Raw genomic sequence first — 144,179 nt, 5'->3', positions numbered from 1 at the left:
ACCAGTTCATCTGTAGCATTTTTCTAGGTTCCATATATAGGCATTAATATACAATATGTTTTTCTCTTTCTGTCTGACTTCACTCTGTATGACAGTCTCTAGATCCATCAACTTCTCTACAAATGACCCAGTTTCATTCCTTTTTATGGCTGAGTAATATTCCATTTTATATATGTACCACATCTTTATCCATTCGTCTGTCTGTGGGCATTTAGGTTGCTTCCATTACCTGGCTATTGTAAATAGTGCTGCAATGAACATTGTGGTGAATGTGTCTTTGTGATTTATGGTTTTCTCTGGGTATATGCCCAGAAGTGGGATTGCTGGATCTTATTGTAATTCTGTTTTTAGTTTTTTAAAGGAACCCCCATACTGTTCTCCATAGTGACTGTATCAATTTACATTCCCACCAATAGCGGAAGAGGGTTCCTTTTGTCCACACCCTCCCCAGAATTTGTTGTTTGTAGATTATCTGATGATGCCGATTCTAACAGGTGTGAGGTCTTACCTCATTGTAGTTTTGATTTGCATTTCTCTAATAATTAGTGATGTTGAGCAGCTTTTCATGTGCGTCTTGGCCATCTCTGTGTCTTCTTTGAAGAAACGTCTATTTAGATCTTCTGCCCATTTTTGTATTGGGTTGTTTGTTTTATTAATATTAAGCTGCATGAGCTGTTTATATATATTGGAGATTAAACCTTTGTCCATTGATTCGTTTGTGAAAATTTTCGCCCATTCTGAGGGTTGCCTTTTTCCATTCCCGTTTTTTTAACAAAGAAAGAAAGAAATCAAAAGAAGCAGAACACTAATGTGCGTGAAATATGCCTCTTGAAACTGTCGTTTTGAAATATGGACGTCTTTTGAATTTTTTGGTCGATATATGACCCCAGGATTTGTTTTCAGGGCAGGTGTCATTTACAGGCCTGTAATGATTTGGAATATCCACTGACCATTAGCGCTGGGATTAAAGCTGCTGTTGTGTGAAACGGCCACAAGGTGGCAGCAGTTCTCCCTTACCAAATCTGGTTACTAGGGCAGCAGAGCCTCAATGGAAGTCGCGTTCTAGATTGGAATGTAGAACGGAATGTACCAGGAGAAAGCCCCTCAAGTTTGTCTCACTAATTCTTGTTCGTGTTTTTAATTTAATTTTTTATTTTTTATTACAGCAAGTTTGAGTACAACGTTTAGCTTGTTGTAGGTGTGCAAGAGGTGGTTCTTTTACACATATACATATGTCTGTTCTTCCTGGGATCCTTTTCCCATGTTCGTTATGACAGAATGTTGAGTAGTCTTCTCTTGGTACTCCGGAGGTCTTTGGTGATTATATACGTCTACTGTGTTTGTATATGTCTGTTAACCCCAAAATCATAATGAATTCAATCCTCACACCTTTCCTTTGGTGAACCATAAGTTTGTTTAATGAATCTGTGATTGCCCTTCTCCGTGGAAATATCTGCCCTGGTATCAATTTATAGGTAACACCTATAAGTGATATGATATGATATGTGTCTTTCACTTTCTGACTTACTCCAAGTCACGTGATTACCTCTAGACTCATCTACGGTGCTGCAAATGGCATTGTGTGCTTTTTTTCCTTGGCGAATATTCTGTCTTAGCGAGGTCCATTTTCTGCAATGTGATTCCCTGAGGGCTGAGGATTAGCTGACCTGGGCAGCCTGACCCTGCCGGCAAGCCCTCCCCAGGTGTGCCTGGGTTGAGGTCAATATAAACAGCACTCCAGGCAGCAATAGCCCCTGCAACTGTGCCTGAATCCATATTCTCTGCCCCGTCAGCAGTCTCGGGGCTGTGCTGGTGGGAGGGTGTGAGGGTCCACGGCTTTGTGGGTGGCCCGGTGTGAGTGGGGCTCTGCTGGACTTTCTGCAGGAGTTGCCAGGCTGCCACCTGTAAAGAAGAGGATGTGTCACCCATAACTTCCACTGGAATATCTCTCCGGGCTGAGGTTAGGAAGGAAAAAAAGGAGTGGGGGCCGGGACAGGAGGGGTATCTCAGGCAGGGCAATGGAAAGCTTCCAGAAGAGTGCCCATCGCCAGGACCATCCTGGCTGACCTGCAGGCACCAAAGTGGCCTGCGTGCTGTCGCTGGTGTGGCTCCACGGCCCTTCCTCTAGGCTTTCAAGCCCTTGTACATATTCAGGTGTTTCACCTGCGAAGGGTGGGAACAGTTCAGCAGCAGCTGGCCTGGGGCTCAGCTCACGTTTACTCACAGAGGCCTCGGCACGGTCCCCCAGCTTTGCAATAAGGACGCTCCTTGTGTGGCCGGGCGGGGCTGCTGGCTCTATGGGAGATGATTCCCCACCTCTGACCAATTTCAGAATTGTTTACCACTGAAGCAAGTGCCTTGGTAGTGTTTTCCTCTGTATAACTGTTAGGTTCAGTTTTTTTTTCTTTTTTGGTTCAAGTTAGATTTTATTCCTCTTTTATGTATTTATGGATATAAGCATGGAAATAATTCATTCTTATAAATACATCAGTGTGAATGGAAGAACTTTTTTTCTGTTTTATTTTTACATTTTATTTATAAAATTTTTGAAATTTAATTTTATTTATTTTTTTATACAGTAGGTTATTATTAGTTATCTATTTTATGCATAGACATGTATGCAGGTCAATACCAATCTCCCAACTCATCCCACAACCACCACCCCATGGCTTCCCCCACTTTGTGTCCATACGTTTGTTCTCTACCTCTGTGTCTCTATTTCTGCCCTGCAAACCAGTTCATCTGTAGCATTTTTCTAGGTTCCATATATAGGCATTAATATACAATATGTTTTTCTCTTTCTGTCTGACTTCACTCTGTATGACAGTCTCTAGATCCATCAACTTCTCTACAAATGACCCAGTTTCATTCCTTTTTATGGCTGAGTAATATTCCATTTTATATATGTACCACATCTTTATCCATTCGTCTGTCTGTGGGCATTTAGGTTGCTTCCATTACCTGGCTATTGTAAATAGTGCTGCAATGAACATTGTGGTGAATGTGTCTTTGTGATTTATGGTTTTCTCTGGGTATATGCCCAGAAGTGGGATTGCTGGATCTTATTGTAATTCTGTTTTTAGTTTTTTAAAGGAACCTCCATACTGTTCTCCATAGTGACTGTATCAATTTACATTCCCACCAATAGCGGAAGAGGGTTCCTTTTGTCCACACCCTCCCCAGAATTTGTTGTTTGTAGATTATCTGATGATGCCGATTCTAACAGGTGTGAGGTCTTACCTCATTGTAGTTTTGATTTGCATTTCTCTAATAATTAGTGATGTTGAGCAGCTTTTCATGTGCGTCTTGGCCATCTCTGTGTCTTCTTTGAAGAAACGTCTATTTAGATCTTCTGCCCATTTTTGTATTGGGTTGTTTGTTTTATTAATATTAAGCTGCATGAGCTGTTTATATATATTGGAGATTAAACCTTTGTCCATTGATTCGTTTGTGAAAATTTTCGCCCATTCTGAGGGTTGCCTTTTTCCATTCCCGTTTTTTTAACAAAGAAAGAAAGAAATCAAAAGAAGCAGAACACTAATGTGCGTGAAATATGCCTCTTGAAACTGTCGTTTTGAAATATGGACGTCTTTTGAATTTTTTGGTCGATATATGACCCCAGGATTTGTTTTCAGGGCAGGTGTCATTTACAGGCCTGTAATGATTTGGAATATCCACTGACCATTAGCGCTGGGATTAAAGCTGCTGTTGTGTGAAACGGCCACAAGGTGGCAGCAGTTCTCCCTTACCAAATCTGGTTACTAGGGCAGCAGAGCCTCAATGGAAGTCGCGTTCTAGATTGGAATGTAGAACGGAATGTACCAGGAGAAAGCCCCTCAAGTTTGTCTCACTAATTCTTGTTCGTGTTTTTAATTTAATTTTTTATTTTTTATTACAGCAAGTTTGAGTACAACGTTTAGCTTGTTGTAGGTGTGCAAGAGGTGGTTCTTTTACACATATACATATGTCTGTTCTTCCTGGGATCCTTTTCCCATGTTCGTTATGACAGAATGTTGAGTAGTCTTCTCTTGGTACTCCGGAGGTCTTTGGTGATTATATACGTCTACTGTGTTTGTATATGTCTGTTAACCCCAAAATCATAATGAATTCAATCCTCACACCTTTCCTTTGGTGAACCATAAGTTTGTTTAATGAGTCTGTGATTGCCCTTCTCCGTGGAAATATCTGCCCTGGTATCAATTTATAGGTAACACCTATAAGTGATATGATATGATATGTGTCTTTCACTTTCTGACTTACTCCAAGTCACGTGATTACCTCTAGACTCATCTACGGTGCTGCAAATGGCATTGTGTGCTTTTTTTCCTTGGCGAATATTCTGTCTTAGCGAGGTCCATTTTCTGCAATGTGATTCCCTGAGGGCTGAGGATTAGCTGACCTGGGCAGCCTGACCCTGCCGGCAAGCCCTCCCCAGGTGTGCCTGGGTTGAGGTCAATATAAACAGCACTCCAGGCAGCAATAGCCCCTGCAGCTGTGCCTGAATCCATATTCTCTGCCCCGTCAGCAGTCTCGGGGCTGTGCTGGTGGGAGGGTGTGAGGGTCCTCGGCTTTGTGGGTGGCCTGGTGTGAGTGGGGCTCTGCTGGACTTTCTGCAGGAGTTGCCAGCCTGCCACCTGTAAAGAAGAGGATGTGTCACCCATAACTTCCACTGGAATATCTCTCCGGGCTGTGGTGAGGAAGGAAAAAAAGGAGTGGTGGCCGGGACAGGAGGGGTATCTCAGGCAGGGCAATGGAAATCTTCCAGAAGAGTGCCCGTGGCCAGGACCATCCTGGGTGACCTGCAGGCACCAAGGTGGCCTGCGTGCTGTCGCTGGTGTGGCTCCACGGCCCTTCCTCTAGGCTTTCAAGCCCTTGTACATATTCAGGTGTTACACCTGCGAAGGGTGGGAACAGTTCAGCAGCAGCTGGCCTGGGGCTCAGCTCACGTTTACTCACAGAGGCCTCGGCACGGTCCCCCAGCTTTGCAATAAGGATGCTCCTTGCGTGGGCGGGCGGGGCTGCTGGCTCTATGGGAGATGATTCCCCACCTCTGACCAATTTCAGAATTGTTTACCACTGGAGCAAGTGCCTTGGTAGTGTTTTCCTCTGTATAACTGTTAGGTTCAGTTTTTTTTTTTCTTTTTTGGTTCAAGTTAGATTTTATTCCTCTTTTATGTATTTATAGATATAAGCATGGAAATAATTCATTCTTATAAATACATCAGTGTGAATGGAAGAACTTTTTTCTGTTTTATTTTTACATTTTATTTTTAAAAATTTTGAAATTTAATTTTATTTATTTTTTTATACACTAGGTTATTATTAGTTATCTATTTTATGCATAGACATGTATACAGGTCAATCCCAATCTCCCAACTCATCCCACCACCACCACCCCATGGCTTCCCCCACTTTGTGTCGATACGTTTGTTCTCTACCTCTGTGTCTCTATTTCTGCCCTGCAAACCAGTTCATCTGTAGCATTTTTCTAGGTTCCACATATAGGCATTAATATACAATATTTGTTTTTCTCTTTCTGACTGACTTCACTCTGTATGACAGTCTCTAGATCCATCAACTTCTCTACAAATGACTCAGTTTCATTCCTTTTTATGGCTGAGTAATATTCCATTTTATATATGTACCACATCTTTATCCATTCGTCTGTCTGTGTGCCTTTAGGTTGCTTCCATTACCTGGCTATTGTAAATAGTGCTGCAATGAACATTGTGGTGAAAGTGTCTTTGTGATTTATGGTTTTCTCTGGGTATATGCCCAGAAGTGGGATTGCTGGATCCTATGGTAATTCTCTTTTTAGTTTTTTAAAGGAACCCCCATACTGTTGTCCATAGTGACTGTATCAATTTACATTCCCACCAATAGCGGAAGAGGGTTCCTTTTGTCCACACCCTCCCCAGAATTTGTTGTTTGTAGATTATCTGATGATGCCGATTCTAACAGGTGTGAGGTCTTACCTCATTGTAGTTTTGATTTGCATTTCTCTAATAATTAGTGATGTTGAGCAGCTTTTCATGTGCGTCTTGGCCATCTCTGTGTCTTCTTTGAAGAAACGTCTATTTGGATCTTCTGCCCATTTTTGTATTGGGTTGTTTGTTGTATTACTATTAAGCTGCATGAGCTGTATATATATATTGGAGATTAAACCTTGGTCCATTGATTCGTTTGTGAACGTTTTCACCCCTTCTGAGGGTTACCTTTTTCCATTCCCGTTTTTTTAACAAAGAAAGAAAGATAGCAAAAGAATCAGAACACTAATGTGCGTGAAATATGCCTCTTGAAACTGTCGTTTTGAAATATGGACGTCTTTTGAATTTTTTGGTCGATATATGACCCCAGGATTTGTTTTCAGGGCAGGTGTCATTTACAGGCCTGTAATGATTTGGAATATCCATTGACCATTAGCGCTGGGATTAAAGCTGCTGTTGTGTGAAACGGCCACAAGGTGGCAGCAGTTCTCCCTTACCAAATCTGGTTACTAGGGCAGCAGAGCCTCAATGGAAGTCGCGTTCTAGATTGGAATGTAGAACGGAATGTGCCAGGAGAAAGCCCCTCATGTTTGTCTCACTACTTCTTGTTCGTGTTTTTAATTTAATTTTTTATTTTTTATTACAGCAAGTTTGAGTACAACATTTAGCTTGTTGTAGGTGTGCAAGTGGTGGTTCTTTTACACATATACATATGTCTGTTCTTCCTGGGATCCTTTTCCCATGTACGTTATGACAGAATGTTGAGTAGTCTTCTCATGGTACTCCGGAGGTCTTTGGTGATTATATACGTCTACTGTGTTTGTATATGTCTGTTAACCCCAATATCGTAATGAATTCAATCCTCACACCTTTCCTTTGGTGAACCATAAGTTTGTTTAATGAATCTGTGATTGCCCTTCTCCGTGGAAATATCTGCCCTGGTATCAATTTATAGGTAACACCTATAAGTGATATGATATGATATGTGTCTTTCACTTTCTGACTTACTCCAAGTCACGTGATTATCTCTAGACTCATCTACGGTGCAGCAAATGGCATTGTGTGCTTCTTTTCCTTGGCGAATATTCTGTCTTAGCCAGGTCCATTTTCTGCAATGTGATTCCCTGAGGGCTGAGGGTTAGCTGACCTGGGCAGCCTGACCCTGCCGGCAAGCCCTCCCCAGGTGTGCCTGGGTTGAGGTCAATATAAACAGCACTCCAGGCAGCAATAGCCCCTGCAGCTGTGCCTGACTCCATATTCTCTGCCCCGTCAGCAGTCTCGGGGCTGTGCTGGTGGGAGGGTGTGAGGGTCCACGGCTTTGTGGGTGGCCTGGTGTGAGTGGGGCTCTGCTGGACTTTCTGCAGTAGTTGCCAGCCTGCCACCTGTAAAGAAGAGGATGTGTCACACATAACTTCCACTGGAATATCTCTCCGGGCTGTGGTGAGGAAGGAAAAAAAGGAGTGGTGGCCGGGACAGGAGGGGTATCTCAGGCAGGGCAATGGAAAGCTTCCAGAAGAGTGCCCGTGGCCAGGACCATCCTGGGTGACCTGCAGGCACCAAGGTGGCCTGCGTGCTGTCGCTGGTGTGGCTCCACGGCCCTTCCTCTAGGCTTTCAAGCCCTTGTACATATTCAGGTGTTACACCTGCGAAGGGTGGGAACAGTTCAGCAGCAGCTGGCCTGGGGCTCAGCTCACGTTTACTCACAGAGGCCTCGGCACGGTCCCCCAGCTTTGCAATAAGGATGCTCCTTGCGTGGGCGGGCGGGGCTGCTGGCTCTATGGGAGATGATTCCCCACCTCTGACCAATTTCAGAATTGTTTACCACTGGAGCAAGTGCCTTGGTAGTGTTTTCCTCTGTATAACTGTTAGGTTCAGTTTTTTTTTTCTTTTTTCGTTCAAGTTAGATTTTATTCCTCTTTTATGTATTTATAGATATAAGCATGGAAATAATTCATTCTTATAAATACATCAGTGTGAATGGAAGAACTTTTTTCTGTTTTATTTTTACATTTTATTTTTAAAAATTTTGAAATTTAATTTTATTTATTTTTTTATACACTAGGTTATTATTAGTTATCTATTTTATGCATAGACATGTATACAGGTCAATCCCAATCTCCCAACTCATCCCACCACCACCACCCCATGGCTTCCCCCACTTTGTGTCCATACGTTTGTTCTCTACCTCTGTGTCTCTATTTCTGCCCTGCAAACCAGTTCATCTGTAGCATTTTTCTAGGTTCCACATATAGGCATTAATATACAATATTTGTTTTTCTCTTTCTGACTGACTTCACTCTGTATGACAGTCTCTAGATACATCAACTTCTCTACAAATAACTCAGTTTCATTCCTTTTTATGGCTGAGTAATATTCCATTTTATATATGTACCACATCTTTATCCATTCGTCTGTCTGTGGGCATTTAAGTTGCTTCCATTACCTGGCTATTGTAAATAGTGCTGCAATGAACATTGTGGTGAATGTGTCTTTGTGATTTATGGTTTTCTCTGGGTATATGCCCAGAAGTGGGATTGCTGGATCCTATTGTAATTCTGTTTTTAGTTTTTTAAAGGAACCTCCATACTGTTCTCCATAGTGACTGTATCAATTTACATTCCCACCAATAGCGGAAGAGGGTTCCTTTTGTCCACACCCTCCTCAGAATTTGTTGTTTGTTGATTATCTGATGATGCCGATCTAACAGGTGTGAGGTCTTACCTCATTGTAGTTTTGATTTGCATTTCTCTAATAATTAGTGATGTTGAGCAGCTTTTCATGTGCGTCTTGGCCATCTCTGTGTCTTCTTTGAAGAAACGTCTATTTAGATCTTCTGCCCATTTTTGTATTGGGTTGTTTGTTTTATTAATATTAAGCTGCATGAGCTGTTTATATATATTGGAGATTAAACCTTTGTCCATTGATTCGTTTGTGAACGTTTTCGCCCATTCTGAGGGTTGCCTTTTTCCATTCCCGTTTTTTTAACAAAGAAAGAAAGAAATCAAAAGAAGCAGAACACTAATGTGCGTGAAATATGCCTCTTGAAACTGTCGTTTTGAAATATGGACGTCTTTTGAATTTTTTGGTCGGTATATGACCCCAGGATTTGTTTTCAGGGCAGGTGTCATTTACAGGCCTGTAATGATTTGGAATATCCACTGACCATTAGCGCTGGGATTAAAGCTGCTGTTGTGTGAAACGGCCACAAGGTGGCAGCAGTTCTCCCTTACCAAATCTGGTTACTAGGGCAGCAGAGCCTCAATGGAAGTCTCGTTCTAGATTGGAATGTAGAACGGAATGTACCAGGAGAAAGCCCCTCAAGTTTTTCTCACTAATTCTTGTTTGTGTTTTTAATTTAATTTTTTATTTTTTATTACAGCAAGTTTGAGTACAACGTTTAGCTTGTTGTAGGTGTGCAAGAGGTGGTTCTTTTACACATATACATATGTCTGTTCTTCCTGGGATCCTTTTCCCATGTTCGTTATGACAGAATGTTGAGTAGTCTTCTCTTGGTACTCCGTAGGTCTTTGGTGATTATATACGTCTACTGTGTTTGTATATGTCTGTTAACCCCAATATCGTAATGAATTCAATCCTCACACCTTTCCTTTGGTGAACCATAAGTTTGTTTAATGAATCTGTGATTGCCCTTCTCCGTGGAAATATCTGCCCTGGTATCAATTTATAGGTAACACCTATAAGTGATATGATATGATATGTGTCTTTCACTTTCTGATTTACTCCAAGTCACGTGATTACCTCTAGACTCATCTACGGTGCTGCAAATGGCATTGTGTGCTTTTTTTCCTTGGCGAATATTCTGTCTTAGCGAGGTCCATTTTCTGCAATGTGATTCCCTGAGGGCTGAGGATTAGCTGACCTGGGCAGCCTGACCCTGCCGGCAAGCCCTCCCCAGGTTTGCCTGGGTTGAGGTCAATATAAACAGCACTCCAGGCAGCAATAGCCCCTGCAGCTGTGCCTGACTCCATATTCTCTGCCCCGTCAGCAGTCTCGGGGCTGTGCTGGTGGGAGGGTGTGAGGGTCCACGGCTTTGTGGGTGGCCCGGTGTGAGTGGGGCTCTGCTGGACTTTCTGCAGGAGTTGCCAGGCTGCCACCTGTAAAGAAGAGGTTGTGTCACCCGTAACTTCCACTGGAGTATCTCTCCGGGCTGAGGTGAGGAAGGAAAAAAAGGAGTGGGGGCCGGGACAGGAGGGGTATCTCAGGCAGGGCAATGGAAAGCTTCCAGAAGAGCACCCGTGGCCAGGACCATCCTGGCTGACCTGCAGGCACCAAGTTGGCCTGCGTGCTTTCGCGGGTGTGGCTCCACGGCCCTTCCTCTACGCTTTCAAGCCCTTGTACATATTCAGGTGTTTCACCTGGGAAGGGTGGGAACAGTTCAGCAGCAGCTGGCCTGGGGCTCAGCTCACGTTTACTCACAGAGGCCTCGGCACGGTCCCCCGGCTTTGCAATAAGGACGCTCCTTGTGTGGGCGGGTGGGGCTGCTGGCTGTATGGGAGATGATTCCCCACCTCTGACCAATTTCAGAATTGTTTACCACTGGAGCAAGTGCCTTGGTAGTGTTTTCCTCTGTATAACTGTTAGGTTCAGTTTTTTTTTTCTTTTTTCGTTCAAGTTAGATTTTATTCCTCTTTTATGTATTTATAGATATAAGCATGGAAATAATTCATTCTTATAAATACATCAGTGTGAATGGAAGAACTTTTTTCTGTTTTATTTTTACATTTTATTTTTAAAAATTTTGAAATTTAATTTTATTTATTTTTTTATACACTAGATTATTATTAGTTATCTATTTTATGCATAGACATGTATACAGGTCAATCCCAATCTCCCAACTCATCCCGCCACCACCACCCCATGGCTTCCCCCACTTTGTGTCCATACGTTTGTTCTCTACCTCTGTGTCTCTATTTCTGCCCTGCAAACCAGTTCATCTGTAGCATTTTTCTAGGTTCCACATATAGGCATTAATATACAATATTTGTTTTTCTCTTTCTGACTGACTTCACTCTGTATGACAGTCTCTAGATACATCAACTTCTCTACAAATAACTCAGTTTCATTCCTTTTTATGGCTGAGTAATATTCCATTTTATATATGTACCACATCTTTATCCATTCGTCTGTCTGTGGGCATTTAGGTTGCTTCCATTACCTGGCTATTGTAAATAGTGCTGCAATGAACATTGTGGTGAATGTGTCTTTGTGATTTATGGTTTTCTCTGGGTATATGCCCAGAAGTGGGATTGCTGGATCCTATTGTAATTCTGTTTTTAGTTTTTTAAAGGAACCTCCATACTGTTCTCCATAGTGACTGTATCAATTTACATTCCCACCAATAGCGGAAGAGGGTTCCTTTTGTCCACACCCTCCTCAGAATTTGTTGTTTGTAGATTATCTGATGATGCCGATCTAACAGGTGTGAGGTCTTACCTCATTGTAGTTTTGATTTGCATTTCTCTAATAATTAGTGATGTTGAGCAGCTTTTCATGTGCGTCTTGGCCATCTCTGTGTCTTCTTTGAAGAAACGTCTATTTAGATCTTCTGCCCATTTTTGTATTGGGTTGTTTGTTTTATTAATATTAAGCTGCATGAGCTGTTTATATATATTGGAGATTAAACCTTTGTCCATTGATTCGTTTGTGAACGTTTTCGCCCATTCTGAGGGTTGCCTTTTTCCATTCCCGTTTTTTTAACAAAGAAAGAAAGAAATCAAAAGAAGCAGAACACTAATGTGCGTGAAATATGCCTCTTGAAACTGTCGTTTTGAAATATGGACGTCTTTTGAATTTTTTGGTCGGTATATGACCCCAGGATTTGTTTTCAGGGCAGGTGTCATTTACAGGCCTGTAATGATTTGGAATATCCACTGACCATTAGCGCTGGGATTAAAGCTGCTGTTGTGTGAAACGGCCACAAGGTGGCAGCAGTTCTCCCTTACCAAATCTGGTTACTAGGGCAGCAGAGCCTCAATGGAAGTCTCGTTCTAGATTGGAATGTAGAACGGAATGTACCAGGAGAAAGCCCCTCAAGTTTTTCTCACTAATTCTTGTTTGTGTTTTTAATTTAATTTTTTATTTTTTATTACAGCAAGTTTGAGTACAACGTTTAGCTTGTTGTAGGTGTGCAAGAGGTGGTTCTTTTACACATATACATATGTCTGTTCTTCCTGGGATCCTTTTCCCATGTTCGTTATGACAGAATGTTGAGTAGTCTTCTCTTGGTACTCCGTAGGTCTTTGGTGATTATATACGTCTACTGTGTTTGTATATGTCTGTTAACCCCAATATCATAATGAATTCAATCCTCACACCTTTCCTTTGGTGAACCATAAGTTTGTTTAATGAATCTGTGATTGCCCTTCTCCGTGGAAATATCTGCCCTGGTATCAATTTATAGGTAACACCTATAAGTGATATGATATGATATGTGTCTTTCACTTTCTGATTTACTCCAAGTCACGTGATTACCTCTAGACTCATCTACGGTGCTGCAAATGGCATTGTGTGCTTTTTTTCCTTGGCGAATATTCTGTCTTAGCGAGGTCCATTTTCTGCAATGTGATTCCCTGAGGGCTGAGGATTAGCTGACCTGGGCAGCCTGACCCTGCCGGCAAGCCCTCCCCAGGTGTGCCTGGGTTGAGGTCAATATAAACAGCACTCCAGGCAGCAATAGCCCCTGCAGCTGTGCCTGACTCCATATTCTCTGCCCCGTCAGCAGTCTCGGGGCTGTGCTGGTGGGAGGGTGTGAGGGTCCACGGCTTTGTGGGTGGCCCGGTGTGAGTGGGGCTCTGCTGGACTTTCTGCAGGAGTTGCCAGGCTGCCACCTGTAAAGAAGAGGTTGTGTCACCCGTAACTTCCACTGGAGTATCTCTCCGGGCTGAGGTGAGGAAGGAAAAAAAGGAGTGGGGGCCGGGACAGGAGGGGTATCTCAGGCAGGGCAATGGAAAGCTTCCAGAAGAGCACCCGTGGCCAGGACCATCCTGGCTGACCTGCAGGCACCAAGTTGGCCTGCGTGCTTTCGCGGGTGTGGCTCCACGGCCCTTCCTCTACGCTTTCAAGCCCTTGTACATATTCAGGTGTTTCACCTGGGAAGGGTGGGAACAGTTCAGCAGCAGCTGGCCTGGGGCTCAGCTCACGTTTACTCACAGAGGCCTCGGCACGGTCCCCCGGCTTTGCAATAAGGACGCTCCTTGTGTGGGCGGGTGGGGCTGCTGGCTGTATGGGAGATGATTCCCCACCTCTGACCAATTTCAGAATTGTTTACCACTGGAGCAAGTGCCTTGGTAGTGTTTTCCTCTGTATAACTGTTAGGTTCAGTTTTTTTTTTTCTTTTTTCGTTCAAGTTAGATTTTATTCCTCTTTTATGTATTTATAGATATAAGCATGGAAATAATTCATTCTTATAAATACATCAGTGTGAAAGGAAGAACTTTTTTCTGTTTTATTTTTACATTTTATTTTTAAAAATTTTGAAATTTAATTTTATTTATTTTTTTATACACTAGGTTATTATTAGTTATCTATTTTATGCATAGACATGTATACAGGTCAATCCCAATCTCCCAACTCATCCCACCACCACCACCCCATGGCTTCCCCCACTTTGTGTCCATACGTTTGTTCTCTACCTCTGTGTCTCTATTTCTGCCCTGCAAACCAGTTCATCTGTAGCATTTTTCTAGGTTCCACATATAGGCATTAATATACAATATTTGTTTTTCTCTTTCTGACTGACTTCACTCTGTATGACAGTCTCTAGATACATCAACTTCTCTACAAATAACTCAGTTTCATTCCTTTTTATGGCTGAGTAATATTCCATTTTATATATGTACCACATCTTTATCCATTCGTCTGTCTGTGGGCATTTAGGTTGCTTCCATTACCTGGCTATTGTAAATAGTGCTGCAATGAACATTGTGGTGAATGTGTCTTTGTGATTTATGGTTTTCTCTGGGTATATGCCCAGAAGTGGGATTGCTGGATCCTATTGTAATTCTGTTTTTAGTTTTTTAAAGGAACCTCCATACTGTTCTCCATAGTGACTGTATCAATTTACATTCCCACCAATAGCGGAAGAGGGTTCCTTTTGTCCACACCCTCCTCAGAATTTGTTGTTTGTAGATTATCTGATGATGCCGATCTAACAGGTGTGAGGTCTTACCTCATTGTAGTTTTGATTTGCATTTCTCTAATAATTAGTGATGTTGAGCAGCTTTTCATGTGCGTCTTGGCCATCTCTGTGTCTTCTTTGAAGAAACGTCTATTTAGATCTTCTGCCCATTTTTGTATTGGGTTGTTTGTTTTATTAATATTAAGCTGCATGAGCTGTTTATATATATTGGAGATTAAACCTTTGTCCATTGATTCGTTTGTGAACGTTTTCGCCCATTCTGAGGGTTGCCTTTTTCCATTCCCGTTTTTTTAACAAAGAAAGAAAGAAATCAAAAGAAGCAGAACACTAATGTGCGTGAAATATGCCTCTTGAAACTGTCGTTTTGAAATATGGACGTCTTTTGAATTTTTTGGTCGGTATATGACCCCAGGATTTGTTTTCAGGGCAGGTGTCATTTACAGGCCTGTAATGATTTGGAATATCCACTGACCATTAGCGCTGGGATTAAAGCTGCTGTTGTGTGAAACGGCCACAAGTTGGCAGCAGTTCTCCCTTACCAAATCTGGTTACTAGGGCAGCAGAGCCTCAATGGAAGTCTCGTTCTAGATTGGAATGTAGAACGGAATGTACCAGGAGAAAGCCCCTCAAGTTTTTCTCACTAATTCTTGTTTGTGTTTTTAATTTAATTTTTTATTTTTTATTACAGCAAGTTTGAGTACAACGTTTAGCTTGTTGTAGGTGTGCAAGAGGTGGTTCTTTTACACATATACATATGTCTGTTCTTCCTGGGATCCTTTTCCCATGTTCGTTATGACAGAATGTTGAGTAGTCTTCTCTTGGTACTCCGTAGGTCTTTGGTGATTATATACGTCTACTGTGTTTGTATATGTCTGTTAACCCCAATATCATAATGAATTCAATCCTCACACCTTTCCTTTGGTGAACCATAAGTTTGTTTAATGAATCTGTGATTGCCCTTCTCCGTGGAAATATCTGCCCTGGTATCAATTTATAGGTAACACCTATAATTGATATGATATGATATGTGTCTTTCACTTTCTGATTTACTCCAAGTCACGTGATTACCTCTAGACTCATCTACGGTGCTGCAAATGGCATTGTGTGCTTTTTTTCCTTGGCGAATATTCTGTCTTAGCGAGGTCCATTTTCTGCAATGTGATTCCCTGAGGGCTAAGGATTAGCTGACCTGGGCAGCCTGACCCTGCCGGCAAGCCCTCCCCAGGTGTGCCTGGGTTGAGGTCAATATAAACAGCACTCCAGGCAGCAATAGCCCCTGCAGCTGTGCCTGACTCCATATTCTCTGCCCCGTCAGCAGTCTCGGGGCTGTGCTGGTGGGAGGGTGTGAGGGTCCACGGCTTTGTGGGTGGCCCGGTGTGTGTGTGGCTCTGCTGGACTTTCTGCAGGAGTTGCCAGGCTGCCACCTGTAAAGAAGAGGTTGTGTCACCCGTAACTTCCACTGGAGTATCTCTCCGGGCTGAGGTGAGGAAGGAAAAAAAGGAGTGGGGGCCGGGACAGGAGGGGTATCTCAGGCAGGGCAATGGAAAGCTTCCAGAAGAGCACCCGTGGCCAGGACCATCCTGGCTGACCTGCAGGCAACAAGTTGGCCTGCGTGCTTTCGCGGGTGTGGCTCCACGGCCCTTCCTCTACGCTTTCAAGCCCTTGTACATATTCAGGTGTTTCACCTGGGAAGGGTGGGAACAGTTCAGCAGCAGCTGGCCTGGGGCTCAGCTCACGTTTACTCACAGAGGCCTCGGCACGGTCCCCCGGCTTTGAAATAAGGACGCTCCTTGTGTGGTCGGGTGGGGCTGCTGGCTGTATGGGAGATGATTCCCCACCTCTGACCATTTTCAGAATTGTTTACCACTGGAGCAAGTGCCTTGGTAGTGTTTTCCTCTGTATAACTGTTAGGTTCAGTTTTTTTTTTTTCTTTTTTCGTTCAAGTTAGATTTTATTCCTCTTTTATGTATTTATAGATATAAGCATGGAAATAATTCATTCTTATAAATACATCAGTGTGAATGGAAGAACTTTTTTCTGTTTTATTTTTACATTTTATTTTTAAAAATTTTGAAATTTAATTTTATTTATTTTTTTATACACTAGGTTATTATTAGTTATCTATTTTATGCATAGACATGTATACAGGTCAATCCCAATCTCCCAACTCATCCCACCACCACCACCCCATGGCTTCCCCCACTTTGTGTCCATACGTTTGTTCTCTACCTCTGTGTCTCTATTTCTGCCCTGCAAACCAGTTCATCTGTAGCATTTTTCTAGGTTCCACATATAGGCATTAATATACAATATTTGTTTTTCTCTTTCTGACTGACTTCACTCTGTATGACAGTCTCTAGATACATCAACTTCTCTACAAATAACTCAGTTTCATTCCTTTTTATGGCTGAGTAATATTCCATTTTATATATGTACCACATCTTTATCCATTCGTCTGTCTGTGGGCATTTAGGTTGCTTCCATTACCTGGCTATTGTAAATAGTGCTGCAATGAACATTGTGGTGAATGTGTCTTTGTGATTTATGGTTTTCTCTGGGTATATGCCCAGAAGTGGGATTGCTGGATCCTATTGTAATTCTGTTTTTAGTTTTTTAAAGGAACCTCCATACTGTTCTCCATAGTGACTGTATCAATTTACATTCCCACCAATAGCGGAAGAGGGTTCCTTTTGTCCACACCCTCCTCAGAATTTGTTGTTTGTAGATTATCTGATGATGCCGATCTAACAGGTGTGAGGTCTTACCTCATTGTAGTTTTGATTTGCATTTCTCTAATAATTAGTGATGTTGAGCAGCTTTTCATGTGCGTCTTGGCCATCTCTGTGTCTTCTTTGAAGAAACGTCTATTTAGATCTTCTGCCCATTTTTGTATTGGGTTGTTTGTTTTATTAATATTAAGCTGCATGAGCTGTTTATATATATTGGAGATTAAACCTTTGTCCATTGATTCGTTTGTGAACGTTTTCGCCCATTCTGAGGGTTGCCTTTTTCCATTCCCGTTTTTTTAACAAAGAAAGAAAGAAATCAAAAGAAGCAGAACACTAATGTGCGTGAAATATGCCTCTTGAAACTGTCGTTTTGAAATATGGACGTCTTTTGAATTTTTTGGTCGGTATATGACCCCAGGATTTGTTTTCAGGGCAGGTGTCATTTACAGGCCTGTAATGATTTGGAATATCCACTGACCATTAGCGCTGGGATTAAAGCTGCTGTTGTGTGAAACGGCCACAAGGTGGCAGCAGTTCTCCCTTACCAAATCTGGTTACTAGGGCAGCAGAGCCTCAATGGAAGTCTCATTCTAGATTGGAATGTAGAACGGAATGTACCAGGAGAAAGCCCCTCAAGTTTTTCTCACTAATTCTTGTTTGTGTTTTTAATTTAATTTTTTATTTTTTATTACAGCAAGTTTGAGTACAACGTTTAGCTTGTTGTAGGTGTGCAAGAGGTGGTTCTTTTACACATATACATATGTCTGTTCTTCCTGGGATCCTTTTCCCATGTTCGTTATGACAGAATGTTGAGTAGTCTTCTCTTGGTACTCCGTAGGTCTTTGGTGATTATATACGTCTACTGTGTTTGTATATGTCTGTTAACCCCAATATCATAATGAATTCAATCCTCACACCTTTCCTTTGGTGAACCATAAGTTTGTTTAATGAATCTGTGATTGCCCTTCTCCGTGGAAATATCTGCCCTGGTATCAATTTATAGGTAACACCTATAAGTGATATGATATGATATGTGTCTTTCACTTTCTGACTTACTCCAAGTCACGTGATTACCTCTAGACTCATCTACGGTGCTGCAAATGGCATTGTGTGCTTTTTTTCCTTGGCGAATATTCTGTCTTAGCGAGGTCCATTTTCTGCAATGTGATTCCCTGAGGGCTGAGGATTAGCTGACCTGGGCAGCCTGACCCTGCCGGCAAGCCCTCCCCAGGTGTGCCTGGGTTGAGGTCAATATAAACAGCACTCCAGGCAGCAATAGCCCCTGCAGCTGTGCCTGACTCCATATTCTCTGCCCCGTCAGCAGTCTCGGGGCTGTGCTGGTGGGAGGGTGTGAGGGTCCACGGCTTTGTGGGTGGCCCGGTGTGAGTGGGGCTCTGCTGGACTTTCTGCAGGAGTTGCCAGGCTGCCACCTGTAAAGAAGAGGTTGTGTCACCCGTAACTTCCACTGGAGTATCTCTCCGGGCTGAGGTGAGGAAGGAAAAAAAGGAGTGGGGGCCGGGACAGGAGGGGTATCTCAGGCAGGGCAATGGAAAGCTTCCAGAAGAGCACCCGTGGCCAGGACCATCCTGGCTGACCTGCAGGCAACAAGTTGGCCTGCGTGCTTTCGCGGGTGTGGCTCCACGGCCCTTCCTCTACGCTTTCAAGCCCTTGTACATATTCAGGTGTTTCACCTGGGAAGGGTGGGAAGAGTTCAGCAGCAGCTGGCCTGGGGCTCAGCTCACGTTTACTCACAGAGGCCTCGGCACGGTCCCCCGGCTTTGCAATAAGGACGCTCCTTGTGTGGGCGGGTGGGGCTGCTGGCTGTATGGGAGATGATTCCCCACCTCTGACCAATTTCAGAATTGTTTACCACTGGAGCAAGTGCCTTGGTAGTGTTTTCCTCTGTATAACTGTTAGGTTCAGTTTTTTTTTTTCTTTTTTCGTTCAAGTTAGATTTTATTCCTCTTTTATGTATTTATAGATATAAGCATGGAAATAATTCATTCTTATAAATACATCAGTGTGAATGGAAGAACTTTTTTCTGTTTTATTTTTACATTTTATTTTTAAAAATTTTGAAATTTAATTTTATTTATTTTTTATACACTAGGTTATTATTAGTTATCTATTTTATGCATAGACATGTATACAGGTCAATCCCAATCTCCCAACTCATCCCACCACCACCACCCCATGGCTTCCCCCACTTTGTGTCCATACGTTTGTTCTCTACCTCTGTGTCTCTATTTCTGCCCTGCAAACCAGTTCATCTGTAGCATTTTTCTAGGTTCCACATATAGGCATTAATATACAATATTTGTTTTTCTCTTTCTGACTGACTTCACTCTGTATGACAGTCTCTAGACACATCAACTTCTCTACAAATAACTCAGTTTCATTCCTTTTTATGGCTGAGTAATATTCCATTTTATATATGTACCACATCTTTATCCATTCGTCTGTCTGTGGGCATTTAGGTTGCTTCCATTACCTGGCTATTGTAAATAGTGCTGCAATGAACATTGTGGTGAATGTGTCTTTGTGATTTATGGTTTTCTCTGGGTATATGCCCAGAAGTGGGATTGCTGGATCCTATTGTAATTCTGTTTTTAGTTTTTTAAAGGAACCTCCATACTGTTCTCCATAGTGACTGTATCAATTTACATTCCCACCAATAGCGGAAGAGGGTTCCTTTTGTCCACACCCTCCTCAGAATTTGTTGTTTGTAGATTATCTGATGATGCCGATCTAACAGGTGTGAGGTCTTACCTCATTGTAGTTTTGATTTGCATTTCTCTAATAATTAGTGATGTTGAGCAGCTTTTCATGTGCGTCTTGGCCATCTCTGTGTCTTCTTTGAAGAAACGTCTATTTAGATCTTCTGCCCATTTTTGTATTGGGTTGTTTGTTTTATTAATATTAAGCTGCATGAGCTGTTTATATATATTGGAGATTAAACCTTTGTCCATTGATTCGTTTGTGAACGTTTTCGCCCATTCTGAGGGTTGCCTTTTTCCATTCCCGTTTTTTTAACAAAGAAAGAAAGAAATCAAAAGAAGCAGAACACTAATGTGCGTGAAATATGCCTCTTGAAACTGTCGTTTTGAAATATGGACGTCTTTTGAATTTTTTGGTCTGTATATGACCCCAGGATTTGTTTTCAGGGCAGGTGTCATTTACAGGCCTGTAATGATTTGGAATATCCACTGACCATTAGCGCTGGGATTAAAGCTGCTGTTGTGTGAAACGGCCACAAGGTGGCAGCAGTTCTCCCTTACCAAATCTGGTTACTAGGGCAGCAGAGCCTCAATGGAAGTCTCGTTCTAGATTGGAATGTAGAACGGAATGTACCAGGAGAAAGCCCCTCAAGTTTTTCTCACTAATTCTTGTTTGTGTTTATAATTTAATTTTTTATTTTTTATTACAGCAAGTTTGAGTACAACGTTTAGCTTGTTGTAGGTGTGCAAGAGGTGGTTCTTTTACACATGTACATATGTCTGTTCTTCCTGGGATCCTTTTCCCATGTTCGTTATGACAGAATGTTGAGTAGTCTTCTCTTGGTACTCCGTAGGTCTTTGGTGATTATATACGTCTACTGTGTTTGTATATGTCTGTTAACCCCAATATCATAATGAATTCAATCCTCACACCTTTCCTTTGGTGAACCATAAGTTTGTTTAATGAATCTGTGATTGCCCTTCTCCGTGGAAATATCTGCCCTGGTATCAATTTATAGGTAACACCTATAAGTGATATGATATGATATGTGTCTTTCACTTTCTGATTTACTCCAAGTCACGTGATTACCTCTAGACTCATCTACGGTGCTGCAAATGGCATTGTGTGCTTTTTTTCCTTGGCGAATATTCTGTCTTAGCGAGGTCCATTTTCTGCAATGTGATTCCCTGAGGGCTGAGGATTAGCTGACCTGGGCAGCCTGACCCTGCCGGCAAGCCCTCCCCAGGTGTGCCTGGGTTGAGGTCAATATAAACAGCACTCCAGGGAGCAATAGCCCCTGCAGCTGTGCCTGACTCCATATTCTCTGCCCCATCAGCAGTCTCGGGGCTGTGCTGGTGGGAGGGTGTGAGGGTCCACCGTTTTGTGGGTGGCCCGGTGTGAGTGGGGCTCTGCTGGACTTTCTGCAGGAGTTGCCAGGCTGCCACCTGTAAAGAAGAGGATGTGTCACCCATAACTTCCACTGGAGTATCTCTCCGGGCTGAGGTGAGTAAGGAAAAAAAGGAGTGGGTGCCGGGATAGGAGGGGTATCTCAGGCAGGGCAATGGAAAGCTTCCAGAAGAGCGCCCGTGGCCAGGACCATCCTGGCTGACCTGCAGGCACCAAGTTGGCCTGCGTGCTGTCGCTGGTGTGGCTCCACGGCCCTTCCTCTAGGCTTTCAAGCCCTTGTACATATTCAGGTGTTTCACCTGGGAAGGGTGGGAACAGTTCAGCAGCAGCTGGCCTGGGGCTCAGCTCACGTTTACTCACAGAGGCCTCGGCACGGTCCCCCAGCTTTGCAATAAAGATGCTCCTTGCATGGGCGGGTGGGGCTGCTGGCTGTATGGGAGATGATTCCCCACCTCTGACCAATTTCAGAATTGTTTACCACTGGAGCAAGTGCCTTGGTAGTGTTTTCCTCTGTATAACTGTTAGGTTCAGTTTTTTTTTTTCTTTTTTGGTTCAAGTTAGATTTTATTCCTCTTTTATGTATTTATAGATATAAGCATGGAAATAATTCATTCTTATAAATACATCAGTGTGAATGGAAGAACTTTTTTTCTGTTTTATTTTTACATTTTATTTTTAAAAATTTTGAAATTTAATTTTATTTATTTTTTTATACACTAGGTTATTATTAGTTATCTATTTTATGCATAGACATGTATACAGGTCAATCCAAATCTCCCAACTCATCCCACCACCACCACCCCATGGCTTCCCCCACTTTGTGTCCATACGTTTGTTCTCTACCTCTGTGTCTCTATTTCTGCCCTGCAAACCAGTTCATCTGTAGCATTTTTCTAGGTTCCACGTATAGGCATTAATATACAATATTTGTTTTTCTCTTTCTGACTGACTTCACTCTGTATGACAGTCTCTAGATCCATCAACTTCTCTACAAATGACCCAGTTTCATTCCTTTTTATGGCTGAGTAATATTCCATTTTATATATGTACCACATCTTTATCCATTCGTCTGTCTGTGGGCATTTAGGTTGCTTCCATTACCTGGCTATTGTAAATAGTGCTGCAATGAACATTGTGGTGAATGTGTCTCTGTGATTTATGGTTTTCTCTGGGTATATGCCCAGAAGTGGGATTGCTGGATCCTATTGTAATTCTGTTTTTAGTTTTTTAAAGGAACCTCCATACTGTTCTCCATAGTGACTGTATCAATTTACATTCCCACCAATAGCGGAAGAGGGTTCCTTTTGTCCACACCCTCCCCAGAATTTGTTGTTGGTAGATTATCTGATGATGCCGATTCTAACAGGTGTGAGGTCTTACCTCATTGTAGTTTTGATTTGCATTTCTCTAATAATTAGTGATGTTGAGCAGCTTTTCATGTGCGTCTTGGCCATCACTGTGTCTTCTTTGAAGAAACGTCTATATAGATCTTCTGCCCATTTTTGTATTGGGTTGTTTGTTGTATTACTATTAAGCTGCATGAGCTGTTTATATATATTGGAGATTAAACCTTTGTCCATTGATTCGTTTGTGAACGTTTTCGCCCCTTCTGAGGGTTACCTTTTTCCATTCCCGTTTTTTTAACAAAGAAAGAAAGAAAGCAAAAGAATCAGAACACTAATGTGCGTGAAATATGCCTCTTGAAACTGTCGTTTTGAAATATGGACGTCTTTTGAATTTTTTGGTCGATATATGACCCAGGATTTGTTTTCAGGGCAGGTGTCATTTACAGGCCTGTAATGATTTGGAATATCCACTGACCATTAGCGCTGGGATTAAAGCTGCTGTTGTGTGAAACGGCCACAAGGTGGCAGCAGTTCTCCCTTACCAAATCTGGTTACTAGGGCAGCAGAGCCTCAATGGAAGTCGCGTTCTAGATTGGAATGTAGAACGGAATGTGCCAGGAGAAAGCCCCTCAAGTTTGTCTCACTACTTCTTGTTCGTGTTTTTAATTTAATTTTTTATTTTTTATTACAGCAAGTTTGAGTACAACGTTTAGCTTGTTGTAGGTGTGCAAGAGGTGGTTCTTTTACACATATACATATGTCTGTTCTTCCTGGGATCCTTTTCCCATGTACGTTATGACAGAATGTTGAATAGTCTTCTCTTGGTACTCCGGAGGTCTTTGGTGATTATATACGTCTACTGTGTTTGTATATGTCTGTTAACCCCAATATCGTAATGAATTCAATCCTCACACCTTTCCTTTGGTGAACCATAAGTTTGTTTAATGAATCTGTGATTGCCCTTCTCCGTGGAAATATCTGCCCTGGTATCAATTTATAGGTAACACCTATAAGTGATATGATATGATATGTGTCTTTCACTTTCTGACTTACTCCAAGTCACGTGATTACCTCTAGACTCATCTACGGTGCTGCAAATGGCATTGTGTGCTTCTTTTCCTTGGCGAATATTCTGTCTTAGCCAGGTCCATTTTCTGCAATGTGATTCCCTGAGGGCTGAGGATTAGCTGACCTGGGCAGCCTGACCCTGCCGGCAAGCCCTCCCCTGGTGTGCCTGGGTTGAGGTCAATATAAACAGCACTCCAGGCAGCAATAGCCCCTGCAGCTGTGCCTGACTCCATATTCTCTGCCCCGTCAGCAGTCTCGGGGCTGTGCTGGTGGGAGTGTGTGAGGGTCCACGGCTTTGTGGGCGGCCCGGTGTGAGTGGGGCTCTGCTGGACTTTCTGCAGGAGTTGCCAAGCTGCCACCTGTAAAGAAGAGGATGTGTCACCCATAACTTCCACTGGAATATCTCTCCGGGCTGAGGTGAGGAAGGAAAAAAAAGGAGTGGGGGCCGGGACAGGAGGGGTATCTCAGGCAGGGCAATGGAAAGCTTCCAGACGAGCGCCCGTGGCCAGGACCATCCTGGCTGACCTGCAGGCACCAAGTTGGCCTGCGTGCTGTCGCTGGTGTGGCTCCACGGCCCTTCCTCTAGGCTTTCAAGCCCTTGTACATATTCAGGTGTTTCACCTGGGAAGGGTGGGAACAGTTCAGCAGCAGCTGGCCTGGGGCTCAGCTCACGTTTACTCACAGAGGCCTCGGCACGGTCCCACAGCTTTGCAATAAGGACGCTCCTTGCGTGGGCGGGTGGGACTGCTGGCTGTATGGGAGATGATTCCCCACCTCTGACCAATTTCAGAATTGTTTACCACTGGAGCAAGTGCCTTGGTAGTGTTTTCCTCTGTATAACTGTTAGGTTCAGTTTTATTTTTTCTTTTTTGGTTGAAGTTAGATTTTATTCCTCTTTTATGTATTTATAGATATAAGCATGGAAATAATTCATTCTTATAAATACATCAGTGTGAATGGAAGAATTTCTTTTCTGTTTTATTTTTACATTTTATTTTTAAAAATTTTGAAATTTAATTTTATTTATTTTTTTATACACTAGGTTATTATTAGTTATCTATTTTATGCATAGACATGTATACAGGTCAATCCCAATCTCCCAACTCATCCCACCACCACCACCCCATGGCTTCCCCCACTTTGTGTCCATACGTTTGTTCTCTACCTCTGTGTCTCTATTTCTGCCCTGCAAACCAGTTCATCTGTACCATTTTTCTAGGTTCCACATATAGGCATTAATATACAATATTTGTTTTCCTCTTTCTGACTTACTTCACTCTGTATGACAGTCTCTAGATCCATCAACTTCTCTACAAATGACTCAATTTCATTCCTTTTTATGGCTGAGTAATATTCCATTTTATATATGTACCACATCTTTATCCATTCGTCTGTCTGTGGGCATTTAGGTTGCTTCCATTACCTGGCTATTGTAAATAGTGCTGCAATGAACATTGTGGTGAATGTGTCTCTGTGATTTATGGTTTTCTCTGGGTATATGCCCAGAAGTGGGATTGCTGGATCCTATGGTAATTCTCTTTTTAGTTTTTTAAAGGAACCTCCATACTGTTCTCCATAGTGACTGTATCAATTTACATTCCCACCAATAGCGGAAGAGGGTTCCTTTTCTCCACACCCTCCCCAGAATTTGTTGTTTGTAGATTATCTGATGATGCCGATTCTAACAGGTGTGAGGTCTTACCTCATTGTAGTTTTGATTTGCATTTCTCTAATAATTAGTGATGTTGAGCAGCTTTTCATGTGCGTCTTGGCCATCTCTGTGTCTTCTTTGAAGAAACGTCTATTTAGATCTTCTGCCCATTTTTGTATTGGGTTGTTTGTTTTATTAATATTAAGCTGCATGAGCTGTTTATATATATTGGAGATTAAACCTTTGTCCATTGATTCGTTTGTGAACGTTTTCGCCCATTCTGAGGGTTGCCTTTTTCCATTCCCGTTTTTTTAACAAAGAAAGAAAGAAAGCAAAAGAAGCAGAGCACTAATGTGCGTGAAATATGCCTCTTGAAACTGTCGTTTTGAAATATGGACGTCTTTTGAATTTTTTGGTCGATATATGACCCCAGGATTTGTTTTCAGGGCAGGTGTCATTTACAGGCCTGTAATGATTTGGAATATCCACTGACCATTAGCGCTGGGATTAAAGCTGCTGTTGTGTGAAACGGCCACAAGGTGGCAGCAGTTCTCCCTTACCAAATCTGGTTACTAGGGCAGCAGAGCCTCAATGGAAGTCGCGTTCTAGATTGGAATGTAGAACGGAATGTACCAGGAGAAAGCCCCTCAAGTTTTTCTCACTACTTCTTGTTCGTGTTTTTAATTTCATTTTTTATTTTTTATTACAGCAAGTTTTAGTACAACGTTTAGCTTGTTGTAGGTGTGCAAGAGGTGGTTCTTTTACACATATACATATGTCTGTTCTTCCTGGGATCCTTTTCCCATGTTCGTTATGACAGAATGTTGAGTAGTCTTCTCTTGGTACTCCGTAGGTCTTTGGTGATTATATACGTCTACTGTGTTTGTATATGTCTGTTAACCCCAATATCATAATGAATTCAATCCTCACACATTTCCTTTGGTGAACCATAAGTTTGTTTAATGAATCTGTGATTGCCCTTCTCCGTGGAAATATCTGCCCTGGTATCAATTTATAGGTAACACCTATAAGTGATATGATATGTTATGTGTCTTTCACTTTCTGACTTACTCCAAGTCACGTGATTACCTCTATACTCATCTACGGTGCTGCAAATGGCATTGTGTGCTTTTTTTCCTTGGCTAATATTCTGTCTTAGCGAGGTCCATTTTCTGCAATGTGATTCCCTGAGGGCTGAGGATTAGCTGACCTGGGCAGCCTGACCCTGCCGGCAAGCCCTCCCCAGGTGTGCCTGGGTTGAGGTCAATATAAACAGCACTCCAGGCAGCAATAGCCCCTGCAGCTGTGCCTGACTCCATATTCTCTGCCCCGTCAGCAGTCTCGGGGCTGTGCTGGTGGGAGGGTGTGAGGGTCCACCGTTTTGTGGGTGGCCCGGTGTGAGTGGGGCTCTGCTGGACTTTCTGCAGGAGTTGCCAGGCTGCCACCTGTAAAGAAGAGGATGTGTCACCCATAACTTCCACTGGAGTATCTCTCCGGGCTGAGGTGAGTAAGGAAAAAAAGGAGTGGGTGCCGGGATAGGAGGGGTATCTCAGGCAGGGCAATGGAAAGCTTCCAGAAGAGCGCCCGTGGCCAGGACCATCCTGGCTGACCTGCAGGCACCAAGTTGGCCTGCGTGCTGTCGCTGGTGTGGCTCCACGGCCCTTCCTCTAGGCTTTCAAGCCCTTGTACATATTCAGGTGTTTCACCTGGGAAGGGTGGGAACAGTTCAGCAGCAGCTGGCCTGGGGCTCAGCTCACGTTTACTCACAGAGGCCTCGGCATGGTCCCCCAGCTTTGCAATAAAGATGCTCCTTGCATGGGCGGGTGGGGCTGCTGGCTGTATGGGATATGATTCCCCTCCTCTGACCAATTTCAGAATTGTTTACCACTGGAGCAAGTGCCTTGGTAGTGTTTTCCTCTGTATAACTGTTAGGTTCAGTTTTTTTTTTTTCTTTTTTGGTTCAAGTTAGATTTTATTCCTCTTTTATGTATTTATAGATATAAGCATGGAAATAATTCTTTCTTATAAATACATCAGTGTGAATGGAAGAACTTTTTTTCTGTTTTATTTTTACATTTTATTTTTAAAAATTTTGAAATTTAATTTTATTTATTTTTTTATACACTAGGTTATTATTAGTTATCTATTTTATGCATAGACATGTATACAGGTCAATCCCAATCTCCCAACTCATCCCACAACCACCACCCCATTGCTTCCCCCACTTTGTGTCCATACGTTTGTTCTCTACCTCTGTGTCTCTATTTCTGCCCTGCAAACCAGTTCATCTGTAGCATTTTTCTAGGTTCCACGTATAGGCATTAATATACAATATTTGTTTTTCTCTTTCTGACTGACTTCACTCTGTATGACAGTCTCTAGATCCATCAACTTCTCTACAAATGACCCAGTTTCATTCCTTTTTATGGCTGAGTAATATTCCATTTTATATATGTACCACATCTTTATCCATTCGTCTGTCTGTGGGCATTTAGGTTGCTTCCATTACCTGGCTATTGCAAATAGTGCTGCAATGAACATTGTGGTGAATGTGTCTTTGTGATTTATGGTTTTCTCTGGGTATATGCCCAGAAGTGGGATTGCTGGATCCTATTGTAATTCTGTTTTTAGTTTTTTAAAGGAACCTCCATACTGTTCTCCATAGTGACTGTATCAATTTACATTCCCACAAATAGCGGAAGAGGGTTCCTTTTGTCCACACCCTCCCCAGAATTTGTTGTTGGTAGATTATCTGATGATGCCGATTCTAACAGGTGTGAGGTCTTACCTCATTGTGGTTTTGATTTGCATTTCTCTAATAATTAGTGATGTTGAGCAGCTTTTCATGTGCGTCTTGGCCATCTCTGTGTCTTCTTTGAAGAAACGTCTATTTAGATCTTCTGCCCATTTTTGTATTGGGTTGTTTGTTTTATTAATATTAAGCTGCATGAGCTGTTTATATATATTGGAGATTAAACCTTTGTCCATTGATTCGTTTGTGAACGTTTTCGCCCATTCTGAGGGTTGCCTTTTTCCATTCCCGTTTTTTTAACAAAGAAAGAAAGAAATCAAAAGAAGCAGAACACAAATGTGCGTGAAATATGCCTCTTGAAACTGTCGTTTTGAAATATGGACGTCTTTTGAATTTTTTGGTCGATATATGACCCCAGGATTTGTTTTCAGGGCAGGTGTCATTTACAGGCCTGTAATGATTTGGAATATCCACTGACCATTAGCGCTGGGATTAAAGCTGCTGTTGTGTGAAACGGCCACAAGGTGGCAGCAGTTCTCCCTTACCAAATCTGGTTACTAGGGCAGCAGAGCCTCAATGGAAGTCGCGTTCTAGATTGGAATGTAGAACGGAATGTGCCAGGAGAAAGCCCCTCAAGTTTTTCTCACTACTTCTTGTTCGTGTTTTTAATTTCATTTTTTATTTTTTATTACAGCAAGTTTGAGTACAACGTTTAGCTTGTTGTAGGTGTGCAAGAAGTGGTTCTTTTACACATATACATATGTCTGTTCTTCCTGGGATCCTTTTCCCATGTTCGTTATGACAGAATGTTGAGTAGTCTTCTCTTGGTACTCCGTAGGTCTTTGGTGATTATATACGTCTACTGTGTTTGTATATGTCTGTTAACCCCAATATCATAATGAATTCAATCCTCACACCTTTCCTTTGGTGAACCATAAGTTTGTTTAATGAATCTGTGATTGCCCTTCTCCGTGGAAATATCTGCCCTGGTATCAATTTATAGGTAACACCTATAAGTGATATGATATGATATGTGTCTTTCACTTTCTGACTTACTCCAAGTCACCTGATTACCTCTAGACTCATCTACGGTGCTGCAAATGGCATTGTGTGCTTTTTTTCCTTGGCTAATATTCTGTCTTAGCGAGGTCCATTTTCTGCAATGTGATTCCCTGAGGGCTGAGGATTAGCTGACCTGGGCAGCCTGACCCTGCCGGCAAGCCCTCCCCAGGTGTGCCTGGGTTGAGGTCAATATAAACAGCACTCCAGGCAGCAATAGCCCCTGCAGCTGTGCCTGACTCCATATTCTCTGCCCCGTCAGCAGTCTCGGGGCTGTGCTGGTGGGAGGGTGTGAGGGTCCACCGTTTTGTGGGTGGCCCGGTGTGAGTGGGGCTCTGCTGGACTTTCTGCAGGAGTTGCCAGGCTGCCACCTGTAAAGAAGAGGATGTGTCACCCATAACTTCCACTGGAGTATCTCTCCGGGCTGAGGTGAGTAAGGAAAAAAAGGAGTGGGTGCCGGGATAGGAGGGGTATCTCAGGCAGGGCAATGGAAAGCTTCCAGAAGAGCGCCCGTGGCCACGACCATCCTGGCTGACCTGCAGGCACCAAGTTGGCCTGCGTGCTGTCGCTGGTGTGGCTCCACGGCCCTTCCTCTAGGCTTTCAATCCCTTGTACATATTCAGGTGTTTCACCTGGGAAGGGTGGGAACAGTTCAGCAGCAGCTGGCCTGGGGCTCAGCTCACGTTTACTCACAGAGGCCTCGGCACGGTCCCCCGGCTTTGCAATAAAGATGCTCCTTGCATGGGCGGGTGGGGCTGCTGGCTGTATGGGAGATGATTCCCCACCTCTGACCAATTTCAGAATTGTTTACCACTGGAGCAAGTGCCTTGGTAGTGTTTTCCTCTGTATAACTGTTAGGTTCAGTTTTTTTTTTCTTTTTTGGTTCAAGTTAGATTTTATTCCTCTTTTATGTATTTATAGATATAAGCATGGAAATAATTCATTCTTATAAATACATCAGTGTGAATGGAAGAACTTTTTTTCTGTTTTATTTTTACATTTTATTTTTAAAAATTTTGAAATTTAATTTTATTTATTTTTTTATACACTAGGTTATTATTAGTTATCTATTTTATGCATAGACATGTATACAGGTCAATCCCAATCTCCCAACTCATCCCACAACCACCACCCCATGGCTTCCCCCACTTTGTGTCCATACGTTTGTTCTCTACCTCTGTGTCTCTATTTCTGCCCTGCAAACCAGTTCATCTGTAGCATTTTTCTAGGTTCCACGTATAGGCATTAATATACAATATTTGTTTTTCTCTTTCTGACTGACTTCACTCTGTATGACAGTCTCTAGATCCATCAACTTCTCTACAAATGACCCAGTTTCATTCCTTTTTATGGCTGAGTAATATTCCATTTTATATATGTACCACATCTTTATCCATTCGTCTGTCTGTGGGCATTTAGGTTGCTTCCATTACCTGGCTATTGCAAATAGTGCTGCAATGAACATTGTGGTGAATGTGTCTTTGTGATTTATGGTTTTCTCTGGGTATATGCCCAGAAGTGGGATTGCTGGATCCTATTGTAATTCTGTTTTTAGTTTTTTAAAGGAACCTCCATACTGTTCTCCATAGTGACTGTATCAATTTACATTCCCACCAATAGCGGAAGAGGGTTCCTTTTGTCCACACCCTCCCCAGAATTTGTTGTTGGTAGATTATCTGATGATGCCGATTCTAACAGGTGTGAGGTCTTACCTCATTGTAGTTTTGATTTGCATTTCTCTAATAATTAGTGATGTTGAGCAGCTTTTCATGTGCGTCTTGGCCATCACTGTGTCTTCTTTGAAGAAACGTCTATTTAGATCTTCTGCCCATTTTTGTATTGGGTTGTTTGTTGTATTACTATTAAGCTGCATGAGCTGTTTATATATATTGGAGATTAAACCTTTGTCCATTGATTCGTTTGTGAACGTTTTCGCCCCTTCTGAGGGTTACCTTTTTCCATTCCCGTTTTTTTAACAAAGAAAGAAAGAAAGCAAAAGAATCAGAACACTAATGTGCGTGAAATATGCCTCTTGAAACTGTCGTTTTGAAATATGGACGTCTTTTGAATTTTTTGGTCGATATATGACCCCAGGATTTGTTTTCAGGGCAGGTGTCATTTACAGGCCTGTAATGATTTGGAATATCCACTGACCATTAGCGCTGGGATTAAAGCTGCTGTTGTGTGAAACGGCCACAAGGTGGCAGCAGTTCTCCCTTACCAAATCTGGTTACTAGGGCAGCAGAGCCTCAATGGAAGTCGCGTTCTAGATTGGAATGTAGAACGGAATGTGCCAGGAGAAAGCCCCTCAAGTTTGTCTCACTACTTCTTGTTCGTGTTTTTAATTTAATTTTTTATTTTTTATTTCAGCAAGTTTGAGTACAACGTTTAGCTTGTTGTAGGTGTGCAAGAGGTGGTTCTTTTACACATATACATATGTCTGTTCTTCCTGGGATCCTTTTCCCATGTACGTTATGACAGAATGTTGAGTAGTCTTCTCTTGGTACTCCGGAGGTCTTTGGTGATTATATACGTCTACTGTGTTTGTATATGTCTGTTAACCCCAATATCGTAATGAATTCAATCCTCACACCTTTCCTTTGGTGAACCATAAGTTTGTTTAATGAATCTGTGATTGCCGTTCTCCGTGGAAATATCTGCCCTGGTATCAATTTATAGGTAACACCTATAAGTGATATGATATGATATGTGTCTTTCACTTTCTGACTTACTCCAAGTCACGTGATTACCTCTAGACTCATCTACGGTGCTGCAAATGGCATTGTGTGCTTCTTTTCCTTGGCGAATATTCTGTCTTAGCCAGGTCCATTTTCTGCAATGTGATTCCCTGAGGGCTGAGGATTAGCTGACCTGGGCAGCCTGACCCTGCCGGCAAGCCCTCCCCTGGTGTGCCTGGGTTGAGGTCAATATAAACAGCACTCCAGGCAGCAATAGCCCCTGCAGCTGTGCCTGACTCCATATTCTCTGCCCCGTCAGCAGTCTCGGGGCTGTGCTGGTGGGAGGGTGTGAGGGTCCACGGCTTTGTGGGCGGCCCGGTGTGAGTGGGGCTCTGCTGGACTTTCTGCAGGAGTTGCCAAGCTGCCACCTGTAAAGAAGAGGATGTGTCACCCATAACTTCCACTGGAATATCTCTCCGGGCTGAGGTGAGGAAGGAAAAAAAAGGAGTGGGGGCCGGGACAGGAGGGGTATCTCAGGCAGGGCAATGGAAAGCTTCCAGACGAGCGCCCGTGGCCAGGACCATCCTGGCTGACCTGCAGGCACCAAGTTGGCCTGCGTGCTGTCGCTGGTGTGGCTCCACGGCCCTTCCTCTAGGCTTTCAAGCCCTTGTACATATTCAGGTGTTTCACCTGGGAAGGGTGGGAACAGTTCAGCAGCAGCTGGCCTGGGGCTCAGCTCACGTTTACTCACAGAGGCCTCGGCACGGTCCCACAGCTTTACAATAAGGACGCTCCTTGCGTGGGCGGGTGGGACTGCTGGCTGTATGGGAGATGATTCCCCACCTCTGACCAATTTCAGAATTGTTTACCACTGGAGCAAGTGCCTTGGTAGTGTTTTCCTCTGTATAACTGTTAGGTTCAGTTTTTTTTTTTCTTTTTTGGTTGAAGTTAGATTTTATTCCTCTTTTATGTATTTATAGATATAAGCATGGAAATAATTCATTCTTATAAATACATCAGTGTGAATGGAAGAATTTCTTTTCTGTTTTATTTTTACATTTTATTTTTAAAAATTTTGAAATTTAATTTTATTTATTTTTTTATACACTAGGTTATTATTAGTTATCTATTTTATGCATAGACATGTATACAGGTCAATCCCAATCTCCCAACTCATCCCACCACCACCACCCCATGGCTTCCCCCACTTTGTGTCCATACGTTTGTTCTCTACCTCTGTGTCTCTATTTCTGCCCTGCAAACCAGTTCATCTGTACCATTTTTCTAGGTTCCACATATAGGCATTAATATACAATATTTGTTTTCCTCTTTCTGACTTACTTCACTCTGTATGACAGTCTCTAGATCCATCAACTTCTCTACAAATGACTCAATTTCATTCCTTTTTATGGCTGAGTAATATTCCATTTTATATATGTACCACATCTTTATCCATTCGTCTGTCTGTGGGCATTTAGGTTGCTTCCATTACCTGGCTATTGTAAATAGTGCTGCAATGAACATTGTGGTGAATGTGTCTCTGTGATTTATGGTTTTCTCTGGGTATATGCCCAGAAGTGGGATTGCTGGATCCTATGGTAATTCTCTTTTTAGTTTTTTAAAGGAACCTCCATACTGTTCTCCATAGTGACTGTATCAATTTACATTCCCACCAATAGCGGAAGAGGGTTCCTTTTCTCCACACCCTCCCCAGAATTTGTTGTTTGTAGATTATCTGATGATGCCGATTCTAACAGGTGTGAGGCCTTACCTCATTGTAGTTTTGATTTGCATTTCTCTAATAATTAGTGATGTTGAGCAGCTTTTCATGTGCGTCTTGGCCATCTCTGTGTCTTCTTTGAAGAAACGTCTATTTAGATCTTCTGCCCATTTTTGTATTGGGTTGTTTGTTTTATTAATATTAAGCTGCATGAGCTGTTTATATATATTGGAGATTAAACCTTTGTCCATTGATTCGTTTGTGAACGTTTTCGCCCATTCTGAGGGTTGCCTTTTTCCATTCCCGTTTTTTTAACAAAGAAAGAAAGAAAGCAAAAGAAGCAGAGCACTAATGTGCGTGAAATATGCCTCTTGAAACTGTCGTTTTGAAATATGGACGTCTTTTGAATTTTTTGGTCGATATATGACCCCAGGATTTGTTTTCAGGGCAGGTGTCATTTACAGGCCTGTAATGATTTGGAATATCCACTGACCATTAGCGCTGGGATTAAAGCTGCTGTTGTGTGAAACGGCCACAAGGTGGCAGCAGTTCTCCCTTACCAAATCTGGTTACTAGGGCAGCAGAGCCTCAATGGAAGTCGCGTTCTAGATTGGAATGTAGAACGGAATGTACCAGGAGAAAGCCCCTCAAGTTTTTCTCACTACTTCTTGTTCGTGTTTTTAATTTCATTTTTTATTTTTTATTACAGCAAGTTTTAGTACAACGTTTAGCTTGTTGTAGGTGTGCAAGAGGTGGTTCTTTTACACATATACATATGTCTGTTCTTCCTGGGATCCTTTTCCCATGTTCGTTATGACAGAATGTTGAGTAGTCTTCTCTTGGTACTCCGTAGGTCTTTGGTGATTATATACGTCTACTGTGTTTGTATATGTCTGTTAACCCCAATATCATAATGAATTCAATCCTCACACCTTTCCTTTGGTGAACCATAAGTTTGTTTAATGAATCTGTGATTGCCCTTCTCCGTGGAAATATCTGCCCTGGTATCAATTTATAGGTAACACCTATAAGTGATATGATATGATATGTGTCTTTCACTTTCTGACTTACTCCAAGTCACGTGATTACCTCTATACTCATCTACGGTGCTGCAAATGGCATTGTGTGCTTTTTTTCCTTGGCTAATATTCTGTCTTAGCGAGGTCCATTTTCTGCAATGTGATTCCCTGAGGGCTGAGGATTAGCTGACCTGGGCAGCCTGACCCTGCCGGCAAGCCCTCCCCAGGTGTGCCTGGGTTGAGGTCAATATAAACAGCACTCCAGGCAGCAATAGCCCCTGCAGCTGTTCCTGACTCCATATTCTCTGCCCCGTCAGCAGTCTCGGGGCTGTGCTGGTGGGAGGGTGTGAGGGTCCACCGTTTTGTGGGTGGCCCGGTGTGAGTGGGGCTCTGCTGGACTTTCTGCAGGAGTTGCCAGGCTGCCACCTGTAAAGAAGAGGATGTGTCACCCATAACTTCCACTGGAGTATCTCTCCGGGCTGAGGTGAGTAAGGAAAAAAAGGAGTGGGTGCCGGGATAGGAGGGGTATCTCAGGCAGGGCAATGGAAAGCTTCCAGAAGAGCGCCCGTGGCCAGGACCATCCTGGCTGACCTGCAGGCACCAAGTTGGCCTGCGTGCTGTCGCTGGTGTGGCTCCACGGCCCTTCCTCTAGGCTTTCAAGCCCTTGTACATATTCAGGTGTTTCACCTGGGAAGGGTGGGAACAGTTCAGCAGCAGCTGGCCTGGGGCTCAGCTCACGTTTACTCACAGAGGCCTCGGCACGGTCCCCCAGCTTTGCAATAAAGATGCTCCTTGCATGGGCGGGTGGGGCTGCTGGCGGTATGGGATATGATTCCCCTCCTCTGACCAATTTCAGAATTGTTTACCACTGGAGCAAGTGCCTTGGTAGTGTTTTCCTCTGTATAACTGTTAGGTTCAGTTTTTTTTTTCTTTTTTGGTTCAAGTTAGATTTTATTCCTCTTTTATGTATTTATAGATATAAGCATGGAAATAATTCTTTCTTATAAATACATCAGTGTGAATGGAAGAACTTTTTTTCTGTTTTATTTTTACATTTTATTTTTAAAAATTTTGAAATTTAATTTTATTTATTTTTTTATACACTAGGTTATTATTAGTTATCTATTTTATGCATAGACATGTATACAGGTCAATCCCAATCTCCCAACTCATCCCACAACCACCACCCCATGGCTTCCCCCACTTTGTGTCCATACGTTTGTTCTCTACCTCTGTGTCTCTATTTCTGCCCTGCAAACCAGTTCATCTGTAGCATTTTTCTAGGTTCCACGTATAGGCATTAATATACAATATTTGTTTTTCTCTTTCTGACTGACTTCACTCTGTATGACAGTCTCTAGATCCATCAACTTCTCTACAAATGACCCAGTTTCATTCCTTTTTATGGCTGAGTAATATTCCATTTTATATATGTACCACATCTTTATCCATTCGTCTGTCTGTGGGCATTTAGGTTGCTTCCATTACCTGGCTATTGCAAATAGTGCTGCAATGAACATTGTGGTGAATGTGTCTTTGTGATTTATGGTTTTCTCTGGGTATATGCCCAGAAGTGGGATTGCTGGATCCTATTGTAATTCTGTTTTTAGTTTTTTAAAGGAACCTCCATACTGTTCTCCATAGTGACTGTATCAATTTACATTCCCACCAATAGCGGAAGAGGGTTCCTTTTGTCCACACCCTCCCCAGAATTTGTTGTTGGTAGATTATCTGATGATGCCGATTCTAACAGGTGTGAGGTCTTACCTCATTGTGGTTTTGATTTGCATTTCTCTAATAATTAGTGATGTTGAGCAGCTTTTCATGTGCGTCTTGGCCATCTCTGTGTCTTCTTTGAAGAAACGTCTATTTAGATCTTCTGCCCATTTTTGTATTGGGTTGTTTGTTTTATTAATATTAAGCTGCATGAGCTGTTTATATATATTGGAGATTAAACCTTTGTCCATTGATTCGTTTGTGAACGTTTTCGCCCATTCTGAGGGTTGCCTTTTTCCATTCCCGTTTTTTTAACAAAGAAAGAAAGAAATCAAAAGAAGCAGAACACTAATGTGCGTGAAATATGCCTCTTGAAACTGTCGTTTTGAAATATGGACGTCTTTTGAATTTTTTGGTCGATATATGACCCCAGGATTTGTTTTCAGGGCAGGTGTCATTTACAGGCCTGTAATGATTTGGAATATCCACTGACCATTAGCGCTGGGATTAAAGCTGCTGTTGTGTGAAACGGCCACAAGGTGGCAGCAGTTCTCCCTTACCAAATCTGGTTACTAGGGCAGCAGAGCCTCAATGGAAGTCACGTTCTAGATTGGAATGTAGAACGGAATGTACCAGGAGAAAGCCCCTCAAGTTTTTCTAATTCTTGTTCGTGTTTTTAATTTCATTATTTATTTTTTATTACAGCAAGTTTGAGTACAACGTTTAGCTTGTTGTAGGTGTGCAAGAGGTGGTTCTTTTACACATATACATATGTCTGTTCTTCCTGGGATCCTTTTCCCATGTTCGTTATGACAGAATGTTGAGTAGTCTTCTCTTGGTACTCCGTAGGTCTTTGGTGATTATATACGTCTACTGTGTTTGTATATGTCTGTTAACCCCAATATCATAATGAATTCAATCCTCACACCTTTCCTTTGGTGAACCATAAGTTTGTTTAATGAATCTGTGATTGCCCTTCTCCGTGGAAATATCTGCCCTGGTATCAATTTATAGGTAACACCTATAAGTGATATGATATGATATGTGTCTTTCACTTTCTGACTTACTCCAAGTCACGTGATTACCTCTAGACTCATCTACGGTGCTGCAAATGGCATTGTGTGCTTTCTTTCCTTGGCGAATATTCTGTCTTAGCGAGGTCCATTTTCTGCAATGTGATTCCCTGAGGCCTGAGGATTAGCTGACCTGGGCAGCCTGACCCTGCCGGCAAGCCCTCCCCAGGTGTGCCTGGGTTGAGGTCAATATAAACAGCACTCCAGGCAGCAATAGCCCCTGCAGCTGTGCCTGACTCCATATTCTCTGCCCCGTCAGCAGTCTCGGGGCTGTGCTGGTGGGAGGGTGTGAGGGTCCACGGCTTTGTGGGTGGCCCGGTGTGAGTGGGGCTCTGCTGGACTTTCGGCAGGAGTTGCCAGGCTGCCACCTGTAAAGAAGAGGATGTGTCACCCGTAACTTCCACTGGAGTATCTCTCCGGGCTGAGGTGAGTAAGGAAAAAAAAGAGTGGGTGCCGGGACAGGAGGGGTATCTCAGGCAGGGCAATGGAAAGCTTCCAGAAGAGCGCCCGTGGCCAGGACCATCCTGGCTGACCTGCAGGCACCAAGGTGGCCTGCGTGCTGTCGCTGGTGTGGCTCCACGGCCCTTCCTCTAGGCTTTCAAGCCCTTGTACATATTCAGGTGTTTCACCTGGGAAGGGTGGGAACAGTTCAGCAGCAGCTGGCCTGGGGCTCAGCTCACGTTTACTCACAGAGGCCTCGGCACGGTCCCCCAGCTTTGCAATAAGGACGCTCCTTGCGTGGGCGGGTGGGGCTGCTGGCTGTATGGGAGATGATTCCCCACCTCTGACCAATTTCAGAATTGTTTACCACTGGAGCAAGTGCCTTGGTAGTGTTTTCCTCTGTATAACTGTTAGGTTCAGTTTTTTTTTTCTTTTTTGGTTCAAGTTAGATTTTATTCCTCTTTTATGTATTTATAGATATAAGCATGGAAATAATTCATTCTTATAAATACATCAGTGTGAATGGAAGAACTGTTTTTCTGTTTTATTTTTATATTTTATTTTTAAAAATTTTGAAATTTAATTTTATTTATTTTTTTATACAGTAGGTTATTATTAGTTATCTATTTTATGCATAGACATGTATACAGGTCAATCCCAATCTCCCAACTCATCCCACCACCACCACCCCATGGCTTCCCCCACTTTGTGTCCATACGTTTGTTCTCTACCTCTGTGTCTCTATTTCTGCCCTGCAAACCAGTTCATCTGTAGCATTTTTCTAGGTTCCACATATAGGCATTAATATACAATATTTGTTTTTCTCTTTCTGACTTACTTCACTCTGTATGACAGTCTCTAGATCCATCAACTTCTCTACAAATGACTCAGTTTCATTCCTTTTTATGACTGAGTAATACTCCATTTTATATATGTACCACATCTTTATCCATTCGTCTGTCTGTGGGCATTTAGGTTGCTTCCATTACCTGGCTATTGTAAATAGTGCTGCAATGAACATTTTGGTGAATGTGTCTCTGTGATTTATGGTTTTCTCTGGGTATATGCCCAGAAGTGGGATTGCTGGATCCTATGGTAATTCTCTTTTTAGTTTTTTAAAGGAACCTCCATACTGTTCTCCATAGTGACTGTATCAATTTACATTCCCACCAATAGCGGAAGAGGGTTCCTTTTGTCCACACCCTCCCCAGAATTTGTTGTTTGTAGATTATCTGATGATGCCGATTCTAACAGGTGTGAGGTCTTACCTCATTGTTGTTTTGATTTGCATTTCTCTAATAATTAGTGATGTTGAGCAGCTTTTCATGTGCGTCTTGGCCATCTCTGTGTCTTCTTTGAAGAAACGTCTATTTAGATCTTCTGCCCATTTTTGTATTGGGTTGTTTGTTGTATTACTATTAAGCTGCATGAGCTGTTTATATATATTGGAGATTAAACCTTTGTCCATTGATTCGTTTGTGAACGTTTTCGCCCATTCTGAGGGTTGCCTTTTTCCATTCCCGTTTTTTTAACAAAGAAAGAAAGAAATCAAAAGAAGCAGAACACTAATGTGCGTGAAATATGCCTCTTGAAACTGTCGTTTTGAAATATGGACGTCTTTTGAATTTTTTGGTCGATATATGACCCCAGGATTTGTTTTCAGGGCAGGTGTCATTTACAGGCCTGTAATGATTTGGAATATCCACTGACCATTAGCGCTGGGATTAAAGCTGCTGTTGTGTGAAACGGCCACAAGGTGGCAGCAGTTCTCCCTTACCAAATCTGGTTACTAGGGCAGCAGAGCCTCAATGGAAGTCGCGTTCTAGATTGGAATGTAGAACGGAATGTACCAGGAGAAAGCCCCTCAAGTTTTTCTCACTACTTCTTGTTCGTGTTTTTAATTTCATTTTTTTATTTTTTATTAAAGCAAGTTTGAGTACAACGTTTAGCTTGTTGTAGGTGTGCAAGAGGTGGTTCTTTTACACATATACATATGTCTGTTCTTCCTGGGATCCTTTTCCCATGTTCGTTATGACAGAATGTTGAGTAGTCTTCTCTTGGTACTCCGTAGGTCTTTGGTGATTATATACGTCTACTGTGTTTGTATATGTCTGTTAACCCCAATATCATAATGAATTCAATCCTCACACCTTTCCTTTGGTGAACCATAAGTTTGTTTAATGAATCTGTGATTGCCCTTCTCCGTGGAAATATCTGCCCTGGTATCAATTTATAGGTAACACCTATAAGTGATATGATATGATATGTGTCTTTCACTTTCTGACTTACTCCAAGTCACGTGATTACCTCTAGACTCATCTACGGTGCTGCAAATGGCATTGTGTGCTTTTTTTCCTTGGCTAATATTCTGTCTTAGCGAGGTCCATTTTCTGCAATGTGATTCCCTGAGGGCTGAGGATTAGCTGACCTGGGCAGCCTGACCCTGCCGGCAAGCCCTCCCCAGGTGTGCCTGGGTTGAGGTCAATATAAACAGCACTCCAGGCAGCAATAGCCCCTGCAGCTGTGCCTGACTCCATATTCTCTGCCCCGTCAGCAGTCTCGGGGCTGTGCTGGTGGGAGGGTGTGAGGGTCCACCGTTTTGTGGGTGGCCCGGTGTGAGTGGGGCTCTGCTGGACTTTCTGCAGGAGTTGCCAGGCTGCCACCTGTAAAGAAGAGGATGTGTCACCCATAACTTCCACTGGAGTATCTCTCCGGGCTGAGGTGAGTAAGGAAAAAAAGGAGTGGGTGCCGGGATAGGAGGGGTATCTCAGGCAGGGCAATGGAAAGCTTCCAGAAGAGCGCCCGTGGCCAGGACCATCCTGGCTGACCTGCAGGCACCAAGTTGGCCTGCGTGCTGTCGCTGGTGTGGCTCCACGGCCCTTCCTCTAGGCTTTCAAGCCCTTGTACATATTCAGGTGTTTCACCTGGGAAGGGTGGGAACAGTTCAGCAGCAGCTGGCCTGGGGCTCAGCTCACGTTTACTCACAGAGGCCTCGGCACGGTCCCCCAGCTTTGCAATAAAGATGCTCCTTGCATGGGCGGGTGGTGCTGCTGGCTGTATGGGATATGATTCCCCTCCTCTGACCAATTTCAGAATTGTTTACCACTGGAGCAAGTGCCTTGGTAGTGTTTTCCTCTGTATAACTGTTAGGTTCAGTTTTTTTTTTTCTTTTTTGGTTCAAGTTAGATTTTATTCCTCTTTTATGTATTTATAGATATAAGCATGGAAATAATTCTTTCTTATAAATACATCAGTGTGAATGGAAGAACTTTTTTTCTGTTTTATTTTTACATTTTATTTTTAAAAATTTTGAAATTTAATTTTATTTATTTTTTTATACACTAGGTTATTATTAGTTATCTATTTTATGCATAGACATGTATACAGGTCAATCCCAATCTCCCAACTCATCCCACAACCACCACCCCATTGCTTCCCCCACTTTGTGTCCATACGTTTGTTCTCTACCTCTGTGGCTCTATTTCTGCCCTGCAAACCAGTTCATCTGTAGCATTTTTCTAGGTTCCACGTATAGGCATTAATATACAATATTTGTTTTTCTCTTTCTGACTGACTTCACTCTGTATGACAGTCTCTAGATCCATCAACTTCTCTACAAATGACCCAGTTTCATTCCTTTTTATGGCTGAGTAATATTCCATTTTATATATGTACCACATCTTTATCCATTCGTCTGTCTGTGGGCATTTAGGTTGCTTCCATTACCTGGCTATTGCAAATAGTGCTGCAATGAACATTGTGGTGAATGTGTCTTTGTGATTTATGGTTTTCTCTGGGTATATGCCCAGAAGTGGGATTGCTGGATCCTATTGTAATTCTGTTTTTAGTTTTTTAAAGGAACCTCCATACTGTTCTCCATAGTGACTGTATCAATTTACATTCCCACCAATAGCGGAAGAGGGTTCCTTTTGTCCACACCCTCCCCAGAATTTGTTGTTGGTAGATTATCTGATGATGCCGATTCTAACAGGTGTGAGGTCTTACCTCATTGTAGTTTTGATTTGCATTTCTCTAATAATTAGTGATGTTGAGCAGCTTTTCATGTGCGTCTTGGCCATCTCTGTGTCTTCTTTGAAGAAACGTCTATTTAGATCTTCTGCCCATTTTTGTATTGGGTTGTTTGTTTTATTAATATTAAGCTGCATGAGCTGTTTATATATATTGGAGATTAAACCTTTGTCCATTGATTCGTTTGTGAAAGTTTTCGCCCATTCTGAGGGTTGCCTTTTTCCATTCCCGTTTTTTTAACAAAGAAAGAAAGAAATCAAAAGAAGCAGAACACTAATGTGCGTGAAATATGCCTCTTGAAACTGTCGTTTTGAAATATGGACGTCTTTTGAATTTTTTGGTCGATATATGACCCCAGGATTTGTTTTCAGGGCAGGTGTCATTTACAGGCCTGTAATGATTTGGAATATCCACTGACCATTAGCGCTGGGATTAAAGCTGCTGTTGTGTGAAACGGCCACAAGGTGGCAGCAGTTCTCCCTTACCAAATCTGGTTACTAGGGCAGCAGAGCCTCAATGGAAGTCGCGTTCTAGATTGGAATGTAGAACGGAATGTACCAGGAGAAAGCCCCTCATGTTTGTCTCACTACTTCTTGTTCGTGTTTTTAATTAAATTTTTTATTTTTTATTACAGCAAGTTTGAGTACAACGTTTAGCTTGTTGTAGGTGTGCAAGAGGTGGTTCTTTTACACATATACATATGTCTGTTCTTCCTGGGATCCTTTTCCCATGTTCTTTATGACAGAATGTTGAGTAGTCTTCTCTTGGTACTCCGTAGGTCTTTGGTGATTATATACGTCTACTGTGTTTGTATATGTCTGTTAACCCCAATATCATAATGAATTCAATCCTCACACATTTCCTTTGGTGAACCATAAGTTTGTTTAATGAATCTGTGATTGCCCTTCTCCGTGGAAATATCTGCCCTGGTATCAATTTATAGGTAACACCTATAAGTGATATGATATGATATGTGTCTTTTACTTTCTGACTTACTCCAAGTCACGTGATTACCTCTAGACTCATCTACGGTGCTGCAAATGGCATTGTGTGCTTTCTTTCCTTGGCGAATATTCTGTCTTAGCGAGGTCCATTTTCTGCAATGTGATTCCCTGAGGCCTGAGGATTAGCTGACCTGGGCAGCCTGACCCTGCCGGCAAGCCCTCCCCAGGTGTGCCTGGGTTGAGGTCAATATAAACAGCACTCCAGGCAGCAATAGCCCCTGCAGCTGTGCCTGACTCCATATTCTCTGCCCCGTCAGCAGTCTCGGGGCTGTGCTGGTGGGAGGGTGTGAGGGTCCACGGCTTTGTGGGTGGCCCGGTGTGAGTGGGGCTCTGCTGGACTTTCGGCAGGAGTTGCCAGGCTGCCACCTGTAAAGAAGAGGATGTGTCACCCGTAACTTCCACTGGAGTATCTCTCCGGGCTGAGGTGAGTAAGGAAAAAAAAGAGTGGGTGCCGGGACAGGAGGGGTATCTCAGGCAGGGCAATGGAAAGCTTCCAGAAGAGCGCCCGTGGCCAGGACCATCCTGGCTGACCTGCAGGCACCAAGGTGGCCTGCGTGCTGTCGCTGGTGTGGCTCCACGGCCCTTCCTCTAGGCTTTCAAGCCCTTGTACATATTCAGGTGTTTCACCTGGGAAGGGTGGGAACAGTTCAGCAGCAGCTGGCCTGGGGCTCAGCTCACGTTTACTCACAGAGGCCTCGGCACGGTCCCCCAGCTTTGCAATAAGGACGCTCCTTGCGTGGGCGGGTGGGGCTGCTGGCTCTATGGGAGATGATTCCCCACCTCTGACCAATTTCAGAATTGTTTACCACTGGAGCAAGTGCCTTGGTAGTGTTTTCCTCTGTATAACTGTTAGGTTCAGTTTTTTTTTTCTTTTTTGGTTCAAGTTAGATTTTATTCCTCTTTTATGTATTTATAGATATAAGCATGGAAATAATTCATTCTTATAAATACATCAGTGTGAATGGAAGAACTGTTTTTCTGTTTTATTTTTATATTTTATTTTTAAAAATTTTGAAATTTAATTTTATTTATTTTTTTATACAGTAGGTTATTATTAGTTATCTATTTTATGCATAGACATGTATACAGGTCAATCCCAATCTCCCAACTCATCCCACCACCACCACCCCATGGCTTCCCCCACTTTGTGTCCATACGTTTGTTCTCTACCTCTGTGTCTCTATTTCTGCCCTGCAAACCAGTTCATCTGTAGCATTTTTCTAGGTTCCACATATAGGCATTAATATACAATATTTGTTTTTCTCTTTCTGACTTACTTCACTCTGTATGACAGTCTCTAGATCCATCAACTTCTCTACAAATGACTCAGTTTCATTCCTTTTTATGACTGAGTAATACTCCATTTTATATATGTACCACATCTTTATCCATTCGTCTGTCTGTGGGCATTTAGGTTGCTTCCATTACCTGGCTATTGTAAATAGTGCTGCAATGAACATTTTGGTGAATGTGTCTCTGTGATTTATGGTTTTCTCTGGGTATATGCCCAGAAGTGGGATTGCTGGATCCTATGGTAATTCTCTTTTTATTTTTTTAAAGGAACCTCCATACTGTTCTCCATAGTGACTGTATCAATTTACATTCCCACCAATAGCGGAAGAGGGTTCCTTTTGTCCACACCCTCCCCAGAATTTGTTGTTTGTAGATTATCTGATGATCCCGATTCTAACAGGTGTGAGGTCTTACCTCATTGTAGTTTTGATTTGCATTTCTCTAATAATTAGTGATGTTGAGCAGCTTTTCATGTGCGTCTTGGCCATCTCTGTGTCTTCTTTGAAGAAACGTCTATTTAGATCTTCTGCCCATTTTTGTATTGGGTTGTTTGTTGTATTACTATTAAGCTGCATGAGCTGTTTATATATATTGGAGATTAAACCTTTGTCCATTGATTCGTTTGTGAACGTTTTCGCCCCTTCTGAGGGATACCTGTTTCCATTCCCGTTTTTTTAACAAACAAAGAAAGAAAGCAAAACAATCAGAACACTAATGTGCGTGAAATATGCCTCTTGAAACTGTCGTTTTGAAATATGGACGTCTTTTGAATTTTTTGGTCGATATATGACCCCAGGATTTGTTTTCAGGGCAGGTGTCATTTACAGGCCTGTAATGATTTGGAATATCCACTGACCATTAGCGCTGGGATTAAAGCTGCTGTTGTGTGAAACGGCCACAAGGTGGCAGCAGTTCTCCTTTACCAAATCTGGTTACTAGGGCAGCAGAGCCTCAATGGAAGTCGCGTTCTAGATTGGAATGTAGAACGGAATGTGCCAGGAGAAAGCCCCTCAAGTTTGTCTCACTACTTCTTTTTCGTGTTTTTAATTTAATTTTTTATTTTTTATTACAGCAAGTTTGAGTACAACGTTTAGCTTGTTGTAGGTGTGCAAGAGGTGGTTCTTTTACACATATACATATGTCTGTTCTTCCTGGGATCCTTTTCCCATGTACGTTATGACAGAATGTTGAGTAGTCTTCTCTTGGTACTCCGGAGGTCTTTGGTGATTATATACGTCTACTGTGTTTGTATATGTCTGTTAACCCCAGTATCGTAATGAATTCAATCCTCACACCTTTCCTTTGGTGAACCATAAGTTTGTTTAATGAATCTGTGATTGCCCTTCTCCGTGGAAATATCTGCCCTGGTATCAATTTATAGGTAACACCTATAAGTGATATGATATGATATGTGTCTTTCACTTTCTGACTTACTCCAAGTCACGTGATTACCTCTAGACTCATCTACGGTGCTGCAAATGGCATTGTGTGCTTCTTTTCCTTGGCGAATATTCTGTCTTAGCCAGGTCCATTTTCTGCAATGTGATTCCCTGAGGGCTGAGGATTAGCTGACCTGGGCAGCCTGACCCTGCCGGCAAGCCCTCCCCAGGTGTGCCTGGGTTGAGGTCAATATAAACAGCACTCCAGGCAGCAATAGCCCCTGCAGCTGTGCGTGACTCCATATTCTCTGCCCCGTCAGCAGTCTCGGGGCTGTGCTGGTGGGAGGGTGTGAGGGTCCACGGCTTTGTGGGTGGCCCGGTGTGAGTGGGGCTCTGCTGGACTTTCTGCAGGAGTTGCCAGGCTGCCACCTGTAAAGAAGAGGATGTGTCACCCATAACTTCCACTGGAGTATCTCTCCGGGCTGAGGTGAGGAAGGAAAAAAAGGAGTGGGGGCCGGGACAGGAGGGGTATCTCAGGCAGGGCAATGGAAAGCTTCCAGAAGAGCGCCCGTGGCCAGGACCATCCTGGCTGACCTGCAGGCACCAAGGTGGCCTGCGTGCTGTCGCTGGTGTGGCTCCACGGCCCTTCCTCTAGGCTTTCAAGCCCTTGTACATATTCAGGTGTTTCACCTGCGAAGGGTGGGAACAGTTCAGCAGCAGCTGGCCTGGGGCTCAGCTCACGTTTACTCACAGAGGCCTCGGCACGGTCCCCCAGCTTTGCAATAAGGACGCTCCTTGCGTGGGTGGGCGGTGCTGCTGGCTCTATGGGAGATGATTCCCCACCTCTGACCAATTTCAGAATTGTTTACCACTGGAGCAAGTGCCTTTGTAGTGTTTTCCTCTGTATAACTGTTAGGTTCAGTTTTTTTTTCTTTTTTGGTTCAAGTTAGATTTTATTCCTCTTTTATGTATTTATGGATATAAGCATGGAAATAATTCATTCTTATAAATACATCAGTGTGAATGTAAGAACATTTGTTCTGTTTTATTTTTACATTTTATTTATAAAAATTTTGAAATTTAATTTTATTTATTTTTTTATACAGTAGGTTATTATTAGTTATCTATTTTATGCATAGACATGTATACAGGCCAATCCCAATCTCCCAACTCATCCCACCACCACCACCCCATGGCTTCCCCCACTTTGTGTCCATACGTTTGTTCTCTACCTCTGTGTCTCTATTTCTGCCCTGCAAACCAGTTCATCTGTACCATTTTTCTAGGTTCCACATATAGGCATTAACATACAATATTTGTTTTTCTCTTTCTGACTGACTTCACTCTGTATGACAGTCTCTAGATCCATCAACTTCTCTACAAACGACCCAGTTTCATTCCTTTTTATGGCTGAGTAATATTCCATTTTATATATGTACCACATCTTTATCCATTCGTCTGTCTGTGGGCATTTAGGTTGCTTCCATTACCTGGCTATTGTAAATAGTGCTGCAATGAACATTGTGGTGAATGTGTCTTTGTGATTTATGGTTTTCTCTGGGTATATGCCCAGAAGTGGTATTGCTGGATCCTATTGTAATTCTGTTTTTAGTTTTTTAAAGGAACCTCCATACTGTTCTCCATAGTGACTGTATCAATTTACATTCCCACCAATAGCGGAAGAGGGTTCCTTTTGTCCACACCCTCCCCAGAATTTGTTGTTTGTAGATTATCTGATGATGCCGATTCTAACAGGTGTGAGGTCTTACCTCATTGTAGTTTTGATTTGCATTTCTCTAATAATTAGTGATGTTGAGCAGCTTTTCATGTGCGTCTTGGCCATCTCTGTGTCTTCTTGGAAGAAACGTCTATTTAGATCTTCTGCCCATTTTTGTATTGGGTTGTTTGTTTTATTAATATTAAGCTGCATGAGCTGTTTATATATATTGGAGATTAAACCTTTGTCCATTGATTCGTTTGTGAAAGTTTTCGCCCATTCTGAGGGTTGCCTTTTTCCATTCCCGTTTTTTAACAAAGAAAGAAAGAAATCAAAAGAAGCAGAACACTAATGTGCGTGAAATATGCCTCTTGAAACTGTCGTTTTGAAATATGGACGTCTTTTGAATTTTTTGGTCGATATATGACCCCAGGATTTGTTTTCAGGGCAGGTGTCATTTACAGGCCTGTAATGATTTGGAATATCCGCTGACCATTAGCGCTGGGATTAAAGCTGCTGTTGTGTGAAACGGCCACAAGGTGGCAGCAGTTCTCCCTTACCAAATCTGGTTACTAGGGCAGCAGAGCCTCAATGGAAGTCGCCTTCTAGATTGGAATGTAGAACGGAATGTGCCAGGAGAAAGCCCCTCAAGTTTTTCTCACTAATTCTTGTTCGTGTTTTTAATTTAATTTTTTATTTTTTATTACAGCAAGTTTGAGTACAACGTTTAGCTTGTTGTAGGTGTGCAAGAGGTGGTTCTTTTACACATATACATATGTCTGTTCTTCCTGGGATCCTTTTCCCATGTACGTTATGACAGAATGTTGAGTAGTCTTCTCTTGGTACTCCGGAGGTCTTTGGTGATTATATACGTCTACTGTGTTTGTATATGTCTGTTAACCCCAATATCGTAATGAATTCAATCCTCACACCTTTCCTTTGGTGAACCATAAGTTTGTTTAATGAATCTGTGATTGCCCTTCTCCGTGGAAATATCTGCCCTGGTATCAATTTATAGGTAACACCTATAAGTGATATGATATGATATGTGTCTTTCACTTTCTGACTTACTCCAAGTCACGTGATTACCTCTAGACTCATCTACGGTGCTGCAAATGGCATTGTGTGCTTCTTTTCCTTGGCGAATATTCTGTCTTAGCCAGGTCCATTTTCTGCAATGTGATTCCCTGAGGGCTGAGGATTAGCTGACCTGTGCAGCCTGACCCTGACGGCAAGCCCTCTCCAGGTGTGCCTGGGTTGAGGTCAATATAAACAGCACTCCAGGCAGCAATAGCCCCTGCAGCTGTGCGTGACTCCATATTCTCTGCCCCGTCAGCAGTCTCGGGGCTGTGCTGGTGGAGGGTGTGAGGGTCCACGGCTTTGTGGGTGGCCCGGTGTGAGTGGGGCTCTGCTGGACTTTCTGCAGGAGTTGCCAGGCTGCCACCTGTAAAGAAGAGGATGTGTCACCCATAACTTCCACTGGAGTATCTCTCCGGGCTGAGGTGAGGAAGGAAAAAAAGGAGTGGGGGCCGGGACAGGAGGGGTATCTCAGGCAGGGCAATGGAAAGCTTCCAGAAGAGCGCCCGTGGCCAGGACCATCCTGGCTGACCTGCAGGCACCAAGGTGGCCTGCGTGCTGTCGCTGGTGTGGCTCCACGGCCCTTCCTCTAGGCTTTCAAGCCCTTGTACATATTCAGGTGTTTCACCTGCGAAGGGTGGGAACAGTTCAGCAGCAGCTGGCCTGGGGCTCAGCTCACGTTTACTCACAGAGGCCTCGGCACGGTCCCCCTGCTTTGCAATAAGGACGCTCCTTGCGTGGGTGGGCGGGGCTGCTGGCTCTATGGGAGATGATTCCCCACCTCTGACCAATTTCAGAATTGTTTACCACTGGAGCAAGTGCCTTCGTAGTGTTTTCCTCTGTATAACTGTTAGGTTCAGTTTTTTTTTTCTTTTTTGGTTCAAGTTAGATTTTATTCCTCTTTTATGTATTTATGGATATAAGCATGGAAATAATTCATTCTTATAAATACATCAGTGTGAATGGAAGAACATTTGTTCTGTTTTATTTTTACATTTTATTTATAAAAATTTTGAAATTTAATTTTATTTATTTTTTTATACAGTAGGTTATTATTAGTTATCTATTTTATGCATAGACATGTATACAGGTCAATCCCAATCTCCCAACTCATCCCACCACCACCACCCCATGGCTTCCCCCACTTTGTGTCCATACGTTTGTTCTCTACCTCTGTGTCTCTATTTCTGCCCTGCAAACCAGTTCATCTGTACCATTTTTCTAGGTTCCACATATAGGCATTAACATACAATATTTGTTTTTCTCTTTCTGACTGACTTCACTCTGTATGACAGTCTCTAGATCCATCAACTTCTCTACAAACGACCCAGTTTCATTCCTTTTTATGGCTGAGTAATATTCCATTTTATATATGTACCACATCTTTATCCATTCGTCTGTCTGTGGGCATTTAGGTTGCTTCCATTACCTGGCTATTGTAAATAGTGCTGCAATGAACATTGTGGTGAATGTGTCTTTGTGATTTATGGTTTTCTCTGGGTATATGCCCAGAAGTGGGATTGCTGGATCCTATTGTAATTCTGTTTTTAGTTTTTTAAAGGAACCTCCATACTGTTCTCCATAGTGACTGTATCAATTTACATTCCCACCAATAGCGGAAGAGGGTTCCTTTTGTCCACACCCTCCCCAGAATTTGTTGTTTGTAGATTATCTGATGATGCCGATTCTAACAGGTGTGAGGTCTTACCTCATTGTAGTTTTGATTTGCATTTCTCTAATAATTAGTGATGTTGAGCAGCTTTTCATGTGCGTCTTGGCCATCTCTGTGTCTTCTTGGAAGAAACGTCTATTTAGATCTTCTGCCCATTTTTGTATTGGGTTGTTTGTTTTATTAATATTAAGCTGCATGAGCTGTTTATATATATTGGAGATTAAACCTTTGTCCATTGATTCGTTTGTGAAAGTTTTCGCCCATTCTGAGGGTTGCCTTTTTCCATTCCCGTTTTTTAACAAAGAAAGAAAGAAATCAAAAGAAGCAGAACACTAATGTGCGTGAAATATGCCTCTTGAAACTGTCGTTTTGAAATATGGACGTCTTTTGAATTTTTTGGTCGATATATGACCCCAGGATTTGTTTTCAGGGCAGGTGTCATTTACAGGCCTGTAATGATTTGGAATATCCGCTGACCATTAGCGCTGGGATTAAAGCTGCTGTTGTGTGAAACGGCCACAAGGTGGCAGCAGTTCTCCCTTACCAAATCTGGTTACTAGGGCAGCAGAGCCTCAATGGAAGTCGCCTTCTAGATTGGAATGTAGAACGGAATGTGCCAGGAGAAAGCCCCTCAAGTTTTTCTCACTAATTCTTGTTCGTGTTTTTAATTTAATTTTTTATTTTTTATTACAGCAAGTTTGAGTACAACGTTTAGCTTGTTGTAGGTGTGCAAGAGGTGGTTCTTTTACACATATACATATGTCTGTTCTTCCTGGGATCCTTTTCCCATGTACGTTATGACAGAATGTTGAGTAGTCTTCTCTTGGTACTCCGGAGGTCTTTGGTGATTATATACGTCTACTGTGTTTGTATATGTCTGTTAACCCCAATATCGTAATGAATTCAATCCTCACACCTTTCCTTTGGTGAACCATAAGTTTGTTTAATGAATCTGTGATTGCCCTTCTCCGTGGAAATATCTGCCCTGGTATCAATTTATAGGTAACACCTATAAGTGATATGATATGATATGTGTCTTTCACTTTCTGACTTACTCCAAGTCACGTGATTACCTCTAGACTCATCTACGGTGCTGCAAATGGCATTGTGTGCTTCTTTTCCTTGGCGAATATTCTGTCTTAGCCAGGTCCATTTTCTGCAATGTGATTCCCTGAGGGCTGAGGATTAGCTGACCTGGGCAGCCTGACCCTGACGGCAAGCCCTCTCCAGGTGTGCCTGGGTTGAGGTCAATATAAACAGCACTCCAGGCAGCAATAGCCCCTGCAGCTGTGCGTGACTCCATATTCTCTGCCCCGTCAGCAGTCTCGGGGCTGTGCTGGTGGAGGGTGTGAGGGTCCACGGCTTTGTGGGTGGCCCGGTGTGAGTGGGGCTCTGCTGGACTTTCTGCAGGAGTTGCCAGGCTGCCACCTGTAAAGAAGAGGATGTGTCACCCATAACTTCCACTGGAGTATCTCTCCGGGCTGAGGTGAGGAAGGAAAAAAAGGAGTGGGGGCCGGGACAGGAGGGGTATCTCAGGCAGGGCAATGGAAAGCTTCCAGAAGAGCGCCCGTGGCCAGGACCATCCTGGCTGACCTGCAGGCACCAAGGTGGCCTGCGTGCTGTCGCTGGTGTGGCTCCACGGCCCTTCCTCTAGGCTTTCAAGCCCTTGTACATATTCAGGTGTTTCACCTGCGAAGGGTGGGAACAGTTCAGCAGCAGCTGGCCTGGGGCTCAGCTCACGTTTACTCACAGAGGCCTCGGCACGGTCCCCCAGCTTTGCAATAAGGACGCTCCTTGCGTGGGTGGGCGGGGCTGCTGGCTCTATGGGAGATGATTCCCCACCTCTGACCAATTTCAGAATTGTTTACCACTGGAGCAAGTGCCTTTGTAGTGTTTTCCTCTGTATAACTGTTAGGTTCAGTTTTTTTTTTCTTTTTTGGTTCAAGTTAGATTTTATTCCTCTTTTATGTATTTATGGATATAAGCATGGAAATAATTCATTCTTATAAATACATCAGTGTGAATGGAAGAACATTTGTTCTGTTTTATTTTTACATTTTATTTATAAAAATTTTGAAATTTAATTTTATTTATTTTTTTATACAGTAGGTTATTATTAGTTATCTATTTTATGCATAGACATGTATACAGGTCAATCCCAATCTCCCAACTCATCCCACCACCACCACCCCATGGCTTCCCCCACTTTGTGTCCATACGTTTGTTCTCTACCTCTGTGTCTCTATTTCTGCCCTGCAAACCAGTTCATCTGTACCATTTTTCTAGGTTCCACATATAGGCATTAACATACAATATTTGTTTTTCTCTTTCTGACTGACTTCACTCTGTATGACAGTCTCTAGATCCATCAACTTCTCTACAAACGACCCAGTTTCATTCCTTTTTATGGCTGAGTAATATTCCATTTTATATATGTACCACATCTTTATCCATTCGTCTGTCTGTGGGCATTTAGGTTGCTTCCATTACCTGGCTATTGTAAATAGTGCTGCAATGAACATTGTGGTGAATGTGTCTTTGTGATTTATGGTTTTCTCTGGGTATATGCCCAGAAGTGGGATTGCTGGATCCTATTGTAATTCTGTTTTTAGTTTTTTAAAGGAACCTCCATACTGTTCTCCATAGTGACTGTATCAATTTACATTCCCACCAATAGCGGAAGAGGGTTCCTTTTGTCCACACCCTCCCCAGAATTTGTTGTTTGTAGATTATCTGATGATGCCGATTCTAACAGGTGTGAGGTCTTACCTCATTGTAGTTTTGATTTGCATTTCTCTAATAATTAGTGATGTTGAGCAGCTTTTCATGTGCGTCTTGGCCATCTCTGTGTCTTCTTGGAAGAAACGTCTATTTAGATCTTCTGCCCATTTTTGTATTGGGTTGTTTGTTTTATTAATATTAAGCTGCATGAGCTGTTTATATATATTGGAGATTAAACCTTTGTCCATTGATTCGTTTGTGAAAGTTTTCGCCCATTCTGAGGGTTGCCTTTTTCCATTCCCGTTTTTTAACAAAGAAAGAAAGAAATCAAAAGAAGCAGAACACTAATGTGCGTGAAATATGCCTCTTGAAACTGTCGTTTTGAAATATGGACGTCTTTTGAATTTTTTGGTCGATATATGACCCCAGGATTTGTTTTCAGGGCAGGTGTCATTTACAGGCCTGTAATGATTTGGAATATCCGCTGACCATTAGCGCTGGGATTAAAGCTGCTGTTGTGTGAAACGGCCACAAGGTGGCAGCAGTTCTCCCTTACCAAATCTGGTTACTAGGGCAGCAGAGCCTCAATGGAAGTCGCCTTCTAGATTGGAATGTAGAACGGAATGTGCCAGGAGAAAGCCCCTCAAGTTTTTCTCACTAATTCTTGTTCGTGTTTTTAATTTAATTTTTTATTTTTTATTACAGCAAGTTTGAGTACAACGTTTAGCTTGTTGTAGGTGTGCAAGAGGTGGTTCTTTTACACATATACATATGTCTGTTCTTCCTGGGATCCTTTTCCCATGTACGTTATGACAGAATGTTGAGTAGTCTTCTCTTGGTACTCCGGAGGTCTTTGGTGATTATATACGTCTACTGTGTTTGTATATGTCTGTTAACCCCAATATCGTAATGAATTCAATCCTCACACCTTTCCTTTGGTGAACCATAAGTTTGTTTAATGAATCTGTGATTGCCCTTCTCCGTGGAAATATCTGCCCTGGTATCAATTTATAGGTAACACCTATAAGTGATATGATATGATATGTGTCTTTCACTTTCTGACTTACTCCAAGTCACGTGATTACCTCTAGACTCATCTACGGTGCTGCAAATGGCATTGTGTGCTTCTTTTCCTTGGCGAATATTCTGTCTTAGCCAGGTCCATTTTCTGCAATGTGATTCCCTGAGGGCTGAGGATTAGCTGACCTGGGCAGCCTGACCCTGCCGGCAAGCCCTCCCCAGGTGTGCCTGGGTTGAGGTCAATATAAACAGCACTCCAGGCAGCAATAGCCCCTGCAGCTGTGCGTGACTCCATATTCTCTGCCCCGTCAGCAGTCTCGGGGCTGTGCTGGTGGGAGGGTGTGAGGGTCCACGGCTTTGTGGGTGGCCCGGTGTGAGTGGGGCTCTGCTGGACTTTCTGCAGGAGTTGCCAGGCTGCCACCTGTAAAGAAGAGGATGTGTCACCCATAACTTCCACTGGAGTATCTCTCCGGGCTGAGGTGAGGAAGGAAAAAAAGGAGTGGGGGCCGGGACAGGAGGGGTATCTCAGGCAGGGCAATGGAAAGCTTCCAGAAGAGCGCCCGTGGCCAGGACCATCCTGGCTGACCTGCAGGCACCAAGGTGGCCTGCGTGCTGTCGCTGGTGTGGCTCCACGGCCCTTCCTCTAGGCTTTCAAGCCCTTGTACATATTCAGGTGTTTCACCTGCGAAGGGTGGGAACAGTTCAGCAGCAGCTGGCCTGGGGCTCAGCTCACGTTTACTCACAGAGGCCTCGGCACGGTCCCCCAGCTTTGCAATAAGGACGCTCCTTGCGTGGGCGGGCGGGGCTGCTGGCTCTATGGGAGATGATTCCCCACCTCTGACCAATTTCAGAATTGTTTACCACTGGAGCAAGTGCCTTTGTAGTGTTTTCCTCTGTATAACTGTTAGGTTCAGTTTTTTTTTTCTTTTTTGGTTCAAGTTAGATTTTATTCCTCTTTTATGTATTTATGGAAATAAGCATGGAAATAATTCATTCTTATAAATACATCAGTGTGAATGGAAGAACATTTGTTCTGTTTTATTTTTACATTTTATTTATAAAAATTTTGAAATTTAATTTTATTTATTTTTTTATACAGTAGGTTATTATTAGTTATCTATTTTATGCATAGACATGTATACAGGTCAATCCCAATCTCCCAACTCATCCCACCACCACCACCCCATGGCTTCCCCCACTTTGTGTCCATACGTTTGTTCTCTACCTCTGTGTCTCTATTTCTGCCCTGCAAACCAGTTCATCTGTAGCATTTTTCTAGGTTCCACATATAGGCATTAACATACAATATTTGTTTTTCTCTTTCTGACTGACTTCACTCTGTATGACAGTCTCTAGATCCATCAACTTCTCTACAAACGACCCAGTTTCATTCCTTTTTATGGCTGAGTAATATTCCATTTTATATATGTACCACATCTTTATCCATTCGTCTGTCTGTGGGCATTTAGGTTGCTTCCATTACCTGGCTATTGTAAATAGTGCTGCAATGAACATTGTGGTGAATGTGTCTTTGTGATTTATGGTTTTCTCTGGGTATATGCCCAGAAGTGGGATTGCTGGATCCTATGGTAATTCTGTTTTTAGTTTTTTAAAGGAACCTCCATACTGTTCTCCATAGTGACTGTATCAATTTACATTCCCACCAATAGCGGAAGAGGGTTCCTTTTGTCCACACCCTCCCCAGAATTTGTTGTTTGTAGATTATCTGATGATGCCGATTCTAACAGGTGTCAGGTCTTACCTCATTGTAGTTTTGATTTGCATTTCTCTAATAATTAGTGATGTTGAGCAGCTTTTCATGTGCGTCTTGGCCATCTCTGTGTCTTCTTTGAAGATACGTCTATTTAGATCTTCTGCCCATTTTTGTATTGGGTTGTTTGTTTTATTAATATTAAGCTGCATGAGCTGTTTATATATATTGGAGATTAAACCTTTGTCCATTGATTCGTTTGTGAACGTTTTCGCCCATTCTGAGGGTTGCCTTTTTCCATTCCCGTTTTTTTAACAAAGAAAGAAAGAAATCAAAAGAAGCAGAACACTAATGTGCGTGAAATATGCCTCTTGAAACTGTCGTTTTGAAATATGGACGTCTTTTGAATTTTTTGGTCGATATATGACCCCAGGATTTGTTTTCAGGGCAGGTGTCATTTACAGGCCTGTAATGATTTGGAATATCCACTGACCATTAGCGCTGGGATTAAAGCTGCTGTTGTGTGAAACGGCCACAAGGTGGCAGCAGTTCTCCCTTACCAAATCTGGTTACTAGGGCAGCAGAGCCTCAATGGAAGTCGCGTTCTAGATTGGAATGTAGAACGGAATGTACCAGGAGAAAGCCCCTCAAGTTTTTCTCACTACTTCTTGTTCGTGTTTTTAATTTCATTTTTTATTTTTTATTACAGCAAGTTTGAGTACAACGTTTAGCTTGTTGTAGGTGTGCAAGAGGTGGTTCTTTTACACATATACATATGTCTGTTCTTCCTGGGATCCTTTTCCCATGTTCGTTATGACAGAATGTTGAGTAGTCTTCTCTTGGTACTCCGGAGGTCTTTGGTGATTATATACGTCTACTGTGTTTGTATATGTCTGTTAACCCCAATATCATAATGAATTCAATGCTCACACCTTTCCTTTGGTGAACCATAAGTTTGTTTAATGAATCTTTGATTGCCCTTCTCCGTGGAAATATCTGCCCTGGTATCAATTTATAGGTAACACCTATAAGTGATATGATATGATATGTGTCTTTCACTTTCTGACTTACTCCAAGTCACGTGATTACCTCTAGACTCAACTACGGTGCTGCAAATGGCATTGTGTGCTTTTTTTCCTTGGCGAATATTCTGTCTTAGCGAGGTCCTTTTTCTGCAATGTGATTCCCTGAGGCCTGAGGATTAGCTGACCTGGGCAGCCTGACCCTGCCGGCAAGCCCTCCCCAGGTGTGTCTGGGTTGAGGTCAATATAAACAGCACTCCAGGCAGCAATAGCCCCGGCAGCTGTGCCTGACTCCATATTCTCTGCCCCATCAGCAGTCTCGGGGCTGTGCTGGTGGGAGGGTGTGAGGGTCCACGGCTTTGTGGGTGGCCCGGTGTGAGTGGGGCTCTGCTGGACTTTCTGCAGGAGTTGCCAGGCTGCCACCTGTAAAGAAGAGGATGTGTCACCCATAACTTCCACTGGAATATCTCTCCGGGCTGAGGTTAGGAAGGAAAAAAAGGAGTGGGGGCCGGGACAGGAGGGGTATCTCAGGCAGGGCAATGGAAAGCTTCCAGAAGAGTGCCCATGGCCAGGACCATCCTGGCTGACATGCAGGCACCAAAGTGGCCTGTGTGCTGTCGCTGGTGTGGCTCCACGGCCCTTCCTCTAGGCTTTCAAGCCCTTGTACATATTCAGGTGTTTCACCTGCGAAGGGTGGGAACAGTTCAGCAGCAGCTGGCCTGGGGCTCAGCTCACGTTTACTCACAGAGGCCTTGGCACGGTCCCTCAGCTTTGCAATAAGGACGCTCCTTGCGTGGGCGGGCGGGGCTGCTGGCTCTATGGGAGATGATTCCCCACTTCTGACCAATTTCAGAATTGTTTACCACTGGAGCAAGTGCCTTGGTAGTGTTTTCCTCTGTATAACTGTTAGGTTCAGTTTTTTTTTTCTTTTTTGGTTCAAGTTAGATTTTATTCCTCTTTTATGTATTTATGGATATAAGCATGGAAATAATTCATTCTTATAAATACATCAGTGTGAATGGAAGAACATTTTTTCTGTTTTATTTTTACATTTTATTTATAAAATTTTTGAAATTTAATTTTATTTATTTTTTTTATACAGTAGGTTATTATTAGTTATCTATTTTATGCATAGACATGTATACAGGTCAATCCCAATCTCCCAACTCATCCCACCACCACCACCCCATGGCTTCCCCCACTTTGTGTCCATACGTTTGTTCTCTACCTCTGTGTCTCTATTTCTGCCCTGCAAACCAGTTCATCTGTAGCATTTTTCTAGGTTCCATATATAGGCATTAATATACAATATTTGTTTTTCTCTTTCTGACTGACTTCACTCTGTATGACAGTCTCTAGATCCATCAACTTCTCTACAAATGACCCAGTTTCATTCCTTTTTATGGCTGAGTAATATTCCATTTTATATATGTACCACATCTTTATCCATTCGTCTGTCTGTGGGCATTTAGGTTGCTTCCATTACCTGGCTATTGTTAATAGTGCTGCAATGAACATTGTGGTGAATGTGTCTTTGTGATTTATGGTTTTCTCTGGGTATATGCCCAGAAGTGGGATTGCTGGATCCTATTGTAATTCTGTTTTTAGTTTTTTAAAGGAACCTCCATACTGTTCTCCATAGTGACTGTATCAATTTACATTCCCACCAATAGCGGAAGAGGGTTCCTTTTGTCCACACCCTCCCCACAATTTGTTGTTTGTAGATTATCTGATGATGCCGATTCTAACAGGTGTGAGGTCTTACCTCATTGTAGTTTTGATTTGCATTTCTCTAATAATTAGTGATGTTGAGCAGCTTTTCATGTGCGTCTTGGCCATCTCTGTGTCTTCTTGGAAGAAACGTCTATTTAGATCTTCTGCCCATTTTTGTATTGGGTTGTTTGTTTTATTAATATTAAGCTGCATGAGCTGTTTATATATATTGGAGATTAAACCTTGGTCCATTGATTCGTTTGTGAAAGTTTTCGCCCATTCTGAGGGTTGCCTTTTTCCATTCCCGTTTTTTGACAAAGAAAGAAAGAAATCAAAAGAAGCAGAACACTAATGTGCGTGAAATATGCCTCTTGAAACTGTCGTTTTGAAATATGGACGTCTTTTGAATTTTTTGGTCGATATATGACCCCAGGATTTGTTTTCAGGGTAGGTGTCATTTACAGGCCTGTAATGATTTGGAATATCCACTGACCATTAGCGCTGGGATTAAAGCTGCTGTTGTGTGAAACGGCCACAAGGTGGCAGCAGTTCTCCCTTACCAAATCTGGTTACTAGGGCAGCAGAGCCTCAATGGAAGTCGCGTTCTAGATTGGAATGTAGAACGGAATGTGCCAGGAGAAAGCCCCTCAAGTTTTTCTCACTAATTCTTGTTCGTGTTTTTAATTTAATTTTTTATTTTTTATTACAGCAAGTTTGAGTACAACGTTTAGCTTGTTGTAGGTGTGCAAGAGGTGGTTCTTTTACACATATACATATGTCTGTTCTTCCTGGGATCCTTTTCCCATGTTCGTTATGACAGAATGTTGAGTACTCTTCTCTTGGTACTCCGTAGGTCTTTGGTGATTATATACGTCTACTGTGTTTGTATATGTCTGTTAACCCCAATATCATAATGAATTCAATCCTCACACCTTTCCTTTGGTGAACCATAAGTTTGTTTAATGAATCTTTGATTGCCCTTCTCTGTGGAAATATCTGCCCTGGTATCAATTTATAGGTAACACCTATAAGTGATATGATATGATATGTGTCTTTCACTTTCTGACTTACTCCAAGTCACGTGATTACCTCTAGACTCATCTACGGTGCTGCAAATGGCATTGTGTGCTTTTTTTCCTTGGCGAATATTCTGTCTTAGTGAGGTCCATTTTCTGCAATGTGATTCCCTGAGGGCTGAGGATTAGCTGACCTGGGCAGCCTGACCCTGCCGGCAAGCCCTCCCCAGGTGTGCCTGGGTTGAGGTCAATATAAACAGCACTCCAGGCTCAATAGCCCCTGCAGCTGTGCCTGACTCCATATTCTCTGCCCCGTCAGCAGTCTCGGGGCTGTGCTGGTGGGAGGGTGTGAGGGTCCACGGCTCTGTGGGTGGCCCGGTGTGAGTGGGGCTCTGCTGGACTTTCTGCAGGAGTTGCCAGGCTGCCACCTGTAAAGAAGAGGATGTGTCACCCATAACTTCCACTGGAGTATCTCTCCGGGCTGAGGTGAGGAAGGAAAAAAAGGAGTGGGGGCCGGGACAGGAGGGGTATCTCAGGCAGGGCAATGGAAAGCTTCCAGAAGAGCGCCCGTGGCCAGGAACATCCTGGCTGACCTGCAGGCACCAAGTTGGCCTGCGTGCTGTCACTGGTGTGGCTCCACGGCCCTTCCTCTAGGCTTTCAAGCCCTTGTGCATATTCAGGTGTTTCACCTGGGAAGGGTGGGAACAGTTCAGCAGCAGCTGGCCTGGGGCTTAGCTCACGTTTACTCACAGAGGCCTCGGCACGGTCCCCCAGCTTTGCAATAAGGACGCTCCTTGCGTGGGCGGTGGGGCTGCTGGCTGTATGGGAGATGTTTCCCCACCTCTGACCAATTTCAGAATTGTTTACCACTGGAGCAATTGCCTTTGTAGTGTTTTCCTCTGTATAACTGTTAGGTTCAGTTTTTTTTTTTTCTTTTTTGGTTCAAGTTAGATTTTATTCCTCTTTTATGTATTTATAGATATAAGCATGGAAATAATTCATTCTTATAAATACATCAGTGTGAATGGAAGAACTTTTTTTCTGTTTTATTTTTACATTTTATTTTTAAAAATATTAAAATTTAATTTTATTTATTTTTTTATACAGTAGGTTATTATTAGTTATCTAATTTATGCATAGACATGTATACAGGTCAATCCCAATCTCCCAACTCATCCCACCACCACCACCCCATGGCTTCCCCCACTTTGTGTCCATACGTTTGTTCTCTACCTCTGTGTCTCTATTTCTGCCCTGCAAACCAGTTCATCTGTAGCATTTTTCTAGGTTCCACATATAGGCATTAATATACAATATTTGTTTTTCTCTCTCTGACTTACTTCACTCTGTATGACAGTCTCTAGATCCATCAACTTCTCTAAAAATGACTCAGTTTCATTCCTTTTTATGGCTGAGTAATATTCCATTTTATATATGTACCACATCTTTATCCATTCGTCTGTCTGTGGGCATTTAGGTTGCTTCCATTACCTGGCTATTGTAAATAGTGCTGCAATGAACATTGTGGTGAATGTGTCTCTGTGATTTATGGTTTTCTCTGGGTATATGCCCAGAAGTGGGATTGCTGGATCCTATGGTAATTCTCTTTTTAGTTTTTTAAAGGAACCTCCATACTGTTCTCCATAGTGACTGTATCAATTTACATTCCCACCAATAGCGGAAGAGGGTTCCTTTTGTCCACACCCTCCCCAGAATTTGTTGTTTGTAGATTATCTGATGATGCCGATTCTAACAGGTGTGAGGTCTTACCTCATTGTAGTTTTGATTTGCATTTCTCTAATAATTAGTGATGTTGAGCAGCTTTTCATGTGCGTCTTGGCCATCTCTGTGTCTTCTTTGAAGAAACGTCTCTTTAGATCTTCTGCCCATTTTTGTATTGGGTTGTTTGTTGTATTACTATTAAGCTGCATGAGCTGTATATATATATTGGAGATTAAACCTTTGTCCATTGATTCGTTTGTGAAGGTTTTCGCCCCTTCTGAGGGTTACCTTTTTCCATTCCCGTTTTTTTAACAAAGAAAGAAAGAAAGCAAAAGAATCAGAACACTAATGTGCGTGAAATATGCCTCTTGAAACTGTCGTTTTGAAATATGGACGTCTTTTGAATTTTTTGGTCGATATATGACCCCAGGATTTGTTTTCAGGGCAGGTGTCATTTAAAGGCCTGTAATGATTTGGAATATCCACTGACCATTAGCGCTGGGATTAAAGCTGCTGTTGTGTGAAATGGCCACAAGGTGGCAGCAGTTCTCCCTTACCAAATCTGGTTACTAGGGCAGCAGAGCCTCAATGGAAGTCGCGTTCTAGATTGGATTGTAGGACGGAATGTACCAGGAGAAAGCCCCTCATGTTTTTCTCACTAATTCTTCTTCGTGTTTTTAATTTAATTTTTTATTTTTTATTACAGTAAGTTTGAGTACAACGTTTAGCTTGTTGTAGGTGTGCAAGAGGTGGTTCTTTTACACATATACATATGTCTGTTCTTCCTGGGATCCTTTTCCCATGTTCGTTATGACAGAATGTTGAGTAGTCTTCTCTTGGTACTCCGTAGGTCTTTGGTGATTATATACGTCTACTGTGTTTGTATATGTCTGTTAACCCCAATATCATAATGAATTCAATCCTCACACCTTTCCTTTGGTGAACCATAAGTTTGTTTAATGAATCTGTGATTGCCCTTCTCCGTGGAAATATCTGCCCTGGTATCAATTTATAGGTAACACCTATAAGTGATATGATATGATATGTGTCTTTCACTTTCTGACTTACTCCAAGTCACGTGATTACCTCTAGACTCATCTACGGTGCTGCAAATGGCATTGTGTGCTTCTTTTCCTTGTCGAATATTCTGTCTTAGCCAGGTCCATTTTCTGCAATGTGATTCCCTGAGGGCTGAGGGTTCGCTGACCTGGGCAGCCTGACCCTGCCGGCAAGCCCTCCCCAGGTGTGCCTGGGTTGAGGTCAATATAAACAGCACTCCAGGCAGCAATAGCCCCTGCACCTGTGCCTGACTCCATATTCTCTGCCCCGTCAGCAGTCTCGGGGCTGTGCTGGTGAGAGGGTGTGAGGGTCCACGGCTTTGTGGGTGGCCCGGTGTGAGTGGGGCTCTGCTGGACTTTCTGCAGGAGTTGCCAGGCTGCCACCTGTAAAGAAGAGGATGTGTCACCCATAACTTCCACTGGAATATCTCTCCGGGCTGTGGTGAGGAAGGAAAAAAGGAGTGGGGGCCGGGACAGGAGGGGTATCTCAGGCAGGGCAATGGAAAGCTTCCAGAAGAGTGCCCGTGGCCAGGACCATCCTGGCTGACCTGCAGGCACCAAGGTGGCCTGCGTGCTGTCGCTGTTGTGGCTCCAAGGCCCTTCCTCTAGGCTTTCAAGCCCTTGTACATATTCAGGTGTTTCACCTGCGAAGGGTGGGAACAGTTCAGCAGCAGCTGGCCTGGGGCTCAGCTCACGTTTACTCACAGAGGCCTCGGCACGGTCCCCCAGCTTTGCAATAAGGATGCTCCTTGCGTGGGCGGGCGGGGCTGCTGGCTCTATGGGAGATGATTCCCCACCTCTGACCAATTTCAGAATTGTTTACCACTGGAGCAAGTGCCTTGGTAGTGTTTTCCTCTGTATAACTGTTAGGTTCAGTTTTTTTTTTTCTTTTTTGGTTCAAGTTAGATTTTATTCCTCTTTTATGTATTTATAGATATAAGCATGGAAATAATTCATTCTTATAAATACATCAGTGTGAATGGAAGAACTTTTTTTCTGTTTTATTTTTACATTTTATTTTTAAAAATTTTGAAATTTAATTTTATTTATTTTTTTATACAGTAGGTTATTATTAGTTATCTATTTTATGCATAGACATGTATACAGGTCAATCCCAATCTCCCAACTCCTCCCACCACCACCACCCCATGGCTTCCCCCACTTTGTGCCGATACGTTTGTTCTCTACCTCTGTGTCTCTATTTCTGCCCTGCAAACCAGTTCATCTGTAGCATTTTTCTAGGTTCCACATATAGGCATTAATATACAATATTTGTTTTTCTTTTTCTGACTGACTTCACTCTGTATGACAGTCTCTAGATCCATCAACTTATCTACAAATGACTCAGTTTCATTCCTTTTTATGGCTGAGTAATATTCCATTTTATATATGTACCATATCTTTATCCATTCGTCTGTCTGTGTGCATTTAGGTTGCTTCCATTACCTGGCTATTGTAAATAATGCTGCAATGAACATTGTGGTGAAAGTGTCTTTGTGATTTATGGTTTTCTCTGGGTATATGCCCAGAAGTGGGATTTCTGGATCCTATGGTAATTCTCTTTTTAGTTTTTTAAAGGAACCTCCATACTGTTCTCCATAGTGACTGTATCAATTTACATTCCCACCAATAGCGGAAGAGGGTTCCTTTTGTCCACACCCTCCCCAGAATTTGTTGTTTGTAGATTATCTGATGATGCCGATTCTAACAGGTGTCAGGTCTTACCTCATTGTAGTTTTGATTTGCATTTCTCTAATAATTAGTGATGTTGAGCAGCTTTTCATGTGCGTCTTGGCCATCTCTGTGTCTTCTTTGAAGAAACGTCTATTTAGATCTTCTGCCCATTTTTGTATTGGGTTGTTTGTTGTATTAATATTAAGCTGCATGAGCTGTATATATATATTGGAGATTAAACCTTGGTCCATTGATTCGTTTGTGAACGTTTTCACCCCTTCTGAGGGTTACCTTTTTCCATTCCCGTTTTTTTAACAAAGAAAGAAAGAAAGCAAAAGAATCAGAACACTAATGTGCGTGAAATATGCCTCTTGAAACTGTCGTTTTGAAATATGGACGTCTTTTGAATTTTTTGGTCGATATATGACCCCAGGATTTGTTTTCAGGGCAGGTGTCATTTACAGGCCTGTAATGATTTGGAATATCCACTGACCATTAGCGCTGGGATTAAAGCTGCTGTTGTGTGAAACGGCCACAAGGTGGCAGCAGTTCTCCCTTACCAAATCTGGTTACTAGGGCAGCAGAGCCTCAATGGAAGTCACGTTCTAGTTTGGAATGTAGAACGGAATGTGCCAGGAGAAAGCCCCTCAAATTTGTCTCACTACTTCTTGTTCGTGTTTTTAATTTAATTTTTTATTTTTTATTACAGCAAGTTTGAGTACAACATTTAGCTTGTTGTAGGTGTGCAAGTGGTGGTTCTTTTACACATATACATATGTCTTTTCTTCCTGGGATCCTTTTCCCATGTACGTTATGACAGAATGTTGAGTAGTCTTCTCATGGTACTCCGGAGGTCTTTGGTGATTATATACGTCTACTGTGTTTGTATATGTCTGTTAACCCCAATATCGTAATGAATTCAATCCTCACACCTTTCCTTTGGTGAACCATAAGTTTGTTTAATGAATCTGTGATTGCCCTTCTCCGTGGAAATATCTGCCCTGGTATCAATTTATACGTAACACCTATAAGTGATATGATATGATATGTGTGTTTCACTTTCTGACTTACTCCAAGTCACGTGATTATCTCTAGACTCATCTACGGTGCTGCAGATGGCATTGTGTGCTTCTTTTCCTTGGCGAATATTCTGTCTTAGCCAGGTCCATTTTCTGCAATGTGATTCCCTGAGGGCTGAGGGTTAGCTGACCTGGGCAGCCTGACCCTGCCGGCAAGCCCTCCCCAGGTGTGCCTGGGTTGAGGTCAATATAAACAGCACTCCAGGCAGCAATAGCCCCTGTAGCTGTGCATGACTCCATATTCTCTGCCCCGTCAGCAGTCTCGGGGCTGTGCTGGTGAGAGGGTGTGAGGGTCCACGGCTTTGTGGGTGGCCCGGTGTGAGTGGGGCTCTGCTGGACTTTCTGCAGGAGTTGCCAGGCTGCCACCTGTAAAGAAGAGGATGTGTCACCCATAACTTCCACTGGAATATCTCTCCGGGGTGTGGTGAGGAAGGAAAAAAAGGAGTGGGGGCCGGGACAGGAGTGGTATCTCAGGCAGGGCAATGGAAAGCTTCCAGAAGAGTGCCCGTGGCCAGGACCATCCTGGCTGACCTGCAGGCACCAAGGTGGCCTGCGTGCTGTCGCTGTTGTGGCTCCACGGCCATTCCTCTAGGCTTTCAAGCCCTTTTACATATTCAGGTGTTTCACCTGCGAAGGGTGGGAACAGTTCAGCAGCAGCTGGCCTGGGGCTCAGCTCACGTTTACTCACAGAGGCCTCGGCACGGTCCCCCAGCTTTGCAATAAGGATGCTCCTTGCGTGGGCGGGCGGGGCTGTTGGCTCTATGGGAGATGATTCCCCACCTCTGACCAATTTCAGAATTGTTTACCACTGGAGCAAGTGCCTTGGTAGTGTTTTCCTCTGTATAACTGTTAGGTTCAGTTTTTTTTTTTCTTTTTTAGTCAAGTTAGATTTTATTCCTCTTTTATGTATTTATAGATATAAGCATGGAAATAATTCATTCTTATAAATACATCAGTGTGAATGGAAGAACTTTTTTTCTGTTTTATTTTTACATTTTATTTTTAAAAATTTTGAAATTTAATTTTATTTATTTTTTTATTCACTAGGTTATTATTAGTTATCTATTTTATGCATAGACATGTATACAGGTCAATCCCAATCTCCCAACTCATCCCACCACCACCACCCCATGGCTTCCCCCACTTTGTGTCCATACGTTTGTTCTCTACCTCTGTGTCTCTATTTCTGCCCTGCAAACCAGTTCATCTGTAGCATTTTTCTAGGTTCCACATATAGGCATTAATATACAATATTTGTTTTTCTCTTTCTGACTGACTTCACTCTGTATGACAGTCTCTAGATACATCAACTTCTCTACAAATAACTCAGTTTCATTCCTTTTTATGGCTGAGTAATATTCCATTTTATATATGTACCACATCGTTATCTATTCGTCTGTCTGTGGGCATTTAGGTTGCTTCCATTACCTGGCTATTGTAAATAGTGCTGCAATGAACATTGTGGTGAATGTGTCTTTGTGATTTATGGTTTTCTCTGGGTATATGCCCAGAAGTGGGATTGCTGGATCCTATTGTAATTCTGTTTTTAGTTTTTTAAAGGAACCTCCATACTGTTCTCCATAGTGACTGTATCAATTTACATTCCCAACAATAGCGGAAGAGGGTTCCTTTTGTCCACACCCTCCTCAGAATTTGTTGTTTGTAGATTATCTGATGATGCCGATCTAACAGGTGTGAGGTCTTACCTCATTGTAGTTTTGATTTGCATTTCTCTAATAATTAGTGATGTTGAGCAGCTTTTCATGTGCGTCTTGGCCATCTCTGTGTCTTCTTGGAAGAAACGTCTATTTACATCTTCTGCCCATTTTTGTATTGGGTTGTTTGTTTTATTAATATTAAGCTTCATGAGCTGTTTATATATATTGGAGATTAAACCTTTGTCCATTGATTCGTTTGTGAACGTTTTCGCCCATTCTGAGGGTTGCCTTTTTCCATTCCCGTTTTTTTAACAAAGAAAGAAAGAAATCAAAAGAAGCAGAACACTAATGTGCGTGAAATATGCCTCTTGAAACTGTCGTTTTGAAATATGGACGTCTTTTGAATTTTTTGGTCGGTATATGACCCCAGGATTTGTTTTCAGGGCAGGTGTCATTTACAGGCCTCTAATGATTTGGAATATCCACTGACCATTAGCGCTGGGATTAAAGCTGCTGTTGTGTGAAACGGCCACAAGGTGGCAGCAGTTCTCCCTTACCAAATCTGGTTACTAGGGCAGCAGAGCCTCAATGGAAGTCGCGTTCTAGTTTGGAATGTAGAACGGAATGTACCAGGAGAAAGCCCCTCAAGTTTTTCTCACTAATTCTTGTTCGTGTTTTTAATTTAATTTTTTATTTTTTATTACAGCAAGTTTGAGTACAACGTTTAGCTTGTTGTAGGTGTGCAAGAGGTGGTTCTTTTACACATATACATATGTCTGTTCTTCCTGGGATACTTTTCCCATGTTCGGTATGACAGAATGTTGAGTAGTCTTCTCTTGGTACTCCGTAGGTCTTTGGTGATTATATACGTCTACTGTGTTTGTATATGTCTGTTAACCCCAATATCATAATGAATTCAATCCTCACACCTTTCCTTTGGTGAACCATAAGTTTGTTTAATGAATCTGTGATTGCCCTTCTCCGTGGAAATATCTGCCCTGGTATCAATTTATAGGTAACACCTATAAGTGATATGATATGATATGTGTCTTTCACTTTCTGACTTACTCCAAGTCACGTGATTACCTCTAGACTCATCTACGGTGCTGCAAATGTCATTGTGTGCTTTGTTTCCTTGGCTAATATTCTGTCTTAGCGAGGTCCATTTTCTGCAATGTGATTCCCTGAGGGCTGAGGATTAGCTGACCTGGGCAGCCTGACCCTGCCGGCAAGCCCTCCCCAGGTGTGCCTGGGTTGAGGTCAATATAAACAGCACTCCAGGCAGCAATAGCCCCTGCAGCTGTGCCTGACTCCATATTCTCTGCCCCGTCAGCAGTCTCGGGGCTGTGCTGGTGGGAGGGTGTGAGGGTCCACGGCTTTGTGGGTGGCCCGGTGTGAGTGGGGCTCTGCTGGACTTTCTGCAGGAGTTGCCAGGCTGCCACCTGTAAAGAAGAGGATGTGTCACCCATAACTTCCACTGGAATATCTCTCCGGGCTGAGGTTAGGAAGGAAAAAAAGGAGTGGGGGCCGGGACAGGAGGGGTATCTCAGGCAGGGCAATGGAAAGCTTCCAGAAGAGTGCCCATCGCCAGGACCATCCTGGCTGACCTTCAGGCACCAAAGTGGCCTGCGTGCTGTCGCTGGTGTGGCTCCACGGCCCTTCCTCTAGGCTTTCAAGCCCTTGTACATATTCAGGTGTTTCACCTGCGAAGGGTGGGAACAGTTCAGCAGCAGCTGGCCTGGGGCTCAGCTCACGTTTACTCACAGAGGCCTCGGCACGGTCCCCCAGCTTTGCAATAAGGACGCTCCTTGTGTGGCCGGGCGGGGCTGCTGGCTCTATGGGAGATGATTCCCCACCTCTGACCAATTTCAGAATTGTTTACCACTGAAGCAAGTGCCTTGGTAGTGTTTTCCTCTGTATAACTGTTAGGTTCAGTTTTTTTTTCTTTTTTGGTTCAAGTTAGATTTTATTCCTCTTTTATGTATTTATGGATATAAGCATGGAAATAATTCATTCTTATAAATACATCAGTGTGAATGGAAGAACTTTTTTTCTGTTTTATTTTTACATTTTATTTATAAAATTTTTGAAATTTAATTTTATTTATTTTTTTATACAGTAGGTTATTATTAGTTATCTATTTTATGCATAGACATGTATGCAGGTCAATACCAATCTCCCAACTCATCCCACCACCACCACCCCATGGCTTCCCCCACTTTGTGTCCATACGTTTGTTCCCTACCTCTGTGTCTCTATTTCTGCCCTGCAAACCAGTTCATCTGTAGCATTTTTCTAGGTTCCATATATAGGCATTAATATACAATATGTTTTTCTCTTTCTGTCTGACTTCACTCTGTATGACAGTCTCTAGATCCATCAACTTCTCTACAAATGACCCAGTTTCATTCCTTTTTATGGCTGAGTAATATTCCATTTTATATATGTACCACATCTTTATCCATTCGTCTGTCTGTGGGCATTTAGGTTGCTTCCATTACCTGGCTATTGTAAATAGTGCTGCAATGAACATTGTGGTGAATGTGTCTTTGTGATTTATGGTTTTCTCTGGGTATATGCCCAGAAGTGGGATTGCTGGATCTTATTGTAATTCTGTTTTTAGTTTTTTAAAGGAACCTCCATACTGTTCTCCATAGTGACTGTATCAATTTACATTCCCACCAATAGCGGAAGAGGGTTCCTTTTGTCCACACCCTCCCCAGAATTTGTTGTTTGTAGATTATCTGATGATGCCGATTCTAACAGGTGTGAGGTCTTACCTCATTGTAGTTTTGATTTGCATTTCTCTAATAATTAGTGATGTTGAGCAGCTTTTCATGTGCGTCTTGGCCATCTCTGTGTCTTCTTTGAAGAAACGTCTATTTAGATCTTCTGCCCATTTTTGTATTGGGTTGTTTGTTTTATTAATATTAAGCTGCATGAGCTGTTTATATATATTGGAGATTAAACCTTTGTCCATTGATTCGTTTGTGAAAATTTTCGCCCATTCTGAGGGTTGCCTTTTTCCATTCCCGTTTTTTTAACAAAGAAAGAAAGAAATCAAAAGAAGCAGAACACTAATGTGCGTGAAATATGCCTCTTGAAACTGTCGTTTTGAAATATGGACGTCTTTTGAATTTTTTGGTCGATATATGACCCCAGGATTTGTTTTCAGGGCAGGTGTCATTTACAGGCCTGTAATGATTTGGAATATCCACTGACCATTAGCGCTGGGATTAAAGCTGCTGTTGTGTGAAACGGCCACAAGGTGGCAGCAGTTCTCCCTTACCAAATCTGGTTACTAGGGCAGCAGAGCCTCAATGGAAGTCGCGTTCTAGATTGGAATGTAGAACGGAATGTACCAGGAGAAAGCCCCTCAAGTTTGTCTCACTAATTCTTGTTCGTGTTTTTAATTTAATTTTTTATTTTTTATTACAGCAAGTTTGAGTACAACGTTTAGCTTGTTGTAGGTGTGCAAGAGGTGGTTCTTTTACACATATACATATGTCTGTTCTTCCTGGGATCCTTTTCCCATGTTCGTTATGACAGAATGTTGAGTAGTCTTCTCTTGGTACTCCGGAGGTCTTTGGTGATTATATACGTCTACTGTGTTTGTATATGTCTGTTAACCCCAAAATCATAATGAATTCAATCCTCACACCTTTCCTTTGGTGAACCATAAGTTTGTTTAATGAATCTGTGATTGCCCTTCTCCGTGGAAATATCTGCCCTGGTATCAATTTATAGGTAACACCTATAAGTGATATGATATGATATGTGTCTTTCACTTTCTGACTTACTCCAAGTCACGTGATTACCTCTAGACTCATCTACGGTGCTGCAAATGGCATTGTGTGCTTTTTTTCCTTGGCGAATATTCTGTCTTAGCGAGGTCCATTTTCTGCAATGTGATTCACTGAGGGCTGAGGATTAGCTGACCTGGGCAGCCTGACCCTGCCGGCAAGCCCTCCCCAGGTGTGCCTGGGTTGAGGTCAATATAAACAGCACTCCAGGCAGCAATAGCCCCTGCAGCTGTGCCTGAATCCATATTCTCTGCCCCGTCAGCAGTCTCGGGGCTGTGCTGGTGGGAGGGTGTGAGGGTCCTCGGCTTTGTGGGTGGCCTGGTGTGAGTGGGGCTCTGCTGGACTTTCTGCAGGAGTTGCCAGCCTGCCACCTGTAAAGAAGAGGATGTGTCACCCATAACTTCCACTGGAATATCTCTCCGGGCTGTGGTGAGGAAGGAAAAAAAGGAGTGGTGGCCGGGACAGGAGGGGTATCTCAGGCAGGGCAATGGAAAGCTTCCAGAAGAGTGCCCGTGGCCAGGACCATCCTGGGTGACCTGCAGGCACCAAGGTGGCCTGCGTGCTGTCGCTGGTGTGGCTCCACGGCCCTTCCTCTAGGCTTTCAAGCCCTTGTACATATTCAGGTGTTACACCTGCGAAGGGTGGGAACAGTTCAGCAGCAGCTGGCCTGGGGCTCAGCTCACGTTTACTCACAGAGGCCTCGGCACAGTCCCCCAGCTTTGCAATAAGGATGCTCCTTGCGTGGGCGGGCGGGGCTGCTGGCTCTATGGGAGATGATTCCCCACCTCTGACCAATTTCAGAATTGTTTACCACTGGAGCAAGTGCCTTGGTAGTGTTTTCCTCTGTATAATTGTTAGGTTCAGTTTTTTTTTTTTCTTTTTTGGTTCAAGTTAGATTTTATTCCTCTTTTATGTATTTATAGATATAAGCATGGAAATAATTCATTCTTATAAATACATCAGTGTGAATGGAAGAACTTTTTTCTGTTTTATTTTTACATTTTATTTATAAAATTTTTGAAATTTAATTTTATTTATTTTTTTATACAGTAGGTTATTATTAGTTATCTATTTTATGCATAGACATGTATGCAGGTCAATACCAATCTCCCAACTCATCCCACCACCACCACCCCATGGCTTCCCCCACTTTGTGTCCATACGTTTGTTCTCTACCTCTGTGTCTCTATTTCTGCCCTGCAAACCAGTTCATCTGTAGCATTTTTCTAGGTTCCATATATAGGCATTAATATACAATATGTTTTTCTCTTTCTGTCTGACTTCACTCTGTATGACAGTCTCTAGATCCATCAACTTCTCTACAAATGACCCAGTTTCATTCCTTTTTATGGCTGAGTAATATTCCATTTTATATATGTACCACATCTTTATCCATTCGTCTGTCTGTGGGCATTTAGGTTGCTTCCATTACCTGGCTATTGTAAATAGTGCTGCAATGAACATTGTGGTGAATGTGTCTTTGTGATTTATGGTTTTCTCTGGGTATATGCCCAGAAGTGGGATTGCTGGATCTTATTGTAATTCTGTTTTTAGTTTTTTAAAGGAACCTCCATACTGTTCTCCATAGTGACTGTATCAATTTACATTCCCACCAATAGCGGAAGAGGGTTCCTTTTGTCCACACCCTCCCCAGAATTTGTTGTTTGTAGATTATCTGATGATGCCGATTCTAACAGGTGTGAGGTCTTACCTCATTGTAGTTTTGATTTGCATTTCTCTAATAATTAGTGATGTTGAGCAGCTTTTCATGTGCGTCTTGGCCATCTCTGTGTCTTCTTTGAAGAAACGTCTATTTAGATCTTCTGCCCATTTTTGTATTGGGTTGTTTGTTTTAGTAATATTAAGCTGCATGAGCTGTTTATATATATTGGAGATTAAACCTTTGTCCATTGATTCGTTTGTGAAAATTTTCGCCCATTCTGAGGGTTGCCTTTTTCCATTCCCGTTTTTTTAACAAAGAAAGAAAGAAATCAAAAGAAGCAGAACACTAATGTGCGTGAAATATGCCTCTTGAAACTGTCGTTTTGAAATATGGACGTCTTTTGAATTTTTTGGTCGATATATGACCCCAGGATTTGTTTTCAGGGCAGGTGTCATTTACAGGCCTGTAATGATTTGGAATATCCACTGACCATTAGCGCTGGGATTAAAGCTGCTGTTGTGTGAAACGGCCACAAGGTGGCAGCAGTTCTCCCTTACCAAATCAGGTTACTAGGGCAGCAGAGCCTCAATGGAAGTCGCGTTCTAGATTGGAATGTAGAACGGAATGTACCAGGAGAAAGCCCCTCAAGTTTGTCTCACTAATTCTTGTTCGTGTTTTTAATTTAATTTTTTATTTTTTATTACAGCAAGTTTGAGTACAACGTTTAGCTTGTTGTAGGTGTGCAAGAGGTGGTTCTTTTACACATATACATATGTCTGTTCTTCCTGGGATCCTTTTCCCATGTTCGTTATGACAGAATGTTGAGTAGTCTTCTCTTGGTACTCCGTAGGTCTTTGGTGATTATATACGTCTACTGTGTTTGTATATGTCTGTTAACCCCAAAATCATAATGAATTCAATCCTCACACCTTTCCTTTGGTGAACCATAAGTTTGTTTAATGAATCTGTGATTGCCCTTCTCCGTGGAAATATCTGCCCTGGTATCAATTTATAGGTAACACCTATAAGTGATATGATATGATATGTGTCTTTCACTTTCTGACTTACTCCAAGTCACGTGATTACCTCTAGACTCATCTACGGTGCTGCAAATGGCATTGTGTGCTTTTTTTCCTTGGCGAATATTCTGTCTTAGCGAGGTCCATTTTCTGCAATGTGATTCCCTCAGGGCTGAGGATTAGCTGACCTGGGCAGCCTGACCCTGCCGGCAAGCCCTCCCCAGGTGTGCCTGGGTTGAGGTCAATATAAACAGCACTCCAGGCAGCAATAGCCCCTGCAGCTGTGCCTGAATCCATATTCTCTGCCCCGTCAGCAGTCTCGGGGCTGTGCTGGTGGGAGGGTGTGAGGGTCCTCGGCTTTGTGGGTGGCCTGGTGTGAGTGGGGCTCTGCTGGACTTTCTGCAGGAGTTGCCAGCCTGCCACCTGTAAAGAAGAGGATGTGTCACCCATAACTTCCACTGGAATATCTCTCCGGGCTGTGGTGAGGAAGGAAAAAAAGGAGTGGTGGCCGGGACAGGAGGGGTATCTCAGGCAGGGCAATGGAAAGCTTCCAGAAGAGTGCCCGTGGCCAGGACCATCCTGGGTGACCTGCAGGCACCAAGGTGGCCTGCGTGCTGTCGCTGGTGTGGCTCCACGGCCCTTCCTCTAGGCTTTCAAGCCCTTGTACATATTCAGGTGTTACACCTGCGAAGGGTGGGAACAGTTCAGTAGCAGCTGGCCTGGGGCTCAGCTCACGTTTACTCACAGAGGCCTCGGCACGGTCCCCCAGCTTTGCAATAAGGATGCTCCTTGCGTGGGCGGGTGGGGCTGCTGGCTCTATGGGAGATGATTCCCCACCTCTGACCAATTTCAGAATTGTTTACCACTGGAGCAAGTGCCTTGGTAGTGTTTTCCTCTGTATAACTGTTAGGTTCAGTTTTTTTTTTTTCTTTTTTGGTTCAAGTTAGATTTTATTCCTCTTTTATGTATTTATAGATATAAGCATGGAAATAATTCATTCTTATAAATACATCAGTGTGAATGGAAGAACTTTTTTCTGTTTTATTTTTACATTTTATTTTTAAAAATTTTGAAATTTAATTTTATTTATTTTTTTATACACTAGGTTATTATTAGTTATCTATTTTATGCATAGACATGTATACAGGTCAATCCCAATCTCCCAACTCATCCCACCACCACCACCCCATGGCTTCCCCCACTTTGTGTCCATACGTTTGTTCTCTACCTCTGTGTCTCTATTTCTGCCCTGCAAACCAGTTCATCTGTAGCATTTTTCTAGGTTCCACATATAGGCATTAATATACAATATTTGTTTTTCTCTTTCTGACTGACTTCACTCTGTATGACAGTCTCTAGATCCATCAACTTCTCTACAAATGACTCAGTTTCATTCCTTTTTATGGCTGAGTAATATTCCATTTTATATATGTACCACATCTTTATCCATTCGTCTGTCTGTGTGCCTTTAGGTTGCTTCCATTACCTGGCTATTGTAAATAGTGCTGCAATGAACATTGTGGTGAAAGTGTCTTTGTGATTTATGGTTTTCTCTGGGTATATGCCCAGAAGTGGGATTGCTGGATCCTATGGTAATTCTCTTTTTAGTTTTTTAAAGGAACCCCCATACTGTTGTCCATAGTGACTGTATCAATTTACATTCCCACCAATAGCGGAAGAGGGTTCCTTTTGTCCACACCCTCCCCAGAATTTGTTGTTTGTAGATTATCTGATGATGCCGATTCTAACAGGTGTGAGGTCTTACCTCATTGTAGTTTTGATTTGCATTTCTCTAATAATTAGTGATGTTGAGCAGCTTTTCATGTGCGTCTTGGCCATCTCTGTGTCTTCTTTGAAGAAACGTCTATTTAGATCTTCTGCCCATTTTTGTATTGGGTTGTTTGTTGTATTACTATTAAGCTGCATGAGCTGTATATATATATTGGAGATTAAACCTTGGTCCATTGATTCGTTTGTGAACGTTTTCACCCCTTCTGAGGGTTACCTTTTTCCATTCCCGTTTTTTTAACAAAGAAAGAAAGAAAGCAAAAGAATCAGAACACTAATGTGCGTGAAATATGCCTCTTGAAACTGTCGTTTTGAAATATGGACGTCTTTTGAATTTTTTGGTCGATATATGACCCCAGGATTTGTTTTCAGGGCAGGTGTCATTTACAGGCCTGTAATGATTTGGAATATCCATTGACCATTAGCGCTGGGATTAAAGCTGCTGTTGTGTGAAACGGCCACAAGGTGGCAGCAGTTCTCCCTTACCAAATCTGGTTACTAGGGCAGCAGAGCCTCAATGGAAGTCGCGTTCTAGAATGGAATGTAGAACGGAATGTGCCAGGAGAAAGCCCCTCATGTTTGTCTCACTACTTCTTGTTCGTGTTTTTAATTTAATTTTTTATTTTTTATTACAGCAAGTTTGAGTACAACATTTAGCTTGTTGTAGGTGTGCAAGTGGTGGTTCTTTTACACATATACATATGTCTGTTCTTCCTGGGATCCTTTTCCCATGTACGTTATGACAGAATGTTGAGTAGTCTTCTCATGGTACTCCGGAGGTCTTTGGTGATTATATACGTCTACTGTGTTTGTATATGTCTGTTAACCCCAATATCGTAATGAATTCAATCCTCACACCTTTCCTTTGGTGAACCATAAGTTTGTTTAATGAATCTGTGATTGCCCTTCTCCGTGGAAATATCTGCCCTGGTATCAATTTATAGGTAACACCTATAAGTGATATGATATGATATGTGTCTTTCACTTTCTGACTTACTCCAAGTCACGTGATTATCTCTAGACTCATCTACGGTGCAGCAAATGGCATTGTGTGCTTCTTTTCCTTGGCGAATATTCTGTCTTAGCCAGGTCCATTTTCTGCAATGTGATTCCCTGAGGGCTGAGGGTTAGCTGACCTGGGCAGCCTGACCCTGCCGGCAAGCCCTCCCCAGGTGTGCCTGGGTTGAGGTCAATATAAACAGCACTCCAGGCAGCAATAGCCCCTGCAGCTGTGCCTGACTCCATATTCTCTGCCCCGTCAGCAGTCTCGGGGCTGTGCTGGTGAGAGGGTGTGAGGGTCCACGGCTTTGTGGGTGGCCTGGTGTGAGTGGGGCTCTGCTGGACTTTCTGCAGTAGTTGCCAGCCTGCCACCTGTAAAGAAGAGGATGTGTCACCCATAACTTCCACTGGAATATCTCTCCGGGCTGTGGTGAGGAAGGAAAAAAAGGAGTGGTGGCCGGGACAGGAGGGGTATCTCAGGCAGGGCAATGGAAAGCTTCCAGAAGAGTGCCCGTGGCCAGGACCATCCTGGGTGACCTGCAGGCACCAAGGTGGCCTGCGTGCTGTCGCTGGTGTGGCTCCACGGCCCTTCCTCTAGGCTTTCAAGCCCTTGTACATATTCAGGTGTTACACCTGCGAAGGGTGGGAACAGTTCAGCAGCAGCTGGCCTGGGGCTCAGCTCACGTTTACTCACAGAGGCCTCGGCACGGTCCCCCAGCTTTGCAATAAGGATGCTCCTTGCGTGGGCGGGCGGGGCTGCTGGCTCTATGGGAGATGATTCCCCACCTCTGACCAATTTCAGAATTGTTTACCACTGGAGCAAGTGCCTTGGTAGTGTTTTCCTCTGTATAACTGTTAGGTTCAGTTTTTTTTTTTCTTTTTTCGTTCAAGTTAGATTTTATTCCTCTTTTATGTATTTATAGATATAAGCATGGAAATAATTCATTCTTATAAATACATCAGTGTGAATGGAAGAACTTTTTTCTGTTTTATTTTTACATTTTATTTTTAAAAATTTTGAAATTTAATTTTATTTATTTTTTATACACTAGGTTATTATTAGTTATCTATTTTATGCATAGACATGTATACAGGTCAATCCCAATCTCCCAACTCATCCCACCACCACCACCCCATGGCTTCCCCCACTTTGTGTCCATACGTTTGTTCTCTACCTCTGTGTCTCTATTTCTGCCCTGCAAACCAGTTCATCTGTAGCATTTTTCTAGGTTCCACATATAGGCATTAATATACAATATTTGTTTTTCTCTTTCTGACTGACTTCACTCTGTATGACAGTCTCTAGATACATCAACTTCTCTACAAATAACTCAGTTTCATTCCTTTTTATGGCTGAGTAATATTCCATTTTATATATGTACCACATCTTTATCCATTCGTCTGTCTGTGGGCATTTAGGTTGCTTCAATTACCTGGCTATTGTAAATAGTGCTGCAATGAACATTGTGGTGAATGTGTCTTTGTGATTTATGGTTTTCTCTGGGTATATGCCCAGAAGTGGGATTGCTGGATCCTATTGTAATTCTGTTTTTAGTTTTTTAAAGGAACCTCCATACTGTTCTCCATAGTGACTGTATCAATTTACATTCCCACCAATAGCGGAAGAGGGTTCCTTTTGTCCACACCCTCCTCAGAATTTGTTGTTTGTAGATTATCTGATGATGCCGATCTAACAGGTGTGAGGTCTTACCTCATTGTAGTTTTGATTTGCATTTCTCTAATAATTAGTGATGTTGAGCAGCTTTTCATGTGCGTCTTGGCCATCTCTGTGTCTTCTTTGAAGAAACGTCTATTTAGATCTTCTGCCCATTTTTGTATTGGGTTGTTTGTTTTATTAATATTAAGCTGCATGAGCTGTTTATATATATTGGAGATTAAACCTTTGTCCATTGATTCGTTTGTGAACGTTTTCGCCCATTCTGAGGGTTGCCTTTTTCCATTCCCGTTTTTTTAACAAAGAAAGAAAGAAATCAAAAGAAGCAGAACACTAATGTGCGTGAAATATGCCTCTTGAAACTGTCGTTTTGAAATATGGACGTCTTTTGAATTTTTTGGTCGGTATATGACCCCAGGATTTGTTTTCAGGGCAGGTGTCATTTACAGGCCTGTAATGATTTGGAATATCCACTGACCATTAGCGCTGGGATTAAAGCTGCTGTTGTGTGAAACGGCCACAAGGTGGCAGCAGTTCTCCCTTACCAAATCTGGTTACTAGGGCAGCAGAGCCTCAATGGAAGTCGTGTTCTAGATTGGAATGTAGAACGGAATGTACCAGGAGAAAGCCCCTCAAGTTTTTCTCACTAATTCTTGTTTGTGTTTTTAATTTAATTTTTTATTTTTTATTACAGCAAGTTTGAGTACAACGTTTAGCTTGTTGTAGGTGTGCAAGAGGTGGTTCTTTTACACATATACATATGTCTGTTCTTCCTGGGATCCTTTTCCCATGTTCGTTATGACAGAATGTTGAGTAGTCTTCTCTTGGTACTCCGTAGGTCTTTGGTGATTATATACGTCTACTGTGTTTGTATATGTCTGTTAACCCCAATATCGTAATGAATTCAATCCTCACACCTTTCCTTTGGTGAACCATAAGTTTGTTTAATGAATCTGTGATTGCCCTTCTCCGTGGAAATATCTGCCCTGGTATAAATTTATAGGTAACACCTATAAGTGATATGATATGATATGTGTCTTTCACTTTCTGATTTACTCCAAGTCACGTGATTACCTCTAGACTCATCTACGGTGCTGCAAATGGCATTGTGTGCTTTTTTTCCTTGGCGAATATTCTGTCTTAGCGAGGTCCATTTTCTGCAATGTGATTCCCTCAGGGCTGAGGATTAGCTGACCTGGGCAGCCTGACCCTGCCGGCAAGCCCTCCCCAGGTGTGCCTGGGTTGAGGTCAATATAAACAGCACTCCAGGCAGCAATAGCCCCTGCAGCTGTGCCTGACTCCATATTCTCTGCCCCGTCAGCAGTCTCGGGGCTGTGCTGGTGGGAGGGTGTGAGGGTCCACGGCTTTGTGGGTGGCCCGGTGTGAGTGGGGCTCTGCTGGACTTTCTGCAGGAGTTGCCAGGCTGCCACCTGTAAAGAAGAGGTTGTGTCACCCGTAACTTCCACTGGAGTATCTCTCCGGGGTGAGGTGAGGAAGGAAAAAAAGGAGTGGGGGCCGGGACAGGAGGGGTATCTCAGGCAGGGCAATGGAAAGCTTCCAGAAGAGCACCCGTGGCCAGGACCATCCTGGCTGACCTGCAGGCACCAAGTTGGCCTGCGTGCTTTCGCGGGTGTGGCTCCACGGCCCTTCCTCTACGCTTTCAAGCCCTTGTACATATTCAGGTGTTTCACCTGGGAAGGGTGGGAACAGTTCAGCAGCAGCTGGCCTGGGGCTCAGCTCACGTTTACTCACAGAGGCCTCGGCACGGTCCCCCGGCTTTGCAATAAGGACGCTCCTTGTGTGGGCGGGTGGGGCTGCTGGCTGTATGGGAGATGATTCCCCACCTCTGACCAATTTCAGAATTGTTTACCACTGGAGCAAGTGCCTTGGTAGTGTTTTCCTCTGTATAACTGTTAGGTTCAGTTTTTTTTTTTCTTTTTTCGTTCAAGTTAGATTTTATTCCTCTTTTATGTATTTATAGACATAAGCATGGAAATAATTCATTCTTATAAATACATCAGTGTGAATGGAAGAACTTTTTTCTGTTTTATTTTTACATTTTATTTTTAAAAATTTTGAAATTTAATTTTATTTATTTTTTTATACACTAGGTTATTATTAGTTATCTAATTTATGCATAGACATGTATACAGGTCAATCCCAATCTCCCAACTCATCCCACCACCACCACCCCATGGCTTCCCCCACTTTGTGTCCATACGTTTGTTCTCTACCTCTGTGTCTCTATTTCTGCCCTGCAAACCAGTTCATCTGTAGCATTTTTCTAGGTTCCACATATAGGCATTAATATACAATATTTGTTTTTCTCTTTCTGACTGACTTCACTCTGTATGACAGTCTCTAGATACATCAACTTCTCTACAAATAACTCAGTTTCATTCCTTTTTACGGCTGAGTAATATTCCATTTTATATATGTACCACATCTTTATCCATTCGTCTGTCTGTGGGCATTTAGGTTGCTTCCATTACCTGTCTATTGTAAATAGTGCTGCAATGAACATTGTGGTGAATGTGTCTTTGTGATTTATGGTTTTCTCTGGGTATATGCCCAGAAGTGGGATTGCTGGATCCTATTGTAATTCTGTTTTTAGTTTTTTAAAGGAACCTCCATACTGTTCTCCATAGTGACTGTATCAATTTACATTCCCACCAATAGCGGAAGAGGGTTCCTTTTGTCCACACCCTCCTCAGAATTTGTTGTTTGTAGATTATCTGATGATGCCGATCTAACAGGTGTGAGGTCTTACCTCATTGTAGTTTTGATTTGCATTACTCTAATAATTAGTGATGTTGAGCAGCTTTTCATGTGCGTCTTGGCCATCTCTGTGTCTTCTTTGAAGAAACGTCTATTTACATCTTCTGCCCATTTTTGTATTGGGTTGTTTGTTTTATTAATATTAAGCTGCATGAGCTGTTTATATATATTGGAGATTAAACCTTTGTCCATTGATTCGTTTGTGAACGTTTTCGCCCATTCTGAGGGTTGCCTTTTTCCATTCCCGTTTTTTTAACAAAGAAAGAAAGAAATCAAAAGAAGCAGAACACTAATGTGCGTGAAATATGCCTCTTGAAACTGTCGTTTTGAAATATGGACGTCTTTTGAATTTTTTGGTCGGTATATGACCCCAGGATTTGTTTTCAGGGCAGGTGTCATTTACAGGCCTGTAATGATTTGGAATATCCACTGACCATTAGCGCTGGGATTAAAGCTGCTGTTGTGTGAAACGGCCACAAGGTGGCAGCAGTTCTCCCTTACCAAATCTGGTTACTAGGGCAGCAGAGCCTCAATGGAAGTCTCGTTCTAGATTGGAATGTAGAACGGAATGTACCAGGAGAAAGCCCCTCAAGTTTTTCTCACTAATTCTTGTTTGTGTTTTTAATTTAATTTTTTATTTTTTATTACAGCAATTTGAGTACAACGTTTAGCTTGTTGTAGGTGTGCAAGAGGTGGTTCTTTTACACATATACATATGTCTGTTCTTCCTGGGATCCTTTTCCCATGTTCGTTATGACAGAATGTTGAGTAGTCTTCTCTTGGTACTCCGTAGGTCTTTGGTGATTATATACGTCTACTGTGTTTGTATATGTCTGTTAACCCCAATATCGTAATGAATTCAATCCTCACACCTTTCCTTTGGTGAACCATAAGTTTGTTTAATGAATCTGTGATTGCCCTTCTCCGTGGAAATATCTGCCCTGGTATAAATTTATAGGTAACACCTATAAGTGATATGATATGATATGTGTCTTTCACTTTCTGATTTACTCCAAGTCACGTGATTACCTCTAGACTCATCTACGGTGCTGCAAATGGCATTGTGTGCTTTTTTTCCTTGACGAATATTCTGTCTTAGCGAGGTCCATTTTCTGCAATGTGATTCCCTCAGGGCTGAGGATTAGCTGACCTGGGCAGCCTGACCCTGCCGGCAAGCCCTCCCCAGGTGTGCCTGGGTTGAGGTCAATATAAACAGCACTCCAGGCAGCAATAGCCCCTGCAGCTGTGCCTGACTCCATATTCTCTGCCCCGTCAGCAGTCTCGGGGCTGTGCTGGTGGGAGGGTGTGAGGGTCCACGGCTTTGTGGGTGGCCCGGTGTGAGTGGGGCTCTGCTGGACTTTCTGCAGGAGTTGCCAGGCTGCCACCTGTAAAGAAGAGGTTGTGTCACCCGTAACTTCCACTGGAGTATCTCTCCGGGGTGAGGTGAGGAAGGAAAAAAAGGAGTGGGGGCCGGGACAGGAGGGGTATCTCAGGCAGGGCAATGGAAAGCTTCCAGAAGAGCACCCGTGGCCAGGACCATCCTGGCTGACCTGCAGGCACCAAGTTGGCCTGCGTGCTTTCGCGGGTGTGGCTCCACGGCCCTTCCTCTACGCTTTCAAGCCCTTGTACATATTCAGGTGTTTCACCTGGGAAGGGTGGGAACAGTTCAGCAGCAGCTGGCCTGGGGCTCAGCTCACGTTTACTCACAGAGGCCTCGGCACGGTCCCCCGGCTTTGCAATAAGGACGCTCCTTGTGTGGGCGGGTGGGGCTGCTGGCTGTATGGGAGATGATTCCCCACCTCTGACCAATTTCAGAATTGTTTACCACTGGAGCAAGTGCCTTGGTAGTGTTTTCCTCTGTATAACTGTTAGGTTCAGTTTTTTTTTTTCTTTTTTCGTTCAAGTTAGATTTTATTCCTCTTTTATGTATTTATAGACATAAGCATGGAAATAATTCATTCTTATAAATACATCAGTGTGAATGGAAGAACTTTTTTCTGTTTTATTTTTACATTTTATTTTTAAAAATTTTGAAATTTAATTTTATTTATTTTTTTATACACTAGGTTATTATTAGTTATCTAATTTATGCATAGACATGTATACAGGTCAATCCCAATCTCCCAACTCATCCCACCACCACCACCCCATGGCTTCCCCCACTTTGTGTCCATACGTTTGTTCTCTACCTCTGTGTCTCTATTTCTGCCCTGCAAACCAGTTCATCTGTAGCATTTTTCTAGGTTCCACATATAGGCATTAATATACAATATTTGTTTTTCTCTTTCTGACTGACTTCACTCTGTATGACAGTCTCTAGATACATCAACTTCTCTACAAATAACTCAGTTTCATTCCTTTTTACGGCTGAGTAATATTCCATTTTATATATGTACCACATCTTTATCCATTCGTCTGTCTGTGGGCATTTAGGTTGCTTCCATTACCTGGCTATTGTAAATAGTGCTGCAATGAACATTGTGGTGAATGTGTCTTTGTGATTTATGGTTTTCTCTGGGTATATGCCCAGAAGTGGGATTGCTGGATCCTATTGTAATTCTGTTTTTAGTTTTTTAAAGGAACCTCCATACTGTTCTCCATAGTGACTGTATCAATTTACATTCCCACCAATAGCGGAAGAGGGTTCCTTTTGTCCACACCCTCCTCAGAATTTGTTGTTTGTAGATTATCTGATGATGCCGATCTAACAGGTGTGAGGTCTTACCTCATTGTAGTTTTGATTTGCATTTCTCTAATAATTAGTGATGTTGAGCAGCTTTTCATGTGCGTCTTGGCCATCTCTGTGTCTTCTTTGAAGAAACGTCTATTTAGATCTTCTGCCCATTTTTGTATTGGGTTGTTTGTTTTATTAATATTAAGCTGCATGAGCTGTTTATATATATTGGAGATTAAACCTTTGTCCATTGATTCGTTTGTGAAAATTTTCGCCCATTCTGAGGGTTGCCTTTTTCCATTCCCGTTTTTTTAACAAAGAAAGAAAGAAATCAAAAGAAGCAGAACACTAATGTGCGTGAAATATGCCTCTTGAAACTGTCGTTTTGAAATATGGACGTCTTTTGAATTTTTTGGTCGATATATGACCCCAGGATTTGTTTTCAGGGCAGGTGTCATTTACAGGCCTGTAATGATTTGGAATATCCACTGACCATTAGCGCTGGGATTAAAGCTGCTGTTGTGTGAAACGGCCACAAGGTGGCAGCAGTTCTCCCTTACCAAATCTGGTTACTAGGGCAGCAGAGCCTCAATGGAAGTCGCGTTCTAGATTGGAATGTAGAACGGAATGTACCAGGAGAAAGCCCCTCAAGTTTGTCTCACTAATTCTTGTTCGTGTTTTTAATTTAATTTTTTATTTTTTATTACAGCAAGTTTGAGTACAACGTTTAGCTTGTTGTAGGTGTGCAAGAGGTGGTTCTTTTACACATATACATATGTCTGTTCTTCCTGGGATCCTTTTCCCATGTACGTTATGACAGAATGTTGAGTAGTCTTCTCATGGTACTCCGGAGGTCTTTGGTGATTATATACGTCTACTGTGTTTGTATATGTCTGTTAACCCCAATATCGTAATGAATTCAATCCTCACACCTTTCCTTTGGTGAACCATAAGTTTGTTTAATGAATCTGTGATTGCCCTTCTCCGTGGAAATATCTGCCCTGGTATCAATTTATAGGTAACACCTATAAGTGATATGATATGATATGTGTCTTTCACTTTCTGACTTACTCCAAGTCACGTGATTATCTCTAGACTCATCTACGGTGCAGCAAATGGCATTGTGTGCTTCTTTTCCTTGGCGAATATTCTGTCTTAGCCAGGTCCATTTTCTGCAATGTGATTCCCTGAGGGCTGAGGGTTAGCTGACCTGGGCAGCCTGACCCTGCCGGCAAGCCCTCCCCAGGTGTGCCTGGGTTGAGGTCAATATAAACAGCACTCCAGGCAGCAATAGCCCCTGCAGCTGTGCCTGACTCCATATTCTCTGCCCCGTCAGCAGTCTCGGGGCTGTGCTGGTGAGAGGGTGTGAGGGTCCACGGCTTTGTGGGTGGCCTGGTGTGAGTGGGGCTCTGCTGGACTTTCTGCAGTAGTTGCCAGCCTGCCACCTGTAAAGAAGAGGATGTGTCACCCATAACTTCCACTGGAATATCTCTCCGGGCTGTGGTGAGGAAGGAAAAAAAGGAGTGGTGGCCGGGACAGGAGGGGTATCTCAGGCAGGGCAATGGAAAGCTTCCAGAAGAGTGCCCGTGGCCAGGACCATCCTGGGTGACCTGCAGGCACCAAGGTGGCCTGCGTGCTGTCGCTGGTGTGGCTCCACGGCCCTTCCTCTAGGCTTTCAAGCCCTTGTACATATTCAGGTGTTACACCTGCGAAGGGTGGGAACAGTTCAGCAGCAGCTGGCCTGGGGCTCAGCTCACGTTTACTCACAGAGGCCTCGGCACGGTCCCCCAGCTTTGCAATAAGGATGCTCCTTGCGTGGGCGGGCGGGGCTGCTGGCTCTATGGGAGATGATTCCCCACCTCTGACCAATTTCAGAATTGTTTACCACTGGAGCAAGTGCCTTGGTAGTGTTTTCCTCTGTATAACTGTTAGGTTCAGTTTTTTTTTTCTTTTTTCGTTCAAGTTAGATTTTATTCCTCTTTTATGTATTTATAGATATAAGCATGGAAATAATTCATTCTTATAAATACATCAGTGTGAATGGACGAACTTTTTTCTGTTTTATTTTTTACATTTTATTTTTAAAAATTTTGAAATTTAATTTTATTTATTTTTTTATACACTAGGTTATTATTAGTTATCTAATTTATGCATAGACATGTATACAGGTCAATCCCAATCTCCCAACTCATCCCACCACCACCACCCCATGGCTTCCCCCACTTTGTGTCCATACGTTTGTTCTCTACCTCTGTGTCTCTATTTCTGCCCTGCAAACCAGTTCATCTGTAGCATTTTTCTAGGTTCCACATATAGGCATTAATATACAATATTTGTTTTTCTCTTTCTGACTGACTTCACTCTGTATGACAGTCTCTAGATACATCAACTTCTCTACAAATAACTCAGTTTCATTCCTTTTTACGGCTGAGTAATATTCCATTTTATATATGTACCACATCTTTATCCATTCGTCTGTCTGTGGGCATTTAGGTTGCTTCCATTACCTGGCTATTGTAAATAGTGCTGCAATGAACATTGTGGTGAATGTGTCTTTGTGATTTATGGTTTTCTCTGGGTATATGCCCAGAAGTGGGATTGCTGGATCCTATTGTAATTCTGTTTTTAGTTTTTTAAAGGAACCTCCATACTGTTCTCCATAGTGACTGTATCAATTTACATTCCCACCAATAGCGGAAGAGGGTTCCTTTTGTCCACACCCTCCTCAGAATTTGTTGTTTGTAGATTATCTGATGATGCCGATCTAACAGGTGTGAGGTCTTACCTCATTGTAGTTTTGATTTGCATTTCTCTAATAATTAGTGATGTTGAGCAGCTTTTCATGTGCGTCTTGGCCATCTCTGTGTCTTCTTTGAAGAAACGTCTATTTACATCTTCTGCCCATTTTTGTATTGGGTTGTTTGTTTTATTAATATTAAGCTGCATGAGCTGTTTATATATATTGGAGATTAAACCTTTGTCCATTGATTCGTTTGTGAACGTTTTCGCCCATTCTGAGGGTTGCCTTTTTCCATTCCCGTTTTTTTAACAAAGAAAGAAAGAAATCAAAAGAAGCAGAACACTAATGTGCGTGAAATATGCCTCTTGAAACTGTCGTTTTGAAATATGGACGTCTTTTGAATTTTTTGGTCGGTATATGACCCCAGGATTTGTTTTCAGGGCAGGTGTCATTTACAGGCCTGTAATGATTTGGAATATCCACTGACCATTAGCGCTGGGATTAAAGCTGCTGTTGTGTGAAACGGCCACAAGGTGGCAGCAGTTCTCCCTTACCAAATCTGGTTACTAGGGCAGCAGAGCCTCAATGGAAGTCTCGTTCTAGATTGGAATGTAGAACGGAATGTACCAGGAGAAAGCCCCTCAAGTTTTTCTCACTAATTCTTGTTTGTGTTTTTAATTTAATTTTTTATTTTTTATTACAGCAAGTTTGAGTACAACGTTTAGCTTGTTGTAGGTGTGCAAGAGGTGGTTCTTTTACACATATACATATGTCTGTTCTTCCTGGGATCCTTTTCCCATGTTCGTTATGACAGAATGTTGAGTAGTCTTCTCTTGGTACTCCGTAGGTCTTTGGTGATTATATACGTCTACTGTGTTTGTATATGTCTGTTAACCCCAATATCATAATGAATTCAATCCTCACACCTTTCCTTTGGTGAACCATAAGTTTGTTTAATGAATCTGTGATTGCCCTTCTCCGTGGAAATATCTGCCCTGGTATCAATTTATAGGTAACACCTATAAGTGATATGATATGATATGTGTCTTTCACTTTCTGACTTACTCCAAGTCACGTGATTACCTCTAGACTCATCTACGGTGCTGCAAATGTCATTGTGTGCTTTGTTTCCTTGGCTAATATTCTGTATTAGCGAGGTCCATTTTCTGCAATGTGATTCCCTGAGGGCTGAGGATTAGCTGACCTGGGCAGCCTGACCCTGCCGGCAAGCCCTCCCCAGGTGTGCCTCGGTTGAGGTCAATATAAACAGCACTCCAGGCAGCAATAGCCCCTGCAGCTGTGCCTGACTCCATATTCTCTGCCCCGTCAGCAGTCTCGGGGCTGTGCTGGTGGGAGGGTGTGAGGGTCCACGGCTTTGTGGGTGGCCCGGTGTGAGTGGGGCTCTGCTGGACTTTCTGCAGGAGTTGCCAGGCTGCCACCTGTAAAGAAGAGGATGTGTCACCCATAACTTCCACTGGAATATCTCTCCGGGCTGAGGTTAGGAAGGAAAAAAAGGAGTGGGGGCCGGGACAGGAGGGGTATCTCAGGCAGGGCAATGGAAAGCTTCCAGAAGAGTGCCCATCGCCAGGACCATCCTGGCTGACCTGCAGGCACCAAAGTGGCCTGCGTGCTGTCGCTGGTGTGGCTCCACGGCCCTTCCTCTAGGCTTTCAAGCCCTTGTACATATTCAGGTGTTTCACCTGCGAAGGGTGGGAACAGTTCAGCAGCAGCTGGCCTGGGGCTCAGCTCACGTTTACTCACAGAGGCCTCGGCACGGTCCCCCAGCTTTGCAATAAGGACGCTCCTTGTGTGGCCGGGCGGGGCTGCTGGCTCTATGGGAGATGATTCCCCACCTCTGACCAATTTCAGAATTGTTTACCACTGAAGCAAGTGCCTTGGTAGTGTTTTCCTCTGTATAACTGTTAGGTTCAGTTTTTTTTTCTTTTTTGGTTCAAGTTAGATTTTATTCCTCTTTTATGTATTTATGGATATAAGCATGGAAATAATTCATTCTTATAAATACATCAGTGTGAATGGAAGAACTTTTTTTCTGTTTTATTTTTACATTTTATTTATAAAATTTTTGAAATTTAATTTTATTTATTTTTTTATACAGTAGGTTATTATTAGTTATCTATTTTATGCATAGACATGTATGCAGGTCAATACCAATCTCCCAACTCATCCCACCACCACCACCCCATGGCTTCCCCCACTTTGTGTCCATACGTTTGTTCTCTACCTCTGTGTCTCTATTTCTGCCCTGCAAACCAGTTCATCTGTAGCATTTTTCTAGGTTCCATATATAGGCATTAATATACAATATGTTTTTCTCTTTCTGTCTGACTTCACTCTGTATGACAGTCTCTAGATCCATCAACTTCTCTACAAATGACCCAGTTTCATTCCTTTTTATGGCTGAGTAATATTCCATTTTATATATGTACCACATCTTTATCCATTCGTCTGTCTGTGGGCATTTAGGTTGCTTCCATTACCTGGCTATTGTAAATAGTGCTGCAATGAACATTGTGGTGAATGTGTCTTTGTGATTTATGGTTTTCTCTGGGTATATGCCCAGAAGTGGGATTGCTGGATCTTATTGTAATTCTGTTTTTAGTTTTTTAAAGGAACCTCCATACTGTTCTCCATAGTGACTGTATCAATTTACATTCCCACCAATAGCGGAAGAGGGTTCCTTTTGTCCACACCCTCCCCAGAATTTGTTGTTTGTAGATTATCTGATGATGCCGATTCTAACAGGTGTGAGGTCTTACCTCATTGTAGTTTTGATTTGCATTTCTCTAATAATTAGTGATGTTGAGCAGCTTTTCATGTGCGTCTTGGCCATCTCTGTGTCTTCTTTGAAGAAACGTCTATTTAGATCTTCTGCCCATTTTTGTATTGGGTTGTTTGTTTTATTAATATTAAGCTGCATGAGCTGTTTATATATATTGGAGATTAAACCTTTGTCCATTGATTCGTTTGTGAAAATTTTCGCCCATTCTGAGGGTTGCCTTTTTCCATTCCCGTTTTTTTAACAAAGAAAGAAAGAAATCAAAAGAAGCAGAACACTAATGTGCGTGAAATATGACTCTTGAAACTGTCGTTTTGAAATATGGACGTCTTTTGAATTTTTTGGTCGATATATGACCCCAGGATTTGTTTTCAGGGCAGGTGTCATTTACAGGCCTGTAATGATTTGGAATATCCACTGACCATTAGCGCTGGGATTAAAGCTGCTGTTGTGTGAAACGGCCACAAGGTGGCAGCAGTTCTCCCTTACCAAATCTGGTTACTAGGGCAGCAGAGCCTCAATGGAAGTCGCGTTCTAGATTGGAATGTAGAACGGAATGTACCAGGAGAAAGCCCCTCAAGTTTGTCTCACTAATTCTTGTTCGTGTTTTTAATTTAATTTTTTATTTTTTATTACAGCAAGTTTGAGTACAACGTTTAGCTTGTTGTAGGTGTGCAAGAGGTGGTTCTTTTACACATATACATATGTCTGTTCTTCCTGGGATCCTTTTCCCATGTACGTTATGACAGAATGTTGAGTAGTCTTCTCATGGTACTCCGGAGGTCTTTGGTGATTATATACGTCTACTGTGTTTGTATATGTCTGTTAACCCCAATATCGTAATGAATTCAATCCTCACACCTTTCCTTTGGTGAACCATAAGTTTGTTTAATGAATCTGTGATTGCCCTTCTCCGTGGAAATATCTGCCCTGGTATCAATTTATAGGTAACACCTATAAGTGATATGATATGATATGTGTCTTTCACTTTCTGACTTACTCCAAGTCACGTGATTATCTCTAGACTCATCTACGGTGCAGCAAATGGCATTGTGTGCTTCTTTTCCTTGGCGAATATTCTGTCTTAGCCAGGTCCATTTTCTGCAATGTGATTCCCTGAGGGCTGAGGGTTAGCTGACCTGGGCAGCCTGACCCTGCCGGCAAGCCCTCCCCAGGTGTGCCTGGGTTGAGGTCAATATAAACAGCACTCCAGGCAGCAATAGCCCCTGCAGCTGTGCCTGACTCCATATTCTCTGCCCCGTCAGCAGTCTCGGGGCTGTGCTGGTGAGAGGGTGTGAGGGTCCACGGCTTTGTGGGTGGCCTGGTGTGAGTGGGGCTCTGCTGGACTTTCTGCAGTAGTTGCCAGCCTGCCACCTGTAAAGAAGAGGATGTGTCACCCATAACTTCCACTGGAATATCTCTCCGGGCTGTGGTGAGGAAGGAAAAAAAGGAGTGGTGGCCGGGACAGGAGGGGTATCTCAGGCAGGGCAATGGAAAGCTTCCAGAAGAGTGCCCGTGGCCAGGACCATCCTGGGTGACCTGCAGGCACCAAGGTGGCCTGCGTGCTGTCGCTGGTGTGGCTCCACGGCCCTTCCTCTAGGCTTTCAAGCCCTTGTACATATTCAGGTGTTACACCTGCGAAGGGTGGGAACAGTTCAGCAGCAGCTGGCCTGGGGCTCAGCTCACGTTTACTCACAGAGGCCTCGGCACGGTCCCCCAGCTTTGCAATAAGGATGCTCCTTGCGTGGGCGGGCGGGGCTGCTGGCTCTATGGGAGATGATTCCCCACCTCTGACCAATTTCAGAATTGTTTACCACTGGAGCAAGTGCCTTGGTAGTGTTTTCCTCTGTATAACTGTTAGGTTCAGTTTTTTTTTTCTTTTTTCGTTCAAGTTAGATTTTATTCCTCTTTTATGTATTTATAGATATAAGCATGGAAATAATTCATTCTTATAAATACATCAGTGTGAATGGACGAACTTTTTTCTGTTTTATTTTTTACATTTTATTTTTAAAAATTTTGAAATTTAATTTTATTTATTTTTTTATACACTAGGTTATTATTAGTTATCTAATTTATGCATAGACATGTATACAGGTCAATCCCAATCTCCCAACTCATCCCACCACCACCACCCCATGGCTTCCCCCACTTTGTGTCCATACGTTTGTTCTCTACCTCTGTGTCTCTATTTCTGCCCTGCAAACCAGTTCATCTGTAGCATTTTTCTAGGTTCCACATATAGGCATTAATATACAATATTTGTTTTTCTCTTTCTGACTGACTTCACTCTGTATGACAGTCTCTAGATACATCAACTTCTCTACAAATAACTCAGTTTCATTCCTTTTTACGGCTGAGTAATATTCCATTTTATATATGTACCACATCTTTATCCATTCGTCTGTCTGTGGGCATTTAGGTTGCTTCCATTACCTGGCTATTGTAAATAGTGCTGCAATGAACATTGTGGTGAATGTGTCTTTGTGATTTATGGTTTTCTCTGGGTATATGCCCAGAAGTGGGATTGCTGGATCCTATTGTAATTCTGTTTTTAGTTTTTTAAAGGAACCTCCATACTGTTCTCCATAGTGACTGTATCAATTTACATTCCCACCAATAGCGGAAGAGGGTTCCTTTTGTCCACACCCTCCTCAGAATTTGTTGTTTGTAGATTATCTGATGATGCCGATCTAACAGGTGTGAGGTCTTACCTCATTGTAGTTTTGATTTGCATTTCTCTAATAATTAGTGATGTTGAGCAGCTTTTCATGTGCGTCTTGGCCATCTCTGTGTCTTCTTTGAAGAAACGTCTATTTACATCTTCTGCCCATTTTTGTATTGGGTTGTTTGTTTTATTAATATTAAGCTGCATGAGCTGTTTATATATATTGGAGATTAAACCTTTGTCCATTGATTCGTTTGTGAACGTTTTCGCCCATTCTGAGGGTTGCCTTTTTCCATTCCCGTTTTTTTAACAAAGAAAGAAAGAAATCAAAAGAAGCAGAACACTAATGTGCGTGAAATATGCCTCTTGAAACTGTCGTTTTGAAATATGGACGTCTTTTGAATTTTTTGGTCGGTATATGACCCCAGGATTTGTTTTCAGGGCAGGTGTCATTTACAGGCCTGTAATGATTTGGAATATCCACTGACCATTAGCGCTGGGATTAAAGCTGCTGTTGTGTGAAACGGCCACAAGGTGGCAGCAGTTCTCCCTTACCAAATCTGGTTACTAGGGCAGCAGAGCCTCAATGGAAGTCTCGTTCTAGATTGGAATGTAGAACGGAATGTACCAGGAGAAAGCCCCTCAAGTTTTTCTCACTAATTCTTGTTTGTGTTTTTAATTTAATTTTTTATTTTTTATTACAGCAAGTTTGAGTACAACGTTTAGCTTGTTGTAGGTGTGCAAGAGGTGGTTCTTTTACACATATACATATGTCTGTTCTTCCTGGGATCCTTTTCCCATGTTCGTTATGACAGAATGTTGAGTAGTCTTCTCTTGGTACTCCGTAGGTCTTTGGTGATTATATACGTCTACTGTGTTTGTATATGTCTGTTAACCCCAATATCATAATGAATTCAATCCTCACACCTTTCCTTTGGTGAACCATAAGTTTGTTTAATGAATCTGTGATTGCCCTTCTCCGTGGAAATATCTGCCCTGGTATCAATTTATAGGTAACACCTATAAGTGATATGATATGATATGTGTCTTTCACTTTCTGACTTACTCCAAGTCACGTGATTACCTCTAGACTCATCTACGGTGCTGCAAATGTCATTGTGTGCTTTGTTTCCTTGGCTAATATTCTGTCTTAGCGAGGTCCATTTTCTGCAATGTGATTCCCTGAGGGCTGAGGATTAGCTGACCTGGGCAGCCTGACCCTGCCGGCAAGCCCTCCCCAGGTGTGCCTCGGTTGAGGTCAATATAAACAGCACTCCAGGCAGCAATAGCCCCTGCAGCTGTGCCTGACTCCATATTCTCTGCCCCGTCAGCAGTCTCGGGGCTGTGCTGGTGGGAGGGTGTGAGGGTCCACGGCTTTGTGGGTGGCCCGGTGTGAGTGGGGCTCTGCTGGACTTTCTGCAGGAGTTGCCAGGCTGCCACCTGTAAAGAAGAGGATGTGTCACCCATAACTTCCACTGGAATATCTCTCCGGGCTGAGGTTAGGAAGGAAAAAAAGGAGTGGGGGCCGGGACAGGAGGGGTATCTCAGGCAGGGCAATGGAAAGCTTCCAGAAGAGTGCCCATCGCCAGGACCATCCTGGCTGACCTGCAGGCACCAAAGTGGCCTGCGTGCTGTCGCTGGTGTGGCTCCACGGCCCTTCCTCTAGGCTTTCAAGCCCTTGTACATATTCAGGTGTTTCACCTGCGAAGGGTGGGAACAGTTCAGCAGCAGCTGGCCTGGGGCTCAGCTCACGTTTACTCACAGAGGCCTCGGCACGGTCCCCCAGCTTTGCAATAAGGACGCTTCTTGTGTGGCCGGGCGGGGCTGCTGGCTCTATGGGAGATGATTCCCCACCTCTGACCAATTTCAGAATTGTTTACCACTGAAGCAAGTGCCTTGGTAGTGTTTTCCTCTGTATAACTGTTAGGTTCAGTTTTTTTTTCTTTTTTGGTTCAAGTTAGATTTTATTCCTCTTTTATGTATTTATGGATATAAGCATGGAAATAATTCATTCTTATAAATACATCAGTGTGAATGGAAGAACTTTTTTTCTGTTTTATTTTTACATTTTATTTATAAAATTTTTGAAATTTAATTTTATTTATTTTTTTATACAGTAGGTTATTATTAGTTATCTATTTTATGCATAGACATGTATGCAGGTCAATACCAATCTCCCAACTCATCCCACCACCACCACCCCATGGCTTCCCCCACTTTGTGTCCATACGTTTGTTCTCTACCTCTGTGTCTCTATTTCTGCCCTGCAAACCAGTTCATCTGTAGCATTTTTCTAGGTTCCATATATAGGCATTAATATACAATATGTTTTTCTCTTTCTGTCTGACTTCACTCTGTATGACAGTCTCTAGATCCATCAACTTCTCTACAAATGACCCAGTTTCATTCCTTTTTATGGCTGAGTAATATTCCATTTTATATATGTACCACATCTTTATCCATTCGTCTGTCTGTGGGCATTTAGGTTGCTTCCATTACCTGGCTATTGTAAATAGTGCTGCAATGAACATTGTGGTGAATGTGTCTTTGTGATTTATGGTTTTCTCTGGGTATATGCCCAGAAGTGGGATTGCTGGATCTTATTGTAATTCTGTTTTTAGTTTTTTAAAGGAACCTCCATACTGTTCTCCATAGTGACTGTATCAATTTACATTCCCACCAATAGCGGAAGAGGGTTCCTTTTGTCCACACCCTCCCCAGAATTTGTTGTTTGTAGATTATCTGATGATGCCGATTCTAACAGGTGTGAGGTCTTACCTCATTGTAGTTTTGATTTGCATTTCTCTAATAATTAGTGATGTTGAGCAGCTTTTCATGTGCGTCTTGGCCATCTCTGTGTCTTCTTTGAAGAAACGTCTATTTAGATCTTCTGCCCATTTTTGTATTGGGTTGTTTGTTTTATTAATATTAAGCTGCATGAGCTGTTTATATATATTGGAGATTAAACCTTTGTCCATTGATTCGTTTGTGAAAATTTTCGCCCATTCTGAGGGTTGCCTTTTTCCATTCCCGTTTTTTTAACAAAGAAAGAAAGAAATCAAAAGAAGCAGAACACTAATGTGCGTGAAATATGCCTCTTGAAACTGTCGTTTTGAAATATGGACGTCTTTTGAATTTTTTGGTCGATATATGACCCCAGGATTTGTTTTCAGGGCAGGTGTCATTTACAGGCCTGTAATGATTTGGAATATCCACTGACCATTAGCGCTGGGATTAAAGCTGCTGTTGTGTGAAACGGCCACAAGGTGGCAGCAGTTCTCCCTTACCAAATCTGGTTACTAGGGCAGCAGAGCCTCAATGGAAGTCTCGTTCTAGATTGGAATGTAGAACGGAATGTACCAGGAGAAAGCCCCTCAAGTTTTTCTCACTAATTCTTGTTTGTGTTTTTAATTTAATTTTTTATTTTTTATTACAGCAAGTTTGAGTACAACGTTTAGCTTGTTGTAGGTGTGCAAGAGGTGGTTCTTTTACACATATACATATGTCTGTTCTTCCTGGGATCCTTTTCCCATGTTCGTTATGACAGAATGTTGAGTAGTCTTCTCTTGGTACTCCGTAGGTCTTTGGTGATTATATACGTCTACTGTGTTTGTATATGTCTGTTAACCCCAATATCATAATGAATTCAATCCTCACACCTTTCCTTTGGTGAACCATAAGTTTGTTTAATGAATCTGTGATTGCCCTTCTCCGTGGAAATATCTGCCCTGGTATCAATTTATAGGTAACACCTATAAGTGATATGATATGATATGTGTCTTTCACTTTCTGACTTACTCCAAGTCACGTGATTACCTCTAGACTCATCTACGGTGCTGCAAATGTCATTGTGTGCTTTGTTTCCTTGGCTAATATTCTGTCTTAGCGAGGTCCATTTTCTGCAATGTGATTCCCTGAGGGCTGAGGATTAGCTGACCTGGGCAGCCTGACCCTGCCGGCAAGCCCTCCCCAGGTGTGCCTCGGTTGAGGTCAATATAAACAGCACTCCAGGCAGCAATAGCCCCTGCAGCTGTGCCTGACTCCATATTCTCTGCCCCGTCAGCAGTCTCGGGGCTGTGCTGGTGGGAGGGTGTGAGGGTCCACGGCTTTGTGGGTGGCCCGGTGTGAGTGGGGCTCTGCTGGACTTTCTGCAGGAGTTGCCAGGCTGCCACCTGTAAAGAAGAGGATGTGTCACCCATAACTTCCACTGGAATATCTCTCCGGGCTGAGGTTAGGAAGGAAAAAAAGGAGTGGGGGCCGGGACAGGAGGGGTATCTCAGGCAGGGCAATGGAAAGCTTCCAGAAGAGTGCCCATCGCCAGGACCATCCTGGCTGACCTGCAGGCACCAAAGTGGCCTGCGTGCTGTCGCTGGTGTGGCTCCACGGCCCTTCCTCTAGGCTTTCAAGCCCTTGTACATATTCAGGTGTTTCACCTGCGAAGGGTGGGAACAGTTCAGCAGCAGCTGGCCTGGGGCTCAGCTCACGTTTACTCACAGAGGCCTCGGCACGGTCCCCCAGCTTTGCAATAAGGACGCTCCTTGTGTGGCCGGGCGGGGCTGCTGGCTCTATGGGAGATGATTCCCCACCTCTGACCAATTTCAGAATTGTTTACCACTGAAGCAAGTGCCTTGGTAGTGTTTTCCTCTGTATAACTGTTAGGTTCAGTTTTTTTTTCTTTTTTGGTTCAAGTTAGATTTTATTCCTCTTTTATGTATTTATGGATATAAGCATGGAAATAATTCATTCTTATAAATACATCAGTGTGAATGGAAGAACTTTTTTTCTGTTTTATTTTTACATTTTATTTATAAAATTTTTGAAATTTAATTTTATTTATTTTTTTATACAGTAGGTTATTATTAGTTATCTATTTTATGCATAGACATGTATGCAGGTCAATACCAATCTCCCAACTCATCCCACCACCACCACCCCATGGCTTCCCCCACTTTGTGTCCATACGTTTGTTCTCTACCTCTGTGTCTCTATTTCTGCCCTGCAAACCAGTTCATCTGTAGCATTTTTCTAGGTTCCATATATAGGCATTAATATACAATATGTTTTTCTCTTTCTGTCTGACTTCACTCTGTATGACAGTCTCTAGATCCATCAACTTCTCTACAAATGACCCAGTTTCATTCCTTTTTATGGCTGAGTAATATTCCATTTTATATATGTACCACATCTTTATCCATTCGTCTGTCTGTGGGCATTTAGGTTGCTTCCATTACCTGGCTATTGTAAATAGTGCTGCAATGAACATTGTGGTGAATGTGTCTTTGTGATTTATGGTTTTCTCTGGGTATATGCCCAGAAGTGGGATTGCTGGATCTTATTGTAATTCTGTTTTTAGTTTTTTAAAGGAACCTCCATACTGTTCTCCATAGTGACTGTATCAATTTACATTCCCACCAATAGCGGAAGAGGGTTCCTTTTGTCCACACCCTCCCCAGAATTTGTTGTTTGTAGATTATCTGATGATGCCGATTCTAACAGGTGTGAGGTCTTACCTCATTGTAGTTTTGATTTGCATTTCTCTAATAATTAGTGATGTTGAGCAGCTTTTCATGTGCGTCTTGGCCATCTCTGTGTCTTCTTTGAAGAAACGTCTATTTAGATCTTCTGCCCATTTTTGTATTGGGTTGTTTGTTTTATTAATATTAAGCTGCATGAGCTGTTTATATATATTGGAGATTAAACCTTTGTCCATTGATTCGTTTGTGAAAATTTTCGCCCATTCTGAGGGTTGCCTTTTTCCATTCCCGTTTTTTTAACAAAGAAAGAAAGAAATCAAAAGAAGCAGAACACTAATGTGCGTGAAATATGCCTCTTGAAACTGTCGTTTTGAAATATGGACGTCTTTTGAATTTTTTGGTCGATATATGACCCCAGGATTTGTTTTCAGGGCAGGTGTCATTTACAGGCCTGTAATGATTTGGAATATCCACTGACCATTAGCGCTGGGATTAAAGCTGCTGTTGTGTGAAACGGCCACAAGGTGGCAGCAGTTCTCCCTTACCAAATCTGGTTACTAGGGCAGCAGAGCCTCAATGGAAGTCGCGTTCTAGATTGGAATGTAGAACGGAATGTACCAGGAGAAAGCCCCTCAAGTTTGTCTCACTAATTCTTGTTCGTGTTTTTAATTTAATTTTTTATTTTTTATTACAGCAAGTTTGAGTACAACGTTTAGCTTGTTGTAGGTGTGCAAGAGGTGGTTCTTTTACACATATACATATGTCTGTTCTTCCTGGGATCCTTTTCCCATGTTCGTTATGACAGAATGTTGAGTAGTCTTCTCTTGGTACTCCGTAGGTCTTTGGTGATTATATACGTCTACTGTGTTTGTATATGTCTGTTAACCCCAAAATCATAATGAATTCAATCCTCACACCTTTCCTTTGGTGAACCATAAGTTTGTTTAATGAATCTGTGATTGCCCTTCTCCGTGGAAATATCTGCCCTGGTATCAATTTATAGGTAACACCTATAAGTGATATGATATGATATGTGTCTTTCACTTTCTGACTTACTCCAAGTCACGTGATTACCTCTAGACTCATCTACGGTGCTGCAAATGGCATTGTGTGCTTTTTTTCCTTGGCGAATATTCTGTCTTAGCGAGGTCCATTTTCTGCAATGTGATTCCCTGAGGGCTGAGGATTAGCTGACCTGGGCAGCCTGACCCTGCCGGCAAGCCCTCCCCAGGTGTGCCTGGGTTGAGGTCAATATAAACAGCACTCCAGGCAGCAATAGCCCCTGCAACTGTGCCTGAATCCATATTCTCTGCCCCGTCAGCAGTCTCGGGGCTGTGCTGGTGGGAGGGTGTGAGGGTCCACGGCTTTGTGGGTGGCCCGGTGTGAGTGGGGCTCTGCTGGACTTTCTGCAGGAGTTGCCAGGCTGCCACCTGTAAAGAAGAGGATGTGTCACCCATAACTTCCACTGGAATATCTCTCCGGGCTGAGGTTAGGAAGGAAAAAAAGGAGTGGGGGCCGGGACAGGAGGGGTATCTCAGGCAGGGCAATGGAAAGCTTCCAGAAGAGTGCCCATCGCCAGGACCATCCTGGCTGACCTGCAGGCACCAAAGTGGCCTGCGTGCTGTCGCTGGTGTGGCTCCACGGCCCTTCCTCTAGGCTTTCAAGCCCTTGTACATATTCAGGTGTTTCACCTGCGAAGGGTGGGAACAGTTCAGCAGCAGCTGGCCTGGGGCTCAGCTCACGTTTACTCACAGAGGCCTCGGCACGGTCCCCCAGCTTTGCAATAAGGACGCTCCTTGTGTGGCCGTGCGGGGCTGCTGGCTCTATGGGAGATGATTCCCCACCTCTGACCAATTTCAGAATTGTTTACCACTGAAGCAAGTGCCTTGGTAGTGTTTTCCTCTGTATAACTGTTAGGTTCAGTTTTTTTTTTCTTTTTTGGTTCAAGTTAGATTTTATTCCTCTTTTATGTATTTATGGATATAAGCATGGAAATAATTCATTCTTATAAATACATCAGTGTGAATGGAAGAACTTTTTTTCTGTTTTATTTTTACATTTTATTTATAAAATTTTTGAAATTTAATTTTATTTATTTTTTTATACAGTAGGTTATTATTAGTTATCTATTTTATGCATAGACATGTATGCAGGTCAATACCAATCTCCCAACTCATCCCACCACCACCACCCCATGGCTTCCCCCACTTTGTGTCCATACGTTTGTTCTCTACCTCTGTGTCTCTATTTCTGCCCTGCAAACCAGTTCATCTGTAGCATTTTTCTAGGTTCCATATATAGGCATTAATATACAATATGTTTTTCTCTTTCTGTCTGACTTCACTCTGTATGACAGTCTCTAGATCCATCAACTTCTCTACAAATGACCCAGTTTCATTCCTTTTTATGGCTGAGTAATATTCCATTTTATATATGTACCACATCTTTATCCATTCGTCTGTCTGTGGGCATTTAGGTTGCTTCCATTACCTGGCTATTGTAAATAGTGCTGCAATGAACATTGTGGTGAATGTGTCTTTGTGATTTATGGTTTTCTCTGGGTATATGCCCAGAAGTGGGATTGCTGGATCTTATTGTAATTCTGTTTTTAGTTTTTTAAAGGAACCTCCATACTGTTCTCCATAGTGACTGTATCAATTTACATTCCCACCAATAGCGGAAGAGGGTTCCTTTTGTCCACACCCTCCCCAGAATTTGTTGTTTGTAGATTATCTGATGATGCCGATTCTAACAGGTGTGAGGTCTTACCTCATTGTAGTTTTGATTTGCATTTCTCTAATAATTAGTGATGTTGAGCAGCTTTTCATGTGCGTCTTGGCCATCTCTGTGTCTTCTTTGAAGAAACGTCTATTTAGATCTTCTGCCCATTTTTGTATTGGGTTGTTTGTTTTATTAATATTAAGCTGCATGAGCTGTTTATATATATTGGAGATTAAACCTTTGTCCATTGATTCGTTTGTGAAAATTTTCGCCCATTCTGAGGGTTGCCTTTTTCCATTCCCGTTTTTTTAACAAAGAAAGAAAGAAATCAAAAGAAGCAGAACACTAATGTGCGTGAAATATGACTCTTGAAACTGTCGTTTTGAAATATGGACGTCTTTTGAATTTTTTGGTCGATATATGACCCCAGGATTTGTTTTCAGGGCAGGTGTCATTTACAGGCCTGTAATGATTTGGAATATCCACTGACCATTAGCGCTGGGATTAAAGCTGCTGTTGTGTGAAACGGCCACAAGGTGGCAGCAGTTCTCCCTTACCAAATCTGGTTACTAGGGCAGCAGAGCCTCAATGGAAGTCGCGTTCTAGATTGGAATGTAGAACGGAATGTACCAGGAGAAAGCCCCTCAAGTTTGTCTCACTAATTCTTGTTCGTGTTTTTAATTTAATTTTTTATTTTTTATTACAGCAAGTTTGAGTACAACGTTTAGCTTGTTGTAGGTGTGCAAGAGGTGGTTCTTTTACACATATACATATGTCTGTTCTTCCTGGGATCCTTTTCCCATGTTCGTTATGACAGAATGTTGAGTAGTCTTCTCTTGGTACTCCGGAGGTCTTTGGTGATTATATACGTCTACTGTGTTTGTATATGTCTGTTAACCCCAAAATCATAATGAATTCAATCCTCACACCTTTCCTTTGGTGAACCATAAGTTTGTTTAATGAGTCTGTGATTGCCCTTCTCCGTGGAAATATCTGCCCTGGTATCAATTTATAGGTAACACCTATAAGTGATATGATATGATATGTGTCTTTCACTTTCTGACTTACTCCAAGTCACGTGATTACCTCTAGACTCATCTACGGTGCTGCAAATGGCATTGTGTGCTTTTTTTCCTTGGCGAATATTCTGTCTTAGCGAGGTCCATTTTCTGCAATGTGATTCCCTGAGGGCTGAGGATTAGCTGACCTGGGCAGCCTGACCCTGCCGGCAAGCCCTCCCCAGGTGTGCCTGGGTTGAGGTCAATATAAACAGCACTCCAGGCAGCAATAGCCCCTGCAGCTGTGCCTGAATCCATATTCTCTGCCCCGTCAGCAGTCTCGGGGCTGTGCTGGTGGGAGGGTGTGAGGGTCCTCGGCTTTGTGGGTGGCCTGGTGTGAGTGGGGCTCTGCTGGACTTTCTGCAGGAGTTGCCAGCCTGCCACCTGTAAAGAAGAGGATGTGTCACCCATAACTTCCACTGGAATATCTCTCCGGGCTGTGGTGAGGAAGGAAAAAAAGGAGTGGTGGCCGGGACAGGAGGGGTATCTCAGGCAGGGCAATGGAAAGCTTCCAGAAGAGCGCCCGTGGCCAGGACCATCCTGGCTGAACTGCAGGCACCAATTTGGCCTGCGTGCTGTCGCTGGTGTGGCTCCACGGCCCTTCCTCTAGGCTTTCAAGCCCTTGTACATATTCAGGTGTTTCACCTGGGAAGGGTGGGAACAGTTCAGCAGCAGCTGGCCTGGGGCTCAGCTCACGTTTACTCACAGAGGCCTCGGCACGGTCCCCCAGCTTTGCAATAAAGATGCTCCTTGCATGGGCGGGTGGGGCTGCTGGCTGTATGGGATATGATTCCCCTCCTCTTACCAATTTCAGAATTGTTTACCACTGGAGCAAGTGCCTTGGTAGTGTTTTCCTCTGTATAACTGTTAGGTTCAGTTTTTTTTTTTCTTTTTTGGTTCAAGTTAGATTTTATTCCTCTTTTATGTATTTATAGATATAAGCATGGAAATAATTCTTTCTTATAAATACATCAGTGTGAATGGAAGAACTTTTTTTCTGTTTTATTTTTACATTTTATTTTTAAAAATTTTGAAATTTAATTTTATTTATTTTTTTATACACTAGGTTATTATTAGTTATCTATTTTATGCATAGACATGTATACAGGTCAATCCCAATCTCCCAACTCATCCCACAACCACCACCCCATGGCTTCCCCCACTTTGTGTCCATACGTTTGTTCTCTACCTCTGTGTCTCTATTTCTGCCCTGCAAACCAGTTCATCTGTAGCATTTTTCTAGGTTCCACGTATAGGCATTAATATACAATATTTGTTTTTCTCTTTCTGACTGACTTCACTCTGTATGACAGTCTCTAGATCCATCAACTTCTCTACAAATGACCCAGTTTCATTCCTTTTTATGGCTGAGTAATATTCCATTTTATATATGTACCACATCTTTATCCATTCGTCTGTCTGTGGGCATTTAGGTTGCTTCCATTACCTGGCTATTGCAAATAGTGCTGCAATGAACATTGTGGTGAATGTGTCTTTGTGATTTATGGTTTTCTCTGGGTATATGCCCAGAAGTGGGATTGCTGGATCCTATTGTAATTCTGTTTTTAGTTTTTTAAAGGAACCTCCATACTGTTCTCCATAGTGACTGTATCAATTTACATTCCCACCAATAGCGGAAGAGGGTTCCTTTTGTCCACACCCTCCCCAGAATTTGTTGTTGGTAGATTATCTGATGATGCCGATTCTAACAGGTGTGAGGTCTTACCTCATTGTAGTTTTGATTTGCATTTCTCTAATAATTAGTGATGTTGAGCAGCTTTTCATGTGCGTCTTGGCCATCTCTGTGTCTTCTTTGAAGAAACGTCTATTTAGATCTTCTGCCCATTTTTGTATTGGGTTGTTTGTTTTATTAATATTAAGCTGCATGAGCTGTTTATATATATTGGAGATTAAACCTTTGTCCATTGATTCGTTTGTGAAAGTTTTCGCCCATTCTGAGGGTTGCCTTTTTCCATTCCCGTTTTTTTAACAAAGAAAGAAAGAAATCAAAAGAAGCAGAACACTAATGTGCGTGAAATATGCCTCTTGAAACTGTCGTTTTGAAATATGGACGTCTTTTGAATTTTTTGGTCGATATATGACCCCAGGATTTGTTTTCAGGGCAGGTGTCATTTACAGGCCTGTAATGATTTGGAATATCCACTGACCATTAGCGCTGGGATTAAAGCTGCTGTTGTGTGAAACGGCCACAAGGTGGCAGCAGTTCTCCTTTACCAAATCTGGTTACTAGGGCAGCGGAGCCTCAATGGAAGTCGCGTTCTAGATTGGAATGTAGAACGGAATGTGCCAGGAGAAAGCCCCTCAAGTTTGTCTCACTACTTCTTGTTCGTGTTTTTAATTTAATTTTTTATTTTTTATTACAGCAAGTTTGAGTACAACGTTTAGCTTGTTGTAGGTGTGCAAGAGGTGGTTCTTTTACACATATACATATGTCTGTTCTTCCTGGGATCCTTTTCCCATGTACGTTATGACAGAATGTTGAGTAGTCTTCTCTTGGTACTCCGGAGGTCTTTGGTGATTATATACGTCTACTGTGTTTGTATATGTCTGTTAACCCCAATATCGTAATGAATTCAATCCTCACACCTTTCCTTTGGTGAACCATAAGTTTGTTTAATGAATCTGTGATTGCCCTTCTCCGTGGAAATATCTGCCCTGGTATCAATTTATAGGTAACACCTATAAGTGATATGATATGATATGTGTCTTTCACTTTCTGACTTACTCCAAGTCACGTGATTACCTCTAGACTCATCTACGGTGCTGCAAATGGCATTGTGTGCTTCTTTTCCTTGGCGAATATTCTGTCTTAGCCAGGTCCATTTTCTGCAATGTGATTCCCTGAGGGCTGAGGATTAGCTGACCTGGGCAGCCTGACCCTGCCGGCAAGCCCTCCCCAGGTGTGCCTGGGTTGAGGTCAATATAAACAGCACTCCAGGCAGCAATAGCCCCTGCAGCTGTGCGTGACTCCATATTCTCTGCCCCGTCAGCAGTCTCGGGGCTGTGCTGGTGGGAGGGTGTGAGGGTCCACGGCTTTGTGGTTGGCCCGGTGTGAGTGGGGCTCTGCTGGACTTTCTGCAGGAGTTGCCAGGCTGCCACCTGTAAAGAAGAGGATGTGTCACCCATAACTTCCACTGGAGTATCTCTCCGGGCTGAGGTGAGGAAGGAAAAAAAGGAGTGGGGGCCGGGACAGGAGGGGTATCTCAGGCAGGGCAATGGAAAGCTTCCAGAAGAGCGCCCGTGGCCAGGACCATCCTGGCTGACCTGCAGGCACCAAGGTGGCCTGCGTGCTGTCGCTGGTGTGGCTCCACGGCCCTTCCTCTAGGCTTTCAAGCCCTTGTACATATTCAGGTGTTTCACCTGCGAAGGGTGGGAACAGTTCAGCAGCAGCTGGCCTGGGGCTCAGCTCACGTTTACTCACAGAGGCCTCGGCACGGTCCCCCAGCTTTGCAATAAGGACGCTCCTTGCGTGGGTGGGCGGTGCTGCTGGCTCTATGGGAGATGATTCCCCACCTCTGACCAATTTCAGAATTGTTTACCACTGGACAAGTGCCTTTGTAGTGTTTTCCTCTGTATAACTGTTAGGTTCAGTTTTTTTTTCTTTTTTGGTTCAAGTTAGATTTTATTCCTCTTTTATGTATTTATGGATATAAGCATGGAAATAATTCATTCTTATAAATACATCAGTGTGAATGGAAGAACATTTGTTCTGTTTTATTTTTACATTTTATTTATAAAAATTTTGAAATTTAATTTTATTTATTTTTTTATACAGTAGGTTATTATTAGTTATCTATTTTATGCATAGACATGTATACAGGCCAATCCCAATCTCCCAACTCATCCCACCACCACCACCCCATGGCTTCCCCCACTTTGTGTCCATACGTTTGTTCTCTACCTCTGTGTCTCTATTTCTGCCCTGCAAACCAGTTCATCTGTACCATTTTTCTAGGTTCCACATATAGGCATTAACATACAATATTTGTTTTTCTCTTTCTGACTGACTTCACTCTGTATGACAGTCTCTAGATCCATCAACTTCTCTACAAACGACCCAGTTTCATTCCTTTTTATGGCTGAGTAATATTCCATTTTATATATGTACCACATCTTTATCCATTCGTCTGTCTGTGGGCATTTAGGTTGCTTCCATTACCTGGCTATTGTAAATAGTGCTGCAATGAACATTGTGGTGAATGTGTCTTTGTGATTTATGGTTTTCTCTGGGTATATGCCCAGAAGTGGGATTGCTGGATCCTATTGTAATTCTGTTTTTAGTTTTTTAAAGGAACCTCCATACTGTTCTCCATAGTGACTGTATCAATTTACATTCCCACCAATAGCGGAAGAGGGTTCCTTTTGTCCACACCCTCCCCAGAATTTGTTGTTTGTAGATTATCTGATGATGCCGATTCTAACAGGTGTGAGGTCTTACCTCATTGTAGTTTTGATTTGCATTTCTCTAATAATTAGTGATGTTGAGCAGCTTTTCATGTGCGTCTTGGCCATCTCTGTGTCTTCTTGGAAGAAACGTCTATTTAGATCTTCTGCCCATTTTTGTATTGGGTTGTTTGTTTTATTAATATTAAGCTGCATGAGCTGTTTATATATATTGGAGATTAAACCTTTGTCCATTGATTCGTTTGTGAAAGTTTTCGCCCATTCTGAGGGTTGCCTTTTTCCATTCCCGTTTTTTAACAAAGAAAGAAAGAAATCAAAAGAAGCAGAACACTAATGTGCGTGAAATATGCCTCTTGAAACTGTCGTTTTGAAATATGGACGTCTTTTGAATTTTTTGGTCGATATATGACCCCAGGATTTGTTTTCAGGGCAGGTGTCATTTACAGGCCTGTAATGATTTGGAATATCCGCTGACCATTAGCGCTGGGATTAAAGCTGCTGTTGTGTGAAACGGCCACAAGGTGGCAGCAGTTCTCCCTTACCAAATCTGGTTACTAGGGCAGCAGAGCCTCAATGGAAGTCGCCTTCTAGATTGGAATGTAGAACGGAATGTGCCAGGAGAAAGCCCCTCAAGTTTTTCTCACTAATTCTTGTTCGTGTTTTTAATTTAATTTTTTATTTTTTATTACAGCAAGTTTGAGTACAACGTTTAGCTTGTTGTAGGTGTGCAAGAGGTGGTTCTTTTACACATATACATATGTCTGTTCTTCCTGGGATCCTTTTCCCATGTACGTTATGACAGAATGTTGAGTAGTCTTCTCTTGGTACTCCGGAGGTCTTTGGTGATTATATACGTCTACTGTGTTTGTATATGTCTGTTAACCCCAATATCGTAATGAATTCAATCCTCACACCTTTCCTTTGGTGAACCATAAGTTTGTTTAATGAATCTGTGATTGCCCTTCTCCGTGGAAATATCTGCCCTGGTATCAATTTATAGGTAACACCTATAAGTGATATGATATGATATGTGTCTTTCACTTTCTGACTTACTCCAAGTCACGTGATTACCTCTAGACTCATCTACGGTGCTGCAAATGGCATTGTGTGCTTCTTTTCCTTGGCGAATATTCTGTCTTAGCCAGGTCCATTTTCTGCAATGTGATTCCCTGAGGGCTGAGGATTAGCTGACCTGGGCAGCCTGACCCTGACGGCAAGCCCTCCCCAGGTGTGCCTGGGTTGAGGTCAATATAAACAGCACTCCAGGCAGCAATAGCCCCTGCAGCTGTGCGTGACTCCATATTCTCTGCCCCGTCAGCAGTCTCGGGGCTGTGCTGGTGGGAGGGTGTGAGGGTCCACGGCTTTGTGGGTGGCCCGGTGTGAGTGGGGCTCTGCTGGACTTTCTGCAGGAGTTGCCAGGCTGCCACCTGTAAAGAAGAGGATGTGTCACCCATAACTTCCACTGGAGTATCTCTCCGGGCTGAGGTGAGGAAGGAAAAAAAGGAGTGGGGGCCGGGACAGGAGGGGTATCTCAGGCAGGGCAATGGAAAGCTTCCAGAAGAGCGCCCGTGGCCAGGACCATCCTGGCTGACCTGCAGGCACCAAGGTGGCCTGCGTGCTGTCGCTGGTGTGGCTCCACGGCCCTTCCTCTAGGCTTTCAAGCCCTTGTACATATTCAGGTGTTTCACCTGCGAAGGGTGGGAACAGTTCAGCAGCAGCTGGCCTGGGGCTCAGCTCACGTTTACTCACAGAGGCCTTGGCACGGTCCCTCAGCTTTGCAATAAGGACGCTCCTTGCGTGGGCGGGCGGGGCTGCTGGCTCTATGGGAGATGATTCCCCACTTCTGACCAATTTCAGAATTGTTTACCACTGGAGCAAGTGCCTTGGTAGTGTTTTCCTCTGTATAACTGTTAGGTTCAGTTTTTTTTTTCTTTTTTGGTTCAAGTTAGATTTTATTCCTCTTTTATGTATTTATGGATATAAGCATGGAAATAATTCATTCTTATAAATACATCAGTGTGAATGGAAGAACATTTTTTCTGTTTTATTTTTACATTTTATTTATAAAATTTTTGAAATTTAATTTTATTTATTTTTTTTATACAGTAGGTTATTATTAGTTATCTATTTTATGCATAGACATGTATACAGGTCAATCCCAATCTCCCAACTCATCCCACCACCACCACCCCATGGCTTCCCCCACTTTGTGTCCATACGTTTGTTCTCTACCTCTGTGTCTCTATTTCTGCCCTGCAAACCAGTTCATCTGTAGCATTTTTCTAGGTTCCATATATAGGCATTAATATACAATATTTGTTTTTCTCTTTCTGACTGACTTCACTCTGTATGACAGTCTCTAGATCCATCAACTTCTCTACAAATGACCCAGTTTCATTCCTTTTTATGGCTGAGTAATATTCCATTTTATATATGTACCACATCTTTATCCATTCGTCTGTCTGTGGGCATTTAGGTTGCTTCCATTACCTGGCTATTGTAAATAGTGCTGCAATGAACATTGTGGTGAATGTGTCTTTGTGATTTATGGTTTTCTCTGGGTATATGCCCAGAAGTGGGATTGCTGGATCCTATTGTAATTCTGTTTTTAGTTTTTTAAAGGAACCTCCATACTGTTCTCCATAGTGACTGTATCAATTTACATTCCCAACAATAGCGGAAGAGGGTTCCTTTTGTCCACACCCTCCCCAGAATTTGTTGTTTGTAGATTATCTGATGATGCCGATTCTAACAGGTGTGAGGTCTTACCTCATTGTAGTTTTGATTTGCATTTCTCTAATAATTAGTGATGTTGAGCAGCTTTTCATGTGCGTCTTGGCCATCTCTGTGTCTTCTTGGAAGAAACGTCTATTTAGATCTTCTGCCCATTTTTGTATTGGGTTGTTTGTTTTATTAATATTAAGCTGCATGAGCTGTTTATATATATTGGAGATTAAACCTTTGTCCATTGATTCGTTTGTGAAAGTTTTCGCCCATTCTGAGGGTTGCCTTTTTCCATTCCCGTTTTTTAACAAAGAAAGAAAGAAATCAAAAGAAGCAGAACACTAATGTGCGTGAAATATGCCTCTTGAAACTGTCGTTTTGAAATATGGACGTCTTTTGAATTTTTTGGTCGATATATGACCCCAGGATTTGTTTTCAGGGTAGGTGTCATTTACAGGCCTGTAATGATTTGGAATATCCACTGACCATTAGCGCTGGGATTAAAGCTGCTGTTGTGTGAAACGGCCACAAGGTGGCAGCAGTTCTCCCTTACCAAATCTGGTTACTAGGGCAGCAGAGCCTCAATGGAAGTCGCGTTCTAGATTGGAATGTAGAACGGAATGTGCCAGGAGAAAGCCCCTCAAGTTTTTCTCACTAATTCTTGTTCGTGTTTTTAATTTAATTTTTTATTTTTTATTACAGCAAGTTTGAGTACAACGTTTAGCTTGTTGTAGGTGTGCAAGAGGTGGTTCTTTTACACATATACATATGTCTGTTCTTCCTGGGATCCTTTTCCCATGTTCGTTATGACAGAATGTTGAGTACTCTTCTCTTGGTACTCCGTAGGTCTTTGGTGATTATATACGTCTACTGTGTTTGTATATGTCTGTTAACCCCAATATCATAATGAATTCAATCCTCACACCTTTCCTTTGGTGAACCATAAGTTTGTTTAATGAATCTTTGATTGCCCTTCTCTGTGGAAATATCTGCCCTGGTATCAATTTATAGGTAACACCTATAAGTGATATGATATGATATGTGTCTTTCACTTTCTGACTTACTCCAAGTCACGTGATTACCTCTAGACTCATCTACGGTGCTGCAAATGGCATTGTGTGCTTTTTTTCCTTGGCGAATATTCTGTCTTAGTGAGGTCCATTTTCTGCAATGTGATTCCCTGAGGGCTGAGGATTAGCTGACCTGGGCAGCCTGACCCTGCCGGCAAGCCCTCCCCAGGTGTGCCTGGGTTGAGGTCAATATAAACAGCACTCCAGGCTCAATAGCCCCTGCAGCTGTGCCTGACTCCATATTCTCTGCCCCGTCAGCAGTCTCGGGGCTGTGCTGGTGGGAGGGTGTGAGGGTCCACGGCTCTGTGGGTGGCCCGGTGTGAGTGGGGCTCTGCTGGACTTTCTGCAGGAGTTGCCAGGCTGCCACCTGTAAAGAAGAGGATGTGTCACCCATAACTTCCACTGGAGTATCTCTCCGGGCTGAGGTGAGGAAGGAAAAAAAGGAGTGGGGGCCGGGACAGGAGGGGTATCTCAGGCAGGGCAATGGAAAGCTTCCAGAAGAGCGCCCGTGGCCAGGAACATCCTGGCTGACCTGCAGGCACCAAGTTGGCCTGCGTGCTGTCACTGGTGTGGCTCCACGGCCCTTCCTCTAGGCTTTCAAGCCCTTGTGCATATTCAGGTGTTTCACCTGGGAAGGGTGGGAACAGTTCAGCAGCAGCTGGCCTGGGGCTTAGCTCACCTTTACTCACAGAGGCCTCGGCACGGTCCCCCAGCTTTGCAATAAGGACGCTCCTTGCGTGGGCGGTGGGGCTGCTGGCTGTATGGGAGATGTTTCCCCACCTCTGACCAATTTCAGAATTGTTTACCACTGGAGCAATTGCCTTTGTAGTGTTTTCCTCTGTATAACTGTTAGGTTCAGTTTTTTTTTTTTCTTTTTTGGTTCAAGTTAGATTTTATTCCTCTTTTATGTATTTATAGATATAAGCATGGAAATAATTCATTCTTATAAATACATCAGTGTGAATGGAAGAACTTTTTTTCTGTTTTATTTTTACATTTTATTTTTAAAAATTTTAAAATTTAATTTTATTTATTTTTTTATACAGTAGGTTATTATTAGTTATCTAATTTATGCATAGACATGTATACAGGTCAATCCCAATCTCCCAACTCATCCCACCACCACCACCCCATGGCTTCCCCCACTTTGTGTCCATACGTTTGTTCTCTACCTCTGTGTCTCTATTTCTGCCCTGCAAACCAGTTCATCTGTAGCATTTTTCTAGGTTCCACATATAGGCATTAATATACAATATTTGTTTTTCTCTCTCTGACTTACTTCACTCTGTATGACAGTCTCTAGATCCATCAACTTCTCTAAAAATGACTCAGTTTCATTCCTTTTTATGGCTGAGTAATATTCCATTTTATATATGTACCACATCTTTATCCATTCGTCTGTCTGTGGGCATTTAGGTTGCTTCCATTACCTGGCTATTGTAAATAGTGCTGCAATGAACATTGTGGTGAATGTGTCTCTGTGATTTATGGTTTTCTCTGGGTATATGCCCAGAAGTGGGATTGCTGGATCCTATGGTAATTCTCTTTTTAGTTTTTTAAAGGAACCTCCATACTGTTCTCCATAGTGACTGTATCAATTTACATTCCCACCAATAGCGGAAGAGGGTTCCTTTTGTCCACACCCTCCCCAGAATTTGTTTGTAGATTATCTGATGATGCCGATTCTAACAGGTGTGAGGTCTTACCTCATTGTAGTTTTGATTTGCATTTCTCTAATAATTAGTGATGTTGAGCAGCTTTTCATGTGCGTCTTGGCCATCTCTGTGTCTTCTTTGAAGAAACGTCTCTTTAGATCTGCCCATTTTTGTATTGGGTTGTTTGTTGTATTACTATTAAGCTGCATGAGCTGTATATATATATTGGAGATTAAACCTTTGTCCATTGATTCGTTTGTGAAGGTTTTCGCCCCTTCTGAGGGTTACCTTTTTCCATTCCCGTTTTTTTAACAAAGAAAGAAAGAAAGCAAAAGAATCAGAACACTAATGTGCGTGAAATATGCCTCTTGAAACTGTCGTTTTGAAATATGGACGTCTTTTGAATTTTTTGGTCGATATATGACCCCAGGATTTGTTTTCAGGGCAGGTGTCATTTAAAGGCCTGTAATGATTTGGAATATCCACTGACCATTAGCGCTGGGATTAAAGCTGCTGTTGTGTGAAATGGCCACAAGGTGGCAGCAGTTCTCCCTTACCAAATCTGGTTACTAGGGCAGCAGAGCCTCAATGGAAGTCGCGTTCTAGATTGGAATGTAGGACGGAATGTACCAGGAGAAAGCCCCTCATGTTTTTCTCACTAATTCTTCTTCGTGTTTTTAATTTAATTTTTTATTTTTTATTACAGTAAGTTTGAGTACAACGTTTAGCTTGTTGTAGGTGTGCAAGAGGTGGTTCTTTTACACATATACATATGTCTGTTCTTCCTGGGATCCTTTTCCCATGTTCGTTATGACAGAATGTTGAGTAGTCTTCTCTTGGTACTCCGTAGGTCTTTGGTGATTATATACGTCTACTGTGTTTGTATATGTCTGTTAACCCCAATATCATAATGAATTCAATCCTCACACCTTTCCTTTGGTGAACCATAAGTTTGTTTAATGAATCTGTGATTGCCCTTCTCCGTGGAAATATCTGCCCTGGTATCAATTTATAGGTAACACCTATAAGTGATATGATATGATATGTGTCTTTCACTTTCTGACTTACTCCAAGTCACGTGATTACCTCTAGACTCATCTACGGTGCTGCAAATGGCATTGTGTGCTTCTTTTCCTTGTCGAATATTCTGTCTTAGCCAGGTCCATTTTCTGCAATGTGATTCCCTGAGGGCTGAGGGTTCGCTGACCTGGGCAGCCTGACCCTGCCGGCAAGCCCTCCCCAGGTGTGCCTGGGTTGAGGTCAATATAAACAGCACTCCAGGCAGCAATAGCCCCTGCACCTGTGCCTGACTCCATATTCTCTGCCCCGTCAGCAGTCTCGGGGCTGTGCTGGTGAGAGGGTGTGAGGGTCCACGGCTTTGTGGGTGGCCCGGTGTGAGTGGGGCTCTGCTGGACTTTCTGCAGGAGTTGCCAGGCTGCCACCTGTAAAGAAGAGGATGTGTCACCCATAACTTCCACTGGAATATCTCTCCGGGCTGTGGTGAGGAAGGAAAAAAGGAGTGGGGGCCGGGACAGGAGGGGTATCTCAGGCAGGGCAATGGAAAGCTTCCAGAAGAGTGCCCGTGGCCAGGACCATCCTGGCTGACCTGCAGGCACCAAGGTGGCCTGCGTGCTGTCGCTGTTGTGGCTCCAAGGCCCTTCCTCTAGGCTTTCAAGCCCTTGTACATATTCAGGTGTTTCACCTGCGAAGGGTGGGAACAGTTCAGCAGCAGCTGGCCTGGGGCTCAGCTCACGTTTACTCACAGAGGCCTCGGCACGGTCCCCCAGCTTTGCAATAAGGATGCTCCTTGCGTGGGCGGGCGGGGCTGCTGGCTCTATGGGAGATGATTCCCCACCTCTGACCAATTTCAGAATTGTTTACCACTGGAGCAAGTGCCTTGGTAGTGTTTTCCTCTGTATAACTGTTAGGTTCAGTTTTTTTTTTTTCTTTTTTGGTTCAAGTTAGATTTTATTCCTCTTTTATGTATTTATAGATATAAGCATGGAAATAATTCATTCTTATAAATACATCAGTGTGAATGGAAGAACTTTTTTTCTGTTTTATTTTTACATTTTATTTTTAAAAATTTTGAAATTTAATTTTATTTATTTTTTTATACAGTAGGTTATTATTAGTTATCTATTTTATGCATAGACATGTATACAGGTCAATCCCAATCTCCCAACTCCTCCCACCACCACCACCCCATGGCTTCCCCCACTTTGTGCCGATACGTTTGTTCTCTACCTCTGTGTCTCTATTTCTGCCCTGCAAACCAGTTCATCTGTAGCATTTTTCTAGGTTCCACATATAGGCATTAATATACAATATTTGTTTTTCTTTTTCTGACTGACTTCACTCTGTATGACAGTCTCTAGATCCATCAACTTATCTACAAATGACTCAGTTTCATTCCTTTTTATGGCTGAGTAATATTCCATTTTATATATGTACCACATCGTTATCTATTCGTCTGTCTGTGTGCATTTAGGTTGCTTCCATTACCTGGCTATTGTAAATAATGCTGCAATGAACATTGTGGTGAAAGTGTCTTTGTGATTTATGGTTTTCTCTGGGTATATGCCCAGAAGTGGGATTGCTGGATCCTATGGTAATTCTCTTTTTAGTTTTTTAAAGGAACCTCCATACTGTTCTCCATAGTGACTGTATCAATTTACATTCCCACCAATAGCGGAAGAGGGTTCCTTTTGTCCACACCCTCCCCAGAATTTGTTGTTTGTAGATTATCTGATGATGCCGATTCTAACAGGTGTCAGGTCTTACCTCATTGTAGTTTTGATTTGCATTTCTCTAATAATTAGTGATGTTGAGCAGCTTTTCATGTGCGTCTTGGCCATCTCTGTGTCTTCTTTGAAGAAACGTCTATTTAGATCTTCTGCCCATTTTTGTATTGGGTTGTTTGTTGTATTAATATTAAGCTGCATGAGCTGTATATATATATTGGAGATTAAACCTTGGTCCATTGATTCGTTTGTGAACGTTTTCACCCCTTCTGAGGGTTACCTTTTTCCATTCCCGTTTTTTTAACAAAGAAAGAAAGAAAGCAAAAGAATCAGAACACTAATGTGCGTGAAATATGCCTCTTGAAACTGTCGTTTTGAAATATGGACGTCTTTTGAATTTTTTGGTCGATATATGACCCCAGGATTTGTTTTCAGGGCAGGTGTCATTTACAGGCCTGTAATGATTTGGAATATCCACTGACCATTAGCGCTGGGATTAAAGCTGCTGTTGTGTGAAACGGCCACAAGGTGGCAGCAGTTCTCCCTTACCAAATCTGGTTACTAGGGCAGCAGAGCCTCAATGGAAGTCACGTTCTAGTTTGGAATGTAGAACGGAATGTGCCAGGAGAAAGCCCCTCAAGTTTGTCTCACTACTTCTTGTTCGTGTTTTTAATTTAATTTTTTATTTTTTATTACAGCAAGTTTGAGTACAACATTTAGCTTGTTGTAGGTGTGCAAGTGGTGGTTCTTTTACACATATACATATGTCTTTTCTTCCTGGGATCCTTTTCCCATGTACGTTATGACAGAATGTTGAGTAGTCTTCTCATGGTACTCCGGAGGTCTTTGGTGATTATATACGTCTACTGTGTTTGTATATGTCTGTTAACCCCAATATCGTAATGAATTCAATCCTCACACCTTTCCTTTGGTGAACCATAAGTTTGTTTAATGAATCTGTGATTGCCCTTCTCCGTGGAAATATCTGCCCTGGTATCAATTTATACGTAACACCTATAAGTGATATGATATGATATGTGTGTTTCACTTTCTGACTTACTCCAAGTCACGTGATTATCTCTAGACTCATCTACGGTGCTGCAATTGGCATTGTGTGCTTCTTTTCCTTGGCGAATATTCTGTCTTAGCCAGGTCCATTTTCTGCAATGTGATTCCCTGAGGGCTGAGGGTTAGCTGACCTGGGCAGCCTGACCCTGCCGGCAAGCCCTCCCCAGGTGTGCCTGGGTTGAGGTCAATATAAACAGCACTCCAGGCAGCAATAGCCCCTGTAGCTGTGCATGACTCCATATTCTCTGCCCCGTCAGCAGTCTCGGGGCTGTGCTGGTGAGAGGGTGTGAGGGTCCACGGCTTTGTGGGTGGCCCGGTGTGAGTGGGGCTCTGCTGGACTTTCTGCAGGAGTTGCCAGGCTGCCACCTGTAAAGAAAAGGATGTGTCACCCATAACTTCCACTGGAATATCTCTCCGGGCTGTGGTGAGGAAGGAAAAAAAGGAGTGGGGGCCGGGACAGGAGTGGTATCTCAGGCAGGGCAATGGAAAGCTTCCAGAAGAGTGCCCGTGGCCAGGACCATCCTGGCTGACCTGCAGGCACCAAGGTGGCCTGCGTGCTGTCGCTGTTGTGGCTCCACGGCCATTCCTCTAGGCTTTCAAGCCCTTTTACATATTCAGGTGTTTCACCTGCGAAGGGTGGGAACAGTTCAGCAGCAGCTGGCCTGGGGCTCAGCTCACGTTTACTCACAGAGGCCTCGGCACGGTCCCCCAGCTTTGCAATAAGGATGCTCCTTGCGTGGGCGGGCGGGGCTGTTGGCTCTATGGGAGATGATTCCCCACCTCTGACCAATTTCTGAATTGTTTACCACTGGAGCAAGTGCCTTGGTAGTGTTTTCCTCTGTATAACTGTTAGGTTCAGTTTTTTTTTTTCTTTTTTAGTCAAGTTAGATTTTATTCCTCTTTGATGTATTTATAGATATAAGCATGGAAATAATTCATTCTTATAAATACATCAGTGTGAATGGAAGAACTTTTTTTCTGTTTTATTTTTACATTTTATTTTTAAAAATTTTGAAATTTAATTTTATTTATTTTTTTATTCACTAGGTTATTATTAGTTATCTATTTTATGCATAGACATGTATACAGGTCAATCCCAATCTCCCAACTCATCCCACCACCACCACCCCATGGCTTCCCCCACTTTGTGTCCATACGTTTGTTCTCTACCTCTGTGTCTCTATTTCTGCCCTGCAAACCAGTTCATCTGTAGCATTTTTCTAGGTTCCACATATAGGCATTAATATACAATATTTGTTTTTCTCTTTCTGACTGACTTCACTCTGTATGACAGTCTCTAGATACATCAACTTCTCTACAAATAACTCAGTTTCATTCCTTTTTATGGCTGAGTAATATTCCATTTTATATATGTACCACATCGTTATCTATTCGTCTGTCTGTGGGCATTTAGGTTGCTTCCATTACCTGGCTATTGTAAATAGTGCTGCAATGAACATTGTGGTGAATGTGTCTTTGTGTTTTATGGTTTTCTCTGGGTATATGCCCAGAAGTGGGATTGCTGGATCCTATTGTAATTCTGTTTTTAGTTTTTTAAAGGAACCTCCATACTGTTCTCCATAGTGACTGTATCAATTTACATTCCCAACAATAGCGGAAGAGGGTTCCTTTTGTCCACACCCTCCTCAGAATTTGTTGTTTGTAGATTATCTGATGATGCCGATCTAACAGGTGTGAGGTCTTACCTCATTGTAGTTTTGATTTGCATTTCTCTAATAATTAGTGATGTTGAGCAGCTTTTCATGTGCGTCTTGGCCATCTCTGTGTCTTCTTGGAAGAAACGTCTATTTACATCTTCTGCCCATTTTTGTATTGGGTTGTTTGTTTTATTAATATTAAGCTTCATGAGCTGTTTATATATATTGGAGATTAAACCTTTGTCCATTGATTCGTTTGTGAACGTTTTCGCCCATTCTGAGGGTTGCCTTTTTCCATTCCCGTTTTTTTAACAAAGAAAGAAAGAAATCAAAAGAAGCAGAACACTAATGTGCGTGAAATATGCCTCTTGAAACTGTCGTTTTGAAATATGGACGTCTTTTGAATTTTTTGGTCGGTATATGACCCCAGGATTTGTTTTCAGGGCAGGTGTCATTTACAGGCCTCTAATGATTTGGAATATCCACTGACCATTAGCGCTGGGATTAAAGCTGCTGTTGTGTGAAACGGCCACAAGGTGGCAGCAGTTCTCCCTTACCAAATCTGGTTACTAGGGCAGCAGAGCCTCAATGGAAGTCGCGTTCTAGTTTGGAATGTAGAACGGAATGTACCAGGAGAAAGCCCCTCAAGTTTTTCTCACTAATTCTTGTTCGTGTTTTTAATTTAATTTTTTATTTTTTATTACAGCAAGTTTGAGTACAACGTTTAGCTTGTTGTAGGTGTGCAAGAGGTGGTTCTTTTACACATATACATATGTCTGTTCTTCCTGGGATCCTTTTCCCATGTTCGGTATGACAGAATGTTGAGTAGTCTTCTCTTGGTACTCCGTAGGTCTTTGGTGATTATATACGTCTACTGTGTTTGTATATGTCTGTTAACCCCAATATCATAATGAATTCAATCCTCACACCTTTCCTTTGGTGAACCATAAGTTTGTTTAATGAATCTGTGATTGCCCTTCTCCGTGGAAATATCTGCCCTGGTATCAATTTATAGGTAACACCTATAAGTGATATGATATGATATGTGTCTTTCACTTTCTGACTTACTCCAAGTCACGTGATTACCTCTAGACTCATCTACAGTGCTGCAAATGTCATTGTGTGCTTTGTTTCCTTGGCTAATATTCTGTCTTAGCGAGGTCCATTTTCTGCAATGTGATTCCCTGAGGGCTGAGGATTAGCTGACCTGGGCAGCCTGACCCTGCCGGCAAGCCCTCCCCAGGTGTGCCTGGGTTGAGGTCAATATAAACAGCACTCCAGGCAGCAATAGCCCCTGCAGCTGTGCCTGACTCCATATTCTCTGCCCCGTCAGCAGTCTCGGGGCTGTGCTGGTGGGAGGGTGTGAGGGTCCACGGCTTTGTGGGTGGCCCGGTGTGAGTGGGGCTCTGCTGGACTTTCTGCAGGAGTTGCCAGGCTGCCACCTGTAAAGAAGAGGATGTGTCACCCATAACTTCCACTGGAATATCTCTCCGGGCTGAGGTTAGGAAGGAAAAAAAGGAGTGGGGGCCGGGACAGGAGGGGTATCTCAGGCAGGGCAATGGAAAGCTTCCAGAAGAGTGCCCATCGCCAGGACCATCCTGGCTGACCTGCAGGCACCAAAGTGGCCTGCGTGCTGTCGCTGGTGTGGCTCCACGGCCCTTCCTCTAGGCTTTCAAGCCCTTGTACATATTCAGGTGTTTCACCTGCGAAGGGTGGGAACAGTTCAGCAGCAGCTGGCCTGGGGCTCAGCTCACGTTTACTCACAGAGGCCTCGGCACGGTCCCCCAGCTTTGCAATAAGGACGCTCCTTGTGTGGCCGGGCGGGGCTGCTGGCTCTATGGGAGATGATTCCCCACCTCTGACCAATTTCAGAATTGTTTACCACTGAAGCAAGTGCCTTGGTAGTGTTTTCCTCTGTATAACTGTTAGGTTCAGTTTTTTTTTCTTTTTTGGTTCAAGTTAGATTTTATTCCTCTTTTATGTATTTATGGATATAAGCATGGAAATAATTCATTCTTATAAATACATCAGTGTGAATGGAAGAACTTTTTTTCTGTTTTATTTTTACATTTTATTTATAAAATTTTTGAAATTTAATTTTATTTATTTTTTTATACAGTAGGTTATTATTAGTTATCTATTTTATGCATAGACATGTATGCAGGTCAATACCAATCTCCCAACTCATCCCACCACCACCACCCCATGGCTTCCCCCACTTTGTGTCCATACGTTTGTTCTCTACCTCTGTGTCTCTATTTCTGCCCTGCAAACCAGTTCATCTGTAGCATTTTTCTAGGTTCCATATATAGGCATTAATATACAATATGTTTTTCTCTTTCTGTCTGACTTCACTCTGTATGACAGTCTCTAGATCCATCAACTTCTCTACAAATGACCCAGTTTCATTCCTTTTTATGGCTGAGTAATATTCCATTTTATATATGTACCACATCTTTATCCATTCGTCTGTCTGTGGGCATTTAGGTTGCTTCCATTACCTGGCTATTGTAAATAGTGCTGCAATGAACATTGTGGTGAATGTGTCTTTGTGATTTATGGTTTTCTCTGGGTATATGCCCAGAAGTGGGATTGCTGGATCTTATTGTAATTCTGTTTTTAGTTTTTTAAAGGAACCTCCATACTGTTCTCCATAGTGACTGTATCAATTTACATTCCCACCAATAGCGGAAGAGGGTTCCTTTTGTCCACACCCTCCCCAGAATTTGTTGTTTGTAGATTATCTGATGATGCCGATTCTAACAGGTGTGAGGTCTTACCTCATTGTAGTTTTGATTTGCATTTCTCTAATAATTAGTGATGTTGAGCAGCTTTTCATGTGCGTCTTGGCCATCTCTGTGTCTTCTTTGAAGAAACGTCTATTTAGATCTTCTGCCCATTTTTGTATTGGGTTGTTTGTTTTATTAATATTAAGCTGCATGAGCTGTTTATATATATTGGAGATTAAACCTTTGTCCATTGATTCGTTTGTGAAAATTTTCGCCCATTCTGAGGGTTGCCTTTTTCCATTCCCGTTTTTTTAACAAAGAAAGAAAGAAATCAAAAGAAGCAGAACACTAATGTGCGTGAAATATGCCTCTTGAAACTGTCGTTTTGAAATATGGACGTCTTTTGAATTTTTTGGTCGATATATGACCCCAGGATTTGTTTTCAGGGCAGGTGTCATTTACAGGCCTGTAATGATTTGGAATATCCACTGACCATTAGCGCTGGGATTAAAGCTGCTGTTGTGTGAAACGGCCACAAGGTGGCAGCAGTTCTCCCTTACCAAATCTGGTTACTAGGGCAGCAGAGCCTCAATGGAAGTCGCGTTCTAGATTGGAATGTAGAACGGAATGTACCAGGAGAAAGCCCCTCAAGTTTGTCTCACTAATTCTTGTTCGTGTTTTTAATTTAATTTTTTATTTTTTATTACAGCAAGTTTGAGTACAACGTTTAGCTTGTTGTAGGTGTGCAAGAGGTGGTTCTTTTACACATATACATATGTCTGTTCTTCCTGGGATCCTTTTCCCATGTTCGTTATGACAGAATGTTGAGTAGTCTTCTCTTGGTACTCCGGAGGTCTTTGGTGATTATATACGTCTACTGTGTTTGTATATGTCTGTTAACCCCAAAATCATAATGAATTCAATCCTCACACCTTTCCTTTGGTGAACCATAAGTTTGTTTAATGAATCTGTGATTGCCCTTCTCCGTGGAAATATCTGCCCTGGTATCAATTTATAGGTAACACCTATAAGTGATATGATATGATATGTGTCTTTCACTTTCTGACTTACTCCAAGTCACGTGATTACCTCTAGACTCATCTACGGTGCTGCAAATGGCATTGTGTGCTTTTTTTCCTTGGCGAATATTCTGTCTTAGCGAGGTCCATTTTCTGCAATGTGATTCACTGAGGGCTGAGGATTAGCTGACCTGGGCAGCCTGACCCTGCCGGCAAGCCCTCCCCAGGTGTGCCTGGGTTGAGGTCAATATAAACAGCACTCCAGGCAGCAATAGCCCCTGCAGCTGTGCCTGAATCCATATTCTCTGCCCCGTCAGCAGTCTCGGGGCTGTGCTGGTGGGAGGGTGTGAGGGTCCTCGGCTTTGTGGGTGGCCTGGTGTGAGTGGGGCTCTGCTGGACTTTCTGCAGGAGTTGCCAGCCTGCCACCTGTAAAGAAGAGGATGTGTCACCCATAACTTCCACTGGAATATCTCTCCGGGCTGTGGTGAGGAAGGAAAAAAAGGAGTGGTGGCCGGGACAGGAGGGGTATCTCAGGCAGGGCAATGGAAAGCTTCCAGAAGAGTGCCCGTGGCCAGGACCATCCTGGGTGTCCTGCAGGCACCAAGGTGGCCTGCGTGCTGTCGCTGGTGTGGCTCCACGGCCCTTCCTCTAGGCTTTCAAGCCCTTGTACATATTCAGGTGTTACACCTGCGAAGGGTGGGAACAGTTCAGCAGCAGCTGGCCTGGGGCTCAGCTCACGTTTACTCACAGAGGCCTCGGCACGGTCCCCCAGCTTTGCAATAAGGATGCTCCTTGCGTGGGCGGGCGGGGCTGCTGGCTCTATGGGAGATGATTCCCCACCTCTGACCAATTTCAGAATTGTTTACCACTGGAGCAAGTGCCTTGGTAGTGTTTTCCACTGTATAACTGTTAGGTTCAGTTTTTTTTTTTTCTTTTTTGGTTCAAGTTAGATTTTATTCCTCTTTTATGTATTTATAGATATAAGCATGGAAATAATTCATTCTTATAAATACATCAGTGTGAATGGAAGAACTTTTTTCTGTTTTATTTTTACATTTTATTTATAAAATTTTTGAAATTTAATTTTATTTATTTTTTTATACAGTAGGTTATTATTAGTTATCTATTTTATGCATAGACATGTATGCAGGTCAATACCAATCTCCCAACTCATCCCACCACCACCACCCCATGGCTTCCCCCACTTTGTGTCCATACGTTTGTTCTCTACCTCTGTGTCTCTATTTCTGCCCTGCAAACCAGTTCATCTGTAGCATTTTTCTAGGTTCCATATATAGGCATTAATATACAATATGTTTTTCTCTTTCTGTCTGACTTCACTCTGTATGACAGTCTCTAGATCCATCAACTTCTCTACAAATGACCCAGTTTCATTCCTTTTTATGGCTGAGTAATATTCCATTTTATATATGTACCACATCTTTATCCATTCGTCTGTCTGTGGGCATTTAGGTTGCTTCCATTACCTGGCTATTGTAAATAGTGCTGCAATGAACATTGTGGTGAATGTGTCTTTGTGATTTATGGTTTTCTCTGGGTATATGCCCAGAAGTGGGATTGCTGGATCTTATTGTAATTCTGTTTTTAGTTTTTTAAAGGAACCTCCATACTGTTCTCCATAGTGACTGTATCAATTTACATTCCCACCAATAGCGGAAGAGGGTTCCTTTTGTCCACACCCTCCCCAGAATTTGTTGTTTGTAGATTATCTGATGATGCCGATTCTAACAGGTGTGAGGTCTTACCTCATTGTAGTTTTGATTTGCATTTCTCTAATAATTAGTGATGTTGAGCAGCTTTTCATGTGCGTCTTGGCCATCTCTGTGTCTTCTTTGAAGAAACGTCTATTTAGATCTTCTGCCCATTTTTGTATTGGGTTGTTTGTTTTATTAATATTAAGCTGCATGAGCTGTTTATATATATTGGAGATTAAACCTTTGTCCATTGATTCGTTTGTGAAAATTTTCGCCCATTCTGAGGGTTGCCTTTTTCCATTCCCGTTTTTTTAACAAAGAAAGAAAGAAATCAAAAGAAGCAGAACACTAATGTGCGTGAAATATGCCTCTTGAAACTGTCGTTTTGAAATATGGACGTCTTTTGAATTTTTTGGTCGATATATGACCCCAGGATTTGTTTTCAGGGCAGGTGTCATTTACAGGCCTGTAATGATTTGGAATATCCACTGACCATTAGCGCTGGGATTAAAGCTGCTGTTGTGTGAAACGGCCACAAGGTGGCAGCAGTTCTCCCTTACCAAATCTGGTTACTAAGGCAGCAGAGCCTCAATGGAAGTCGCGTTCTAGATTGGAATGTAGAACGGAATGTACCAGGAGAAAGCCCCTCAAGTTTGTCTCACTAATTCTTGTTCGTGTTTTTAATTTAATTTTTTATTTTTTATTACAGCAAGTTTGAGTACAACGTTTAGCTTGTTGTAGGTGTGCAAGAGGTGGTTCTTTTACACATATACATATGTCTGTTCTTCCTGGGATCCTTTTCCCATGTTCGTTATGACAGAATGTTGAGTAGTCTTCTCTTGGTACTCCGTAGGTCTTTGGTGATTATATACGTCTACTGTGTTTGTATATGTCTGTTAACCCCAAAATCATAATGAATTCAATCCTCACACCTTTCCTTTGGTGAACCATAAGTTTGTTTAATGAATCTGTGATTGCCCTTCTCCGTGGAAATATCTGCCCTGGTATCAATTTATAGGTAACACCTATAAGTGATATGATATGATATGTGTCTTTCACTTTCTGACTTACTCCAAGTCACGTGATTACCTCTAGACTCATCTACGGTGCTGCAAATGGCATTGTGTGCTTTTTTTCCTTGGCGAATATTCTGTCTTAGCGAGGTCCATTTTCTGCAATGTGATTCCCTCAGGGCTGAGGATTAGCTGACCTGGGCAGCCTGACCCTGCCGGCAAGCCCTCCCCAGGTGTGCCTGGGTTGAGGTCAATATAAACAGCACTCCAGGCAGCAATAGCCCCTGCAGCTGTGCCTGAATCCATATTCTCTGCCCCGTCAGCAGTCTCGGGGCTGTGCTGTTGGGAGGGTGTGAGGGTCCTCGGCTTTGTGGGTGGCCTGGTGTGAGTGGGGCTCTGCTGGACTTTCTGCAGGAGTTGCCAGCCTGCCACCTGTAAAGAAGAGGATGTGTCACCCATAACTTCCACTGGAATATCTCTCCGGGCTGTGGTGAGGAAGGAAAAAAAGGAGTGGTGGCCGGGACAGGAGGGGTATCTCAGGCAGGGCAATGGAAGGCTTCCAGAAGAGTGCCCGTGGCCAGGACCATCCTGGGTGACCTGCAGGCACCAAGGTGGCCTGCGTGCTGTCGCTGGTGTGGCTCCACGGCCCTTCCTCTAGGCTTTCAAGCCCTTGTATATATTCAGGTGTTACACCTGCGAAGGGTGGGAACAGTTCAGTAGCAGCTGGCCTGGGGCTCAGCTCACGTTTACTCACAGAGGCCTCGGCACGGTCCCCCAGCTTTGCAATAAGGATGCTCCTTGCGTGGGCGGGTGGGGCTGCTGGCTCTATGGGAGATGATTCCCCACCTCTGACCAATTTCAGAATTGTTTACCACTGGAGCAAGTGCCTTCGTAGTGTTTTCCTCTGTATAACTGTTAAGTTCATTTTTTTTTTCTTTTTTGGTTCAAGTTAGATTTTATTCCTCTTTTATGTATTTATGGATATAAGCATGGAAATAATTCATTCTTATAAATACATCAGTGTGAATGGAAGAACTTTTTTCTGTTTTATTTTTACATTTTATTTTTAAAAATTTTGAAATTTAATTTTATTTATTTTTTTATACACTAGGTTATTATTAGTTATCTATTTTATGCATAGACATGTATACAGGTCAATCCCAATCTCCCAACTCATCCCACCACCACCACCCCATGGCTTCCCCCACTTTGTGTCCATACGTTTGTTCTCTACCTCTGTGTCTCTATTTCTGCCCTGCAAACCAGTTCATCTGTAGCATTTTTCTAGGTTCCACATATAGGCATTAATATACAATATTTGTTTTTCTCTTTCTGACTGACTTCACTCTGTATGACAGTCTCTAGATCCATCAACTTCTCTACAAATGACTCAGTTTCATTCCTTTTTATGGCTGAGTAATATTCCATTTTATATATGTACCACATCTTTATCCATTCGTCTGTCTGTGTGCCTTTAGGTTGCTTCCATTACCTGGCTATTGTAAATAGTGCTGCAATGAACATTGTGGTGAAAGTGTCTTTGTGATTTATGGTTTTCTCTGGGTATATGCCCAGAAGTGGGATTGCTGGATCCTATGGTAAGTCTCTTTTTAGTTTTTTAAAGGAACCCCCATACTGTTGTCCATAGTGACTGTATCAATTTACATTCCCACCAATAGCGGAAGAGGGTTCCTTTTGTCCACACCCTCCCCAGAATTTGTTGTTTGTAGATTATCTGATGATGCCGATTCTAACAGGTGTGAGGTCTTACCTCATTGTAGTTTTGATTTGCATTTCTCTAATAATTAGTGATGTTGAGCAGCTTTTCATGTGCGTCTTGGCCATCTCTGTGTCTTCTTTGAAGAAACGTCTATTTAGATCTTCTGCCCATTTTTGTATTGGGTTGTTTGTTGTATTACTATTAAGCTGCATGAGCTGTATATATATATTGGAGATTAAACCTTGGTCCATTGATTCGTTTGTGAACGTTTTCACCCCTTCTGAGGGTTACCTTTTTCCATTCCCGTTTTTTTAACAAAGAAAGAAAGAAAGCAAAAGAATCAGAACACTAATGTGCGTGAAATATGCCTCTTGAAACTGTCGTTTTGAAATATGGACGTCTTTTGAATTTTTTGGTCGATATATGACCCCAGGATTTGTTTTCAGGGCAGGTGTCATTTACAGGCCTGTAATGATTTGGAATATCCATTGACCATTAGCGCTGGGATTAAAGCTGCTGTTGTGTGAAACGGCCACAAGGTGGCAGCAGTTCTCCCTTACCAAATCTGGTTACTAGGGCAGCAGAGCCTCAATGGAAGTCGCGTTCTAGAATGGAATGTAGAACGGAATGTGCCAGGAGAAAGCCCCTCATGTTTGTCTCACTACTTCTTGTTCGTGTTTTTAATTTAATTTTTTATTTTTTATTACAGCAAGTTTGAGTACAACATTTAGCTTGTTGTAGGTGTGCAAGTGGTGGTTCTTTTACACATATACATATGTCTGTTCTTCCTGGGATCCTTTTCCCATGTACGTTATGACAGAATGTTGAGTAGTCTTCTCATGGTACTCCGGAGGTCTTTGGTGATTATATACGTCTACTGTGTTTGTATATGTCTGTTAACCCCAATATCGTAATGAATTCAATCCTCACACCTTTCCTTTGGTGAACCATAAGTTTGTTTAATGAATCTGTGATTGCCCTTCTCCGTGGAAATATCTGCCCTGGTATCAATTTATAGGTAACACCTATAAGTGATATGATATGATATGTGTCTTTCACTTTCTGACTTACTCCAAGTCACGTGATTATCTCTAGACTCATCTACGGTGCAGCAAATGGCATTGTGTGCTGCTTTTCCTTGGCGAATATTCTGTCTTAGCCAGGTCCATTTTCTGCAATGTGATTCCCTGAGGGCTGAGGGTTAGCTGACCTGGGCAGCCTGACCCTGCCGGCAAGCCCTCCCCAGGTGTGCCTGGGTTGAGGTCAATATAAACAGCACTCCAGGCAGCAATAGCCCCTGCAGCTGTGCCTGAATCCATATTCTCTGCCCCGTCAGCAGTCTCGGGGCTGTGCTGGTGAGAGGGTGTGAGGGTCCACGGCTTTGTGGGTGGCCTGGTGTGAGTGGGGCTCTGCTGGACTTTCTGCAGTAGTTGCCAGCCTGCCACCTGTAAAGAAGAGGATGTGTCACCCATAACTTCCACTGGAATATCTCTCCGGGCTGTGGTGAGGAAGGAAAAAAAGGAGTGGTGGCCGGGACAGGAGGGGTATCTCAGGCAGGGCAATGGAAAGCTTCCAGAAGAGTGCCCGTGGCCAGGACCATCCTGGGTGACCTGCAGGCACCAAGGTGGCCTGCGTGCTGTCGCTGGTGTGGCTCCACGGCCCTTCCTCTAGGCTTTCAAGCCCTTGTACATATTCAGGTGTTACACCTGCGAAGGGTGGGAACAGTTCAGCAGCAGCTGGCCTGGGGCTCAGCTCACGTTTACTCACAGAGGCCTCGGCACGGTCCCCCAGCTTTGCAATAAGGATGCTCCTTGCGTGGGCGGGCGGGGCTGCTGGCTCTATGGGAGATGATTCCCCACCTCTGACCAATTTCAGAATTGTTTACCACTGGAGCAAGTGCCTTGGTAGTGTTTTCCTCTGTATAACTGTTAGGTTCAGTTTTTTTTTTCTTTTTTCGTTCAAGTTAGATTTTATTCCTCTTTTATGTATTTATAGATATAAGCATGGAAATAATTCATTCTTATAAATACATCAGTGTGAATGGAAGAACTTTTTTCTGTTTTATTTTTACATTTTATTTTTAAAAATTTTGAAATTTAATTTTATTTATTTTTTATACACTAGGTTATTATTAGTTATCTATTTTATGCATAGACATGTATACAGGTCAATCCCAATCTCCCAACTCATCCCACCACCACCACCCCATGGCTTCCCCCACTTTGTGTCCATACGTTTGTTCTCTACCTCTGTGTCTCTATTTCTGCCCTGCAAACCAGTTCATCTGTAGCATTTTTCTAGGTTCCACATATAGGCATTAATATACAATATTTGTTTTTCTCTTTCTGACTGACTTCACTCTGTATGACAGTCTCTAGATACATCAACTTCTCTACAAATAACTCAGTTTCATTCCTTTTTATGGCTGAGTAATATTCCATTTTATATATGTACCACATCTTTATCCATTCGTCTGTCTGTGGGCATTTAGGTTGCTTCCATTACCTGGCTATTGTAAATAGTGCTGCAATGAACATTGTGGTGAATGTGTCTTTGTGATTTATGGTTTTCTCTGGGTATATGCCCAGAAGTGGGATTGCTGGATCCTATTGTAATTCTGTTTTTAGTTTTTTAAAGGAACCTCCATACTGTTCTCCATAGTGACTGTATCAATTTACATTCCCACCAATAGCGGAAGAGGGTTCCTTTTGTCCACACCCTCCTCAGAATTTGTTGTTTGTAGATTATCTGATGATGCCGATCTAACAGGTGTGAGGTCTTACCTCATTGTAGTTTTGATTTGCATTTCTCTAATAATTAGTGATGTTGAGCAGCTTTTCATGTGCGTCTTGGCCATCTCTGTGTCTTCTTTGAAGAAACGTCTATTTACATCTTCTGCCCATTTTTGTATTGGGTTGTTTGTTTTATTAATATTAAGCTGCATGAGCTGTTTATATATATTGGAGATTAAACCTTTGTCCATTGATTCGTTTGTGAACGTTTTCGCCCATTCTGAGGGTTGCCTTTTTCCATTCCCGTTTTTTTAACAAAGAAAGAAAGAAATCAAAAGAAGCAGAACACTAATGTGCGTGAAATATGCCTCTTGAAACTGTCGTTTTGAAATATGGACGTCTTTTGAATTTTTTGGTCGGTATATGACCCCAGGATTTGTTTTCAGGGCAGGTGTCATTTACAGGCCTGTAATGATTTGGAATATCCACTGACCATTAGCGCTGGGATTAAAGCTGCTGTTGTGTGAAACGGCCACAAGGTGGCAGCAGTTCTCCCTTACCAAATCTGGTTACTAGGGCAGCAGAGCCTCAATGGAAGTCTCGTTCTAGATTGGAATGTAGAACGGAATGTACCAGGAGAAAGCCCCTCAAGTTTTTCTCACTAATTCTTGTTTGTGTTTTTAATTTAATTTTTTATTTTTTATTACAGCAAGTTTGAGTACAACGTTTAGCTTGTTGTAGGTGTGCAAGAGGTGGTTCTTTTACACATATACATATGTCTGTTCTTCCTGGGATCCTTTTCCCATGTTCGTTATGACAGAATGTTGAGTAGTCTTCTCTTGGTACTCCGTAGGTCTTTGGTGATTATATACGTCTACTGTGTTTGTATATGTCTGTTAACCCCAATATCGTAATGAATTCAATCCTCACACCTTTCCTTTGGTGAACCATAAGTTTGTTTAATGAATCTGTGATTGCCCTTCTCCGTGGAAATATCTGCCCTGGTATAAATTTATAGGTAACACCTATAAGTGATATGATATGATATGTGTCTTTCACTTTCTGATTTACTCCAAGTCACGTGATTACCTCTAGACTCATCTACGGTGCTGCAAATGGCATTGTGTGCTTTTTTTCCTTGGCGAATATTCTGTCTTAGCGAGGTCCATTTTCTGCAATGTGATTCCCTCAGGGCTGAGGATTAGCTGACCTGGGCAGCCTGACCCTGCCGGCAAGCCCTCCCCAGGTGTGCCTGGGTTGAGGTCAATATAAACAGCACTCCAGGCAGCAATAGCCCCTGCAGCTGTGCCTGACTCCATATTCTCTGCCCCGTCAGCAGTCTCGGGGCTGTGCTGGTGGGAGGGTGTGAGGGTCCACGGCTTTGTGGGTGGCCCGGTGTGAGTGGGGCTCTGCTGGACTTTCTGCAGGAGTTGCCAGGCTGCAACCTGTAAAGAAGAGGTTGTGTCACCCGTAACTTCCACTGGAGTATCTCTCCGGGGTGAGGTGAGGAAGGAAAAAAAGGAGTGGGGGCCGGGACAGGAGGGGTATCTCAGGCAGGGCAATGGAAAGCTTCCAGAAGAGCACCCGTGGCCAGGACCATCCTGGCTGACCTGCAGGCACCAAGTTGGCCTGCGTGCTTTCGCGGGTGTGGCTCCACGGCCCTTCCTCTACGCTTTCAAGCCCTTGTACATATTCAGGTGTTTCACCTGGGAAGGGTGGGAACAGTTCAGCAGCAGCTGGCCTGGGGCTCAGCTCACGTTTACTCACAGAGACCTCGGCACGGTCCCCCGGCTTTGCAATAAGGACGCTCCTTGTGTGGGCGGGTGGGGCTGCTGGCTGTATGGGAGATGATTCCCCACCTCTGACCAATTTCAGAATTGTTTACCACTGGAGCAAGTGCCTTGGTAGTGTTTTCCTCTGTATAACTGTTAGGTTCAGTTTTTTTTTTTCTTTTTTCGTTCAAGTTAGATTTTATTCCTCTTTTATGTATTTATAGACATAAGCATGGAAATAATTCATTCTTATAAATACATCAGTGTGAATGGAAGAACTTTTTTCTGTTTTATTTTTACATTTTATTTTTAAAAATTTTGAAATTTAATTTTATTTATTTTTTTATACACTAGGTTATTATTAGTTATCTAATTTATGCATAGACATGTATACAGGTCAATCCCAATCTCCCAACTCATCCCACCACCACCACCCCATGGCTTCCCCCACTTTGTGTCCATACGTTTGTTCTCTACCTCTGTGTCTCTATTTCTGCCCTGCAAACCAGTTCATCTGTAGCATTTTTCTAGGTTCCACATATAGGCATTAATATACAATATTTGTTTTTCTCTTTCTGACTGACTTCACTCTGTATGACAGTCTCTAGATACATCAACTTCTCTACAAATAACTCAGTTTCATTCCTTTTTACGGCTGAGTAATATTCCATTTTATATATGTACCACATCTTTATCCATTCGTCTGTCTGTGGGCATTTAGGTTGCTTCCATTACCTTCCTATTGTAAATAGTGCTGCAATGAACATTGTGGTGAATGTGTCTTTGTGATTTATGGTTTTCTCTGGGTATATGCCCAGAAGTGGGATTGCTGGATCCTATTGTAATTCTGTTTTTAGTTTTTTAAAGGAACCTCCATACTGTTCTCCATAGTGACTGTATCAATTTACATTCCCACCAATAGCGGAAGAGGGTTCCTTTTGTCCACACCCTCCTCAGAATTTGTTGTTTGTAGATTATCTGATGATGCCGATCTAACAGGTGTGAGGTCTTACCTCATTGTAGTTTTGATTTGCATTTCTCTAATAATTAGTGATGTTGAGCAGCTTTTCATGTGCGTCTTGGCCATCTCTGTGTCTTCTTTGAAGAAACGTCTATTTAGATCTTCTGCCCATTTTTGTATTGTGTTGTTTGTTTTATTAATATTAAGCTGCATGAGCTGTTTATATATATTGGAGATTAAACCTTTGTCCATTGATTCGTTTGTGAACGTTTTCGCCCATTCTGAGGGTTGCCTTTTTCCATTCCCGTTTTTTTAACAAAGAAAGAAAGAAATCAAAAGAAGCAGAACACTAATGTGCGTGAAATATGCCTCTTGAAACTGTCGTTTTGAAATATGGACGTCTTTTGAATTTTTTGGTCGGTATATGACCCCAGGATTTGTTTTCAGGGCAGGTGTCATTTACAGGCCTGTAATGATTTGGAATATCCACTGACCATTAGCGCTGGGATTAAAGCTGCTGTTGTGTGAAACGGCCACAAGGTGGCAGCAGTTCTCCCTTACCAAATCTGGTTACTAGGGCAGCAGAGCCTCAATGGAAGTCTCGTTCTAGATTGGAATGTAGAACGGAATGTACCAGGAGAAAGCCCCTCAAGTTTTTCTCACTAATTCTTGTTTGTGTTTTTAATTTAATTTTTTATTTTTTATTACAGCAAGTTTGAGTACAACGTTTAGCTTGTTGTAGGTGTGCAAGAGGTGGTTCTTTTACACATATACATATGTCTGTTCTTCCTGGGATCCTTTTCCCATGTTCGTTATGACAGAATGTTGAGTAGTCTTCTCTTGGTACTCCGTAGGTCTTTGGTGATTATATACGTCTACTGTGTTTGTATATGTCTGTTAACCCCAATATCGTAATGAATTCAATCCTCACACCTTTCCTTTGGTGAACCATAAGTTTGTTTAATGAATCTGTGATTGCCCTTCTCCGTGGAAATATCTGCCCTGGTATAAATTTATAGGTAACACCTATAAGTGATATGATATGATATGTGTCTTTCACTTTCTGATTTACTCCAAGTCACGTGATTACCTCTAGACTCATCTACGGTGCTGCAAATGGCATTGTGTGCTTTTTTTCCTTGGCGAATATTCTGTCTTAGCGAGGTCCATTTTCTGCAATGTGATTCCCTCTGGGCTGAGGATTAGCTGACCTGGGCAGCCTGACCCTGCCGGCAAGCCCTCCCCAGGTGTGCCTGGGTTGAGGTCAATATAAACAGCACTCCAGGCAGCAATAGCCCCTGCAGCTGTGCCTGACTCTATATTCTCTGCCCCGTCAGCAGTCTCGGGGCTGTGCTGGTGGGAGGGTGTGAGGGTCCACGGCTTTGTGGGTGGCCCGGTGTGAGTGGGGCTCTGCTGGACTTTCTGCAGGAGTTGCCATGCTGCCACCTGTAAAGAAGAGGTTGTGTCACCCGTAACTTCCACTGGAGTATCTCTCCGGGGTGAGGTGAGGAAGGAAAAAAAGGAGTGGGGGCCGGGACAGGAGGGGTATCTCAGGCAGGGCAATGGAAAGCTTCCAGAAGAGCACCCGTGGCCAGGACCATCCTGGCTGACCTGCAGGCACCAAGTTGGCCTGCGTGCTTTCGCGGGTGTGGCTCCACGGCCCTTCCTCTACGCTTTCAAGCCCTTGTACATATTCAGGTGTTTCACCTGGGAAGGGTGGGAACAGTTCAGCAGCAGCTGGCCTGGGGCTCAGCTCACGTTTACTCACAGAGGCCTCAGCACGGTCCCCCGGCTTTGCAATAAGGACGCTCCTTGTGTGGGCGGGTGGGGCTGCTGGCTGTATGGGAGATGATTCCCCACCTCTGACCAATTTCAGAATTGTTTACCACTGGAGCAAGTGCCTTGGTAGTGTTTTCCTCTGTATAACTGTTAGGTTCAGTTTTTTTTTTTCTTTTTTCGTTCAAGTTAGATTTTATTCCTCTTTTATGTATTTATAGACATAAGCATGGAAATAATTCATTCTTATAAATACATCAGTGTGAATGGAAGAACTTTTTTCTGTTTTATTTTTACATTTTATTTTTAAAAATTTTGAAATTTAATTTTATTTATTTTTTTATACACTAGGTTATTATTAGTTATCTAATTTATGCATAGACATGTATACAGGTCAATCCCAATCTCCCAACTCATCCCACCACCACCACCCCATGGCTTCCCCCACTTTGTGTCCATACGTTTGTTCTCTACCTCTGTGTCTCTATTTCTGCCCTGCAAACCAGTTCATCTGTAGCATTTTTCTAGGTTCCACATATAGGCATTAATATACAATATTTGTTTTTCTCTTTCTGACTGACTTCACTCTGTATGACAGTCTCTAGATACATCAACTTCTCTACAAATAACTCAGTTTCATTCCTTTTTACGGCTGAGTAATATTCCATTTTATATATGTACCACATCTTTATCCATTCGTCTGTCTGTGGGCATTTAGGTTGCTTCCATTACCTTCCTATTGTAAATAGTGCTGCAATGAACATTGTGGTGAATGTGTCTTTGTGATTTATGGTTTTCTCTGGGTATATGCCCAGAAGTGGGATTGCTGTATCCTATTGTAATTCTGTTTTTAGTTTTTGAAAGGAACCTCCATACTGTTCTCCATAGTGACTGTATCAATTTACATTCCCACCAATAGCGGAAGAGGGTTCCTTTTGTCCACACCCTCCTCAGAATTTGTTGTTTGTAGATTATCTGATGATGCCGATCTAACAGGTGTGAGGTCTTACCTCATTGTAGTTTTGATTTGCATTTCTCTAATAATTAGTGATGTTGAGCAGCTTTTCATGTGCGTCTTGGCCATCTCTGTGTCTTCTTTGAAGAAACGTCTATTTACATCTTCTGCCCATTTTTGTATTGGGTTGTTTGTTTTATTAATATTAAGCTGCATGAGCTGTTTATATATATTGGAGATTAAACCTTTGTCCATTGATTCGTTTGTGAACGTTTTCGCCCATTCTGAGGGTTGCCTTTTTCCATTCCCGTTTTTTTAACAAAGAAAGAAAGAAATCAAAAGAAGCAGAACACTAATGTGCGTGAAATATGCCTCTTGAAACTGTCGTTTTGAAATATGGACGTCTTTTGAATTTTTTGGTCGGTATATGACCCCAGGATTTGTTTTCAGGGCAGGTGTCATTTACAGGCCTGTAATGATTTGGAATATCCACTGACCATTAGCGCTGGGATTAAAGCTGCTGTTGTGTGAAACGGCCACAAGGTGGCAGCAGTTCTCCCTTACCAAATCTGGTTACTAGGGCAGCAGAGCCTCAATGGAAGTCTCGTTCTAGATTGGAATGTAGAACGGAATGTACCAGGAGAAAGCCCCTCAAGTTTTTCTCACTAATTCTTGTTTGTGTTTTTAATTTAATTTTTTATTTTTTATTACAGCAAGTTTGAGTACAACGTTTAGCTTGTTGTAGGTGTGCAAGAGGTGGTTCTTTTACACATATACATATGTCTGTTCTTCGTGGGATCCTTTTCCCATGTTCGTTATGACAGAATGTTGAGTAGTCTTCTCTTGGTACTCCGTAGGTCTTTGGTGATTATATACGTCTACTGTGTTTGTATATGTCTGTTAACCCCAATATCATAATGAATTCAATCCTCACACCTTTCCTTTGGTGAACCATAAGTTTGTTTAATGAATCTGTGATTGCCCTTCTCCGTGGAAATATCTGCCCTGGTATCAATTTATAGGTAACACCTATAAGTGATATGATATGATATGTGTCTTTCACTTTCTGACTTACTCCAAGTCACGTGATTACCTCTAGACTCATCTACGGTGCTGCAAATGTCATTGTGTGCTTTGTTTCCTTGGCTAATATTCTGTCTTAGCGAGGTCCATTTTCTGCAATGTGATTCCCTGAGGGCTGAGGATTAGCTGACCTGGGCAGCCTGACCCTGCCGGCAAGCCCTCCCCAGGTGTGCCTGGGTTGAGGTCAATATAAACAGCACTCCAGGCAGCAATAGCCCCTGCAGCTGTGCCTGACTCCATATTCTCTGCCCCGTCAGCAGTCTCGGGGCTGTGCTGGTGGGAGGGTGTGAGGGTCCACGGCTTTGTGGGTGGCCCGGTGTGAGTGGGGCTCTGCTGGACTTTCTGCAGGAGTTGCCAGGCTGCCACCTGTAAAGAAGAGGATGTGTCACCCATAACTTCCACTGGAATATCTCTCCGGGCTGAGGTTAGGAAGGAAAAAAAGGAGTGGGGGCCGGGACAGGAGGGGTATCTCAGGCAGGGCAATGGAAAGCTTCCAGAAGAGTGCCCATCGCCAGGACCATCCTGGCTGACCTGCAGGCACCAAAGTGGCCTGCGTGCTGTCGCTGGTGTGGCTCCACGGCCCTTCCTCTAGGCTTTCAAGCCCTTGTACATATTCAGGTGTTTCACCTGCGAAGGGTGGGAACAGTTCAGCAGCAGCTGGCCTGGGGCTCAGCTCACGTTTACTCACAGAGGCCTCGGCACAGTCCCCCAGCTTTGCAATAAGGACGCTCCTTGTGTGGCCGGGCGGGGCTGCTGGCTCTATGGGAGATGATTCCCCACCTCTGACCAATTTCAGAATTGTTTACCACTGAAGCAAGTGCCTTGGTAGTGTTTTCCTCTGTATAACTGTTAGGTTCAGTTTTTTTTTCTTTTTTGGTTCAAGTTAGATTTTATTCCTCTTTTATGTATTTATGGATATAAGCATGGAAATAATTCATTCTTATAAATACATCAGTGTGAATGGAAGAATTTTTTTTCTGTTTTATTTTTACATTTTATTTATAAAATTTTTGAAATTTAATTTTATTTATTTTTTTATACAGTAGGTTATTATTAGTTATCTATTTTATGCATAGACATGTATGCAGGTCAATACCAATCTCCCAACTCATCCCACAACCACCACCCCATGGCTTCCCCCACTTTGTGTCCATACGTTTGTTCTCTACCTCTGTGTCTCTATTTCTGCCCTGCAAACCAGTTCATCTGTAGCATTTTTCTAGGTTCCATATATAGGCATTAATATACAATATGTTTTTCTCTTTCTGTCTGACTTCACTCTGTATGACAGTCTCTAGATCCATCAACTTCTCTACAAATGACCCAGTTTCATTCCTTTTTATGGCTGAGTAATATTCCATTTTATATATGTACCACATCTTTATCCATTCGTCTGTCTGTGGGCATTTAGGTTGCTTCCATTACCTGGCTATTGTAAATAGTGCTGCAATGAACATTGTGGTGAATGTGTCTTTGTGATTTATGGTTTTCTTTGGGTATATGCCCAGAAGTGGGATTGCTGGATCTTATTGTAATTCTGTTTTTAGTTTTTTAAAGGAACCTCCATACTGTTCTCCATAGTGACTGTATCAATTTACATTCCCACCAATAGCGGAAGAGGGTTCCTTTTGTCCACACCCTCCCCAGAATTTGTTGTTTGTAGATTATCTGATGATGCCGATTCTAACAGGTGTGAGGTCTTACCTCATTGTAGTTTTGATTTGCATTTCTCTAATAATTAGTGATGTTGAGCAGCTTTTCATGTGCGTCTTGGCCATCTCTGTGTCTTCTTTGAAGAAACATCTATTTAGATCTTCTGCCCATTTTTGTATTGGGTTGTTTGTTTTATTAATATTAAGCTGCATGAGCTGTTTATATATATTGGAGATTAAACCTTTGTCCATTGATTCGTTTGTGAAAATTTTCGCCCATTCTGAGGGTTGCCTTTTTCCATTCCCGTTTTTTTAACAAAGAAAGAAAGAAATCAAAAGAAGCAGAACACTAATGTGCGTGAAATATGCCTCTTGAAACTGTCGTTTTGAAATATGGACGTCTTTTGAATTTTTTGGTCGATATATGACCCCAGGATTTGTTTTCAGGGCAGGTGTCATTTACAGGCCTGTAATGATTTGGAATATCCACTGACCATTAGCGCTGGGATTAAAGCTGCTGTTGTGTGAAACGGCCACAAGGTGGCAGCAGTTCTCCCTTACCAAATCTGGTTACTAGGGCAGCAGAGCCTCAATGGAAGTCGCGTTCTAGATTGGAATGTAGAACGGAATGTACCAGGAGAAAGCCCCTCAAGTTTGTCTCACTAATTCTTGTTCGTGTTTTTAATTTAATTTTTTATTTTTTATTACAGCAAGTTTGAGTACAACGTTTAGCTTGTTGTAGGTGTGCAAGAGGTGGTTCTTTTACACATATACATATGTCTGTTCTTCCTGGGATCCTTTTCCCATGTTCGTTATGACAGAATGTTGAGTAGTCTTCTCTTGGTACTCCGGAGGTCTTTGGTGATTATATACGTCTACTGTGTTTGTATATGTCTGTTAACCCCAAAATCATAATGAATTCAATCCTCACACCTTTCCTTTGGTGAACCATAAGTTTGTTTAATGAGTCTGTGATTGCCCTTCTCCGTGGAAATATCTGCCCTGGTATCAATTTATAGGTAACACCTATAAGTGATATGATATGATATGTGTCTTTCACTTTCTGACTTACTCCAAGTCACGTGATTACCTCTAGACTCATCTACGGTGCTGCAAATGGCATTGTGTGCTTTTTTTCCTTGGCGAATATTCTGTCTTAGCGAGGTCCATTTTCTGCAATGTGATTCCCTGAGGGCTGAGGATTAGCTGACCTGGGCAGCCTGACCCTGCCGGCAAGCCCTCCCCAGGTGTGCCTGGGTTGAGGTCAATATAAACAGCACTCCAGGCAGCAATAGCCCCTGCAGCTGTGCCTGAATCCATATTCTCTGCCCCGTCAGCAGTCTCGGGGCTGTGCTGGTGGGAGGGTGTGAGGGTCCTCGGCTTTGTGGGTGGCCTGGTGTGAGTGGGGCTCTGCTGGACTTTCTGCAGGAGTTGCCAGCCTGCCACCTGTAAAGAAGAGGATGTGTCACCCATAACTTCCACTGGAATATCTCTCCGGGCTGTGGTGAGGAAGGAAAAAAAGGAGTGGTGGCCGGGACAGGAGGGGTATCTCAGGCAGGGCAATGGAAATCTTCCAGAAGAGTGCCCGTGGCCAGGACCATCCTGGGTGACCTGCAGGCACCAAGGTGGCCTGCGTGCTGTCGCTGGTGTGGCTCCACGGCCCTTCCTCTAGGCTTTCAAGCCCTTGTACATATTCAGGTGTTACACCTGCGAAGGGTGGGAACAGTTCAGCAGCAGCTGGCCTGGGGCTCAGCTCACGTTTACTCACAGAGGCCTCGGCACGGTCCCCCAGCTTTGCAATAAGGATGCTCCTTGCGTGGGCGGGCGGGGCTGCTGGCTCTATGGGAGATGATTCCCCACCTCCGACCAATTTCAGAATTGTTTACCACTGGAGCAAGTGCCTTGGTAGTGTTTTCCTCTGTATAACTGTTAGGTTCAGTTTTTTTTTTTTCTTTTTTGGTTCAAGTTAGATTTTATTCCTCTTTTATGTATTTATAGATATAAGCATGGAAATAATTCATTCTTATAAATACATCAGTGTGAATGGAAGAACTTTTTTCTGTTTTATTTTTACATTTTATTTTTAAAAATTTTGAAATTTAATTTTATTTATTTTTTTATACACTAGGTTATTATTAGTTATCTATTTTATGCATAGACATGTATACAGGTCAATCCCAATCTCCCAACTCATCCCACCACCACCACCCCATGGCTTCCCCCACTTTGTGTCGATACGTTTGTTCTCTACCTCTGTGTCTCTATTTCTGCCCTGCAAACCAGTTCATCTGTAGCATTTTTCTAGGTTCCACATATAGGCATTAATATACAATATTTGTTTTTCTCTTTCTGACTGACTTCACTCTGTATGACAGTCTCTAGATCCATCAACTTCTCTACAAATGACTCAGTTTCATTCCTTTTTATGGCTGAGTAATATTCCATTTTATATATGTACCACATCTTTATCCATTCGTCTGTCTGTGTGCCTTTAGGTTGCTTCCATTACCTGGCTATTGTAAATAGTGCTGCAATGAACATTGTGGTGAAAGTGTCTTTGTGATTTATGGTTTTCTCTGGGTATATGCCCAGAAGTGGGATTGCTGGATCCTATGGTAATTCTCTTTTTAGTTTTTTAAAGGAACCCCCATACTGTTGTCCATAGTGACTGTATCAATTTACATTCCCACCAATAGCGGAAGAGGGTTCCTTTTGTCCACACCCTCCCCAGAATTTGTTGTTTGTAGATTATCTGATGATGCCGATTCTAACAGGTGTGAGGTCTTACCTCATTGTAGTTTTGATTTGCATTTCTCTAATAATTAGTGATGTTGAGCAGCTTTTCATGTGCGTCTTGGCCATCTCTGTGTCTTCTTTGAAGAAACGTCTATTTGGATCTTCTGCCCATTTTTGTATTGGGTTGTTTGTTGTATTACTATTAAGCTGCATGAGCTGTATATATATATTGGAGATTAAACCTTGGTCCATTGATTCGTTTGTGAACGTTTTCACCCCTTCTGAGGGTTACCTTTTTCCATTCCCGTTTTTTTAACAAAGAAAGAAAGAAAGCAAAAGAATCAGAACACTAATGTGCGTGAAATATGCCTCTTGAAACTGTCGTTTTGAAATATGGACGTCTTTTGAATTTTTTGGTCGATATATGACCCCAGGATTTGTTTTCAGGGCAGGTGTCATTTACAGGCCTGTAATGATTTGGAATATCCATTGACCATTAGCGCTGGGATTAAAGCTGCTGTTGTGTGAAACGGCCACAAGGTGGCAGCAGTTCTCCCTTACCAAATCTGGTTACTAGGGCAGCAGAGCCTCAATGGAAGTCGCGTTCTAGATTGGAATGTAGAACGGAATGTGCCAGGAGAAAGCCCCTCATGTTTGTCTCACTACTTCTTGTTCGTGTTTTTAATTTAATTTTTTATTTTTTATTACAGCAAGTTTGAGTACAACATTTAGCTTGTTGTAGGTGTGCAAGTGGTGGTTCTTTTACACATATACATATGTCTGTTCTTCCTGGGATCCTTTTCCCATGTACGTTATGACAGAATGTTGAGTAGTCTTCTCATGGTACTCCGGAGGTCTTTGGTGATTATATACGTCTACTGTGTTTGTATATGTCTGTTAACCCCAATATCGTAATGAATTCAATCCTCACACCTTTCCTTTGGTGAACCATAAGTTTGTTTAATGAATCTGTGATTACCCTTCTCCGTGGAAATATCTGCCCTGGTATCAATTTATAGGTAACACCTATAAGTGATATGATATGATATGTGTCTTTCACTTTCTGACTTACTCCAAGTCACGTGATTATCTCTAGACTCATCTACGGTGCAGCAAATGGCATTGTGTGCTTCTTTTCCTTGGCGAATATTCTGTCTTAGCCAGGTCCATTTTCTGCAATGTGATTCCCTGAGGGCTGAGGGTTAGCTGACCTGGGCAGCCTGACCCTGCCGGCAAGCCCTCCCCAGGTGTGCCTGGGTTGAGGTCAATATAAACAGCACTCCAGGCAGCAATAGCCCCTGCAGCTGTGCCTGACTCCATATTCTCTGCCCCGTCAGCAGTCTCGGGGCTGTGCTGGTGGGAGGGTGTGAGGGTCCACGGCTTTGTGGGTGGCCTGGTGTGAGTGGGGCTCTGCTGGACTTTCTGCAGTAGTTGCCAGCCTGCCACCTGTAAAGAAGAGGATGTGTCACACATAACTTCCACTGGAATATCTCTCCGGGCTGTGGTGAGGAAGGAAAAAAAGGAGTGGTGGCCGGGACAGGAGGGGTATCTCAGGCAGGGCAATGGAAAGCTTCCAGAAGAGTGCCCGTGGCCAGGACCATCCTGGGTGACCTGCAGGCACCAAGGTGGCCTGCGTGCTGTCGCTGGTGTGGCTCCACGGCCCTTCCTCTAGGCTTTCAAGCCCTTGTACATATTCAGGTGTTACACCTGCGAAGGGTGGGAACAGTTCAGCAGCAGCTGGCCTGGGGCTCAGCTCACGTTTACTCACAGAGGCCTCGGCACGGTCCCCCAGCTTTGCAATAAGGATGCTCCTTGCGTGGGCGGGCGGGGCTGCTGGCTCTATGGGAGATGATTCCCCACCTCTGACCAATTTCAGAATTGTTTACCACTGGAGCAAGTGCCTTGGTAGTGTTTTCCTCTGTATAACTGTTAGGTTCAGTTTTTTTTTTCTTTTTTCGTTCAAGTTAGATTTTATTCCTCTTTTATGTATTTATAGATATAAGCATGGAAATAATTCATTCTTATAAATACATCAGTGTGAATGGAAGAACTTTTTTCTGTTTTATTTTTACATTTTATTTTTAAAAATTTTGAAATTTAATTTTATTTATTTTTTTATACACTAGGTTATTATTAGTTATCTATTTTATGCATAGACATGTATACAGGTCAATCCCAATCTCCCAACTCATCCCACCACCACCACCCCATGGCTTCCCCCACTTTGTGTCCATACGTTTGTTCTCTACCTCTGTGTCTCTATTTCTGCCCTGCAAACCAGTTCATCTGTAGCATTTTTCTAGGTTCCACATATAGGCATTAATATACAATATTTGTTTTTCTCTTTCTGACTGACTTCACTCTGTATGACAGTCTCTAGATACATCAACTTCTCTACAAATAACTCAGTTTCATTCCTTTTTATGGCTGAGTAATATTCCATTTTATATATGTACCACATCTTTATCCATTCGTCTGTCTGTGGGCATTTAAGTTGCTTCCATTACCTGGCTATTGTAAATAGTGCTGCAATGAACATTGTGGTGAATGTGTCTTTGTGATTTATGGTTTTCTCTGGGTATATGCCCAGAAGTGGGATTGCTGGATCCTATTGTAATTCTGTTTTTAGTTTTTTAAAGGAACCTCCATACTGTTCTCCATAGTGACTGTATCAATTTACATTCCCACCAATAGCGGAAGAGGGTTCCTTTTGTCCACACCCTCCTCAGAATTTGTTGTTTGTTGATTATCTGATGATGCCGATCTAACAGGTGTGAGGTCTTACCTCATTGTAGTTTTGATTTGCATTTCTCTAATAATTAGTGATGTTGAGCAGCTTTTCATGTGCGTCTTGGCCATCTCTGTGTCTTCTTTGAAGAAACGTCTATTTAGATCTTCTGCACATTTTTGTATTGGGTTGTTTGTTTTATTAATATTAAGCTGCATGAGCTGTTTATATATATTGGAGATTAAACCTTTGTCCATTGATTCGTTTGTGAACGTTTTCGCCCATTCTGAGGGTTGCCTTTTTCCATTCCCGTTTTTTTAACAAAGAAAGAAAGAAATCAAAAGAAGCAGAACATTAATGTGCGTGAAATATGCCTCTTGAAACTGTCGTTTTGAAATATGGACGTCTTTTGAATTTTTTGGTCGGTATATGACCCCAGGATTTGTTTTCAGGGCAGGTGTCATTTACAGGCCTGTAATGATTTGGAATATCCACTGACCATTAGCGCTGGGATTAAAGCTGCTGTTGTGTGAAACGGCCACAAGGTGGCAGCAGTTCTCCCTTACCAAATCTGGTTACTAGGGCAGCAGAGCCTCAATGGAAGTCTCGTTCTAGATTGGAATGTAGAACGGAATGTACCAGGAGAAAGCCCCTCAAGTTTTTCTCACTAATTCTTGTTTGTGTTTTTAATTTAATTTTTTATTTTTTATTACAGCAAGTTTGAGTACAACGTTTAGCTTGTTGTAGGTGTGCAAGAGGTGGTTCTTTTACACATATACATATGTCTGTTCTTCCTGGGATCCTTTTCCCATGTTCGTTATGACAGAATGTTGAGTAGTCTTCTCTTGGTACTCCGTAGGTCTTTGGTGATTATATACGTCTACTGTGTTTGTATATGTCTGTTAACCCCAATATCGTAATGAATTCAATCCTCACACCTTTCCTTTGGTGAACCATAAGTTTGTTTAATGAATCTGTGATTGCCCTTCTCCGTGGAAATATCTGCCCTGGTATCAATTTATAGGTAACACCTATAAGTGATATGATATGATATGTGTCTTTCACTTTCTGATTTACTCCAAGTCACGTGATTACCTCTAGACTCATCTACGGTGCTGCAAATGGCATTGTGTGCTTTTTTTCCTTGGCGAATATTCTGTCTTAGCGAGGTCCATTTTCTGCAATGTGATTCCCTGAGGGCTGAGGGTTAGCTGACCTGGGCAGCCTGACCCTGCCGGCAAGCCCTCCCCAGGTGTGCCTGGGTTGAGGTCAATATAAACAGCACTCCAGGCAGCAATAGCCCCTGCAGCTGTGCCTGACTCCATATTCTCTGCCCCGTCAGCAGTCTCGGGGCTGTGCTGGTGGGAGGGTGTGAGGGTCCACGGCTTTGTGGGTGGCCCGGTGTGAGTGGGGCTCTGCTGGACTTTCTGCAGGAGTTGCCAGGCTGCCACCTGTAAAGAAGAGGTTGTGTCACCCGTAACTTCCACTGGAGTATCTCTCCGGGCTGAGGTGAGGAAGGAAAAAAAGGAGTGGGGGCCGGGACAGGAGGGGTATCTCAGGCAGGGCAATGGAAAGCTTCCAGAAGAGCACCCGTGGCCAGGACCATCCTGGCTGACCTGCAGGCACCAAGTTGGCCTGCGTGCTTTCGCGGGTGTGGCTCCACGGCCCTTCCTCTACGCTTTCAAGCCCTTGTACATATTCAGGTGTTTCACCTGGGAAGGGTGGGAACAGTTCAGCAGCAGCTGGCCTGGGGCTCAGCTCACGTTTACTCACAGAGGCCTCGGCACGGTCCCCCGGCTTTGCAATAAGGACGCTCCTTGTGTGGGCGAGTGGGGCTGCTGGCTGTATGGGAGATGATTCCCCACCTCTGACCAATTTCAGAATTGTTTACCACTGGAGCAAGTGCCTTGGTAGTGTTTTCCTCTGTATAACTGTTAGGTTCAGTTTTTTTTTTCTTTTTTCGTTCAAGTTAGATTTTATTCCTCTTTTATGTATTTATAGATATAAGCATGGAAATAATTCATTCTTATAAATACATCAGTGTGAATGGAAGAACTTTTTTCTGTTTTATTTTTACATTTTATTTTTAAAAATTTTGAAATTTAATTTTATTTATTTTTTTATACACTAGGTTATTATTAGTTATCTATTTTATGCATAGACATGTATACAGGTCAATCCCAATCTCCCAACTCATCCCACCACCACCACCCCATGGCTTCCCCCACTTTGTGTCCATACGTTTGTTCTCTACCTCTGTGTCTCTATTTCTGCCCTGCAAACCAGTTCATCTGTAGCATTTTTCTAGGTTCCACATATAGGCATTAATATACAATATTTGTTTTTCTCTTTCTGACTGACTTCACTCTGTATGACAGTCTCTAGATACATCAACTTCTCTACAAATAACTCAGTTTCATTCCTTTTTATGGCTGAGTAATATTCCATTTTATATATGTACCACATCTTTATCCATTCGTCTGTCTGTGGGCATTTAGGTTGCTTCCATTACCTGGCTATTGTAAATAGTGCTGCAATGAACATTGTGGTGAATGTGTCTTTGTGATTTATGGTTTTCTCTGGGTATATGCCCAGAAGTGGGATTGCTGGATCCTATTGTAATTCTGTTTTTAGTTTTTTAAAGGAACCTCCATACTGTTCTCCATAGTGACTGTATCAATTTACATTCCCACCAATAGCGGAAGAGGGTTCCTTTTGTCCACACCCTCCTCAGAATTTGTTGTTTGTAGATTATCTGATGATGCCGATCTAACAGGTGTGAGGTCTTACCTCATTGTAGTTTTGATTTGCATTTCTCTAATAATTAGTGATGTTGAGCAGCTTTTCATGTGCGTCTTGGCCATCTCTGTGTCTTCTTTGAAGAAACGTCTATTTAGATCTTCTGCCCATTTTTGTATTGGGTTGTTTGTTTTATTAATATTAAGCTGCATGAGCTGTTTATATATATTGGAGATTAAACCTTTGTCCATTGATTCGTTTGTGAACGTTTTCGCCCATTCTGAGGGTTGCCTTTTTCCATTCCCGTTTTTTTAACAAAGAAAGAAAGAAATCAAAAGAAGCAGAACACTAATGTGCGTGAAATATGCCTCTTGAAACTGTCGTTTTGAAATATGGACGTCTTTTGAATTTTTTGGTCGGTATATGACCCCAGGATTTGTTTTCAGGGCAGGTGTCATTTACAGGCCTGTAATGATTTGGAATATCCACTGACCATTAGCGCTGGGATTAAAGCTGCTGTTGTGTGAAACGGCCACAAGGTGGCAGCAGTTCTCCCTTACCAAATCTGGTTACTAGGGCAGCAGAGCCTCAATGGAAGTCTCGTTCTAGATTGGAATGTAGAACGGAATGTACCAGGAGAAAGCCCCTCAAGTTTTTCTCACTAATTCTTGTTTGTGTTTTTAATTTAATTTTTTATTTTTTATTACAGCAAGTTTGAGTACAACGTTTAGCTTGTTGTAGGTGTGCAAGAGGTGGTTCTTTTACACATATACATATGTCTGTTCTTCCTGGGATCCTTTTCCCATGTTCGTTATGACAGAATGTTGAGTAGTCTTCTCTTGGTACTCCGTAGGTCTTTGGTGATTATATACGTCTACTGTGTTTGTATATGTCTGTTAACCCCAATATCATAATGAATTCAATCCTCACACCTTTCCTTTGGTGAACCATAAGTTTGTTTAATGAATCTGTGATTGCCCTTCTCCGTGGAAATATCTGCCCTGGTATCAATTTATAGGTAACACCTATAAGTGATATGATATGATATGTGTCTTTCACTTTCTGATTTACTCCAAGTCACGTGATTACCTCTAGACTCATCTACGGTGCTGCAAATGGCATTGTGTGCTTTTTTTCCTTGGCGAATATTCTGTCTTAGCGAGGTCCATTTTCTGCAATGTGATTCCCTGAGGGCTGAGGATTAGCTGACCTGGGCAGCCTGACCCTGCCGGCAAGCCCTCCCCAGGTGTGCCTGGGTTGAGGTCAATATAAACAGCACTCCAGGCAGCAATAGCCCCTGCAGCTGTGCCTGACTCCATATTCTCTGCCCCGTCAGCAGTCTCGGGGCTGTGCTGGTGGGAGGGTGTGAGGGTCCACGGCTTTGTGGGTGGCCCGGTGTGAGTGGGGCTCTGCTGGACTTTCTGCAGGAGTTGCCAGGCTGCCACCTGTAAAGAAGAGGTTGTGTCACCCGTAACTTCCACTGGAGTATCTCTCCGGGCTGAGGTGAGGAAGGAAAAAAAGGAGTGGGGGCCGGGACAGGAGGGGTATCTCAGGCAGGGCA

This window comes from Mesoplodon bidens (genome assembly GCF_964165515.1).
Source record: "Mesoplodon bidens genome assembly, contig: HAP1_SCAFFOLD_58, whole genome shotgun sequence".
NCBI classification, from domain to species: Eukaryota; Metazoa; Chordata; class Mammalia; order Artiodactyla; family Ziphiidae; genus Mesoplodon; species Mesoplodon bidens.
This window is presented reverse-complemented; position numbering follows the sequence as displayed.